Source organism: Pinus tabuliformis, chromosome Q (assembly GCF_031772625.1).
Source record: "Pinus tabuliformis cultivar Carrire ecotype Pingquan chromosome Q, CPIR1, whole genome shotgun sequence".
NCBI classification, from domain to species: domain Eukaryota; kingdom Viridiplantae; phylum Streptophyta; class Pinopsida; order Pinales; family Pinaceae; genus Pinus; species Pinus tabuliformis.
The window spans coordinates 1,301,382,610-1,301,526,788 of NC_142296.1; the positions used below are offsets into that span (position 1 = coordinate 1,301,382,610).

The window sequence follows — 144,179 nt, forward strand, 5'->3', positions numbered from 1 at the left end:
TAGAAAAGGAATAATAAACCTTGACCACATATCATATTGGAATCAATATGAAAATTCATGGAAAGGTTGGAAAAAACCAACAATTCCCCCATATTTGAATCTTCAATGGCACCTTCATATTCAATATCTCAAGGGAGCAGCTCCTACTCACTTCAGAAGCATGATGGTTTCAAGTGGAACCCTACTGAAAATGATTACACAGTTAAAAGTGGATACAAAAAAATTCAGGGAGATCAGGATCAACAACCTATTTGGCCTCTACGGAAAATTGTTTGGAACAATGAAAGCTTACCTAAAATCAAGCTTTTTATATGGACACTACTCAAAGGAAAAATTCTCACAACAAACAATTTGAAAAACAGAGGTATTCAAGGTCCCTCAATCTATCCATTTTGTTTGAGAAATGATGAAACTATTCAACATATTTTCTTAACATGTGAATTTTCAAAATGTTGTTGGAAAACTTTAGTGAACCAACTCCATATCCAAGTAAATGTTGATCTCAAAATTTCAGAGTTATTTGTCAAATGGAAATCCATTTATCCCATTTCCCTAAAAAACAAGAATATGGTTAAATGCTTATATTTTAGTCTCCCATCATTCCTACGTTGGAATTTGGCTCGCCAAAAAGAAGTATGTATTCCACAACAAAAAACCTAATAGAAGGAAAATTATGGTCAAGGTATGGAGTCTACCACAGAGGCTATTATCACTAAAGGGAACTGAAAAATCAACATTCAACTTTTACAACTAGATGAACAATTATGGTTCAACTTTGTACTAGATAGACTCTCCTCTAGCGCTCATCCTCTAAAGAGAAATAAAATTACTACAATCAACTTGAAGATCATATTAAAATGGAAATAATTCAGTATCTGGCTTAATGAACACAATCGACCATGTTCGTTCTTTGATGGGGCATCCAAATTTAACCCTGATGTGTTGGAGCAAGGGGGTTAATTCTAGATCATAAGGCTAAGGAATCAATTACTTATGAATGGGGTCTGGGAAGCGAAATAAATAACATGGTTGACGCCTACACATTTCTTTTGGGAACTCAAATCCTTCATGAATGCAAACTCAAGAATCCACTAATAATTTTGGATTCCACAATCATCATACAACATATGGTAAAGAACTCCAAACCTTCCAATGTTGACCTTGAGAAAATCGTCATTTATATCCAACATCAAATGAGAAACTTGGATAATGTATCATATTTTCATGTCTTGAGAGAAAATATTAGTAAAGCTGATATATTAGTAATCTCAAGGTGAAGTCAGGGTCAACAACGAAGTCAGTAGCAAGAATATTCCATAAAATCTCATATGTCTTAAGACTCATCATGACTTTAGTCTTGGCCAATCCAAATCTATCCCTTCAATCTATCATAAGAATCCTTGTTCCTAATCAACTGAGTATCCACAGAGGAGAACGTGGCCCCCATCATGCACATCAGCATATGGTTGTGTATCCTCTTCATATGGTCTTTGTACTTTTAACATCCTTTCTCGTGATCATTTCCAGAGTTCACGAGTTCGTGACTCGGTCCTCTTATCCCTAGAATTACATTTATAATTCGATCATCTCCTCCTTCTTTCACTCCAAATTCTCTTCTCTATTGCATATCGTCTCTTCTTCTTCTTCTAGTGCCCTGTCTCCCATTCTCCCCTTTTGCATCGATCCTTTTCTCTCCTTCCATCGTGTTCGTATCTCCCATTCTCCATGGAAATGCCCACTAATTTCCCTCATTGAAAAACTCTTAGAAATGAGTTGGATCAAGTAAAAAAGATGTTGGACAAATGGAATGGTAGATGCTCCTCGAAAATTTGATTTTTATATTATCAGTGAGCTGCAACCAAAGAATCACTCAACAAGATCAACGATCGATACTCACACATTGAACAAGCATTATCCTCAACTGTGGGTGTCTACGTGCGTAGTCTATTCTTCGCTATAGGTTCCTTGCAACACCAGGGTCTTCGTTGTCATCAACGTTTTTGCGTTTGGTTTTTCTTTATTTGGGTTTCGTCGCCGCCAAATCCTACCATCGTCGCTTTCCCTTTCTTTGGTGCCAGTTTACATGCCTAGTTGTGGCCGAAGTTCCTGTGGGGTTTGATGCTCGCTTGTTTGTTGTTGGTCTAAGCTTGTTGTTTTCTTAGCACTATGGAATGTGTTATTTGTTGGCATTTATTTTGGGGTTGGTGGCCCTTGGTTCGACCCATTTGAAAAACATTTTGTTGGGGTTTATTCCTGTTTTTTGTAACGATGCTCGTTTTGGGCTTTGTTTTCCATGGCCCCTTTGGGGTTTCTGTTCTTTAGCCTAGAGTTTTTATCCCTAAAGTTTTTAGCTCATTTTTCCACTTGTAAGATATGGGTAGATCCTAATAAATACACTACAAGTATATATATGCCAAATGTATTTTTTTTACAAAAGTATAAATGAAAATACATTTTTTTTAATATATTATTCTTAAATTAATTAATTTATAAATCTCATTCTTATATTTCCATTGTGTGTTGAAGCTCGAGCCATAAAGTATCATGACAAAGGGAAAACAATGTAAATTGCAAGAACACCTCGAAAAAAACACACTCTTGATAGAGAAATCTATTTTCGAAATTATGAGAATAAGAGAATACTAGGCCAATATAGGGGAACAAGCTATTATATCATTCCCCATTATCCATGTAAAGATGCATTCAAAATTTAAACCAAGTTATTCAACATAAGTGCAAGTGGTTACGAAATGTTCATTGGCTAAAACAGTTTATTCACTGTGACCTTTTAGATAGACCCTAAAAACTTTAAGTTGAGCATAAAGTCATATGAGTTGACCAAATTTATCAAAACTCATATTAAAGTGGGTTTGTCTTAATAAGTTCACGCCTTCCCAAAAAAAAGTGCTTACTCCATATAATGAAGAAATAGTTTTATTCTAAAATTTAAAATGACAAAGAAAAGAGGAGGACACTTTATAATAACACTTTCATAGTGTACCTATCTCATCAAAGTAATCTCCTTGGATCTTAATTAGAGGATAATGTACTAGACACGCTATGTTTAACTTAAATTTTATAGATAATATATTTTCAAATAATTTTTTATTGCATTAATTATATTAAGTAATGATTATATTTAAAGTTATTATGAGAGAAATAAGGATGGTTGTGAACTTTCAGATACATAGACATGGATTCAAATGAGGTATTTGAGGAAGGAGGGTTTACATTCATTGACTTAAGAACAATGACTTTAGTTCCTATTATATATTAGTGATTTTAGTTACAATTTATTTATAAGAGAGATAATAATCTTTTTTAACTTTTAATAAAAATTTAGGTATGAATAAAAATTTTGGTAATTGTTAATTTTTGTGTGTTTTATATTAAAATTAGTGATTTTAGTTACAATTTATTTATAATAGAGATAATAACTTTTTATGTTTTAATAGAAATTTAGATATGAGTAATAATTTTGGTAATTGTTAATTTTTGTGTATTTTATATTAAAATTTAATTTACTAGAAGTTTTTTTAGAGGTCATTAAAGCATGTGAAATGGTGTTTAGATATATAATTTTTATGGAGATGGATAATAATTTTGATGCTAGTTCAAGGTTTTTTTGGTCAAGTAACTTATAAGGGGATTTGAACCATAAAAAAGAGCGCCTTAATAGTACACCCATCCACTATTAATTCAAAGCCATGTGAGTTGTGATGCTAGTTTAATTAAGAAAGATTTTTAGGTTAAATTATAGTTTCACGCATCAAAGAAGTGGGGAAGAATCAACTAGCACATAGGGACAATGTTGGCTTGGGATAATAATTTGTTTAGTTTCCCAACCAAAATTTAGGGATGACTAATAATTTGGAAATTGAAAATTCTTCTATTTTTTGATATTAAAACTCAAAGTATTGGAGGTTAGCTAGAGGCCATCAAACTAGTGAAGGATTTTATTAAAATATATAATTCATATAATAGTATTTTGTGATACTAATTTAATGAAGTTTTTTTCTTAGAACAAATTGTTAATTCACACATCAAGTATATGAATAGGAATCAACCAACTCCAGAGGAAGACATCATTCATTTCAACGTCCAACCTTGTGGCTAATAATGCTTGATACTTCAATATGATCAGGGTGAGGAAAATATTAAAATCCCTATCTTCATGCTTATCTTAATTATTATAGTCTCAACAAAAACAAGTGAGAACTCATAAAGTGTCATAGATGATTAGGCATTTTTCCAGTTAGAAACTATTGTAATTATTGTTAGAGACATTGTGATTATTATTAAGAACTTTAAAAAAATAATAGAATCGATTTCATAGTAAGTGATTAAATCAATTTTTTCCATAAATCGCTTATAGATAGATATTTAGATTAAACTCTTAAATATTAGGGTTGGTTCTTCTGGCTAACCAGAGAAGGTGGGAAATATATATATATATATATATATCTATATATATATATATATATATATATATAATTAATTTTAGAAGCTCAACTTTTTTGGGGTTGATTTTGATTAATGCTTTTCTAGTAATGTTGTGGTGCTAAGTGATTTATATATGGGAGGAGATGAATTTATGGCTAGTATTTGGACACCATTATGTGTAATTGGATTTAAATTTAGTATACTTATATTTTGTTTAGTATAAATAATAATAATAATAATAATAGGTTAAAATTTGATTTTATTTAGTAGATTGAAAATTATAATAATAAGTAGATGTGTTTATAATTTTCTATTTATTATAGTAATTTAATGAGTTGAAATTAAATTATTTTAGTTTGTATTAAAAAATGAGAAATCAAATATCTTAATGTGTAAAATAAAAAAATAGGATGTTGTAAACTTGAGGCTTGTGCTTTTAAAAGTTTGTTTTTTCTTGATACTTGATAAATTAATAGAAGATACGCATCTATATTAGTGTTATTTTATGATATCAATAAAATCAATTATGGATGTAACTAGATATAAACCATACGGGCCTAATTCACATGTAACTTTCTACACCAATATGCATGTCTATGATGTGTGTCATCATCCTAAATTCTTCTAATACTTATGTGTGATAAAGACACCACCTTAGATAAACATAGATGTTCGAGAGATGGTATAAAAGGATTCATTCTATGTTGATGTGAAAAATCCCACTCAAGTAGAGTTTTACACAAGAAAGTGTGATAAGAAAAATTTTGACTAATTTTTATTAAGATCAATACGTACTTTTATAACTTGATATAATAAAAATAACTCAACATACTAAGAAGATAAAATCTCCTAAAATCTTACAAACTAGGATCTAACTACAATACAAGGGATACTTAAGAAATGATTTCAACTATCCCCCTAAGACTAGGCAAACAAAAAATGCTTTGTCACTCTCACACTTATATCAGTTTCATGTCACAATCATAAATGAAAAATATATGAGAAAAATCTAAGACTATAAACTCAAAATATCTAAACTACTGACTAAACATGTAATCCCTATCATTTGTCCCAACAATAAAAGCATTAGACTCCAATGCTTTTAAGAGTGTAGGCTTTAACCCCGTACAGAAATTACTTGCATACGAATTCTAAAACACAGAAAATATACAATGCGAGAGCATAACACATAAAACACATATACACAGAGATTTTCCCCTGGATCCCAAAACCGGGACTACCAGCTTGATTTTTCATTATGTTCCTTTCAATGTTACAATACATATTTATACATGTTGAATCATCCAATACCATGGACCAAAAACCATCGCGTCCAAAACCATGGACCGAAACCATCGTGTCCAAAACCTTGGGCCGAAAACCATCCCATCCAAAACTATGTGCGAAAATTATCCACAAAACCATAGGTAGGTCTGCCCAACCTAATATAGGGTTCAAAACCAAAATTTTGGGGGTTACCTGCACCCCTAAAACCCCCTGTGACGCCCCCGCTATGCAATCGGTGCAACGAAGGGGGGGCTCCGCCCCCCCTCTAACCCCCTTGTTAACCACATGGGCTAGTCGTGGAAAGAATATAACACAACCCAAGATTCTCCCACTTGTTGTTTTCTTTCCACAGGGGGCCACAAGAGAGCTTAGCCATTTATCCAGCCCTACAACGACCATTGTTTCTTTACACCAAGAGAACTTCCTAGAGCTCATAGATTTTGTCAATGCATCTGCAGTATTCTTCAAAGTGTCCACCTTTACCAGCAACACCTTTTTGTCTTCTATCACATCCCTCACAAAGTGATATTGAACATCAATGTGCTTTGTCTTTGAATGATATGCAGGGTTCTTTGCCAAGAAAATTGCACTTTGGTTGTCACAGTCTATCCTTATAGCTCCCTGTACTAACCCCATACTTGAACACAATCTCTGCAACCAAATTGCTTCCCTGCTTGCATGAGTGGCTGCCATGTATTCTGCCTCTGTAGTTGATAGTGCCACTACAGATTGTTTCTTACTCATCCAACTGACTGCACCTCCAAATAGGTTAAACACATACCCACTTACAGATCTTCTTTGATCCAGATCTCCAACCCAGTCTGCATCAACAAAGCCATGAATATTCAACACTCTGTCCAATCTTCGTCTTCCTTGGTAGCACAAACCACAATCACTAGTGCCACGCAAATACTTGAAAACCCGCTTCACTGTTGTCCAATGCTCCTTTCTTGGTTTTGAAATAAACCTGCTCAATACTCCCACTGCATGTGTAATGTCTGGTCTAGTACAGACCATTGCATACATCAGGCTATCGACTGCACTTGCATATGGAACATGGGACATGTCCTCTTCCTCTTCTTGTGTCTTGGGAAAATGTTCAGCAGATTACTTTACACTAACTGGAATAGGAACCTTCACCAGTTTACTTTTCTGCATATTAAACCTCTGCAGTATTGTCTAAACATACTTCCTCTAGTTTAACTAGAGCTTCCTCTTTGCCCGATCTATTTTAATTTCCATGCCCAAAATTAAGTTTGTATCACCAAGATCTTTCATGTCGAATTTGGAGGACAATTGGGTATTCAAATCCTGGATAATTTCTTTGTCATTTCCAACCAGCAACATATCATCCACATACAAGACCAGATAAATAAAACGGTCACCAATTAATTCAAAATACACACAATGATCTGATTTGCTTCTAGTAAAGCCAAGTCCCTGTATAAATGTATCAAATTTCTGATACCACATCCTTGGTGACTGTTTTAACCCATACAGAGACTTCTTTAACTTGCATACCAGTTCTTTCTTACCCTTCACCACAGAGGCTTCAGGTTGCTTCATGTAGATTTCCTCTTCCAGATCCCTGTGAAGAAATGTTGTCTTCACATCCATCTGTTCTACCTCAAAATCAAAAGCAACAACAACAGATAAAAGTAATCTAATAGAAGTTACCTTGACAATAGGAGAAAAATATCACCAAAATCAATTCCCGACACCTGGGAATAACCTTTTTCTACCAACCGAGCTTTGTATTTCTCCACCTTTCCTTCTGCATTTGTCTTCTTCTTGAACACCCATTTGTTGCCAATGGGTTTCCTTCCAGCCAGCAACTCCACCAGATCCCAAGCCTCATTTTTGTGCAAAGATGCCATTTCATCAACCATGGCCTCTTTCCAGAGTTTTCCATCCTCTAAATCTACTGCTTCCTTCACAGTTCTGGGATCATCGTTAGTGATAGATAAAGAAAAATTTGAACAGAAAGCAGATGGAATATACCTTTCTGGTTGCCTTCTTTCTCGAACTGATCTTCTCACACCTGGAGTTTGTGGCTCTTCATATTCTGATTCCTCCTTTGTTGTAGAGTCTGATTCTTCCTCCTTAAGCTCAAACTCTATCTTCTCAGGTTCCTTTGGTGAACACCACATCTCGGCTGTACACAACCTTCCTTGTTACTAGGTTCCAAAGCTTATAACCCTTTAAACCATCCTTATACCTAATAAAGATGCACATTTCAGATTTACTATCCAACTTGGTTCTTTTCTCGTTTGGAACATGTACATATGCATCACATCCAAATACCTTCATATATGAAAGAGAGGGTTTCTTACCAGTCCATACCTCTTATGGAGTCTTATCCTCCAATGGTAATGAAGGTGATCAGTTGACCAGGTAACATGCTATCTCCACCACCTTTGCCCAGAATTCTTGTCCTAACTTGACGGCACTGAGCATGCTTCTTGCCCTTTCCATCAACATCTTGTTCATTCTTTCTGCAGCTCCATTTTGCTCAGGTGTGTATGGAGTAGTCTTCTGCTGTGCTATACCACAATTCTTACAAAATTCTTCAAATTCCTTGGTGTAAAACTCTCCACCACTATCTCTCCTCAACATCTTTATCTTCTTCTCTATCTAGTTTTTCAATAGAGCCTTAAATTCTTTAAACCTGTCAAAGACTTCAGATTTCTTCTTAAGGAAATATATCCATGTATTCCTTGAGAAGTCATCTATAAATGATACATAGTACACAGACTTACCCAGTGATGGAACCTTCACAGGTCCAAACACATCATTGTGCACAAGTTCTAATATATGTTTTGCCCTCTTACCACTAGAGGGGAAACTCACTCGATTCTACTTCCCATATACACAATTTTCACAGAAATCAAAATCCAGAGAGCTATTACTCATACCTTCTACCATACCTTTACCATGAAGTATTTGAAGGCCCTTCTCTCCAATATGTCCAAGCCTTTGATGCCACATCATGGTCTTCTCTCCAGAGACCACTAGATTTTCTGCTCCACTTTCAAGAACCATAAAGCTATTGCACCCATCAACAATAGTGCTACCTTGCAGCTTGTATAGAGTTCCAATTCAAACTCCCTACATCAATACCAGTGCCCCCCGAACCATTTTGCAGGTATCCTTCTCGAACACTATTTTTACACCTGCATCATCCAACTTTCTTACATAAATCAGATTTCTGGCTAATGCAGGAATATGCAGAACAACCAGAAGTATTCTAACCCTTCCACCTTGCAACTTCAACTTTACTTTTCTGCGACCAACAATTCTAGCCTTCCTGTAATCCCCAAAGAAGATATCACCACCATCATATTTCTCATACTCGTAGAACCACTCTCTATGGGGAGTGAAGTCAAAGGATGCACCTAAGTCAATCAACCATGCCTCATGATCTACATGTGTACTTAAAGAAGCCAAGTACACATCCCCACCTTCATTTGAGGTGGTTTTTGCCTCTGCAAAAGGAGCATCATCAGATCCCTTTCCTTTATCAAGAGCTTTAGATTTACAATCCCTTTTGTAGTGCCCACCTTTCCGCATTTCCAGCACACCACCTTTACAGATTTTCCTGGAGATTTAGATCTCCCTCTAGATTTAGACCTCCCACTCGATGACTTATTTTTGTTTCTGTTCTGGGATTGTCCTCGTATAGACAAGGAATCACCATTCTAGCTCTCCATATTTTTCCGTCTCATTTCCTCCGTCAGCAAGGATGAGACTATTTCATCAAACTGCAAGGCAATTGCATTGCTACATATTGCAATAACCAGACTATCCCACGAATCTGGTAGAGAACACAACAAATTTATGCACTTATCTTCATCTGAAATTTTAATATCAACACATAATAACTAACTTAACACAGTATTAAATGCGTTCAGATGCTTTGTCACCGAGTCTCCATCTTTCATCCTCAGGTTATACAAATTTTTCTGTAGGAACAATTTATTCACCAGAGACATAGATTGGTACAAAGTCCCTAACATGTCCCACAAAGCCTTCGCCGTAGCATCCCCTGATACATTCAGCAATACTGAATCTGAGACACACAATCGTATTGTGCTCTTTGCCTTCCGATCCAACTTCTTCCATTCTCCAATGGACATTCCCGTTGGTTTAGTACCTAGATCTACCGCGATCCACTGATATTTATCCACTAACAGATCCTCCATCTTGAGTTTCCATAACTCAAAACTCTGACCATTAAATTTCTCGATCTCTATCTTTCCACTGGTCGCCATCTTCTTTCACCACCAGAATCGATCCCGTAGATCTCCCACTGAACAGGGTCTACCACAGGCCTGAGCGAAACCCCTCAGGAACAAAGGCGTCCCCTTGAAGCCAAAACAGCTCTGATACCAAATGTAGGTTTTAACCCCATACAAAAATTACCTGCATACGAATTCTAAAACACAGAAAATAAACAATGCAAGAGCATAACACATAAAACACATATACACAAAGATTTTCCCCTGGATCCCAAAATCGAGACTACCAACTTGATTTTTCATTATGTTCCTTTCAATGTTACAATACATATTTATACATGCCGAAGCATCCAATACCATAGATCGAAAACCATCACGTCCAAAACCATGGACCGAAACCATCACATCCAAAACCATGTGCGAAAATCATGCACAAAACCATAAGTAGGTCCGCCCAACCTAATATAGGGTTCAAAACCAAAATTTTCCGGGGTGTTGCCCCGGACCCCATAGACGGGGGTTACCTGCACCCCTCAAACCCCTTGTGACCCCCCCGCTATGCAATCGGCGCAACGAATGGGGGGGCTCCGGCCCCCCTCTAACTCCCCCATTAACTACGTGGACTAGTCATGGAAAGAATATAACACAACACAATAAAGAGAGAGGGAAAATTTTATTGCAACTAATGTTCAGAAATATAGTGACCTTTTGAAACAACCTTAATACAAAGAACCAATGCTCATAAACATTAGGTAGATTATTAAGTTTCAACATTCATATAGTAAATTGTGTAATAAACATTTAAGCCTTATCATATGTCCCACTATAACCCCAATAACCATTCTAGATAACTCCAAGATAATATTAAAATGGTTAACCACTCTACGTGACCCCAAAGTAATATTAAAAGAGTTAGTGTGGCTCTTCGAAATGATTTTCTAGACTAACCAACAAATAAAAACTAGAAACGATGCATTATCTTATGTTTTGGCGGTTGTTCTGATAAGCTACTATTAAGAAGGTAGGTAGTCAAAACACATCACCTTAAAATAGAGAGATATATTACATCATAAATGATGAAAACACAACACTCTAAAAAATAGAAAAATCTATTTCATCACTTGGGAGGAATGAGTCACCTTCAATTAATTGTTTTACCTTTGACTATATGTTCACAAACAAATATCAAACCAATCTCAAACCAATCTTAGTGTTTCCACCATTCTATGAAGGGGTGATGTTTCCATTGAAATGGTTCACAACACTAATCAACAGAAAGACTAGGAACCATCCATTTTCCCATGAGAGTGTAAGTGATAATACCCTATAAGCCATTATTTAGTAGACAAATAACAATATGATCCATTGGTTAGTATATGAGTGGTGTAGATAACACCTCACATAAACATAACAATGGATTTAGTTAGGCTCATTGTTAAGGATGCATTCTCTGTCAAACTATAAGCTTGATGGCTGCTCTAAATTATATAAGTTTATGAAATGATAATGTAATGTTTATAAACACATATAAATTTATGAAACTATAGAATAAGACTTTAAAAATAAGATATAAAAAACAAAAATCATACTTTTAATATTTTTTATAATAATAATATCTAAAGAAATGATGGAGATTCCATGTCAAGAAGACATAGATATTGTTGGATTAGGGGGTCCTAACCCAGGTTCAAAGTTAGTTGCTCCAACCAAAATATCCCTACACTACTAGCTCTTTCGGCAACAACCCACATAGTGCAGGCTGCAGTCTCACTCAAAGTAGTATGGGGGGATGCAAGAACCAAGTTTTTGCATCTAGAGACTAGTGCGTTGTCTTTTATCTCTTCAGACCTACCTTCGTGCAAACCGATACACTCCTAGGGCACACTGTTGCAACTCTGTCAAAATGGCCTTTAGTCCTTCGCAAAGGTCTATGATTAGTCTTTGTAGACCTTTAACAGTTAATCTATCTACTTACGCGCATCAGAAAGCATTCCAAGTTAGGGTTTGCGCAGATTTACTTAAGTTATTAGTAATCATCAAAGGGATCATCAAAATATTCGTGAAAATACATAAACATGCCTTGCATACATCATTAACAGTTATTCAATAGAATCGCACAACATTCAATCAATATTCCATAAAACACGTCATTCATTGACAACATATATCATAAACAGAAGTAAACAAAAATACACAGGAATTCTTCGGAAACTGTCTTTATTGATTTTAATTCAAAATTACAGACTCAAAACTACCCTACGCACTCAGCTGCAAGGGTCTGTGCACTCAGTTGCAAACTTTACCTAGGCCTCTGCGCAGTCAGCTACAAAGCCTTTCTTCTCCTATCTGACCCTCTTCTCTTTGCTATTACTTCTCTTCTATCTACCCATTGCTTGTCAATTATGCCTTAGAGTCTCTAATAAACACCTATTTATAGCCTTTTTCATACAATGCCATGGTCCGCGAACCATGGGTGGATCTCAAAACTGAGTCAAACTTTACATAAAACAAGGAGCTAAGGCCTTTTGACTCCTATCCATCTATGTGCTCGGCATCCACAAACCAAAGAGACTTTACATTAATTCCAAAAATGTATCAAAACTTGGGTTATCTTAACCCCAAAACTGACCCAAGGGACCCCATCCCAACATGCCCCCAATAAAAAGATCGTGACTCGCCATCGAGTCACTCGGCTGGCACTATGATCTTACTGTGAAGATTCCCCAGCTCCACCTGGATTACTGCGACTTTGGAAAAGCTCTAAGTTGATTCCTGCTCGAATTCCTCAGCCAATTTTTCCGTGGCTAGTCCTTCTACGACCAGCCTCATCATCTGTTGTGTCTACTGCAGTCATTTGAGCTTATCTTGAATAGTAGTCGTGACCTAATTAGCTTCCTCCAACCATGGATGCAACCTAGCCTTTAGCAAGGCCTCATTCTTCCACGCTTCCTCCACCTATGCTAGGAGCTGCTTTCCCTCCTATAATTTGGCAAGGCACTGCACCGGTGCTATGGAGCACATAGTCACCCTAACTTCATCATACTGTTTTTTCAGCTTCCTTATTTCTGTATTCAACATCTTCATGTTCAGATCCTCCTGCAGGTTGGTCACTAACTCCATTGCTTGCTCGAAAAATATCGTACAGTCAGCAACTGTGGCATCCAGGGTAGCCATTTCTTCCTTTATCATGCCTCCACACTGCTCTCATACCTCAGGCATAGTCATGGGATGAAATTTTAACTCTAGATCTATGATCTTCATGTTGAGCTCAAACTGAATTCGACCAATCTCTGCTTTAGCTTTGCGTACACCAGTGGAGAGTTATCTAATCTTTGCTTATGGCTGTGCATCCTTCGGGATGTGAAGCTCAGGCGCTGTCTTGCATGCTTTGGCAACTGCTGACTCTAGTCATGAACTATGCGCCTGTAGCATCTCCTTTACCTTCAGATCTTGTGTCTTTTTAGCAAACATCTGCTCATTGTTCACTGTATACTCGTTGATGAGGTTGAGGGAGTATTGCTCCTAGGCTCTCAATTCATCTGCCACCCCTGCATGCAGCGCGTGGAGGGTCTCGTCAGAGAGTACCGCTATATTCAGCCCGATGTTTTTGATAGTACTCGGGATAATGTGATCATTGACAGACTCTGCGCGAAGGGACCCATCTGGAAATGATATGGTTTTGAGGTTAAGGGTCCTTACTAAATTGGTTGCTTGGATCGTCTTAGCTGTCAGGCTCGCTTACTCTGTGTTCACTTGTCTAGTGCCCACATGTATTCTGCTTTCTTGGATCTGCAACTCACATAGATCCTTTTGGATGCTCCCCAGTGTTTGCATATATTTCTACTCGAATTGTTGTAGCTCTTTATTCATGGTATCCCTGATTTTATCCCCGATCTCATCGAGATCGCCTTTTATTAAGACCATGGGATCAACTTGGGACTTATCTGATTTACGCTTCTTCCTTGTGTCTTCCTGTTGCTCCTTGCCACGTTTCTTTAGAATGAATGGAGAGCTTTGTCCCTCATCTCCTCCACTGCCTTGGCCTGAAATTTCCTCCTCCTCTATCTCCAGTGAAGGTGACTTGTCACCTTTTTGTGACTCACGTTGTTCCTGTTCCACCTGCTCCTTGGCAACGCGTTCTTGTTCCACACGAGCATTTTTAGTAGCTTCCTTCTTTTTCTGTGCTGCTAGATTACGCGCAGCCTGCTTAGCTGCCTCCTTTATTTTTTGTGCGGAAGAACTCTCCGCACTTGTGCTTGGTCCCACAGCTAAGTCTAACGGGGCACACCACTCTACAGACCACTTTTCTACCACCTCCTATACATATTTTTCTGTCACTAAATATGGCAAGTCGTGCCATTTCTACTTGGGATCCTTCCGTGCTTGAATATACACTTTGTGGAAGTTGGCCTTAAATGCTGCGTAGGGTGACAACTGCGTGAAAAAGGTTGGGGAAAATCTCAGACACTAATTGATGGACATGTGGAGACTCATGTCCATAAGGACCCAAAATATCTTTGTTTCTGTAATTCACGTAGGATCCTTTATGGCCCATAAGGAAGCGAATAGTACTGCCTTCGACAATCCTTCCTCGAGCAGAGGAAATTGACTATCCTTTGGAAATTCCCATGCAACCAACATAATTGACAGTAATAGCCAAGCATAGTGAAATGGATTGGATTTGTCCAGTGCCTCACGACAATTCGCTAATAACTCCTAGCACAGGTACCTAGCCCAATTGAATTATACACCTTTCACGCACTGCGCAACAAGGGAACCACTGGTGCCAGAACTTCATCTACGCGAAATTTTCTCATCACCTTCCCTGCCAAGATATGGGCACTCAATTGTACTATTAGGTTTGTTATGGACATGATTGAATACCCTCACGACTTTTTCACAAGGCCATAATCTCTCTTCATGCTTTTTGCAAGGTCTTTTTCCTCGGTCTTTCCTCCAAACTCCTTAGCTGGGTTCAGGCCTTCGTAAGGCAGGTGTGTGATTCTATGAATAAGCATATCTTTAATGGGTATAGGCCCTCTTAGCCATAGACAACCATCGTGTACTAATGTGAGAAGCTGGTGCACACAAATTGTGTTGATGGGGGTGCGGTGGTAATGTGGCACCCATAGCAAATTCAGCAACCCTGATTGCTCGACACCATAGATCCATTCCTCCATTTCCAATGTCGTAACTCCTGATTCTGCATAATAAACCCTACATATATACTTATCTGTCGCCAAGTGTGGAAACTTAGCATGGTCTACGAGGTCCCAATCCTCCATTTTTAGTAGAGGGACCCTTGTGAGCTGCAGGCCTTCAAACATGACTTGCTTAGGTAGCAGAGGTGTAGATATGGTGATTTTTTCAGAATTTGGGTCCTTTGTGACCTTTGCTTTTACCTTCCGTGGAGGGATATTTTTGGGTAACTTTGTGAGGGATTCCGCTCCTTCCGCATCAATGTCTTATGTTCCCTGGGCTTCTTCCCCTCTAGGTCAACTACCTTCTCTAGTTGATTATTTTTCTTCGGCTTCAGTGTTTCATAATGCTTTCTTGGGGAGGCACGCACCGACAGTGGTTTCTTTTGCTTGTCCTTCTTCAATTTGGCTGGTTGGGTTTCTTTGGTAGGTGTAGGCTTCGACCTAGGTGACCTCGGTGCCGTAGGCACAAGATCCAAAGCTTCCATACTTCAAACTTCCAGGGAAGTTGCTTAAGAGGCAACATCACCAGTAGTCAAAGTTTTTGCAGGATTGGGGCCAAGAATTTTATCTAGAATAAACTTTTGGTTCATCTCAGACAACTTAGAAAAACTAGGGCTCACGACTAAATCTTCCCAAGCCGATCGGTTCATAGGTGATAGACAACAAGTTTCACTAACAATTCTGAGAGCACAAAGTGTTCTCTGTTGGACCGACACACGTAATTTATAGGGAGTTTTGAATTCAAATATGACTGTTCCCCCCCAATTTCTGATAATAAATGTTGTTTTGGTGGCAGATCTTCAAATATTTTTTCCTTAAATTCCACCATCCCGCTCCTCTTAACCATCTTCTGGCCATCAATTCATGAACAATGACTCCAACGATTACTTTCCTATTGTGCTGCACGGTACTTCCCTCCATGCAACTTCATAGGTTGCAACTTCATCACTTTCTGCGTAGCCTGCGCGCTATGTTGTCCTCCAAACCTCGAAGTGTAGTTTATAGTCCCGCACTCCCTTGCAACTGCCTGGAGCACTAAGACTATCCTGCCACCATATAGTCATTGGGCATGATCCCCTGTAGACAATTTCAACCTACTCCTGTTCAATCTTCCTGGAAAAGGTTCCCCATTCAGCTTCACGAGCTGAACTGTGCGTCCATTTGTAATTTCTCTGGTAATATATGGTCCTAGTCAATGCATTTGGAATTTCCCCAGAAACTTAGTGAATTTCCTATCATATAACAAGACAATATCATTTACCTTGAATGTGCGAAGCTTGATGTAGTGATCGTGCCATGTTTTTTTCGCGTTCCTTCTGTACTTGTTGATGCAATCCTGCCAAAAATCGATCACCTTCAAGCTCCATCAGCTATGTGAGCCGTTCCTCCAAGGCCTCGCAGTCTTCCATACCTGTCAGAGTTGATATGCGCACACTAGGCACAATATACTCCATAGACATTACAACTTCTACACCATATACCAATCTGAACGACGCTTTCCCTATAAGCTTCTTACAAGTAGTCTTATAATCCTATAGTACTGTAGGTATGTGCACATCCCAGTCATTCCGCTGCGTGTTGCAGATCTTTCTCAGCGCGTTCTCCAAAATATTATTGAAAGCTTCAACCATCCCATTGGCTTGTGGGTGATACGATGTACTCTTTTGATGGTATACCTGAAATTCGTTAGTCAACGCACTGATCGTTTTGTTAAGAAAGTGTGTACCTCTATCACTCATTGACATTTTCGGGTAGCCAAATCTGGTTAAAACATATTCAAAAAAAAACTTTGTTGTCATTGCCCCTGTATAATCCTTAACCGGTTGTGCTTCCACCCATCTGGTTAGATATTCCGCGTGATGATATAGCGCGCACCTATTTTCTTCCCCGGGGGCTGAATTGGCCCAACAAAATCAATCACCCATTTCTCAAATGGCTGCAAAGATACTTGAGGATGTAATGGCAATTCATCCCTTCACGATGGTCTGCCCATTCTCTGACATGCATTGCATGCCTTACAATATGCCTTGGAATCCTTGTGCAGCATTAGCCACCATAGACCTACGCGCAAAATCTTCTGCGCAGTTGCCTTTCCTACATAATGACCTCCAACATCTCCCCCATGAGCTTCAGCAAGAATGTTATCCCTCTCAAAATCTGGCACATATCTTCGCAATATTTCATCTGCACCCATCTTATACAGATGTCCTGCAATAACTGAAAAATCTGTTGTGTGCACTACTAATTCCTTTTTCTACTAACTTGTGTATCCTTCTGGTGCCATCTCGGTATTCAAGAAGTCAATAATGTCTGCGAAATGATTATCCGCTACGCACACCGCAAAGAGGTGTGTGTCTCACAATCCTTCCTCCAGATTATTGGGCTCCTCGCCTATTTCGATCCGCGACAGATGGTCAGGTCCTGTATTTAACTTCCCTGGCTTCACAATGACTTTAAATTCATACTCCTGAAATAGTAGCAGCCATCTGCAGATCTTTCCCTCTAGCACAGGCTTATTAACCAAGTACTTCAAGCCAGAATGATCTATGTACATTTTGAAATGCCCTCCTAATAGATAGTGCTTGAATTTCTATAGCGCGTACACCATAGCCAACCCTTCACACTCTGTTGTTGAATAATTATTCTTAGCCTTCGATAATTTCCTACTGGAAAAGGCTATAGGATGTTCCATTTCTCCTTCACTGGCCTGTGTTAGCACTACACCCAACGCAATGCAAGAGGCACCCACATGTACGTGAAACTCCTTTCTCCAATCAGGGAATACCAAGATTGGCACAGTGACCATATTTTCTTTCAGTACATCTAGGTTGCACTGACACTCTTCGTCCCAACATAATGTTGTATCCTTCTTCAGTAGTTTCTCCATAGGCACAGTAATTTGGGCATAAGCTTTGATAAATTTTCTGTAGTATCTTGTATGTCCCAGCGTCATGCACAACTACTTAACGTTCCTCAGAGCCTCAAAATTCATAATTACTACAATCTTTGTAGGGTCCACCATTAATCCTTGCTTACACACCACGTGACCCAGCAAGATCCTGAAGGGAACACAAAATATACATTTATTCAAGTTCAACGCGATCTAGTATTTGCGACACGTATCCAACATCAGGCGCAGACTTGCTACATGGCACTTTACTAATCCAAATATCATCTAGTCATCAAAGTATACTTCTAAGAATTTATGAATGAACTCCTTGAACGCTGCTATGAATACGCGGGAAAATATCGCAGGCGCATTCTTAAGTCTAAACATCATCACAGTGTACTGAAAACAACCCCACTTCATTGTGAAGGCTGTTTTTCTCCTATCCTCTGGCGCAATCTTGATATGATGATACCCATAGAAGCCATTAGTGAATGAGTAGGCCTCCTTCCATCCAACATTGTCCAGCACTTCGTCCATAAATGGCGTCGGGAATGGGTCATGGATACACACATCGTTAAGCTTCCGCAGATCTACACAAATCCTTATTTCACCTTTCTATTTCTTCTCCTAAACTACCATCGGGCTCACCCAATCAGATTCCTCCACAGGTTCTATGATTCCCACCTCCAGCATCTTATCCAACTCCCAGTGAAATTTTTCCTTGTATTTAGGATTAAGGCAATACGACCTCTCTTTAATAGGCTTCGCATTTGGCTTTAGAGTGATCTTCATAACGCCCATATCACTAATTATACCCTTTAGATCTGAAAACTTGGTAGGAAATAGATCCCGGTAGTCATGGAGTAACTCAACAACTTTATCCACAGTAGCGTCATCCAAATAATCTCCAATCTTTGCAAACTTCAGTTCTACTTCAATACTAATGTTTACTTGCTTTGTCCTCAATGACGCGGTGATGTCCAGGTTGTCTATTTGTGGGCCTTCAACTTCGCGATGCCCTTCTGCCTCCGGAATGTTAATGTTTCTTGGATCTTTGTCCTCCTCTTCAGCAGTCACATTGTATCATTCCACCACATGGCGCAGCTTGGTGCTCCAATCCGGTTGGACCCATTCCATAGGCTCTTGCGACATTCTAAAGATAACTGCCTTAATTTCTTGTAGAGCTTCATCGATGCTTGCGAAGCCATCTTCAAAGCTGAAGGTCAATAAGAACCCTTCCTTCAACACATCCCATTCCGCAGTACCATGTTGGAGCTCCGTTTCTAGATACCAGTTCATGGGAATTGTATCCAAAGTACGGAAAAATATGTGTACCCACTCTGGCTGCAGTTAAGTTCCCCATGCTTTAGTCAATTTTGCTAGGTGATCGCATGGATCATTCTTCCCATTATATTTCTCAGTCAATCGAGTATTAGGACACCCAAACCATAACTTCATCATCCTTCTGTAATCTCTCCATCCATAAAAACTATCTTTATGCGAACCCCACCATCGTGTAGGCATAGCATGTAGTACCAAATATAATGCTTGGAAGCGGTGATCCTAAGGAACTTCACACTCTAATTCATCCAAAAAAATATCTACATTAGTTAACCCATCATAATAGGGTAATTTCCTTACCTTCGATGAAACATAGCGCAACGACTTTGTCATCATATTGCAGTGCAGTGTGGGCACTTCATGCAAACGATTTTGTCAATGCTCCAACTCTTCGTTTGAATCTGAGGTGCAGGAACTCTCCCGATCCCATGCAATTTGTCCATCTGCCATCAGGTTGATCCAGTCCCAGACTCACACTGTTATTTTGTAGATTTGATCCAGTTCATCCTCACTTTCTTCATAATTGCAGACTGGTTCAGTATAGCGTGCCCCTTCTATAGGGTCCAACGATACTACAACCTGAAGCAATTTTCTTTCAAACGACATTGTCCTCTTCTTCAGATTGATGACCCCATTCATATCAATGGCCCAGTCAATTCCCAGGAGCACAGGATATGGAATGTTGTCATCGATGATCTCTATAACCTCAAAGTCGACCATCACGCTCACACTTTCTATATCAACTGTTACTCCATATAATTGTCCCATCGGGATGATTTTCTACTGGTTTGCTATTCTGAGCTGAATTAGAGACCACTGTAGTGCAGGTCTCCCCATTCTTCCCCATGTTTGTTTTGGCAGAACGTTCGCATTGGACCCTATATCCAAAATTACCTGGTCCATCTCATAATCACGTATTTGCACGGTGATCCTCATCTCGCGCCCCATTCTTGCCTTATGTTTGCTAATCTTTTTGACCATCTAGTGCCCATCAGGGACATTTTCTTTGCTGGTGCATTTATTTATTAATTCTTGTAGGCCTTCCACAGATTTTCTATCGCGTAACAGTTTTATGCAGGTCTCCAAAAACGTAGTAAGTACAGAGGGATCAACCTCTGTAAATGCCCTGGTTTCTTGCACCTTGTTCTAGCTTCTTGAGGTGGAGGCTTCAACGAAGTTATTATTGGCTTCCATAAAATTTTCCTTAGCACGCTCCAGATCAAAACCAAATTCCTTCTCTGGGGCCTTGCGGACCCATCCATCCTCTTTAGGTTGTTTACCTTTGTCATCACCAGTCGTTATTCCACTTCTCAGCACTATATTCACACTTTGATCCTCCTCGAGAGGCTCAGCTCTCATCATCTGTAACTTTTTCCTAGGCTACTGAGGTTGTGCTTTCTTCTCTTTCATTTTAGCTATTGGCACCAAGCACTCTTCTATAGTATGGTCAAACTAGCTGCAATATTGATATGACAAGCATATCTGATTCTAGCATTCTCGTGCATAGTTCCCTGGCGTTCTGTAGTTGTAGCAGATGATTTGACCACAACCTCTACTAGGTCTTCCTCCTCAGCCCTGTTCTCGTCCCTGATAACCTCTGCGTGTTCCTCCGACGCCCTGATCTGGAAGCAGAGTTTCTGCTTGCATTCGGTATGTAGGTGGTCTTTCCATCATCAACTCATAGCTTCGAGAGTGGCGCTCATCATGGCCCACCTATTTGAAGAAGTTACAAAACAACTGCTGAGGTGTCTGGATGAAATTTTGTAGTAAATGACAATTATCCATTGCATGTTGTCTAGCAACTTGGCAAATAACACACCATAATGCAACCCCCACACTCGGCCCTGCTGGGGCTTCTAGCTTCAGGGGAATTGGCCCCCTCCTATAATATAGTTCACATACACTGGGAAATTATCTTTATTGTGCCCCTGGATTTTGCACTTCATACACTAGATTTTTGCGCGCATCTTTGGTTTAGTCTACTTATCTTTCTTCAAACTTTGTAATTCTAGGTGTAAGCTTTGTAACTGAGAATGGATCTGTTGTACCCCAAAGGTCGCATCCTGAATAGGTGAGGCATGCAACCTCATTGCAATTTCCAAGGCCTCCACCTGGGCTTCTATCTTCTATTGTGACAGAGCAATTCTCAGGTGGGGAAAAAGCGAAGCTATAAACCATTCGCGATGCTGACTGTTGGAGGTTGCATGTTATCTTCTCGAAATTTCTGACACTTCAACCTTTGATCTAATTCCCACTATGTCTCATCGACCCTCATCATGATTTCTTTGAATCCAACTACTGACTGTGAGTTAGACTTAGGCTTACTAAACTCCTTGTTTAAAGTCGCCTTAGTCTCTGTTGTAAGAGGATTATCAAAATAATACATAATATACCAAGTCAGCGCGTGATCCTGCAAAGCAGTGACCAACTGAGCTTTCTTTATATTATCATCAATAATCTGTTGCGTTGTCCATACAACATTCACACCAAACCAAAACAGCTATGTATCCTCGCTCCCTATGCCTTTGAAAATCAACAACTTCATTGTGTTCGCCATGTTGAATGGTGGTGGTGGAGGTGGCGGTGTGGCGAAGATGTATGGGGTGGAAGTGGAGTGGAAAAATGATTTATTTGAGGAAACCCCTGAGTGATTAGCTGAACAACGCTTCGCAGCGGAGTCCGTTCCCCCCCTTCATCGTCACTTAAAGGAGGTCCAATCAATGGACTATACTCTGGTCCTGACCCTTCACGGTTTTTAAAGATTCATCCACTTCGCGTAGCTCCGAACATCAAGGTATTGACATCAACCGTTTTTCACATAACAACAATTTAATCCAAGTACTCAAAGATCTTAAATAATTACCTCACTTTCCTTTGAAGAATCTTCGCTCCGCTTTGCTGTAGCAGACTGAGGTATCAATTGAAAATTATGTCACAAATCCTCCTATAATTTGATCGAGCCAGTGATCGACAACCCGCCCGATCTTGTTTTCAGAAGCTTCTAATCGTCACGCTAATTCTGGAGTCCACACTATAAGACTATTGAGCTTCCACCTTCCTTGGCTATCTGTAAATTTTGCTAACCATTCATATAGTTCAATGGGGAAGATGCAAAAGAAGATCTCGTGTATCTCTGTATACAGATACCTGTTCAACCACTATTCCTTTGACATTCGCGGATTCCTGTTTTCTTGTGTTGCGAAATCACGAATCTTTCGATCCAACCACTTTTCAATTTCTTTCTTGGTCGGATTCCAATGATGCGACATCGCACATCTCTTTCAAGAATATATCTGTCCCGACAACGAAACCATTTGTTGGCTTCAGAGGTCCTGACCCAGGTTCATAGTTAGTTGCTCCAACCAACAAATCCCTACACTACTGGTCCTTTCAGCAACAACCCATGTAGCGTAGGCTGTAGTCTCATCCGAAGTAGTATGGGGGGATGCAAGAACCATTTTTTTGCATCCAGAGACTAGTGTGATGTATTTTAGCTCTTCAGATTTTCCTTCGCACAGACCGATACACACCTAGGGCACACTATTGAAACTCTGTCAAAATGGCCTTTAGGCCTTCATAAAGGTCTACTATTAGTCTTTGCGTACCTTTAATAGTTAATCTATCTACTTACGTGCATCAAAAAGTAGTCCTAAGTTAGGTTTCACACATATTTACTTAAGTTATTAGTAATCATCAAAGAGACCATTAGAGTCTTCGCGAAAATACATAAACATGCTTTGCGTACATCATTAACAGTTATTCAACAGAATCGCACAATATTCAATCAATATTCCATAAAACACATCATTCATTGACATCATATATCATAAACAGAAGTAAATAGAAATATGCAGGAATTATTCGAAAACTATCTTTATTGATCTTCAATTCAGGAATACAGAATCAAAACTACCTTGTGCACTTAGCTGCAGGGGTCAGCGCACTCAACTGCAGACTCTACCTAGGCCTTTGCACACTTAGCTGCAAAGCCTTTCTTCTCCTATTTGACCCACTTCTCTTCACTATTACTTCTCTTCTATCTACCCATTGCTTGTCAATTATGCCTTAGACTCTCTAAGACACACCTATTTATAGCCTTTTTCATACAATGCCATGGTTCGCGGACCATGGGTGGATCTCAAAACCGACTCAAAATTTACATAAAACAAGGGGCTAAACCCCTTTGACTCCTAGCCGTCTTTGTGTTCCGCATCCACAAATCGTGGAGACTTTACATTAATTACAAAATGTATCAAAACTTGGGTTATCTTAACCCCAAAACTGACCCAGGGAACTCCATCCCAACAAAGATCTTATTAATTAGATGGGGAGGATAAAATCATCTTCAAGGAAGTGCATAATATACTTAACCTCAAATTATGAAAGAATAATTTAGCTCTTCAAATATTTACAAGAGGCAATTATCTAGGAAAATTCTCAATGGGTATTATCAAGGAGTTTAACAGTTCTTTATAAGTAATTATTAATATGAAATTTATAATTTATATTTTAATTAAAATATTTTTTTCATTTCTTTTGGCTAATCCATTGGGAGGTTTTAACTTGGAATCTCAAGGAACATATCACTTAATTATCAAGGAGATCATCAATTAAACTAACCTCATGGGAAAAATAAGTTTTCAAATTATTTAAAAAATATAATAAAATTCAGGGTTGTTATCATTCTCTCTCTCTCTCTCTCTCTCTCTCTCTCTCTCTCTCTCTCTCTCTCTCTCTCTATATATATATATATAACCTTATCAATTTATGATTGATTTATTATGGAACTTTTGGTCGATATCAATTTTTATTTATAGACTCATATTTGTGTTTTTAAATCAATTTGTATTACCTAAAAAAACAAATTACATCCTTCCTTCCTTAAACCAAAACCCATCGATACATTTACCACCTTCCTAGGCTTAGATCCCAGTATTCAACATGGGTTTATCCTTCTTTCCTTTCTTCTTACAGGCAGTTATCAAATCCAATGGATTGTCAGGAGTAGATGAGACAATGATATCCTTCCCTTGAGACGCTTCCATTGTCGAAGATTTTGGCCCATTTGTAGTTTCTTTGTCACTATCCGAGTGGTTTGACTTATGGGTACATTTGTGCCCACTCATTGATGGAGCCAAAATTATGGCATATCCTTTTTTGGGTTTGGTCATGGAGTGAACTTCCTTTGTAGAGGGATGCAATGACTCTACATGATGTTGAGTTGAGTTCAAAGGATTTTCTTTGGCCATAGATGTCTTTTGTTGCTGAGGGGTATCCTGCTTGTGATTCATAGTAGTCTTAGTTCCTTTTAATGCCTTTGAATCTTGCTAGCCAAGGTTCGTTTCCTTAGGATCTTGTTGGGTATTGGACCCTTTCAAAAAGGGGCAAGCATTCTAGAGTTGACTAGGCTCTTGAAAATCCCTGCAACAAAAATTAGTATTGTCGTAATCAACAAGTTATGCATAAACCCCACTCTTCCATTTGAGGAGCATTTTATCTAAAAATCCTTAAGTGTGATCCACTTCAACACATTTGTGAATAATTGTGAGAATTCCTTTAGCCACCCTGTCATTGTCGATTTTGATGTAGTGACCTATTCACTTCCCCACCTTTTCAAAACACTAGGATGAGACAAATGAATGGGCAAGTTAGGGAGCCTTACCCAAACAAGAGTTTTCAGTGATTAAATGGAAAGAGGATTAAAATAAGTGAAACATGGTTTGAGAAAAAGACTTGATAAAAACCCTTTGCCAATCTGCTAAATTTTGGAAGTGCACAACAAAGAATCCTTTGGAGCAATAATGTAACATAGTATTCTGAAATCAATTTTGTTTCATCCACTCCTGAAGGGCAGAGGATGAGGGCCAAAGGCCATTAAGTCGACAAATAAGCACTTTTTGTTCATAATATGTAGCCAAGAAACTTGATGTCACGCTATCCACCTTCAATGATGGGGTTATGTTACCTGATCTACCACAAATGTCGTTCCTAATAGATATTTAGGGTTGGAGATGGAGATCTAGGTTTAAGAACATCCTTGAAGGACTTGGGTTGGGGTGAGGAGGATGCATCGCAAACTTTGGCTCCACCCCCAATTAAATCGTAGTGTCCTTAGCTATGACATATTCATTGAGGATTTTCTTATCCTTAAGCTATCGACCTTCATATATGAGTTGAAAATTTCCATATGGGATTCTTACCCAATCTTTAATTTTAGATGCAAGTTTGGAGATTATATGTGTGGCTTTAGCTTGTAGACAAAGGGAGCCCCTTGATATTTGTTTCACAAAGATGGTAAAGTTTGCTAGATCTGGGTTTGTGACCTCCCCATGGGAATAGAAAAGATCTTGTAGAATGGGGGGCTTTGAGAGTTGAGGTTGCCTACAGCTCGGGGAAGGCCTTCCAACACTTCCAACAAGATCACATAAACCTAGCTTCCAATGATCCATTAATGGGCTAACACCAAATCCCACCTCAATGACATCGATATTCTCTCCTGAACTATGGGTTAAAGTTTTGTAGCCATGCCCATTACAACTTTTGTGGTTCATAAAGCCAAGATCCCTACAATGGCCTTGGTTCACAAAGACAAGAGCCACATTGTGGTTGTCCCACACTCCTACGGGGCTTGAACAACAAACAAATTTTCTAGTACTACGTACAATAAATCTAGTGGCCGCCATCAACGTCCCACGCATGTTTGGCAAGGAATCAATTGCATTCAGCTTTAGCAGTCCATTTCTTGTCGATGTTGAGGAACCTTGAAAAAATGTTGTGGCTACGAAAAAAAGATAAAATAAGCCATTGTCTAAAGTTTTCTTTAGAGAACATAAATATTTCATAAATTATTTTTTTATAAACTTTATAATAAATATCAATTTTTTACCTATACATTTTGAAATTTTAAATTTATTAAGAAATTTAAATATTATTAATATTTTATTAAACGATTATCTAGTTTTTATATTTATTATGAAATTTAAATATTATTAAAAATTATCTAATTTATATAGATTTAAGTTCAATGTTATCCATTACCGCTTTCCTTTCCTTTTTATTTCATTATTTATATAGATAATAATAATTAAAAATAAAAACATTATACATTTTTGACTTTGAGAACACTAAATGAATCTACTTTACACTTTCAAACTTAAATTTTATTTAAATTATAATTTACTACATTGTATTATTCATCTTTACTTATTTAAATATGTTAAAAAAAAATTATGTAATTTTTAATTAACTTTAAATATTCATTATTATGTTTATTTTTTTTCCTTTTCCAAATATCCTTTTAAATTTTAATATTAGTAATAAAAAATAAATTATATATATATATATATATATATATATATATATATATAATGTTATTGTTAATATTAATATTAAATAAAATTAATTCAACTTTAAATATTATCTTTGTATTTATTTTACATAATGCCATTTATAGCGAAAATGAAATGTACCCTTCAATTATATCTAAAGATAAAATGAAATAGGTAACAACGTGGGTTTAAGAATTGCACCTTTAAAATATGGTGATCCTTACAAATAACTAAGGCTTTATGACTTAAAGAAATTACTTATTTTAATAATAATGAATGAAAGAAATAATTTAACATTAATAAAAATTAACCTTATTAATGGTCTTTAATATTGCAATCATAATACAATGGTCAAGAGTGGAAGTAACTTTATGACTTTGTCCATAAATAAATTACTTATTTTAATAATAATAAATGAAAGAAGTAATATAACATTAATAAAAGTGAACCTTATTAATGGTATTTAATATTACAATCAGAATACAATGATCAAAATTGTGATGGCACGAGATTTACATGATTAGTTAGTTATGGGTTCATGATAAATTAATAAGTTTGATTTTGTACAGTGGAAAAAGTTTGTTAATTTGGTAGTAGGTTATATAGTGATTATTTGTAATAATTTTGTAGTTTAAAAATAAATTAAAAATTGCAAGAATCTAATATTGATGGTTGTATAATAATTAGTTTGTTTATGATATTTATAAAATAATTTTATTTTGCATGATAATAATAATTAATTTTTTGAATTGAAGTTGATTTGTTTAGACTAAATATAAATAGAAGTTCCTTTTTGAAACCTTAGTCACTCCTGTTATCTTATATGGATGTGAAGTTTGGGGCTGCAGCATCTCCAGAGAATCATGCAGGAAGATTCAGCAAATCCAGAAGCGTTTTATAACTTATAACCTGAAAATTAAAAGTAATACACCCTATCCTATTCTCCTTGTAGAAGCAGGTCTTTCTTCTATTGAGAGCCTAGCTATGCTCAGGTTTCTGATGTACAAGCACAAGCTCAATAACATAGACAATCATAGACTTCCTAAGCTAGCTTTAACTTCCAGCCAAAATCACCTAAGGCTTAACCGAGGATGGCATAAGGACACAAGGGCCTGGTTAAACTATTGGGAGATCAATGAGAATGATGTTTTGCAAAACATAAATAACATTAAAGACATTGTTACTTCTAAGTTCAAAGAAAAATTGTGGTGTGAGAAAGATTTAGCGTCTAAAAGAAAATTAAGTTATTATAAGAAGGTCATCAACCCCACCCTTGAAGATCAAAAGTATCTCTCTGTTCTAACTAGCTCAAAAAAGAAAATTAATATAGCAAAGATTAGAACGAATTCTCATGAGCTCCATAGTGAGACTGGCCGCTGGGTAGTTCCTAAAACGCCATGGATGGAAAGGATTTGCCATATTTGTGAGAATAAGAGCATCGAGGATGAAAACCACTTCCTCTTAGAGTGCCCTGCATACAACCACATTAGATCTCAATTTCACAACCTTTGCTACAACACTGACCTTTCTAGCCTTTTACAATGCCAAAATTATAGTGAACTCGGGAGGCTTCTCTCCAAGCTTTTTGAGCATCAGAATAAAATCTTAAATCAAAAATAAATAATTTGTCTTTTTAGGTCCGATAGATCATTATTTGGTCTCAGTGGACGTTAACAATCATCATCATCATCATAAATAAATATTAAAAAATTAATTAAAAATTTATAATAATTAATTTAAAGTTATTTTTGAATGTATTTTTACTTTAAAAGAATTTATTTTTAAAATAAATTTATTTAAAAAATAGAATATTTTTGTTTTTCTCTTTTCTTATTAGAATGAATAAAGTTTAATAAATCTATTTTTTTACTAGTTTGATAAAGATATTAAATGATAAAATTTCACAATAAAATATTAAATTTTATATATTCAAACAATTATAAATATATATTTGAATTTGGTATATTATTCTATATTAAACTTATATAGAGATATTGATATTTCACTTATTTCTCTAAAACAATTATGATGTGATGTTATGATGTGATGTTAATTGATTTTTAAAGTTTCATGAAAGGTAAGATTATATATTCAATCAGTGTCTTATATTTAAAATTGGTTTTGGCTATTTTTAAGATAATAAATATGATTAGATATTTTTTTATTAATTTCGCTTTTAGTTTGGTTATTTTTAAAATAACAAATACGATTACATTTTTTTATTAATTTTATTTTTAACAATATCTTATCTTTTTTAAGGTTGATGGTTGGAACCTCTATGGACCAAAGTCCTAGCTATCAAAGTAATAGTGGATCGGGTTGCTTCATATTTTTAGCAAGATCAATTATCAATAAGGTAATTAATTGTTGAGCCAATCAATGATGGTGGAGGTTTATTATGCTCGAAAATGAGAAACTTATTATTGGAAATCCTTTACCTAGTTATTTAAGTAATAATGGATTGGGTTGTTTCATATTTTTAGCGATATCAATTATCAATAAAATAATTAATTGTTGAGCTAAGTAATCAATGATAGTGGATGTTTATTATGGTTGAAAATGAGAAACTTATTATTGGTTGGGAGATAATTTATTACAATTTTTTATTTAATAATGTTGAAATGATGTATTGTTATTTTTAATATTGTTTTTAAGTTTAATTGTAACATTTATTTTATATTATGGTTTTATTTTTTGATTACGTTGTTATATTTTTAAGGATTGTTTTTAGTGTGATTTTTTGGAGTTTGCTTAAAAATTTGTGGTAAAATTTTGATTTGTGTTATTTAAATTAGTTTTTTGATTGTATATATGGATTTAGTACCTCAAATTTTTTTTAAGGCATTTCTATTGTGTAGGGGTTACCCTTCAAACCTGTGATTTCAATGAATTCCTACCAGATTTTAAAGAAATTAAACAGGAAAAACCAACCAGAAAAGCTTCCAAAAATTATACTAAAAACAACTCGATATTTTATTATTATGAATTTATGATTTGACTACTTTATTATTTAATTGTGTGAACTCAATATTTTCATATAAATAAATTATATTTTATTTTAATTTTAATAAAAATCAGTTATATATTTTATTTAAAATAATATATTTTATAAAAAAATTATTGAATTAATGTAAATTTTTAATGTAAAAATTATATTAATTCAATAATTTCTATATAAAAAATATTATTTTAAATAAAATACATAGGACTCCCATTATAATACTCCATGTTGGGTATTTAAACTGAAGCAATAAAAGCGCCCGAGCTTAATAAAAACACCATGTTGGGTATTTAATCTTAAACCATAAAGCACCCAGACAAGAAAAGGCAAAGGACAGCATGCAAGAAGACAAAAAATTTCCAATCAAATTGGAGAGAAATCTAATTGGGCATCATGAGAATAATAGGATACTAGGCAATAAGGAAGGACAAAGTTACCAACATTAAAGATATATTCAAAATTTAAGCCAGGCTATGCAACATTAAAGTTTATCTCTGATCATTATGTGTCCTTTGAAGTAAAAGGCAATCTAACTTCTTATGTCTCATAATCTTTTGCATTAAAAGGCAGCAAATCATTTATTAAAGACCATAGAAAGTAGAAAAAACTGACTTCTTATATCTCATGGTAATCAAATATCAGAGACCAAAAAATAGGGAAACTATATTTTGTACCTCATCTATGTCTCTTTAATATTTCAAAATAACTTTATGGGTTTGACTTGGAAAATTGCCACCAAGATGTCTAGTCTAATAGAAAGATTTTAGAAGAAAGTAACACTTAATATTTTCCTAAAACTTAAATAAAATTATACACAATTTCTAAAAAGAAGAGAGATTTTATGGTTTGACTCTGAACTTTTGTCCAGAACATGATGATGCTGTACATATCCCTATAACTTGAAAGTTATAGATACCTATAACTTTAGAAGTGAGTAGATATTATTGTAGAAACATGTCACTGTAATAATTATAACCCTGAGTAGGATATGGTAATATAGGAACATGTTTTCAAAAGTGAGATAAGATATATTATTGCAGAAACATGTCAGTGTATGAATTATAACTTTGAGTAGGATATGTTAATATAGAGACATGTCAGTGCAATCATGAGTTAGTGTAAGAATATGTATTAATCATAATAACAATAATGCTATTATAAGAATATGTAATCATAATTAGAAACATGTCAGTTCAATAATCAATAATCTTGAGTTAGGGTAAGAATATGTAATAATCCTAACAACAATAATGTTCTTATAAGAATATGTTAATAATAATAATAATGATAATTAATTTTTGATTAATAATAATAATTAATTTTTCATTTTTCATTATATTATATAGGTAATATTTATCATTAAAGTCTTAATAAAATATAAAAATATAATATTAATTTAATTTTTTTGTATTTTAAATTATTTTTTAAAATGTTAACGTTTTTAATTTTATTCATAAATTAATTTTATTTTATATTTATTACTAAAGTATAATTTTTTCAATTTAATCAATTATTCTAATCTATTTTAACATGATATAGGTATATTTAGGTAATATACCAATTTTTTTTTATAAAAAAATTAAAGATTATTTTTAAAAAATGTTAATCAAGTGTTTTACTTAGATTTTAGATGTAATGGTATCACTAAACAACTAAGCTAATAAACATAATAAAACATACAATGCAAATAAACATAATACATAATAAGTTGATGCAAATGAGTGTAATATAGACACATGACTATTAGTTAATTGCGATAAGAAGAAAAAAAGAGCATGTAAGATTTTGAAAATGTTAAGAGTTCAAAGAACTGAGACAAGGAGCATGCATGGTGAGTGATTAAGGAAAATAATTCATGCTATAAGAAAGTGCACAATAAAATTTAGATGTTTGGACACTACAATACTTTAAAAAGATACCATTTCAATTGCCACCATAATAGTTTCTTGAATATCTTTTATTTTTTTTTCATTTTGTCTCAATTTGTTGTTGGGAATTAGAGTGGTAATGTGGTCTTTTTTCTATTTATAATTAAAAACTTACTCTAGTTAAAGTATGCATGTTCAACTAACTTAACATCCATGAGGTTCCAAGTTATAGCCAATACCAAAATAGATTGAAAACAGAGAGAAAAGTAACTCATTCCTTAAAACATAGATATAAGAGTGAAATGTAAGTCTCTTTGAGGAGGAAACCTCCTTTTACAATAAAAAAATGTGACAAGAATGAGTTGAGATATTTTGCAAAGTAGGTCTCCATAATATATATATATATATATATGACAAAGGATACAAGTACAATTAAAGGGTCCTTCCTTCTTCCATTAAAATTTCACCATGCCATTTCTTAAGGCATCAAACTCTATAAGAAATGCTTTTGTGAAGTTATGAATGATTAAGATAGGAGTTGTACACATAACCTCCTTAAGTTTTTCAAAATCTTTGGTCACACTTCTTAAGTCCAAGAAGATTTCTCCCTTTTTAATAATTTAGTTAGAGATGCTACTATTTGACCCTAATTCTTAACTAACATTCGTTAATATCTTATCGATCCTAAGAATCATCTATGGTTCTTTAATGTCTTGGAAATTTTCCATTCCATCATAACTTTAATTTTGTTAGGGTCCACTTGGACACCTTCATGAGATACAATATGACCCAAATATTCCACTTCTTGAACCCCATAGGCACACATGGAAGGATTTTCATATAGTTGTTTCTCCTTCAATAATTTTAAGACCCTATTGAAACGTTGTACATGTTATTCCCAATATTTTTTGTTGACTAGTATATCATCAAAAAATATTAATACAATTATTTTGAGTAATGGTTTGCAAAATGGAATTCATCAAGATTTGAAATGTTGACGATGCATTAGTAAGTAAAAATGATCATAATGACCTTCATGTGTTCAAATGGTTATTTTGGGAATGTCTTCTTGCCTCATCATGATTTGATGATATCCAAAGAGGAGATCTAGCTTTATTAAAAACAACTTATCCTTGCAATTCATCTAATAATTCATCAATGATGCAATAAGGGAACTTACTTTTAATGGTTATTTTATTGATTTCTCTATAATCTGGATACATACACCATGAACTATTCTCTTTTGAAACCATCACCACTACCGAAGGGAAATAAATTTCACTAGGTTGAATGATCTTAACCTTTAACATTTCTTCAATGATATGTTGAATCTCTCTCTTTTGTGCATGTGGGTACTTGTAAGGCCCAATATTAGGTGGTTTGACCTATTGGTTGCAAATGAATAGCATGTTCTTGATATCAAGCAAGTGGAAGACCCTTAATCATCTCTCCAAATACCTTGGAATGATGGTTGATAATGTTTTCATAACCATTGGACCAAAGGATAAAGATATTTGAAAATAAAATTGTGCAATTTTACCATGGTGTCCTTTTTTTGAGTAATTTTGACATTTTGTTAGATGTTATCACTTTAAAGGAATCTCTTGGATACCTCCGATCTTAATTTCCTTACCTATTGTTATCATTATTACCACAACACCCCATTTTTTATATTTTTAATAAACTAATATGAACTCTATTTATTTTTTAATATTTTTTTCCTGATTAAATCACTTATAAATATTTTTTATAATTTTTTCTTATGTACATGTTTATTGGGTTAATGTTTTGGTTTGTTTCAAATTCATTGTAAATTCATTTTCATAAGAAATAATAAAATTCGAGCCTTAGCAATAATAAATTTCATAGGCCTTGTACTCCAAAGCCCTTATATTCATTTATGTCCTTAGTATTCAAGGATTTCACCATACTTCATTATATTACATCCTTATTGAGTTCCATTAACATTGGGACTACATGGAATTTTTTGAATGAAAAACTTGATGCCCCAACTCCATTATTTGATTTTATTAGTCCCTGCCTTCAGCAGGACTATAGCGATTGATAGATCATTGAAATCCAATTAAATTTTCGTTGACTAATTTTTTTCCTCTTTTTTTATGGTTTAACCAAATTTTTATACCAATTATATTTATCAATCGATTTTTTAGTGAAGGTTTTGATTGTAAAAAGATGGACCTCTTATTGCACGATTCGTTTTTCGGATGCAATAAAATGTAGTGGCAAAGTAATTTTAGGCAAAGTTCATTTAAAAAATGTCATGACAAAGTCATTTTAGGCAAAGTTCATTTTATAAATACTTTAATGCTGTGACAAAATCCATTTTAAGCAAAGTTCATTTTATAAATAGTTTTAGACAAAGGAAAAATTTGGTGAAGTTCAAATGCATTAATAGTTTGGCGGTCCCAAGGCAGAGTTTCAAGTGTCAGGTGTCAAGGAGGTCTGATGCAAGGTAGAGTTTTAGTTTCAGGTGTCAAGGAGGAGTTTCAGGTGTCAAGGAGGTGTGATGCAAGGCAGAGTTTCAGTTTCAGGTGTCAAGGAGGTATGATGCAAGGCAGAGTTTCAAGTGTGAAAGGAGGTGTGACGCAAGGCGGAGTTTTAGGTGTGAAGGAGGTGTGATGCATAGGTTCCCAGGAATGTGCCTGATGAGACAGTTGATAGTTCTGGTGGTTCGGCTATGCTACGCTACTGATCCTACGGGTCCCTATGCTCCTAAGGGCTCCTACACCGGTCTCCCCCATTCCTAGAGGCATAGAGTGGGGTCGACTCATATTACTGTTACTCCGAGCTTTCGCCATTGTACATTTGCCATAGAAAAAGTTCCTACATTTCCCTCAACACATCAGTAAATAAGGGTGAGCCATACGCCTTTCTTTTCAGCCTCCATTGTACATTAGCCATAGAAAGAGTCCATAATAGGAAGAGTTTGTAGTAAAAAAGGGTTCAGAATAGGAACAGTTTGCAACCAAAATCCCAGTGAGTGAGGTGGGTAGGAGGCGATGTAGAGTTATAAGGAAGCAAGGAGGTAGATGTATGAAGAAATTATGACATATACCCTTCCATTGTCTCTCACTATTTGTTGATAAGTTTCATGGTTTGAGGAATTAGCTAATAAGTTTCAGGGTTTGAGGAGTGGAATTACCAAATAAAAAGAAGTTTACCAAATAAAGAGAAAATAAAAAGTAGTTTGACAAAAGGTCAAGATAGTTGGTTACTGATGAACTTCATCATTCGGTAATTATATGGGCCTTAATTCACCTCCTAGCTTAGTCAAACCAACTTTTCTCACAACTTATTACATGTTTTTTATTATATTTTGTTTATGAGATGAGTTAGAGTTGGATATTATGCCTAGTGGACTAATATGCATTGAATGCAGGATTGAAGGAGAAAATCAAGGAATTTTTGCAAATACTAAGGTTAAAACTCGAATGGGACAAGGGAGACGGATTGTAGGAGGTAAATCCTCCTCATTTACTTATCCCCCATTCGAATATTCCTCCATCCATCACACCAACTCAGAGTGCAAGCAGCCAAGCCATGAGGATTAGAAGGCAACCGAGCAAGTGAGAGACAAAGAGCTAGTTTATCTTGAGTTCAGGAGCCGAGCCTCCTTGATTTTAAGGAATTTGTTGGGGAATTCAGTTGTATAAGTAGAGAGACCTAGAGCCTCATTAGGATTCAGATTTTTGTTGTAAAACTCCAAGCTATTTTCGAGTTCCAGACTTGTGAAAGTTTTATTGATGTAATTTATTGTTTTGTTAATAAGAATAAGTTTTATTTTGAGCCAGCACTGAGTTAATTCAGATGGTTGAAGCTCTTGGGTTAGGGCCCAACCCTATTAGCCAAGGCTCCTCTTTCTTGTATATGTATGTCTAGTGTAGTTTCATAGCTTCATTGTTAATTTGCTTTTAGATGCATTTCCATTGCAAGTAGTGTAGATTGGATTGGTTGTTTATTAGTTTGCTTCCATTTGTGCCTTACTTCAGTAGCAGGTTAGCAGGGATAAAAGGAGCACCATAAGGTTGTTAGCAGGTGTCTCGGCCTCACTTCCTCCCTCTGGGATCATGACTTGAGGAAGGGACCCTTAAGCAGCCCCAAAAACACAGATTTCTATTTCTTTTATGAGCTTTGGAGTTTGTTGTCTTTAAATTAGTATTTGGTTAGTTTTGCAAGGTAGGATTCCATTGTCATATTTTTCATCTTCATTTTTGCAGTAGATCTCATCCATGCTTTCATTCCTTTCAGCAACTTTCCTCATGCATAATGTAGGCAGTTAGTTCATTAATTATGCTTTTCTAGTTTATGAGAATGTTTCTTGTTTACATAGCTTTTTGGAAGATATACATGGTTTATGCAGAGCAGGTGCTTCAGGAGGAGACTAAGACTTTATAGCCAGCAACCACCTTCCATTCCATCCACCTTAGCCATCCCTTGTTTTCACCATCACCTTCACTAGTTTTCATCATTTTTCATAGAAATTCTTCCAAGCACATTGAGCGAATCCAACCATCTCCTATCTTTGTTGTTGACTTCTGAGTGATCCTAGACCTTCTCCCACTCCATTCCACCCATCAAACACCTTTCCTAGGCCTTCCATCACCTCCAACACCTCACATTTTTCTCTTGGCTGTATCCTGTAGGTTTACAGGGAATCTTGTAGGTTTCTAGTACATCCTATAGGTTTTCCTGAAATGGCATGTTTTGAGGCCGAGTTGAGGGAAAAACTCTACGAAGTCACCAAAATCCTCCCAAAGGTCTCCCACACCATACAACCATCTCCTAACCCTTCCATCCATCCTCAATCATCCTTAATTCACCTGCCACATCACTAGAAGAAATTAGTTTGCATACTTGATTTTGCATGAAAAGACAAAAAGGAAAAAATAGATTTAGTTCAGTCTCTTTACTTGCACATTAGTGATGTTTGATGCTTCTTACTTCTATAACTTAGATAGTAGCATTTGGTTCATGTTGATTTAGCATTTCTACAAAGCATAGTTTCTTAGCAGTTAATTAGGAAATGGTGTGATTTAGCATTAAATTTCGGTCTTCTCCATTATTGTAGTAGAGTAGATCTCTCTTAGAGTATATTTACCTTTCTTCCATCAAGAAATAAAGCTTCTTCTAACTCCATAGAAGTCTGGCTTGAAAACCCCAGTGGTCTCTCGCCATTTGAATAGTGACAACAGGCAGAACCATCACTTTTACTTGTGTATACAACATTGTCACCTCCAAGTTTGTACGAACCCCGGGTTGATAAAGTAAAGCTGGTAGCCTAGGAGTTGTAGCATTCTTGCTACAATACTAGCACTCATCACTTTTTAGCGCTGTTGCTGGGGAGGTGTCTGAATAAATTGTGGTTACTGCTTTCTTTTCTTCTATTTCTTGTCTCCAATATTCTGCCATTAGTTTATTTATGCAAAAGTAATTTAGTTTCCTTCTTTTTCATTTTGCATTTTTTTCTTTCCTTTCCATTTTGCAAACAAGATTTCAATTCAGCAAGTAGATTTTTCATCCGGTCAGTAGTTTTCATTTAATCAACAATTTCAATTATGTAAAGTACTTTCCAAGTTTGAAAAAAACACAAAACCAAACCAAAAGCATTTCCTTTCATGCCTCGTAGGAATATGGATAACTTAGGGAAATTTTTGCCAAATACACCCACTGCATCAAACAACCAACCTTCCCTTTTCTTCAGTGGCTATGAACAGGAGGAACCCTTAGGTGAGAAACCTAACTTATTTGAATAACCTACAGGGGAAGAAGAAGAAGAAGAAGAACCCATTCTTACAGAACCAATGGCTTAAAAAAGAAATGACAGAGGGAATAGAGAGAGAGTTGAGGGTGCCTTCCCCATCAGGGAAACCAATGGAGACACTAAGATGAAAAATATAAGCCCCTCTACCCTACCTCATTTCCATGGCTTGACCACAGAAGACCCCGACACTTTCCTATTTGAGTTTGTTATTATATGCCGAACTTATGACTATACAAATGATGAGCAGAAGTTAAAACTATTTCCATCTACCCTCAAGGATGCAACATTGCACTGGTTCATGGGTTTACCTGGGGATAGCATCACAACTTGGGCTCAGATGCAACAAGCCTTTAACAACAAATATTGAGACTATTGTCGGTCAAAGGATACTAAAGAGGAAATTTTCAGGATGACCATAGGCAATGATGAATCCCTAGAGGATTACAAAGAAATATTCCAACTTAGTTACAAAAGGGCCAGGTGCCTGCTTGACCCTGAGTCACTAAAGCTGGTCCTGCTTAGGGGATTAAGGGAAGATCTTCTAGATACCCTACACTTGTTAGCAAGAGGAGATATCTACCAATTACCCTATGAGGATATCAAGACTGTCTTTAGAAACCATTCTAGGGCAGCTAGGAAAAAGGGTAGGGGTAGTCAACCTATGGTTAGTACATCCTCTTCCAACTCATCCATCAAGGGTGAAATTGGAAACATGCTGGAATATTTCAAAAGTGAGATGCTACAAACCCTTGCCTTGCAAATGGACACTATGCACATTAAGAGAAAGCAAGAGGAAGCAGAGAGAGCCTTGGCCATTTTTTTTCCTAGATGCACCAGGAGGCATCCTAGGAATGAATGTCCATTGAATTCTATTGAAATTTTCCCAGTCTATGAAGAAAACCACTCCATAGACAAGTGCCCTTCTTTTCCTGGAATCAAAGTTGTATATCAAGGAGCTGAAGGGGTTACTGAGCAACTTTGCTACATAAACCAAAGGAGACCTCATGGGCCTAGACCATAATAGCAGGGCATGCAAGGGTCGTCCCATGCATATTAAAACCCCAACCAAACCACAAGCATACCTTCTTGGTGATCCCCTACTCATTCTTCCTGGTCTACACCCCCTCCTTGGTCCTTTGCATCTCAGTACCTAGAGCAGATGTTGACTAGACTCACATGGACTCTCTGGGGGGTTCTCTTCACTCTAGATGGTTTTGTGAAGAAACTTGTGCTAGTTTGTTTCATTAAGTAGGTTGTCGGGGTCACTGTTCCCTCTGCCCTTTCTGTATTAAACTTCTACTAAGTTGGATTTCATCACCAACTAGTGTTTTTAGTATGGAAAGTTACTATTTGTGTGTGGTTTGAACTCTTAGATTTTTTAGGCATGTGATTCAGTTGTTTGTTTCTTTAGAAACTTTAGGTGCTTTTATTAAAATTTTCTTTCTTTGCATGTGATTATTTTCATCCTACACCAAGAGGTTATTATCCTTCATCGATCATGTCAAGATAGTCGTCTATGTTTTCCCAATCACCGGAAACATTTTTTTATGGTGGTCTTTCTGTTCCTTTGGGGTACCAGACACTCTCTAGTACTTTTTCAGGAGCAACTCCTCAACTGACTGAACATCAGTTATCACTTGGTAATAATGGAACTAAAATGTTGAATGCAGAACAAATCTTTATGATGTCTAGTAGTATTCCAAATCCTCAACCTCAAGGTAGTTAGTTATCGCCTGGGGGGAAAGGTAGTCAGTTATCGCCTGGGGGGCAACCCCAAGGTAGTTAGTTTCCGCTTGGAGGGCTACCTCAAGGTTTTCAACCTTTAGGATAGTACATACCCCAAGGTCAACCCCAGCCTCAGTATACTCCCCAGGATGCTTATCAACCCCAGATTCAGTACATGCCTGAGGGTTATCAACCTCAAGGTCAGTACCCAACTCAAGGTTTCCAACTGCCTTATGGTCAATCATTTTTACAAGGAGCTGGAAATGTACCGCTTACTTATTAGTCCTACATTCAACCAGGTTATAGTCCTCCATATGCACAACCTTTTATGAGTCCCGGAATGAGCATGGTGTGGGATCCATCTCAAACTCAACAGAATTTGCAACCTAATGTGCAGTTACCTTATCAAGCTGGACAGCCTTTGGTTTCTAGTCCAACACAGTAACCCATCCAACCTACTGTTCAAATCCCTGCATTTGGTACAATTCAGTAGCCTGGGCCTAGCTCACCTCAAAATGCTGCAACTATTGCAACTTCTATTCAACCTACGACACCTGTTTCTAGAGTATCTGTAGCTCTGGTTTCTACTATCCCTGCATGAGTGCAAACTCCTCAAGTCTTTGTGTCCTGGTCAGGACCTACAATTTAGACTTCAGTCCAGAAGCCTGCAGGACAAGCTAGTCCAAGTACGATTGCCACAATTCAACCGCAATTCACTTATCCACCGTACCAGGGATAGTATCAATTCGGTCCTACTGTACAAAACCCAGCTTATCAGAATCAACCGTATCCTAGCTATACTTATCAATAGCCTCAACAAACCCAGTTTGGTCTGGTTAATCCTGGTTTCCCATGAGGTTATAACATTCCTAATGCAAATCCGATTCCAGGTTATCATGGATATCCTCCTCCTGGAATTGGTCTCATTACTCAAGGTTTTCGCGAACCTAACCATCAATTACCATTTATTGCAACTTTGGATTTACCTAATTTGTTATGCCTTAAGAACAATCTGATTTACTATCTTCCCTATTGGCCGCCAATGCCTAGTAAGTTGCCCAGTGATATCCCGAAATTCAAAGGTAAGTCAGGTGAGGATCCATCAAATCACGTCATGACTTATCACTTATGGTGTGCATCTAATTCAATCATTGATGATTCAATTCATTTGCATCTTTTTCAATGAACTCTTATTGGTCTTGCCACCAAATGGTACATTGAGTTACCATGAGTCTCTTTTAATAATTTGAACCAGTTGGCCACTACTTTCTTAACTCATTTTTAGTTTCCTGTCAGATACAACAATGGCATGGAACTGTTAACTTCACTAAAAAAATCCATGTCCACTTATATTTCTGATCATATTCATGAATGGTGACATAGAAGGCGTTTAATGAAAGTTTTCATTCCAGATCAAATTTTAGCGGAATGGTTCGTTAAATAATTTTTACCTAAAATCACTAAAGATGTAGCTAAGGCAAGAGTGGTCACGGAAGAGAAAGTCATTGCTCAGGCTCAGTACCTTGACCTCGTTTATACATAGTCAGGTACTTTACACGAAAAAATCCCTGATCTTCCAAAAACTACAGCTCCTTCAGGGTCTCATGCTACTGATGGTATGATTGGTTCAATTAGTACTAAAAGCAAGAAGAAATCTTCGAAAATTCTTCTCCTACAATAACTTTACCTGATTCCCCGAAAGGAGATTCTTTTGTTGATGTTTCTGCCGACGTCCATGTCATAGATTCATCTACGACCAAATCTGGTAGTAGAGAGAAAGGGAAGAAGAAAAACAAACAAAATTCAAAAGATAAAATGGATAAAAATGAATCTACTGAAGAAAAATGAAAACCTCGCTATCCTTGTTTCATTTGCGATGAGGATCATTTTACCAAAGAATGCCCATATTAAGCAGAGTTTTCGAAATTCGTTAAAGGTTCTCAAATGCCTACTATCTTGAAGGATCCCTTTCCTACTCAAGATAGTAAGATGATTGGTTCTTCCTCGAATGCCTCAGAAGAACCCATTATGATGATGTCTCATGTCAGGATTGCGACGCAATCACAATATTATGGTAGTAAAAATCCTGTTGATGGTAAAGAAGTAGAATCTTCTAATTCAAACACATCAACTACACCTCCTCCTGGTTCCAGTCCATTACAGATCGAGAAAGCCAACCCTGACTTAGTAATCAAACCACCTGCTAAAGGTATACTTCAGGATTCATCTTTCAATCCACATGCGAGAGCTGCTCAGAATTATAACATTGTTGAAGACTTAGCTATTTCCCCTTTAGCAATGTCGTCTTTGGAAGTGTTGCAATCGTGTCCAGCACAGCGTAAATTACTATTGTCTGCTATAGGAGCTGTTGATATTCAGGATTCGGACCTAATAATCTTCGATTTATAGAATGGTACACCTCGCCTACCTCATCAAATGGATTTCCAGATTCTAGTGTTTGTCAAAAACAGACCTTGCTTTCGGACTATGATTGATGAAGGAGCTTCTAAATGTATTATGTCGATCCAGTGTTGGATATCGCTTGGTTTTCCCACACTCAATCAGTCTCTGACAATTCTAAAGGATTTTGATGTCCGAGGGTTCCATCCTTTTGGTATTTTGCAATATTTACCTATAGGGGTCGAAGGCAAAACCATAAATCTAGATGTGGAAGTTGTTGATGCCCCTTTTGATTACAACCTTCTACTTGGTTGCAGTTGGTCTTATGCTATGACTGCTATTGTTTCATTGATCTTTCGGCTTATCAAGTTTCCTCATAACGGAAAGATTGTTACGATAGACTAGAAGACTTATTTCTCCTTCGACCCAGCCTCTCCAGAGAGTGTTTAGCACATTGGTAAAATAGCTATTCCTTACAAGGATGTTGGCATAGGTTTGATTAAATATTTTGGTTTACTGGGAACTTTTTCCTTCCCTCCTCCTAATGTATCGCCTTCTATTGCAAATATTCATATGATTTCATCGAATACTATTACTTTTTATGATCCTTGGATTGTACCTTCCGATTCTGAGGTGGATCCATTTGATGGAACGATGCCTTTGAGTCCCTTTGAAATTTCATATCAGGCTGTACACTCGTTTTCGGATTCCTGACCAGTCCCGAGGATAGTTTTTTCCTATGTCAACCTCATTAAAAAATGAAACCAGGAGTCCCGAGGATAGTTTGCTCCTGTCTCAACCTCATTAAAAAATGAAACCGGGTGTTTGGAGCATAGTTCCTTGTCTTGTGTCAAGCTCATTAAAAAATGAAACAAGGAGTCATGAGCATAGTTCCTTGTCTTGTGTCAAGCTTGTTAAAAAAATGAAACTAGGGTTATGAGGATAGTTCTTTTACTGTGTCAACCTCATTAAAAAATGAAACAACTCCCTCGAAAGTGAACCTTCATTCCATCTACCTTGTTGAATGCAATGAAGCTTGGGGGGCATGTACCTCAATTTGAGTCATTATGCTGGGGGCATGCGAACTTATAAAAAGCATAGTTTTTCATTTCAAGCTTGTGTAAACATGAAACGAAATCCAAGCAGAGTTCTCCATGGTTCAAGCTTGTGTAAAAATGAACCCATACCCGATTTACATCTCGTGATTGCCATTTTTATCTATGAAATTCTATTAGGTGAGCCTTGGTTGTTTTCATTCCATTGCCACCATCTCTTTGGTTGATCATATGCTTTCACTTGGTTGTTTTTCCTTTCCTGAGGGACCGCAGTGATGAGTGGTTTTATTAGCCAGCCTCTTAACCATTACATGTTTTGAGCAGTTCCACCATTGCTGGAACTAGTTGCTACCATTTATACCACTCGTTCCTCTAGGACAAGTCTTCTTTAAGCTCTTTTCTGACTCGTAAAATATGAAAAGATTGCCGAGTTTTTCCATTTTTGACTCGTTAAATGAATTAAAAATGCGGTCCACTTCTAGCTCTTTTCTGATCGTATAAACATGAAAATATTGCCGAAATTTTGTTGTTTCAGGTTCGATACTGGTTACGAAACGACGTGTCTTCGATCACTTTTCTACTTTTTCGGATCGAGGCCACTAATTATGAAAAGTACTCCTTGATCGTAATGGCCAAGCGGTTCTCTCAAGTATTATTTTATACTTTTTCGGACTCGAGTGACACAATTTACGAAAAATCAAAACATTGGAGACCTCTTTAAGCCCTTTTCAGACTCTTGAAAATTAAAAAGATTGTCGAGCACTTGATTGTTTGAACTCATTAAAATAAATGAATAATCGTCCCTTCAGTATAAGTTTACCCCTTTTACGGACTAAAATGGACTATTTACAAAAAAGGTACACGTTGACTAATTATGGTCAATAAAACACTTTTTAGACTCGTTAAATATGAAAAGATTGTCGAGCACTTGTCCTTTCCAGCTCGTTAAAGTATTGGAAATGTCATCCCTCCTGTATTATTTTATCCTTTTTCGGACCTGAGGGATTATTTTATGAAAAAGTACCCCCATGGAGTTTTCTTAAGTTTTTCTTCTAACTCCCTAAAATTGAAAAACACCGAGTTTTTCCTATACTGGACTCGTTAAAATTTAATAGTAAAGGACCTGTTCAATTTTAAACAAGAACGAACCACTCCTTCTTAGGGTTCGAATTTTAAAGTAAGTTTGACTCATCCGAAGGATGAGCTTATAAACAAGCAAATGTTATCCTCCTCAAGCTTGTCAAAAATAAAGAGGTACTTGCCAGAAATGGTGGGGGAAAAGAGAGAAAAATGAAACTGTTTGTTACACTTTGTGTTTTAGAAAGGCCGTTAGCCACTCTTGAACACGACACTTTTGTTCACGTGGGTTGGGAAATCCTTTGCCTAACAGTTAATCAAACCATATTGAAAGCCTTCAACCGGTTTCTGGGTATTAGCTTTGGGTCAATTGTCGCCAAACCATCTCCAGTGTCATTATGTGTTCAAGAGAACAGTTCAAACAAACCATTCTTTTGCAAAATATCTGTCATCCATTTTTGACCATCCCTGCGTCAGTCCTTGCTAATATATTTCTTCAAAACTTGATCTATGATTTCGTGTTGTGGGCTTGCCTACAACAGATCGCTTTCTATCGACTTCAGCTCATTATCTAGAAAGATGATCTAGAAATTGTTAGTACCTTGAAATTTGCATGCCCTAATGGCAGGTTTCTCGCCTTTGATGATAGGTTGCATCATTGACCTTCAATCAAAGGATTCTATGACATGTTAAACATCAGCTCATTTATTCACATTTCATGGATTGTACTGAGTACTTTGAGAGCCATTGACATTACTGGTGGTTTATCTCACACTTGTTAACAGTTTACATCATTGACTGGTAATCAAGTGGTTTCTACCATGTTCGACTTCAACACATTCATTCACATGGATAGAATCGTACTAGTTCAGGAAGCAGAAATCAAGACCCTGGATCTAGTTTCTACCATCTAGGCTATGAGGAATTTTGTTATTCATTATACAGTGGACTATTCATAAATAGATGGTTGCACCCATACTGTGTCTACACATGTCTATACTCTTGATGTATTACAAAATCATTCCTGTATCAGAACAATTTAGTTAGTTTTCTAGTCAGTTTTGATCTGAGTATGGGAATGCCTACCTCAGCGATGATATGTTCACATATATATATTTTGCATTGAATGTTTTTACAGGTTCCGACTGGGGTGTCCACAGGATGATCCTTGAAATGATAAAGTACTTCACTCTTCATAGATGAAAAACTCTATCTTCATCTATTACAGACTTTGCACTTTAGGGGGCAATCTGTTGCACTAAAAATTGTCACCTTGACATTCTGCAATCTATGTGAGTCCATTATCACTCATACTTTCCTCCTTTTCAAGTCTTAAGCCTCAGTTCCTCATATCAAGCCTTGAAAATAAGAGAAAGCCCTCAAAAGTCTCTAAAACTCTGGTTCCGCACTTTCTCTTTGCATTACCTATGGTCCTGCACCTAATGGTCATGTCTCCTACGCACCTGACCGCTCTGTCTCTATGTTATGGGTGCGACCCCTGTAAAAGTTAAAAGGCGCAAGTATATTCTAAAAAACTCACTTTCAGTCATTTCTAGAAGCTTCTGGAAGGAATCTTGAGGTGGAAAGTTCGCTCTCTTAAGGTTCATGCATCCCATACCTTAAGGAGCTAACCCCTTGATGTGAGGAGCTTATCCCTTTGAAGGAGGATTCTATCCCTTCATAGGTGGACCTGCAACCTCCTCCTCTGCACTATAAAATGAAGCATTGGGTTGGTTACTTGGGAGGTTGAAAGCTGAACATTTTTGAGTTGAAATGTTGCTAGAACTTAGTCTTCTTTAGTTGAGTCTTTATGAGGAGAGATTACATACCTCTAAGATCTCATTTGGAAGAGTGCAAGGCTTGTCAAAGTAAAGGAAATTCCTGTTTCAGATCCCAGGAAGAGCTTGTTCAACATCAAGGCTAAAAAGGTTGTAAGGCTCTTCTACTTCAAAGTTAATACAAATAAGTTTGTTTTTCTCAACAAGCTATTGATTCATGGTTTATTACATGGATTCCTTGATCACCATAATAGGCATGATTTATAATATTTACTATGCAGGTGCTATTTAATGTTTGATTGTTTGTGATTGCAGGTTTCTAAAGGTAACTCTTTCAAGCGATTGAAGGATGACTGCTACGAACAAGCATTGGATCTAAGGTAGGATCTTAACACCTTTGTAGTATTTACTTATAAATCACATATGTCTAGAGAAAGATAGATTTGTTTGTCTGTTTGTTGCTAGACTATCTTCTGATACTAGGGAGATCGGCCCTGTCCGCAAGATCAATTTATCTGGCCAACAGGAAGCCATGATAATTGAGGATGTTGCAGATATGACAATGGTGGAGGATGAACTTGAAATTGATCAAGTTGTACCACGATCGTGCAGTTTGCAGACATTGGTGGATGAGGAAACTCACATGGAGGGGCCTCATGACGAAGTAAGTATTATTGATAATTGTGTTTCAGTGAGACTTTTGGAAGATGAACCATATGTAGGGAGGTGCAAAATTAGTTTGCCGATGCAAGGGAGGATCTTACCATGGATGTCTACGATGAGACCATGTATGGAGATGCAAGAATGATTGAGTGTTGTAGGACTTGTTGGGGTTGTTTGTGACCTTTTGGTAGAAGGTACAAGGGCTCGTGACAAGGGAGGAACATGTTGATTGTTGCGGAAGATTGGGTCATGCTTTAGGCACATGGATAATTGGCTAAGTGCCCGGCATGACTCATGGACAGATTGGAGGAGGGCACACACTTGGGTATGATGATACTTGGGTGGACTTCTCATGGCCCTGACCAAGAGGAAGTCTTGGTGGAACCTTCAGTGGGGGATCCATGGTTGAAGAGACTCATATGTTGATGATATGGTTGGGCAACCGAGTTCACTAGACCGGGATTGCAGACTTGGGTGAGGATGACCGATTGTTGTGATGGGTCTACTTGGTTGGACAACATGGGAAACTTAAGTCATGGACATTAGGTTGGAGACATGGAGCATGGCAGTCTTATGCAGGGACATTGTGCAAGAGCACTTGTAGAGGTGTCACTTATGGGCATCCAATGAGGAGTGCCAAGGCAGGGATGTTGTGCAGGTAGATTTGCTGACATGACATGGAGATGTTTTACTTATGAGCCAATGGAGAGGTTGTGCACTCTTGTACAACAAGGACATAGAATTGGATGGAATTGTGAGTAGACTATGGAGCATTCCTACTACATGGAGAGCTGAGGCATCCTGCAGAGACCTTTGGGCTGAGACTTGCATGCTTGTTGGATGTTGGTTGGCGATGACTCATGGAATTCATGATGACATGAGGTTGTGACTATTGAGGGCTTCATATTATGGTGGACTTAGAGGATCTAATGCATTGAGGAGCTGAGGTTAGGGACTTTGATGCAGGATGGGGTGCATACTTTTGAGTACATGTATGGGTGTGCTTGAAAGAGTGACTTGATGAGTAGGATCGATATGAGACACTTTGGAGTGATGGGGTTACAGTGATGATGATGCCTTGGCGGCAACACTTGGGCATGGGTTGAGCCAATACTTAACCACTTTTGACACATGGGAGTTGATTGATCTATGATCATGGGTAGCACATGGGATATGAGACAGGTGTATACTTGTTTCTATGGCAGACTTGAGGGATGGCACATTACAGATATGATGGAGGTTGCTTCATGGACCTGGATGGGGCACATCGAGAGTCAGAAGATGATTTCTTCATTTTTAGGAGATGGACATTTTGTAGATAGATGATGATGTTGGGATAGATGCGACTGATTTCATGCAGCACATTGGTACCAAACATCATGGACAGCATGTTGCAGATGAAGATGAAGGCTACTTCATGGACCTGGACATGGCTTATATGGAGATGGATTCTTGATCGAGTTGATGTTGTGAAAAGAGTCTAAGAAACGACTGATGATGGCATGAGGATGTGCATTCTTATGGTTTGAGCGTGACAGTTAGACTGATCACCCGACTAGTTCGAATCATGAGGGCTAGCAGTGTGCAGAGATGTGTTAGCATTGTGTTGGAATATCATGATAGCAATTCACATGATGACGATACATGATGAGGTCAACATGAGATTTTTTAGTAAGCATGTAGCTTGAGTTGGAGGGACCAGCCTTCCACAGTGGAGCAGCATGTGGAGGTTGCGATAGATGTGATCAATGACCATGGATTGAGGAGACTTTCTGATGTATGACATACCGGTGGATTATATGCCTTGGTATGGATATCTTGGTGACAGATGGTTGCTCGAATGAGAGATTGTCAAGGACAAAAATGATTTCAAGTGGGGGAGAATGTAATGCCCACGAGCTATGAGGGCGGTTGAGAGAGAGCACATATGGTGAAGTCACAGGGGAGCTAAACGATTCGTAGCACACACGAAGTGAAACGGGAGAAATGAGATATGTTTTGAGCGTTGGAGTGTATATACCATGTGGGTGGTCCCGGGCGACCCGACAAGCGAGCGAGTTGATGGGCAAACCAACACACAGGTGGGCGGTCACATTACATAATGTGTGGGCCGATGAGTTGAAACAACAAACGGGCCGACGGGTGTATGTGCGTTGGTGGGTTAGCTGGGCGCCCCACACTATGGTAGAAATGCATATACATAGGCAGAAGAGTTGGTGGTTGGAGGCATCGAACTTGGATGAAGACAAAAAGTCGTAGTGCGAGCTAGTGTGTAGTTCTGCAGTGGAGCAGGCAAGGCGTATGAGCCCGAACGAACAGGCGAGTTAGCCAACAGACTTGGTTGGTGAATCATGCGGGTGAATCAGGTAGGCAGAGAAGTGTGCAGAAGATTCATGTAGGGTGACACGAGGGTGCGCCCACCGAATGAATGGTTGGGTTGAATGACGGTTGTGCGAGGTGACACGGAGGTGTGCTCGCCGGGTAGACTAAACGAAGGGTCGTGCAGGGCGACACCGAGGTGCACCCACCGATTGAAGGTCGGTTGAGGAGACTTGCGGGTGGAGTGTCAGCGAGGTGAAATGAAGTGTGGGTTGTGAACGAAGGTGTGGCTAGCATGTGGAGGTGCCCATGTTGGGTGACACAGACACGGGTAGCAGCACCCAAGTTGGGCAAACGACATGAGATGTGTGACGGGCTGAATGAACACATTCAGGGGTAAACAAAGAGTTGGGCGAGTCATACGGAGGCTATTCAGGGGTGCTGATGAGATGGGCAACCGATTTTGCCGCTGTTGTAAAATTGGTTAAGTGTAAATTTGGGGTTTCCTCAAGATTTAACTTATATTAATATATATTGATATTATGGGCAAACTCATTACAGGGAGTTGTCCTTCCCTTTATATTGTTTTGCATTTATGTGTTAATGTTATTTATGGTGAATGTTAATGGTTTCACTGTGAATAAAGGAAAACATAATACTTGGAAGAGAAGAAAATAAACTAAGTATTGAAAGTTAGGTGTAGTCCACAATCGCAAGTATTGGTGAAAAGAAAGTGGTCGATGGTGCCGCACCTTGCTATAGTGCAGTTGGAAGAGTACCGCCAGTGTAGGGGCGTGATAGCCAGGGTGGGGCAGAGGTTGTTTGCAGCCCTCCACCCCAGCCCGACGACCCAATGGCCCGCAGGGGTGGCAGGGTGATTCATGGAATCACCCCACCACCTCCACGAGCCGTTGGGTTGCTGGGGTGAGGTAGAGGTCGGGGTGATTCTGGGAATTACCCCGCCACCCCCACGGGCTGTTGGACTGCCAGGGTGGGACAGAGGGAAGGGTGATTCTCAGAATCACCCTGCCACCCTCGTGGGCCGTTGGGCCACCGAGGTGGGGCAGAGGCTGTCTGCACCCCTCCGCTCCACCCCGATGGGCCGTTGGGCCACCAGTGTAATGCCCTGCAGTTGTTGCGACGGCCGGGCAGCACAGGTGCACCCACCGAGCGTGCCTAAATGGTGGAAACGGGCGAACTAGTGAGCTAGCGAGGGCGCAACACGGGTGTGAGGGCGCGACACGGTTGGCGAGCGGACGAGCAAGTGTGGATAACAAGCTAGGAACACTAAATTATAGTGGGTGAACCACACCCATGAGCCGACTTAACAATAGGTGAGCTGGCTTGAACAAATAGGCAGGCTGACGACTTAACGCGATGAACTGTCACATTATGGAGGAGTTTGGTGGGTTTGCCGAGCGCCCCCACACAATGAATGAAGGGTATACATAACCAGCAGTGAGATTGGATGAAAGGCAAGGAAGTGCAAGCTCACACATAATGGTTTTGCGGTGAAGAGTAGGACGGAGGTGCGAATGAGCCCACATGATGGGCGAAATGAAGACAGAAAACCATGTGAATAATTTCAGGTAGGGCGACACAGGTGTGTGCGCCTATTGAACAAAACGTGGTTGGGCTGAACGAACTCGTGCAGGGTGAACTACAGGTGGGAACGCCTGGTGAGGTGAAACGGTAGACAAGTGTTGGGTTGTAAACGAGGTGCGATGGACATGCGAAGGTGCCTAAGTTGGGTGGCACGTGACACGGGTAGCGGCACTCGAGTTAGGCAAACAACACGATTGTTCCGAAGTACTGAACAGTGCAGCGCCCGGAGGTTGAGCTGCATGATAGCCAAGTTTCTCGTGTAAAAGGGTGAACGTGCGGAGGCAAATGAAGAGTTGGACAGAGTCATTTGAGCGACCGTGTGGGCGCACCGACGAGTTGGGCTAACCAATTTGTGTCGATGATTGTAAAAATATTCTAAGTGTAAATTTAGGGTTTCCTCAAGATTTAACTTGTATATTGTAAACGGTTATTATTATTATTATTATGGGCAAACTCATTACAGGGAGTTACCCCTCCTAGTTATACTGTTGTGCATTTATGTTAATGTTGATGAATGTTTAACTGTTGTTTATAATGAATAAAAGTACTTGGGAAATGAAAAATAAACTAAGTATAGATGTAAGGCATAATCCACAATCGCAAGTATTGGTGAAAAGAAAGTGATCGGTGGTGCCACACCTCTTATAGTGTGGTTGGAAGAGTACTGCTAGTGTAGGAGCATGACAGGTGGTATCAGAGCTGATGAACGACGGGAAGCTAAATACTTGACATTCGTGACAGGTGATTTAGGTTTGCAAGGAAAGTAGATGGTAGAGATGGCGAAAGGACCTCCGGTTATAATAGGTGAATCTGGCCATAATGCGGGAAAGGATTTTTTGAAAGAGGTATTGGAACAAATGAGGAAATGGAGTTCTGAATGGGCTTCGACGAAGGCCAAGAGCATGCAGATGTGGAAAGGCTATGTGAAGATAAAATAAGAACTTGAAGAACTCAAGGATCAATACGAGTATACAGAATGGAAGTATACACAAGAGGAGGACTTTCTTGGTAAGAAGGTCGTTGTAATAGAGCAGGATGAGCTCGACTACATTAACAGACTTGGGGACTACTACCAAAACAATCAGACAGATGTTTGGAGGCTTAGTTCAGTAGAAGAAGTCAATGGGTACTTGATTGGTTCACTTGAAGGGAAAGCTGCAGAGCGCGATGAGGATGTTGCATATGTGAAAATGATGGAGGATGAACTTGAAAGTGTTTAAGTTGGACAAAGATCGTGCAGTTTGGAGACATCGGTGGATGAGGATACTCACATGGAGGAGCCTCATGATGAAGTAAGTATTATTGATATTTGTGTTTCAATTGAGCATTTGGAACCATATGCAGGGAAGAGCAAAATCAGTTTGCCGATGTGAGGGAGGATCTTACCATGGATGTCTACAATGAGACCTTGTATGGAGAAGCAGGAATCATTGACTATTGCAGGGCTTGTTGGGGTTGTTTGTGACCTTATGATAGAAGGTACAAGAGCCCATGATAAGGGAGGAACATGATGATCGTTGCGGAGGAATGGGTCATGCTTTAGCCACATGGAGAATTGACTATGTGCCTGGCATGACTCATGGACAGATTAGAGGAGGGCACACACTTGAGTATGATGATACTTTGGTGGACTTCTCATGGCCGAGACCAAGAGGAAGTCTTGGTGGAACCTTCAGTGGGGGAGCCATGATGGAAGAGACTCATATGTTGATGATATGGTTGGGTGACCGAGTTCACTAGACCGGATTGCAAACTTGGATGAGGATGACCGATTGTTGTGATGGGTCTACCTAGTTGGACTGAGTCATGGACATTAGGTTGGAGACATGGAGCATGGTAGTCTTATGCAAGTAAATTATGTAGGAGAACTTGTAGAGGTGTCACTTATGGGCATCCAATGAGGAGTGCCAAGGCAAAGATGTTGTGCAGGTGGATTTGTTGGTGTTACATGGAGATGTTTTGTTTATGAGCCAATGGGGATGTTGTGCACTTTTGTACAACAAGGCCATGGACTTGGTTGGAGTTGTGAGCAAATTATGGAGCATTCCTACTACATGGAGAGCTAAGGCATCTTTCAAAGACCTTTGGGCCGAGACATGTATGCTTGTTGGGATGATGGTTGGAGATGACTCATGGAGCTCATGATGACATGAGGTTGTGACTTTTGAGAACTTCATATTATGGTGGACTTAGAGGATTTGATGCATTGAGGAGCTGAGGTCAAGAGCTTTGATGCAGGATGGGGTGCATACTTTTGAGTACATGTATGGGTGTGCTTGAAAGAGTAACTTGATGTGGAGGATCGATATGAGACACTTTGGAGTGATAGAGTTGCAGCGATGATGATGCCTTGGTGGCAACACTTGGGCATGGGTTGAGCCGAGACTTAACCACTTTTGACACATGGGGGCTGATTGATCTATGAACATGAGCAGCACATGGGAGATGAGATGGGTGTATACTTGTTTCTGTGGCAAACTTGAGGGATGGAACATTACAGATATGATGGAGGTGGCTTCATGGACCTGGATGTGGCACATCGAGAGTCAGGTTTGATGAGAGGATCTCTTCATATTGAGGAGATGGATTTTACACATATGGATGATGATGTTGGGATAGATGCGACTAATTTCATGTAGCACATTGATACCAAACATCATGGACAACATGTTGCAGATGAGATGAGGACTACTTCATGGACCTAGACATGGCTTATATGGAGATGGATTCTTGATCAAGTTGATGTTGTGACAGGAGTCTGAGAAATGACTGATGATGGCATGAGGATGTGCATTCTCATGGTTTGAGCATGACAGTTGGACTGATCACCCGACTAGTTCAAGACATGAGGGCTAGCAATGTGTAGAGATGTGTTAGCATTGTGTTGGAGTACCATGGCAGTAGTTCACACGATGATGATACATGATGAGGTTGACACGATATGTTGCAGTAAGCATGTAGCTTGAGATGGAGGGACCAACCTTCCATAGTGGGAGCAACATGTGGAGATTGCAGCGGATGTGGTTGATGATCATGGATTGAGGAGACTTTCTTATGTATGACATAACAATGTGTTATATGCCTTGGTATGGGTATCTTGGCAATAGGAGGCTACAAAGGATAGCCGGATTGCCGAGGATGGTAATGAACTTAGGTGGGGGAGGATGTAACGCCCTGCGGTTGTTGCGATGATCGGGCAGGACAGGCGCACCCACCGGGCGTGACTAAACGGTGGAAATGGGCAAACCGGCAAGCTAGCGAGGGCAAGACACGGGCATGAGGGCGAGCTATCGTTGGCGAGCGGATGAGCAAGTGTGGATGATGAGCTAGGCACGTGGACTTACAGTGGGTGAACCACACCCACGAGCCGACTTAACAACGGGAAAGTTGGCTTGAACAAATAGGCAGGCCAATGAGTTAAGGTGGTGAACTGACGCATTATGGAGGAGTTTGGTGGGTCAGCCGAGTGCCCCCACATGATGAACGAAGGGTATACATAACCAACGGTGAGATTGGATGAAAGGCAAGAAATTGCGAGCTCACGCATAACGGTTCTTTGGTGAAGAGTAGGGTGGAGGTGAGAATGAGCTCGCATGACGGGCGAAACAAAGACAGAAAATCGTGCAAAGAGTTTCGGGCAAGGGGACACGGGCATGTGCACCTGCTGAATGAAATGCGGTTGGGTTGAACGAACTCGTGCAGGGTGACCCGTGGGTGGGAGCGCCCGGCAAGGTGAAACGGTAGACAAGTGTTGGGTTGTAAATGAGGTGCGACGGACGTGTGAAGGTGCTCGAGTTGGGTGGCACAGTGACACAGGTAGCAGAGCTCGAGTTAGGAAAACAACACGATCGTTTGGAAGTGCTAAACGGTGCAGCGACCGGAGGTCGAGCTCCACGACAGCCAAGTTTCTCGTGTAAAAGGTTGAACGTGTGGAGGCAAACGAAGAGTTGGGCAGAGTCGTTCAAGTGACCGTGTGGGTGCACCGACAAGCTAGGCTAACTGAGTTGTGCCGATGAATGTAAAACTATTCTAAGTGTAATTTTGGGGTTTCCTCAAGATTTAACTTTTATATTGTAAACGGTTATTATTATTATTACGGGCAGACTCATTACACGGAGTTTCCCCTCCCAGTTATACTGTTGTGCATTTATGTTAATGCTGATGAATGTTTAACTGCTATTTATAATGAATGAAAGTACTTGGTAAAAGAAAAATAAACTAAGTATAGACATAAGGCGTAGTCCACGATCGCAAGTATTGGTGAAAAGAAAGTGGTCAGTGGTGCCGCACCTCATATAGTGTGGTTGGAAGAGTACCGCCAATGTAGGGGCGTGATAGCTGGGGTGGGGCGGAGGCTGTCCGCAACCCTCTTCCCCACCCCTGTGGCCCAACGGACCGCAGCGGTGGTGGGGCGATTCCGGACATCCCTCTGCCCCACCTCGACGACCCAACGACCCACGGGGGTGGCGGGGTGATTTCGGGGTAATAGAATTTTAATGTATTTCAGATCTCATTATTTTATCTTTATGGTCATTACTAAAACATGTTGAATTTATGCTAGGAAAGAAAATTGTTATTCTACCAAAAGAATTAGTGTTTTTTCCTCATAAACAACTGTTTTTTTGCACATAAAAATTCAGTTTTACTAACATTTTTTAAAAATGTTGAAAATTGATCCTTAAAAAAACCATCGTTCCAATATCAACACTTTTCATTTTCAGGGTGTTTTTTGCATGAAAATTTCATTTTCACTGCCATTTTTAAAACATGTTGAAAATTGACCCTAAAAAAAACAATCGTTCCAATATACACACTTTTCATTTTTAGCACTATTTTTTATGTTTTTTCGGGGTTTTTTGGCCAGAGTTCCCGTTTTGAGTTTATAGTTCCCATTTCAAAGTTTACATTGTTCATGTCAATTCAACCTAATAGGAGGCACAAAGAAGCCTATACATAGGAAATCCGAACTTATTTGGAGGAGACACTCTCACTTACACAAGTTCGATCACAGAGACGAAAATAAGTGCAAAGAAGAGGAGATCGAAGAAAGGAGAAGAAGTCGCATTTTTTGGTTTTGTTTTGGGCTACTTATCTCCACATGTGTGAAGGAATTAGGGCACTTTTTTTTGTACTAAAGCCGAGTTGCAGAAGAGAAGTTAGGTCACCAAGAAGAGTTGTTCTGGAAGTCGAATTCTATAGGAGAGAGAATCTATCTAAGCAAAGAAGAGAAGTTACAATTTCTAGGAATAATTGAAGTTGCAGTCGCAGTTTATGGTTGTAGTTGAAGTTGCAGTTTCTGAGAAAGTCGAAGTTGTAGTTTCTGGGAAATTCAAAGTGATAGTTTTTGGGCAAGTCGAAGTTTCAATTTATGGGAAAATAAAAGTTGCATTTTTTGGGCAAGTTGAAGGTGCGGCTGCAAGATAGGTCGAAGTTGCTGGAAATAATATCTACCTAAAGAAGGAGCATTGAATTGGTCTTGGAAGGGTTCTTGGTCAAGGGTCTAGGTCTTGGAATTCATCAATTTAAGATTCTATAAGAAGAAGAATTCATTGGGTTTTCCTCTCAAGCTTGGAGAGGTTTTTCCCCTAGCTGTTTGCCTACATCTTGTGTCTTTTGTTTCATTGTTATTTATCATTTGGTAGTTTTTTGATGAAGAAGAAAACATAATAAAAATCAAGTACAAGAAGAATCTAATTAAGAAAATGTAAAAAGTCCTCACAAATAGTTATCATTACAAGAGAGATAATATAATCTCTATTCCCTATATTTCTCAACAATACACAACTAACGTTTCCATTTTGATAGATAGAATGAGAAAAGTGATTTCCCTTCCCGTTTATCCTTTTAATCTCCTTCAAATTTTAATGAGCATAAAAGAGAAGAAAAGTAAGATTAACAATTTATTTTTTGTTCAGTTTTAATCAACTTGAAAAAAGATAAAAGGATACTTGGTATCCTTCAATGCTTTAACGAGCATGAGAAGGACACAAAGGAAGATCATCCTACAGGAACATGTAGTATAAATGGTAACAACTAGTTCCAAGTTGATGGAACCACCCTAAGTGAAGTGTAGTGAAGGGCTAGCAAAGCAGACCACTCATCGTAGCGGCCCCTCCAGGAAGGATAGGAACATCAAGGGAAAGAAAGGAACAAGTCAAACATAATGTGACATTAGTGGTGAAACAATACCAAATCTTACCACCTTAGAAAAACATAGAGATTCATCTAGTGATTTAGAGATGGTATAAAAATATGCATTCTATGTTGATGTCAAAAATCCCACTCAAGCATAGTTTTGCACAAGAAAGTTTGATAAGAAAATATTTGACTAAATTTTATTGAGATTAATACTTACTTTTATAGCTTTACATAAGAAAAATAACTTAACATACTAAGAAGATAAAATCTCATGAGATTGTATAGACTAGGACCTAAGTACAATACGAGGGATAAATTGAGAAAAGATTCCAAATATCCCCGAAGACTAAGAAAACCAAAAAGCTTTTGTCACTCTCACACTCATATTATTTTTATGTTGAAAATATAAATGAGAAATACATAAGAAAAAAGAAAAGACTATATAAACTCAAAATATTAAATTATTGACTAAATAAACCTACATTGATGCTCTCATAGGCTGGAGCGTTATCTCCAACATATGACATCGTAGTTCCTGTAGCGGTATATTGTTCATCAACATATAGTAATCAATATAATTATTTGTGACAATCTTTCCTTCATGAGGGAAATTAATCACACCAAACTCCAATGATACAACTACAACCATGGCATAAAACCACTTACAACCAAGGAGCAAGTTATAATCCTATGGGGCTTAAACAAATTCAATATATATACTCACAATTTTTCCCCATATATATTAAAAGCAAGGGTGAAAGGGGATGCATTCTAGCCAATTAATGAGGTATGTTGAACTAAGATCCTTCTCATTATAGTGGAGTGGAAAATAGGTTTATAATATATGCTCCCTAATGCATGAGATTAAAAGAGAAAATAATTAGCCAAAATGCATTAGTAAAACATGTAGCTCAAAATTCAAGGAAGGATCCTGGACAAAAGGACTGAATAGGAGAAATGTTGATACCTAGGTCTCAACATAATAATTTCATCTCTTGGTTGGGCATACCCGTGCTCAACATACAAAGAAACTAAACATGGCTACCAATTATACATTACGGATCCATGACATGAAATATTGGGACATGGCCATAAGAGATGTACAGTGGATCCATGTGATAAACCAAAATATCATAGCCAACAGGAAATTCAATCTAGATCTATGTCACAGTATACATTAGTAGGACTATGCAAACACAAAAGAGAATTTCCCCAGAGTAGTCCTCAAAGTACATCAAATAATACATAACTCCAACATAGCTTGGGAAGGGTGCCATATAAGAGTGAGATGTCCCTAGCCCATGGTCTTCTACAAAACCCTGATGGTGTGAATCTACAACATGAAGATAAATGAGTTGATGTCGAGCATTGTAGAAACCACCTAATTACCAGTCATTGAGGTAGTGTTCAGAGTCGCAGGGGACCCACCACTGATGAAAATGGACCCCAAGGTACCTAGCACAATCCACTAAGTGTGAATATGAGCTGACATCAAACACTCACAAACTTGATTGATCATGAATCAATGAGGTAAACCCATTGTCAATTGGAAGGAATCTGACCATTGAGGTTTGGAAGCTCCAAGGTACTACTAGTTCCTAGATCAAGCCCTTGGATAATGAGATGAATTCGCTAGGAGAATATTCATCAAAGGAGGGCCTTAATGCATCCCCCATCAATTGACATAGAACAAACTAAGAGATGATGTGAATGGATGAAGTCATGAAGTACATTGACACAAGGATGGCCTACACAAAAGGTCAACAAGGAATGCAGATGACCAAATGTTATGAAACCAGCTCAAGAAAAAGATAGAAAAGATAGATCAACACCTTAGAATTCAGCCTCTTCGAGGGGGCAACCTCCTTTACATTACATAAATGAACAATTCTTTTATTACTCAAATGACAAAACCTCCTTTCTATATATAGGAGTCTAAGGAGTCACAATATAACCCAACTGACCTAACAATAATAATATAAAGCCACAAAAATAACAATAGAGGGATTCTATGGGGCACAGTAATAAAAATATGGGGACAATAAGGGCACAACAATATTAATAAGGGATACAACTACAATAGTAATGGGGTAATCACTAGTATTCTAGGGACCTATCATGCCCCTCTCCTTCAAAAAAAGTGTTGTCCTCAACGCTTGAGTAGTTTTGGATGCTTATGTATAAAATTCTCATCCTCCCATGTGGAATCTTCAGTGGATAAGTTCTTCCACTTGATGAGATACTTCGAAATTGATTAATTTCGTAGCTGTCGAGTTCTTGTTTCTGTGACTGCTTCCGGTTCCAATATAATTTTTCCTTCCTCGTCAAGTTCTGGCAATATTGTTTGAACTGGGAGCTTATCACCTATAACCTTCTTTAAACATGAAACATGGAAAGATGGGTGCACTTGAGATGTTGCAGGAAGCTCCAATTTTTATGCCATAGTACCAATCTTTTGCAACACCTTGTACGGACCATAATACTTTGGTGATAATTTATTATCCTTCTTAGCTTTCTTGAGGGACATTTGTTTATATGGTTGTAGCTGTAGGAATATCCAATCACCTACATCAAAACTTCTTTCACTGCGATGTTGATCTGCTTGTTGTTTCATTCTATTCTATGCCAACACGAGGTTATCCTTTAAGAGTTGGAGGACTTGTTGTTGATGTTCGATGTGATGTTCCACTGCTTGAACCTTAGAATTTTCTCTTAAATATGATGTGATAAATGGTGGCTGATATCCATAAAGTGCCATAAATGGGGTCATTTTTGTTGTTGTATGGAAGGAAGTGTTATACCACCATTCAGCCAGAGGCAACCATTTGACCCATTGTGTCTGTTTATTAGATACAAAGCAACGAAGATATCCTTCCAAACATTTGTTTACTATCTCAGTTTGCCCATCAGATTGAGGATGATAAGATGAGCTATGAGCTAACTGAGTACCAAGATAAGAAAATAGTTCTGTCCAAATATTTTCAGTGAAAATGGGATCTCTGTCACTTATAATAATCTTTGGGTTTCCATGTAGCTTTTGAATTGTTTCCATAAATGCAGTAGAAACTGTACTGGCTTTCAATGGATGTGATAATGAAAAAAATTGTGCATACTTGGTAAGTCTGTCAACTACCACCATGATGACACTCTTTCCCTCAGACTTGGGTAAACCTGTGATAAAATCCATTGAAACCTCCTTCCAACTTTGGCTTGGAATGGATAAAGGTTGTAATAGACCCAGGGGCTTAATTGTTTCAACTTTATTTTGTTGGCAAACCAAACATTCCGCCACAAACTTTTGAATATCCGATTTAAGGCCATCCCAAAAAAATTCCTTCTTAACCCTGTGGTAAGTTTTTAAAAATACTGAGTGCCCTCCTAAGGGAGAAGTGTGCAATTCCATAAGAATATTTTGTTTGAGTTGCAAATTCTTACAGAGGTATAAGCAATCTTTGTACCATAACGAATCATTTTGGCAACTAAATGTATCAGATGTACTGGAATCTTGTTGTAACTTTTGAATAAGTGCCCGCACTTCTTCATCATTCTTCCACTCCTCCCTTGCTTCGTTTATCCAATCTAGTTGGATAATAGAAATGGCACACAAAAACACTTCCACATCCTCATCCTTTCTTGAGAGTGCATCTTCCACCACATTTTGCTTCCCTTTTTTGTAGGTGATTTCAAAGTCATAACCCAACATCTTTGTGACCCACTTTTGTTTCTCTTCAGAGAATAATCTTTGTTCTAAAAAGTATTTAAGGCTATCATGATCCATTTTTACCTTGAAGTGTCTTCCCATTAGGTAGGGTCGCCATTTCTTAAGTGCATGTAGTATTGCCAACATTTCCTTCTCATAGATAGCATTGTGTAAAAACTTTCCCTTGATTGGATGACTTTCAAAAACAATGGGTCTTTCATCTTGCATTAAAACAGCACCAATGCCATTTCCTGAAGCGTCACACTCCACAATAAAGGTTTTTGTGAAGTCCAGTGTAGCTAAGACCAGTGCTTGGCACATTGCCTCTTTAAGATGTTTGAAGGCCTTTGTTGCTCCTGGAGTCCATGAAAATGCATCTTTCTTCAATAATGTTGTTAGAGGTGTTGCTATTCTCCCATAATTATTAACAAACTTGCGATAATATCCTGTCAACCCAAGAAATCCTCGCAGATGCTTTATGGATGTGGGGATTTTCCATTCCTTAATGGATTTAATTTTTCTAGGGTTTACCTTAACTCCTTCATGAGATACAATATGAACCAGATATTCCACCTCTTGTACTCCAAAGAAACATTTGGTTCTTTTTGCATATAATTGTTTCTCCTCCAAAAGTTGTAGCACCCTGTCAACATGTTCAACATGATCCTTCCAAGACTTGTTGTAGATTAGTATATCATCAAAAAAAACTAACACAAATTTTCTAAGGAAGGGTTTGAACATGGAATTCATCAAACCTTGAAATGTAGAAGGTGCATTGGTAAGGCCAAAAGGCATGACCAAAAATTCATAATGACCCTCATGAGTTCTAAATGTTGTTTTTGGAATGTCTTCAGTGTTCATTCTGATTTGATGATATCCTGAACGAAGATCCAACTTGGTGAAGTAAATTGATCCATGCAATTCATCTAGTAATTCATCAATGACAGGAATGGGAAACTTATCTTTAATAGTGAGCTTGTTGAGCTCCCTATAATTTGGACACATGCACCATGATCCATCCTTCTTGTGCACCAATACTACTGGAGCAGAGAAAGAACTTTGACTAGGTTGAATTATACCAGCCTCTAGCATTTCTGCAACCATACATTCAATTTCACACTTTTAGGCATAGGGATATCTGTACAGCCTGATGTTTGGAGGAACACTTCCTGGAATCAGATGAATAGCATGATCATGATCACGAATAGGTGGGAGACCTTTGGGAGTCTCAAATACCTTGGAATGATTGTCCAAGACTTTTTGGAGATCTGGAGAAATAGATGATTCTGATGTGGAAACATCTAGTGAACATAATTGTGCAATTACACCTCTTTGTTCCTTTTTTAGAAGCTTTGTCATACCGTTAGAGCTAATTATCTTTCCCGGTTTCCCTGAAATACCCCTTAATTCAACTTCCTTTCCTTCCGCAAAAAATTTCATGAAAAGTTCTTGAAAATTAAAAGCTATTGTACCCAAGGATTGTAGCCATTGGACTCCTAGTACAACATCAGCACCTCCCATTGGAATAGAAAGCATTGGGCTAGTCAATACATATTCTCCCATGGATAGCTTGATATTATGGCACTTTCCAGAGAAATTTCTCGTTCCTCCATTTGCAACCATCACTTGACACTCTGGTGCTAGATATAGGAAGCAATTCAATTCTTTTTCTACCTTACAATGAATAAAATTGTGGGTAATTCCTGAATCAATCAACACTATTACCTTTTTCTTCTTGATTTGTCCTTCTATCTTGATGGTTTGAGGAGTGGTAATTCCAATCAATGCATTACAAGATATGGTCGATTCATTTCTTCTTTATCTAGGCTTTGTTGCTGGATTATATCCTCTTCCTTTGACCTTTCGTGCTCCTTTTCTTCTTCCTCTTCACAATCTATGTAGAATAATTTCTTCTCAGCACACTTATGACCCTTAGTGTATTTGCTATCACAACTGTAACAAAGCCCTTTTGCTCTTTTTTCTTCCAATTGTTGTGGTGTCAACATTATAGGTTGTGGAAGGCTAGGGGTAACAACACTTCCATCTTTATAGTTGTGACTGGTATGCTTCCTAGTTGCCATAATTTTGCTTTCCATTTTTCTTGCCAACCTGAATGCCTTCTCTAATGAATCAGGTTCCCAAAGGCGAACATCATGTTGGATATTATCCTTTAAAGTCCCTATGAACACATCAATCATATGCTCCTCTAGAATATTTTTTATCCTTATGTTCAATTTTTGGAACTCCTCAATATGCTCCATTATTGAACCCTTTTGTTTGAGACTTATCAATTGGCTAAAAAAAGTGTTGCTTTTTGTATCCTCATAATGTGCTGTCAATTCCTCCGTAAAAATTTCCCAAGTGATAATTTGCTTACAAGAGCAAAGCCATTGATACCATACAAACTGATTTGGTTCCAAATATAAAGTTTCAATACGTACCTTTTGTGTGTTTTTCACATTATTGAGATCGAAAAATTGCTCCATCTGTAATATCGATGTTGTGGGATCCTTGCCATCAAACTTCCTCATATCGATTTTTGGAATATGGTGGGTCTTTGATCCAACATTAGAGTCTATGGAATCATGATTAACATTTCTTTTGTTCTCATCATGAGTTTCCTTTACTACCATTTCACCATTATTGACCATTTCTTGTAGCAACTTATTCATATTTATCTTTAATTCTTCCATGTCTGTCTTCAAATCTATCTTCAAATCGTCCATCTTAGCTTCCACATCATTCATCTTAGCTTCTACACCTTTATTTAAACAATCCATCTTAGCTTCTATGCCTTTCTTTAAAACATCTATTTTAGCTTCTAAATCTTTCTTTAAACCATCCATCTTATATTCTGTTCCTTTTTGTGCAAGTGACAATTGTTGCACTTGGTCTCGTAATTTTGATATATCATGTTGCATTTCTTCCTTTTCTTCATGAGTCATGCTACAACTTTCAGGTTGCTTACTAGGTGTTTGCATTTTCTTTCCTCAGGGCATCAATTACCGATAATAATGCTTTACTATGCCCTTTGAATTCCTTCAAACTAATTTTTCAAACCAAGCTTTATGCAAAAAATTTTAAAATAACTACACACCTTTTTTTCATTTTGTAGGAGCTTGATATTGAATATGATGTATCTCTATAATTTTGGACCATATAGTTCTGAAATTGAGACTTGTAGTAGCCCTCTGCGTCCTCTTTCCAATGCCACAAGTCTGATCCAAATTGGATTCTCCAAGAAAGAGTTATGTGAAATCTCCCACAATGACCTGATTATAAACTAGTTCAGTAGAGCGAACTTGTACAATGTGCCACGAGTCATTGTTTGGACCTTTGGCTTTGAAAAATATATACAAGAAACTAAAGTCCATCCTCTTTCTATACCTTCTTACAAAATTTCAATATAATTCTCAGAGAGAAAGTTATGACGATTTTCCCCAGGTCACCTGTTTGGAATGCAATTCAGGAGTCTGCAAAAGGACCAACTTCCTCAGATCATATCTCCACAAATATAGCACGAAAAGTTCTGAAATTTGGACCCGAGGTTCAACATGATTTTTTCTCAAATGGGTTTTTTTTAGCTTCTGAAACATCACAGAAAAAAAGTTATAGTGAAAATGCCACAATGACCTATTTAGAGCAGCAAAACCCTAGAATCCAAAGCTCTGATACCAAATGTTATGAAACCAGCTCAAGAAAAAGATAGAAAAGATAGATCAACACCTTAGAATTCAGCCTCTTCGAGGGGGCAACCTCCTTTACATTACATAAATGAACAATTCTTTTATTATTCAAATGACAAAACCTCCTTTCTATATATAGGAGTCTAAGGAGTCACAATATAACCCAGCCGACCTAACAATAATAATATAAAGCCACAAAAATAACAATAGAGGGATTCTATGGGGCACAATAATAAAAATATGGGGACAATATGGGCACAACAATATTAATAAGGGATACAACTACAATGGTAATGGGGTAATCACTAGTATTCTAGGGATCTATCACCAACTAAGGCTAAGACTTCCCTTGACATGTAATGACACGAAAAAAATGTCATGAATAGGTAGCATTAACCAATGAGCACCAAGTAATATCATGTAACAATATAGGAGGAACTGAAGCACAAGGCATAGTCAGTGGAAGAGTAACTAGCCAAAGGGGTAAACAAACTCATATGTATGGTAAGGATCCTAGGCAAGCTAAAACCCAATTGTAAGGAAATGACGCAAACAGGTGCCATGTTTAAGGTAAACGTGACTAATGCTATCATTTTGACAAAAAAAGGAGCAAAGTGATATACCTTCCCTTTTCTCTTTTTAATCTCCTTCAACATTTTATAAGCACAAAAGAGAAGAAAAGTAAGATTGATAATGTCCTTTTTGTTCAGTTTTAATCAGCTCGAAAAAGAGATAAATGGATACTTGATATCCTTCAATTTTTAACAAGCATGAAAAGGACACAAAGGAAGCACATCCTGGAGGAGTAACTGGTATAAATGGTAGCAACTAGTTCTAAGTTGATGGAACCACTCTAAGCAAAGTGATGTGAAGAGGTTGGAAACAAAGACCACTCATCGCAGTGGTCCCTCCATGAAGGGTAGGAACACCAGGCGAAAGCAAGCAATGAACCAAATGTAATGTGATGGTAGTGGTGAAACAATACCAACTCTTACCACATTAGAAAAACATAGAGGTTCACTTAGTGATTTAGAGATCGTATAAAAAGATGCATTCTATGTTGATGTGGAAAATCCCGCTCAACCAGAGTTTTACACAAGAAAATGTGATAAGAAAATCTTTGACTAATTTTTATTGAGTTTAATACTTATTTTTATAGCTTCCCATAAGAAAAAGAACTCAACATACTAAGAAGAGAAAATATTCTATAATTGTACAAACTAGGATCTAAGTAGGGATAGATTGAGAAAATATTTCAACTATCCCTTAAGACTAGGAAACTAAAAAGGCTTTGTCACTCTCATGCTCATATCAGTTTCATGTTGCAAATAGAAATGAGAAATACATAAGAAAGAGCAAAGACTATATAAGCTCAAAAAATAAACTATTGACTAAACATGTAATCTCTATCATTTGGCTCAACAATGATAAAATTAGATTAAAATGCTTTTAGTACATAAAGAAAATGTTATTGCAAATAATGTTGAAAAATCTAGCAAATTTGAATTCATAAATGTACCTTTTTAAAAACTCATAAACCTTAAGTAAATAATTAAATTTAAAGATTTAGATAATAAACTATGTACTAAACTTGTAATCCTTATCATATATCTAACTATAACACCAATAACTATTCTAAATGACTCCAAGCTAATATTAAAAAGGTTAACCACTCTATGTAACCTCAAAGTAATACTAAAAAGGTTGAGATGGTTCACTAAAATGAAATCTAAAAATAATACATTTTCCTAAACATATTATTGTTCTTATTATATATATAGAAATCAATCACTGGGGGAGGAATAAACTTCAACTATAAGTTCACAAACCAATTGCACCATTCTATGAAGAGATGATGTCGCCATTAAAATAGTTCAAAACACTAGTTAATCAATACAAAGACTAAGAACCATCCATTGTCCCATGAGAGTCTAAGTGATAATAAACTAAGCCATTATTTACTATAAGCTTGATGGTTATCAAAATTATATATGTTTATTGTAAAATAATAATGTAAATTTTACAACAACATATAAATGTTTAAAACTACTCAAAAGAAATAAATAAAAATAAAAAACTATACCATATTTTTTATAACAATAACATCTAAAAGAGTGATAGAGATGTCATGTCAAGAAAACATAGAGATCCATTAATTAGATGGAGAAGAAAAACTCATCTTCAACGAAGTGCTTAATATAATTAAGCTCAAAGTAGGAAAGAATAATCTAGCTTTTGAAATTTTATAAGAGACAATCATGTAGTTTAACATTTCTATGTAAGTAAATGTTAATATTTAATTTATAGTTTATTTTTTAATTAAAATTGAGTTTTTAAATTTTATTTATATATAAGAGAGTTTTATTTATATATATACAAGAGTGTTATTATTTTTTAAGAATGTAAATACATTTAATATGGATTTATATATATAATTAAATTTGAATCCATTTATAATTAATTTATTATGAAATTTGTAATAAATATTTTTTTATTTATAAATTTTTATTAATAACTTGTTTTATTTTTCTCTATCTATTTATAGATTTAAAAAAATATACATTCTTGATTTTAAAAACACTCAATATTAAATCTCTTTTACACTTTAAAAACTTAAATCTTATTTAAATTATAATTCACTATATTGTAGTGTATTATTCAATTATATTGTTAAAAAATACCTATTTTACTTAATATTTTAATCAAATATTTATAACTATTTATAATTTATTTTTTCTCAAATATATTTATAAATTAAATATTAATATACTAATTATAATATAATAAAAAACTATTTATTTTTTTTTTTTTTTTTTCACACAACTTGTGTTATTCTTAATATTAACATTAAATTAAATTAATTTATAACCTATGTAAATATTCTCTTTAGTTCTCTTTCTTTTAAAGAATAATACCATTTCTAACGAAGATGAATTGTACTCTTAAATTATAAAATGAAATGACTAACATGGGTTTAATAGAAAGTAATGACACCTTTAAAAGACGGTAAGCCTAAAAAATAACTAAGCCTTTATGACTTTGTCCATAGAGAAACCACTTATTTTATTTTAATAATAATGAATGAAATAAGATAACGTTAATAAAAATAAACCTTACTAATGACGTAACATTGTTATTATTTTTTTAATATTGCAATCATAATATACTCGGCCAGAGAAGAAGTTACATTCTAAATTATGATAACAATTATTAATATTGCAATCATAATACTCTGGTCAAGAGAAGAAGTAACATTCTAAATTATGATGATTAGTTAGCGGTTCATGATAGATTAATAAGTATGATGGAAAAAGTTTGATGATTGGGTTGTAGGTTATATTATAATTGTTTATACTAATTTTGTATTATAATTCTTTTTTGTTTTTAATGTTTTTATTAATAAATTAGAGAATGGGTTTGTTATATAAGTTTCAATTACAATTTGTTATTAGGAAAACTAGACTAGCAGTGGAAGAATAGCGTTTTTTCCCAAAATTTAACCTAAAGTATATAAAAATAGTGAGTATATTATGTCTTGATAAAGTTATTAGTATTACTTTGCAAGTGGATAAGTTTAGATATATGAAAATGGTAGTCGTACAACTCAAAATCCATGAAAAATACGAGTCTCTAAGCCCAAGTGAAAATGTTGGACTAGAAAAGAAGTGTCATGGAGCATACCAGGTAGAGGTTAAATCATTTATTGATGTCAACAGTGTGCTAGGTGAAGAAGGGGCTTTTCTTTTGGATAGGAGTGCCTCAATTTGCGCTAATCAAATTGCCATGTCCCTGTGTTCAAGGGATATTTGTTGGATCTCCACTTGAATGATGTTGATCTAAAGAGAAAGCTTGCTTTTAGATTCATCTTTGTCCTCATCTTGCGCTTGTTTCTTTATGTTGTTGCTTCTGTAGCAACATGGTTCACAACACATTGAATTTGCTCAAGCGTGTGGTCCTAGTACCTCCACACCACAATTTGAGCTCGGAAGTGGTCTTGCGAGATCTCCTCGCCTCTGCTAAAGGAGTTGGGTCTGATTCTCATACACTACCGAAGCATGTTGAAGGTGACAACATGACAAAAAGTGGTAGATAGAGTAGTGAAAGTGCACTAGGGTAGGCTAATCTTATCTAATTTTTATGAGAGGGAATAAGCGAGTGCAATAAGGAATGACATGAAGGAAATGAGGTGCAATTTATAGGCACACATGAAAGGTTCCAGAGTTACAAATGGGAAGTAGCATAATATATCAAGAAGGCCAGTTAAATCATTAAAAATTGTGATTTTGTGAGACCCAGCCTCAATTGTCAGATGCCCAACACATTGGGCAAGACTAGAATTATTCTTAAACAAACAAAGACTTAAGGAAACAACTTCCATCGAAAGCAAGGGAGAGACACAATGCCAAACATCGTATAAATTATAAAATTGAGCAGTAAAATAAATAACACCCAAACTCCTTCAAAGTTGCAACGAGAGATAGGATGGAGACTAAGCCTGAAATGTAAAGAAAGGCACCTAACTCTTAACATTGTTGAGATGGAGAGAATGTTGAAACGATGGAAAAAAGAGCCTGAGCCCCAAAATGTGTTCAAAAAAACATGAACTACTAACCACCACGAGCCACCAGATCCTCCATTGCCAACAAAACATGAAGCCAAGCTTAAAAAAGAGTTGAGTGAATTCTTTGTAGAATTCTTGCACTAAATCAAGAGAACCTGGGCCTTCCCCTCTTGAGGATAAAGAGACATTAATTCTAGGCATAAAATTTGAACTTGGGGGGACAAGTCTCCCCCTTGCTTGTTTTAGAATAGCAATGACCAATCTCATCACAGAAAACAATGCAAGGATGGTTTTCGTAATGCTCATCTTCTCTACATTCAAGGTGATTAAAGGTGTGGTTGAATTGTATACCATACAATGGATGGGAATTAAATGTTATAGCCAAGTGGAGGGTTGGATGACCCTGCCTCCCCTCCTTGTGGAGTGGGGTGATGGCGAAAGGCTAGTCCCCCTACCCTTTCACACACTTGCTCAAAAAGCCACTCCAATCGGAGGTAATTAAAAAATAAAAAATTAACTAAGATATAGTATTTAATATTTTATTATAATTTTTTTAATTTTTAATAATTTTAAATTTATTTTTAAATATATAAAAAAATAATTTTGTTAATTAATTAATTGAAACTTATTAAAATTATTAAAGATAATTTGATTAAAATTTTAAAATAACTAATTTAATTTTGAATATATTTTTATTTAAAAATAATATGTTTTTAAGGTAAATTGATTATGTTGTCTCCTCAAGCCGCTTGACGAACTAGGCCTGCAAGACCCAGAAGATATAAATGCGGCCTTGTGGGCAAAATTGTGGTGGCATTGGATACAAGGGGGTGATGAGCTTTGGAAGTTGATTTGGACACAAAAGTATGGGCAGGGTAAGTCTCAAGAGACCCTTCTGCGAGACCCTGCCTTTCTGGTAGGGTCAGCAATATGGAACATGGCCAACCAACATAGCAACCTTATTCAAGATCATTTCTTTTGGGAGATTAAGAATGGCCAATCTGCTTTCTTCTGGGAGGACTCGTGGCAACAACTCCCATAGCTTACTCAGGATTCAGACTTAACTCATCTCCGCAATCTCCTTTAGGATCTCTTCACAGGGTGGGTGGTGGATTATTGGGTGGCAGGGTAACAAGATCAAGGATGGAGATGCTGGAAAATGGAGAAAGATTGGCCAAGGGAAATACCCAATGATGAGTGGGGGTGTCTTGCCCTACAACTCTCCCAAAGAAGAATTCCTTTTTCACAAAGTCATGATAAATTACGATTGGGATATTCCACTGTAAGGAATTTTTCCCTCAAGGAAGCATATCTCATTAAAACAAATTCCCTCTACCATCCCATAAGAACACTATGGTGCAGATTATGGACCAACAAACTCTGGCCAAAAGTGGCTCACTTCCTTTGGCTAGTGGGACATAAGCGAATACTCACCTGGGATAGATTGCTGAAGCAAGGATTTGTGGCTCCGTCCCGATGTCCTTTATGTGAAAATAGTGAAGAAATGATGCAACACTTGTTGGATGCATGTTCGATAGCTTGAGAAGTACCAAAATTGTTTACCAATCTCTTCGATCCCATTGACTGCCACCTTGAGGATATTTAGGAAACAATGGAAGGTTGGCAAACACACCGTTTTAAGAATCCCATTGTTAGTCGCGCCTGGTGGCTGGCAATGGGCTTCACCCTCTGGAATATTTGGAAAGGATGCAACAGTGCAATATTTCAGGATCAAACTCCCTCGAGTTCACAAATCTGGACACAAGTGAAAGAGAACATGCAAGAAACCATACTCTCTGAAAAATGGGACTCGAACGATTGGAAGGCTGACCATCAGGAGTCACAAATCCTCCTCTCACTAAACCTCTCCTAGGCAATGGTCCATCCTTGGCCATCTCCAGCAAGGGACCCCCCCCAATCTCTCCATTGGTCCTCCTCAAGCCCTCGGATGGATGCATCCAAATCAACTTTGATGGAGCCTCAAAAGGCAACTCGGGTCCAACATGATATGGCGGTGTTATTCAGGATTCTAGGGGTAACCCATGGGGTATATGCACAGGCTACTGCGGTCACACCACCAACAATGTTGTTGAACTAACATCCCTAGAAAAAGGAGTTATTTTATCCCATCAGCAAAAGTGGCATTGAATCCACATTGTGGGAGATTCCATTTTGACACCTGAATGACTCAGAAGATCATCAATGGATCGACTACACATAATCTAGCTAGGAGTTGGCACCTGGAATCCCAACTCGAACACATTCAACATGTTATGGCTAACTTCGAATATGCTTCTACAAGACATGTTCTACGAACAGGGAATAAAGTGGCAGATTGGATTTCCAATCGGGGATCACTAAATCCACATAAAGAGTTCACTACTACTTAGAGGGAGGTGAAGAGCAAGGTAGATCTGGACCTAGGTGAACTCCAGGCTCTCCAAGATCTGTTGGAGGCAGAATTAGCAATCCCCGATGGGGGTGGTCACTCGGCACAACACATGGTAGCAAAGTGGTGTACGAAGCCCACCTGGCCTCCACGCGGCCCTTCAATGCACCATAATGAGAAAGGTTGTCATTAAGTGCCTGCAGTCGAGCAACTCTCTCACTCGTGGCGATGATATATTCCATACTAGGCACATGAATTTGGTCAGATTGGTGTTTTGGGCGATGAAGTGGGAGATTTCAGAGGGAATTGGGTTTATGCTCTGGACTACCCTGTCGATATCATGACATCAGACAAGCGAGGACTACAGGGAATGGGATAATCTAGAATGAGGGGAAGTATTCCAGGGATTGCCCATGGGATCCCGGTATGTTGGAGGTGGTCAAGGCTTCGAGCCCTACACTTAGGTACTCTGGTCTCTCCATCAAGTAGCTTGTGCTGTCAACAAACTAGGGGTCTTGCCTCGACTCTCTGTATAATTATGTATTTGTTTTTCTTCTTCATCCTAGTTTCTATCAACCTCACACGCATTTTTGTTCTTGGCTGAAGTTTCAGTGGAGATTTCTCTGGGTTGGCTCTTTCCGTACTGTAGCAGTCTGCATAGTGTTGGTTCTCACCGGCACTCGTCGTGGCTCGGTGGCTAGCTCATTCCTAGTTTGGAGGGGAGCATTCTACATGGGCACGAGTTGGGGTGGTTCTGATGAATGACAAAAGAATTGGCGGAGCGTTTCTAGTCACGACATCTTTAGGTTTGGTAATTCGTTTTTAGAGCTCATTTCTCTTGTGCATTTTTGTATCAATTGGTGTTTCTTGTCAAGGGGGAGGTATTTCTGCAGGCTCTCTGTAAGGTTTCATTCTGGATCTTGGGGGCACGGTGGTCCTACCACGCTCGCCTTCAATTTTACTTGGTCCATGCCCATGCTGCGATAGAGGGGTCGTCCTCGACGGGGGGGGGAGTAGATCTTCATTAGGAAGTGCGACAAAGGCATAACGAGGGAAGCCACGAGTGTCCTCAGAGATGCATCCAACAAGGAAATAGAGGATGATGTTGCAATCTCCCCCACCCTCTCCCTGGGCCATGTAATAACACCAACTACCTTGGACTCTCTAGCAGCCTAGCTGCGCAATATTCAAATGAATATTGACATCATGCAGGAACAATACTATGAGGATCGAAATGAATTGGTAGCCTACATCAATGATGTTCAACATGTTCAAAATGAAATCTTGGACAACCTGGATAACATCCAATGACAACATCGGCGCACCAATGACCACCTTTGCACTCTAGAAGCAAGGGTGGAACACATAGACTTCCACATGCATGAACATGCAAGCTACTTTGTTGCTCCTCCTGTCTTTCCTCCCAACCCGCCTCCTTAATATGTTGACTCCTGCTCTGGTTTATGTTCACTTATTTTATGTATGGTATGGCTAATAGGCCAATCAAAAATAAAGGCTGGCACCGAGTGTCTATGTTTACCTCCAGGCCCTATTCTCAAAAAGTCTATTCGGAATGAGAGAGAAGGGCCTGTTGAGATGAATTTTGTACTCAGTTTCTCTTTGATAATATAATGAAAGCTTGTTGACTGACAAAAAAAACCAAAACCAAAAAAAGTAGATTGATTTTGTATGTGTTTTTGGGAAAAATGAAATGGTTTTTTGTTTCTTTTTCTTGCTGATATAAATAAAGTTACTAAATTTATTTTTTTTCTTATAATTTGAAATAGATGTTAAATGATAGAATTTTACAATAAAATATAATATATATTTGAATTTTGTATATTATTTGTTTTTTTTTGGATAAGGCTCAAACAAGTAAGAAGATGAGAAGATATTGGTATTTCAATTATTTAATTAAAAATTATAATGTGGTGATGATATGTCTTTCCATATGATATGCTAAAGTTCATTAAAAATAAGATAATATGATTAATCAACCCTTTCTAATGGTTATATCAAAATAAGGATACTTAGGGTCTAATTATGGTTAAAGATGAGATAGTTATTATGGTTTCATATTCAATGATAACAATTATTCTTAAGGTAATCAAGTTTAAGATAATCAGTTTTGTTCACTTGAGCCAACTAATCAATGATAATTAGAGTTTATTATGGTTAAAAATGAGATATTTATTATTAGTTGGGAGCCAATTTATTACCATTCTTTATTTGATGATAAACATTATTTTTAAATATTGTTTATGTTTACTGTAACATTTATTTTATTATTATAAATTTATATTTTGACTTACTTGTTATATTTTATTGTTATAATTTTATATTTTCGTAAATTAAATATTTTTATATAAATAAATTAAATTTTAAATATTAAATTAATAATAAATATATACATAATAGTACTTTTTAAAACTATATAAATATTATTTTAATATTTTTAATATAAAAATGATAGCAATTTAATAACTTTTATATAAAAATATAAATAAAATATATATCACTAAATCCCTTATTTATAATACTCCATGTTGGGCATTTAAACTTAAAGCGATGAAGGCACCCGGGCTTAACAAAAGCACCATGTTGGGTATTTAATCCTAAACCATAAGGCACCAAGACAGGAAAAGGCAAAGGACAAGATGCAAGAAGACAAAAAAAATTCCAATCAAACTGGAGAAAAGTCTAATTGGGAAGGGCATCATGAGAATAATAGGATACTAGGCAATAAGGAAGGAAAAGGTTACCCAACCATGTTCCATTACCCTCATAAAGATACATTCAAAATTTAAGCAAGCTATGCAACATTAAAGTTCCTCTCTGATCATTATATGTCCTTTGAAGTAAAAGGCAATCTAACTTCTTATATGTCATAACTTTTTTCATTGAAAAGGGAGCAAATCAAATATCAAAGACCATAAAAAGTAGAGAAATCTGACTTCTGATAGGTCATGATAATCTGACTATATTTTGTACCTCATTTATGTTCGTTTTTATCTTTCAAAATAAATTTGTGAGTTTGACTTGGAAAATTGCCACCAACGTTTAGTGTAATAAAATGGTTTTAGTTACATGATTATGTTTAAATTTTATAGCGTACACCTTGAAGTGGCCTTTGTTCGACTATGATATTGCAATTTTAAGATTCATAAAACTTTAAAAATTATAAAAAATAAATAAATAAAATATACTTAATTTAAAAAAGAAAAGAGATTTTATGGTTTCACTCTAACATTTGTCCCCTGCAAGATGATATTGTACATATCCCTATAACTTTTAGAGTTATAGATCCCTACAACTCCAAAAGTGAGTAGGATATATTATTGTAAAAACATGTCATTGTACTAATTATAACATTGAGTAGGATATGTTAATAGAAACATGTCTCCAAAAGTGAGTAGGATATATTATTGCAGAAAATATGTCAGTGCATTAATTATAACTTTGGGTACAATATGTTAATATAGAAACATGTAATTGGGGTAATGAGTAGGATGTATTATTTGTAGAAACATGTCATATTAATTATATCTTTTTGTATAATATATTACCAGGTAATATAGAAATATGTTATTACAATAATTATGGTTTAGTGTATGAATATGCAATAATAATAAGAAGATTATTAGAAGAATATATTATTATATTAATACTTTTTTAAGTTAATTGTTTTTATTAATTCAAGGAAAAATTAAATTATGAGGAGCATAGCTTTAAAACACTATTGGTCTCGTTTTTACTGAATTTGTTGGCTAATTGGTATAGATAAAAAGACATACATTAACAAGACTAAAATTGGTTGATTGCCTTAGTGGACCAAAATTGTCCAAGAATCAAAACATATCTGACAATGATCATTAAGCACCCATATTACTCATAGTTGGGTCATCAAGGTCATCGCCCCTTGGTTGGTGTTGATGCCCCGAAATTCGTTGCAACAACATCGGGGAAACCACCCGGTCCGGAACTTAGTGCAGCTCCTTTTCCGTTTGGAATAGTGGCTCCGACTGGGGATAACGGGACCAGTTTCCCAAAGATTATAAGTAAACGGGATGGATGGATGATTTAAGATATGAAATGATAATAAACAAATAACTAAACTATAAAAGAAATACAAAAAACTATAAGCTAATCCCGGGACTTATCAATTCAGACAGTACAACGTTTGATAAACTATGCTTAATGACAGGCATATAGATGACACTAACAACAAGCATAGATGTTTAATCATTTGAGATTGCTCTGCGTAAGTAGTTACGCAGAGCTATAATAGCGAATTACTGCACTCAGTCATTTATATCATTGATACATATATGAGTGAAAGATAACAAATCATAAAACATTCAATAGTGATATGAAATGAAGACTTGTTGTTGTATTACATACATGTATTCAATAATAGCAAAGTAATAACACAGCAATTCATATAACTGAAAAGAGAACAGATACAGATAATAGTACCATGCAAGCTGTTTGATCAATCCAATATATTAATCGCTATGTCGCAGTCCTTCCTTCCAACCAGAAAGCATTCCAAGCAAACGACAATAGTGCACAATTTACTTAAACAGCATTCCAAGTAAAATTAAGGACCAGTGGTCGAGTTTCAAAAAAGAATATAGACTGAAGCACAATAATGCAAACTTCAGCCTTTTAGTCTTTTACAAAATTTTACGACCCTTTCCAAAACAATGAAAGGGTCTATAAATACTATGCTAATCTAACTACTAAATATCTAAAAACTGAAAACTAAGAAATCGGCATCAACAAATATCATTTTGCATTTGGGTGATTCGGCAGTCGGCGGCGATGCTTCAGTCAGCTGTCTCTTTGCCTTTACTCTTTCGCTGACATATCGCCAGCATTGGCTCTACTTCTGGTGGAGTATTGAGGCGAGAAGTCAGCTGTGCATCATATGTGGCATCTTGGAAATCGGCGATCAGGTATGTGAGAGCGTCGGTTAGGCAGTTAAGAGCCGACCTTTGAGAATGCGGTTTAATCAGGAAAAGCCAGTATGCATCGAAGGTCAAGGTATTCACTCCAGTAATTAACCGCCCTTGTTCTTCCAGCTTAGGATAATTCTTGTGCTCTAGCATATTCGCGGTTGTTATGTTTCCAGGTGTGCACTGTGAAATCATGTTAGCCAGATACAATGTATCATTGACTATATTGATCATGTTTTTGGAAATTGTTTTGCACCTGGATGCTGCCCTCTCTGCCTTCATTACCTGTGTTTCCCATTCCATGAAAAGTATGTTCTTGTATGTTACACTGATTCGGGCTAAATTAGCAGCTTGCCCTTCTGGAGTATCTTGCCATTCAATATATTCTATTATTTCATCTTCGGCCTGATCCAAGTTAGTCCTGGCTTTCTCGATTTGCTCACATACTGCTGTAGATATATCACAAAGTGACTCAGCTTCAACTAGCTGTTGGCACAAAAGTCTGATCTGAGATATCAAAGCGCCGTTTATCAGAGTTGCCTCTGTTCTGAAATCTTCAATACTCTTGGCACCTTTAATACCTTCAAGCTGTGCTGAGAGCTGAACTATTTGATCCTCTTTAGATTTCATTAACAGCTCATTTGATGCCTCCAACTGTGATAATGCCTCTGCCAATTCATGTGCTTTAATGTCACTTTGGTCTATCCTTAGTTTTTCAATTTGCTGGGTTAACAAATGATTCTCTTGTTGTTGAGCCAGCAATTGTTCTTCTGCCTGTGTCGCCTTATTCTTTGCCTCTATCACTTCTGCTTGCAATGCATATACCTCATGCTCTTTAGTCTTCAAAAGAAGACTCACTTCGGATGCTTTGTCAATGGTTGCTGCTGAATAAGCTCCCGCAAATTGCGACAGCTTTGTTAAATCTTCAGAGGGACTTAATTCTCCCTTCCAGACGACATTGCCCGTGACTGTTTGCTCATTTGAAACAGAAGGTTGATCAAGCCTTCGCCTCTTCCTTGAGCGTCTTACAACGGCTCTATGCTTAGGGCTGTAGAAAATGTCTAGAGGAGGAATTTCCTCTACCTGAAGATCAACTTGATCAGATGGATTCTGAGTAACTTCTTCAACGTTCTGTACTGTGGGTGGGCCGCTGGTTCCTTCAAGAACCGGAGAAACAGTAGTATCGGGAGTCTTTAAGGCATCTGAGTCTTTGGAGGCTTCTTTACCACTTATAATGGAATCAAATTGATTCCATTCCTTAATCAATGTAGTATCAACAGAGATTTGCTTACTCTGTTCTTTTTCTTTTTCAATTCTCTGCTGTTCTTCGAATGCCTTCCGCTGTTGCTCCTCTTGTACTCTCCGTTGTTGTTCCTCCAATTCCTTTTTCTGCCTATCTTCCAGTTCTTTCCTTATTTTTTCTTCTTCCTCTCTTTTCCTCTGTTCTTCTATTTCTCTCTTTGTCTTCTTTGCTCTTCTTGCTCCCTTTGCCTTCTTTGCTCTTGTTCAATTTGTGCTTTTTGCTGCCTTTCTATTTGTTCTCTTCTATGACTTTCTTCCTGCAGCTTTCTTTGACTTTCCTCCTGTTCTCTAATTGTAACGGGAGGTGAATTTATTTCTGTCTGATCAGGCTCGCTTGAGGATGAAGTTGGGGTTGTAGATAATAACTTTAGAGGCAAAGTTTGCAACCTTTGCTTTCTAAGTTTATTAAATTCAGTTAATTCCATATCTTCATATCTCATCGCAGCAAGTTGTTTGACTTGGCTTATTGAATCAGCACCCATGAACAGGTCGTCAAACTGGTCTTCTTGGTGAATAACCTTTGTCAGCTTAGCCTGTTCCAAGGCAATGAAAGCAGTCTTTTTCGGGTCATAGAGTCTGTTGGGAATAGAAACTAGAGATAGCATTTGGAGTTTTGCTGCTTCCTTTTCTGCATGCTTATAATTTAGCAGCGTATAAACTCCAATTCTTAAAGGAAAAGATGGCCATCCTCTCTTCTTCTCCTCTTTGAGAGTTTGGGTAACACCTTCAGACATTATCTGATAAGAGATTTCTCGGGCTAACAGTTTGTCTGGCATGTATACGGGAAGAACATGTGGCCTGGCCTTGCTTCCAAAAACTCTGATATAAGAAAAACATTCTTCGCCGAACCAATGGGCTACGGCTGGCAGGTCAAAAGAGGCTTCATAGGAAATCCTAGGGATAGGTCTGTCAAAAATAGAATAGTGAACGGGAACCATAAAACCATTGCAAATTTGGTACAAATGGTCTTTGTGAGAGGGTTTCCACAATTTACGATGATACAAATGAATAGGTGTTGGGTCATGGGTTGTCCATCTCCAACCAAGGACAGGAAACTCAGAATTAAAACAAAGGGCATCCATGATGTATGCAGAGTAATAAAAAGGTGGGATTTTTCTCTCAGTGACTCTGGTTTTGGCCCTAAACTCACGAATAGCTAAGACCAACTTATCAGACAGGATAGTGGCCCAATCCATAATTATACTATTAACGGCCGCTTCCATTAAGGGAACCATATCAACATGGATATTTGCAGAATCATGAAATCCCCACAATCTACACATCATAATTCCAGCATAGCAGTAAGGTGAAGCCAAAGAGGCATTGGAGTACTTACCCGACATATCCTGCTTGTGTTTTGCTGGATTTTGCCTCCAATCTCGGAGAGGTTCGGCTGGTGATTCATTCTCTCTGGCGAATTTCTCCACAAATGCTCTGTTATAGACTTGCTCGGGATTGGGCAAATGATACATTCGTCTCAAGTCGTCAGGCTTGAAGGAGCCGAAAATCCTTCCATCCTTAGAAACGAAGGTTCTATTAGTGAGAGGAATTTCTTCAATTGCCCAACGTACCACATCAGTATAAGGCAAGACTTGTTCCCTGGCTGCTATTCTGTGCAGAAAAGAGTCAGCCAAATCTTTAAGAGTTGCCTCAGACTTTCTTAATTCATCCACACTTGCCTCCGTTACTGTCGTTTCTGGTTGTTCTCCTTCTAGCAAATTGTATGTCCCTTGCCATGTAGTACCAGTAAGACCAGTGCATGTAGTATCTGAGATTAAGCCTTTCCTTGAAGGTGTAGCAGCTTGGCCTGAGGCAGGTATCGCAGTAGAACCTGCCACCTTCTTGAACTTCTTTCCCATCATATTCAGACTTCTCTCGGTAGTCGAATTCTACACAAGTGCAAGAGAAATCGTAACAAAGAAATAACAATGACAATCCATAACGGGATAAATATATGATTTGAAGCGTGGCGAGATTATTCCTAAAAGAGGCTGCGGATCTAATGATTTGAGAAGGCACCGTAGATGCAATGATGATGATTTTACGGCCTGCAGCTTCATAAATGACCATTACTTAAGTTATTAAACCGAATGACCCCTTAAAGCGTGTAATAGATTTTTTCAAAGTCTAATCGTAATTGCTCGTTAATTCGAAGGGGCAAAGCTTTAAATACGCATGCATTACCTTATCCCTTTACTTAACGGCATTTTGAAATCTGTGGTTTTGTCAAATCGATTTTAAATATAACTTTAATGCTTTGAAATAATCACCTTTTGGAACTGAGGTCATCATTAAGCGTCATCATATCGCATCGGAAGTGTGTGTGTGGCGTTATCACTTGGGAAAGTTCTTTAGCGAACGCCGATTGCGATATCGCATTCGGCGCGCGAACATATCCCCTGAATGTGTATCAATTGCTTTTAGCGAATGCCGATAGCGATATCGCATCGGGGAAAGGATATAAACGTCTTATGAAAATGCGTAGGATTGTACCGATTGCCGATATGCGATATCGCATCGGGCCGGAGTGTTAAAATATTTTCCACAAGACATAGTGCCGTGCCGATAGCCGATCGCCGATATCGCGTCGCATCGGGGAAAAGGTATGTGCCCTTTTGTGTGTGCATTGGCTATTGCCGATGGCCGATAGCGATATCGCATCGGGAAAAACCAAGATGGCAACCGAACTTGTGATTACTTTTTTGGACTTAACCAAAAATTGCTTATCATTTGTTCAACAAGGGTTTTTTGCATAAATTCATTTGATTATCATACCTTATTTGAACAAGTTTATTAATGCCAATTAAAAATTTTAAAAGGGACCCATTTCATATGTAAATTGTTTGTGATAAAAATGTTATGAAATGGGGGGTTGTTGTAGGGCACAACAATTGGCGATTCGCTGGCAGAACCAGTTATCTCTGAACTAACAATTATACTTACACTTTCTCAAATAGAATCTTTATAAAAGAAAGGAAATTTCTAATATAACTAGATATCTATTGATTCTAAATAAAACAAGTTTCTTCATTTAACTTCCTCTTTTTATAAATGCATTTCGAGTATTAAAATAAGTCCTTATTGGTTTGTAAAAGTAAAAATAGAAAACTTTTCCATATCAGCTTTTAAAATAAACTCCTCTGTCACAGGTAGAGCCTCTGCTGCCAGCAAACATTCATAGTCTCGGCAGGGTTACCTTTTAACCATGTTGTTGTCCATTGTTCCATTCACCTTAGAGTGTGACTAAACAGAATGAATTCAAAAGATATTCTCGTATTTTTTGAATTTCAATTTCTTTTTTCTTAAGATAAAAGCCATTGTCCTGGTTTGGTGGCCAGATAGATGACAATGCCATTCACGGGTAGTAATTAAACTGAACAAGTTGGCTCGTGATGAGACCCCTTGTCTTGAAATTTCAAGCCATTACCCTGTTTGGTATGCAGTTTTGGTAATGTCAGTTAAATTATTTTCCTATGAAAATGGTAAGCAGGCTTGTGATAAGACCTCTTATCTTTAATCTTTTATATTTTAGAATTACACTCTGAGTAATCAAAAACTGTTGGTGAATGGGATGAACAATTATCTTATTAAGAATAAATGGATGACAGGTTTTAAGAGTTGAAGATGCTGAAGATGAATTAGCTCCTATTTTCGTATAGATAACCTTTGGGGACTGATTTCAACCACTCAAGATGATTCATAGAACTTCGTTCAGAGTGAAATTTACAAAGGTGAGTCTGTAATGCTCAGAATAAAAAGATATCTAATTTCCTAGAAATGATCTCTCTCGGTTCAGGATGCTATTTTTAAAAAGTAAATATTAATATTACTATGGCGAGACAGCTTTTGTTTACAGCGAAAGGTCAATGGGAATGTCCCACATTCTTATTCCTACAAATCCTACAAACTATGAAAAACTAATAAGCTACAAAGAGAAGGGGTTACCTCCTCAGTTAAAGAATTTCTTCAGAATTAGACCATTGACAGGGAGAGAATCTCTCACCCCTGATAGATTTTGAAGTATGAATGTGGAATGGCCTACTTTTTCACAGATCTGAAATGGTCCTAGCCACAGTTTTTGGAATTTGGAATGTTTACCTTTGTCTTCATGGGCTTTGTCCCATTTCAGGACTAGATCTCCGACTTCAAATTGTCTAGGGCTGGATGAGGCTAGATCGAAAGCTGCTTTAATAACTTGCTGATGTCTTGCATGTGTAACCTTGGCTTTATCCCTTTCTTCTTCAAGTTTGAGTATTTGATCATGTCTAAACTGTATAGAAGAAGAAGGAGTTTCGTCTATAAATTGCACTAGGGCTAAAGATGGGAGAAGAAGATTGGTTGGTACGACTGCTTCTTTTCCATAAACAAGATTAAACGGAGAGGTCCCTATGGAAGCTTTCTGTGTAATCCTATCGGCCCATAATGCAAATACCAAGGATTTATGCCAGTTCTTATGATTCTCTTCGATTGTTCGCTTAATGATTTTGATTAGATTTTTATTAGTTGATTCTGCTAGGCCGTTACCCTGGGGGTAATAGTTGGCAGAATACTTTAATTTGAATCCTCTTTTGATAGCGAAATCAATCATTGCATTGCCTGAGAAGTAAGAAGCATTATCAAAGACAAGAGCGTTTGGGACACCAAACCTGGTTACGATGAACTGATCTATAAATTCGATGATTGCTTCCGAGTTTGTTGTCTTTAATGGAACTGCTTCTACCCACTTTGTAAAGTAATCAGTTGCTGTAAGGATATACTTGTGTTGCTTGGAAGATGAAGGATTTATTTCTCCAATGATGTCCAATCCCCATTGTTCAAAAGGTTGTTCAATGTTGATTGGTTGTAAAGGGAAAGCTGGCTTTTGTTGTCTTCCACTGGCAGTTTGGCACTTAATGCATTTCCTTACATATTCATGAGCATCCTTAAACAAAGTAGGCCAGTAATATCCGGCATGAATTACTTTATGAGCTGTTGTATCAGCTGCAAAATGTCCTCCTGCCGGTCCATCGTGTAGCTCCTGCAAAACCTTTTGAGCTTCAGGTTTCTCAAGGCATCTTAGTAATACAGAATCATAGTTTCTCCTGAAGAGAACATCATTAATAAGAGAAAAACTCTTAGCTTTCAATCTAATGGCTCTTTTATTTTTGTAGGACAAATTGGTAGGTGCATAACCATTCTTTAAATAAAAGATTAGATCTGAATATTGAGATTCGGAATCCGGTATACTTAGCTGATTAACTTCTTGAGTTTGCTCCGTATCACTTGATTCAGGAATGTTTGATGCTCCTGCTAAGATCCTGCAAAAACCTTGACCTTTAACAAATTTTGCTGGCTTTATTTCTAGATCATATTCTTGGAGGGCTGCGACCCAATTTGCCCTCTTTTCTCCCAATTCCTTTTGAATTAATAGTTGCCTAACTGCGGAGAAAGGAACTATTACTTTAGTATGGGTTTTAAGAAGAAAGGGTCGATAATGTTTGACTGCTTTAAAGACAGCAAAAGCTTGTTTCTCAATTTCGGAATAATTCAATTCGCCGCCTTGAAAGTTAGAACTGAAGAACGAAATGGGCGCTTCCAAATTGTCATCATTCAACTGAGTTAGTACTGCTGCGTAAGATAAGTCGGATGCAATAGTATATAATGTAAAATGATTAGAAAGATTTGGAGTATTCAGGGCTGGGACATTGATTATGGATTGCTTAATATCATGAAAAGCTTGCTTTTCTTCTAGTCCCCATCTGAAGATTGAATTCTTTTTAATCATCTTTTGCAGTGGTAGTACAATCTGTGAAAAATCTGGAACAAATCGCTTAACGAAATTAATTTGTCCTAAAAACGACTGCATCGATTTTTTATTGTGTGGAAAAGGAATTTCAGAAATTTCTTTAATTCGCTCAGGATCTACATAAATGCCATCCTTAGATACAATAAACCCTAAGAGCTTGCCTTGGTTGAGAGCGAAGAAAGACTTTTTCGGGTTAAGAGAGATACCATATGTTTTGCATCGTTGAAAAATCTGATTTAAATCATGCAAGTGATTATATCTCTTTTTAGAATATACAGTAATGTCATCGAGGTAGACAACTACTGTTCGGTTAATTAACCCTCTAAAGGCTGTATCCATAGCTCTTTGAAATGTCGCTCCTGCATTTATGAGTCCGAAAGGCATCTTTTGGTATGCGTAAGTTCCCCATTTTGTTCTGAATGTAGTTTTTAATTGGTCATCAGGGTGGACCAGCACTTGATTGTATCCTGAGAAACCATCAAGAAAAGACATCAATTCAGATCCTGCTACCGATTGAAGGATTTGCTCCATGGTAGGCAGAGGGAAGTTATCTTTTAAGCTTGCCTTATTTAAATTTCTGAAATCAATACAGATTCTGATGTCGCCATTTTTCTTCCTGACGGGTACCATATTGGAGACCCAGTTTGAGTGTCGGACAGGGAAGATAATCTTAGCTTTTAAAAGCTTATTAAGTTCCGACTTTATCTGGCTCTCCAAATTTGGATGGATTTTTCTTAACTTCTGCTGGATTGGTTTTTGATCGGGAAGCATAGGAATAGTGTGTTGTATGATAGATGTATCATATGTTTTAAGGTCATCATACTTCCAAGCAAAAACTTGTTTGTTTTTTCTTAAAAGTTTGATAAATGCTTCCTTTTCTATTGTAGAAAGTCCTAATCCTAAATTTATATTTTGAGGAGTTTGAGCCGTTCCTAAATTAATCAATTCAAACCTAAGAGTAGAGCTCTGGAGTTTAGCATTAATTACAGGTTTAAACCTATCTTTGATGTCATAAAGGTCTTCAAGCTTTACCACAGGTTTAGGAATAACGTTATCTTGAGATGTTTGCTTCATTTGAGAATCATGCTCATCCTCTTCAATGACTTGATTGTCATAGGACTTTTCAGAGGTTAAAAATTGCAAAATATCCTCGTCATGGTTGAAAACCCTCCAGTTAGTGATGTTATCAAGAACTGAAGGTCTAAAAATTAACTCTACAGAAAATCTATCAAGACTATAGTCTTCGGAAGGGAGGAGTTTGGAAGCTACGTTGGCTAGCAAATCAGCTGCTGAATTTTGCGATCTTGGGATTGAAAAAATATTGAATGCTGAGAAATGCGAAGTGAGATCTTGCACTAGCGTTTGATAATGCTTAAGGTGGCTTGAGAGGCAATGAATTGTATTCCTTACCTGTTTAACAATGATCTCACTATCGCCGAATACTTTTAAATATTGGACTTTAAGGTCAATTGCCTTATATAATCCCTGCAATAGTGCTTCGTATTCGGCTGTATTATTGGTGCATTCAAATTCTAATCTACAAGAAAGCATTGCCTTTTCGCCTTTTGGACTAACCAAAATGCAACCTGCTCCTGAGCCCTCACTGGACTTAGAGCCATCAAAATACAAAGACCAAAATAAAGGAGAATCAGAAATATTTACATCCTTTTGATCTACATTAAAGCATTTGGATAAATTTGATTGTGAAAAATTTTCTACTTGAGATGTACAATGATTAACTTGGAAAGGGGAAGATTGGGCAACAAAATTGCCAAAGAATGATTGTGAAGAATAATTTCCCAAAATATTATTGTTGAAAGCCACCGGCTGGTTTTCTTGTTCGAAATCGGTTACTGTATGAGTCATATGCTTCTCACGGTCGATCCTTATTTGATTTGGCTTACCCTTGTAGGGGAGCCACATATGTGACCAATCCGTGGAAATGTATCCATGTAGTTTCTCAGACCAGTCTCTGCTCAAAATTAAACCGTAGAATTCAGGTATGTCGGCTATCAAAATGTCTATTCTCTGTACTATTCTGGGATCAGCAGACAACCTGATAGTCACGGAATTAATCTCTCCTATGACTTGTACTTTGGTTCTGTCTAACTGTACAATGTGGATGGCTGACTTCTGGGGTTCTATGTTCAGCTTAGAACAAACTGAAGCTGGCATAATATTGGATGAAGCCCCTGAATCAATTAAACAGTTATGCAAATTTCGATTATAGATTTCATAGGTGAGCAAGAAAGGTGGGGTATGAGAATTGGATCTATCTCCAATCAGAACCGAATCGGTAGCCTCGACCATATCTGGAGGGGGTTGTCCTGAATCATTAGCGGCTTTTGAACTGGGAAGAGGGGAAGAGGGAATAGCGTTAAATTCCCTTAGGAGCAATTTTTGCTGATGTTTTAATTTACCTAGTTCAAACATGGTTATGTTTGCCTTGGTCTTTTTCATGTCATCGACAATATTATACTCCATATGGTCAGATACCACTAGTGTTTTGGATGTTGAAGGAGAATTAGAAATTGGAGGCTGGTTTTGAGGGGCTGCTACCGGAGATTTCTTCGGAAGAACTTTTTCTTTTGGTGTGGCAGCACCTGCACTCCTCTTTTTTGTAGTTGTTTGAGTAGGTTCAGAAGCGATTTTACTTCTTGTAGTAACAGGAAAAGCTTCTTCTTGATTCTCAGTGTCAGAATTTGGGAGTATGAAGTCCCACATACCATGGCACTCAACTACTTCTTCTTCATCATCTGTCTGTGAGGATGATTCCTCTTCTTCATCTTCCTGTTCAGAATCTGCATTAGATATAACATTGGGTGGCTTTGTTTCTGTTTTATTAAAAGTTTTAAATGGTTTTTTGGTTGAAGTTTCAGCCACCTGTTTTTTAATTTCGACCATTTCATTAGACAATGTTTTAAGGACCTTTTGTAAACCCTCCATGTCATATGGATCTTTTGGGGTTTTCTTCTTGGAATCTTCTTTAAATGAAACTTTTTTAGATTTTCTATCCTCCAAAACTGCTTTCTTTTCTAGGGCATTTATCCGTTTTTCGACGGCAAGTGCTTCTTTCATATTCTCGGCTAAGGTAGGTTTGCCAGCCCTGTCAACAAAAATAGCTATGTTGGAAGGGAGAGCAGTAATGTACCATTCGCTTCTGATTTGTTCACTTGGCTTAGAAGCAGTGGGGATTTTATTTAAAAGTTTATTGAATCGGGCATTAAACTCTTTTACTGGTTCTCTATGTTCTATTCTCAAATTGGAGAGGTCGTTTATTAGAGTCGCCAGAGACCTGTCATCTCCATATTTGATAAGAAATTGCTCTTGGCACATAGCCCAGCTGGTAATAGAACCAGAAGGTAATGAGAAGTACCAGGATCCCGCCGATCCTTGCAGAGTATAAGGGAAAAGCCTTACAACAACGTCTTGTTCTGTCACTCCCTTTAGATTAACAGCTAACATGAAGTTGTTAATATGTTCTTCAGCTTGTGTTCCGTTATCTGGATTAAATTTAGGCAACCATTTTTCTGGAGCATCAGGTAGATCATGTAATGGTCCGGGCATATTGACTGCACCTGGCTGAGTCCATGGATCTGCCATTATGCTGGTGATATTAGTTGTTACTACTATTGGTATTCCAGATGACTGAGGAGAAGAAGTTGTTAGAGAGAGAGTAGCTTGAGATGCTGTAGTACTTATTCCTTGATGGACAACAATGTGTAATGGGGGAGTGGATGATTGACTTCGCAAAGGAGGAGTTGAGATGGAAGATATGGAAGAAAGATCTTCACTATCAGATACTTCAGTGATCTTCTTAGCCCTTTTCTTTTTGGGTAAAGGGAACTCAGTAGGTTCAATACCAAGTTTTTCGCTCTGAAGTCTGGTAAGTGGATGAGATAAGTTTAACTGCGAGGTCACACTGCTTTGTGATACTTCAGATTTCTGAGGTGAAATTGAGAAGCTCTGAAGTTTATGGATAAGAGACTGAACTTCAGGGGATTCAAGACTTAAATGTTCTGAAATATTATGGGTGTGAGCAGTGGTGGTTGATTCTTCCTTTCTTTGATCATGTGCTGGAAAACCAGCATGTGATTGAGAAGGAGAAGATGGTTTGGAGGGGGAATTACTCTTAGAATGGTTTGTGGACTTGGACCTACTTGCCATTCACAGTTGATGGCCCTCCTTCTAGCGCCAAAAATGTTGATGCCCCGAAATTCGTTGCAACAACATCGGGGAAACCACCCGGTCCGGAACTTAGTGCAGCTCCTTTTCCGTTTGGAATAGTGGCTCCGACTGGGGATAACGGGACCAGTTTCCCAAAGATTATAAGTAAACGGGATGGATGGATGATTTAAGATATGAAATGATAATAAACAAATAACTAAACTATAAAAGAAATACAAAAAACTATAAGCTAATCCCGGGACTTATCAATTCAGACAGTACAGCGTTTGATAAACTATGCTTAATGACAGGCATATAGATGACACTAACAACAAGCATAGATGTTTAATCATTTGAGATTGCTCTGCGTAAGTAGTTACGCAGAGCTATAATAGCGAATTACTGCACTCAGTCATTTATATCATTGATACATATATGAGTGAAAGATAACAAATCACAAAACATTCAATAGTGATATGAAATGAAGACTTGTTGTTGTATTACATACATGTATTCAATAATAGCAAAGTAATAACACAGCAATTCATATAACTGAAAAGAGAACAGATACAGATAATAGTACCATGCAAGCTGTTTGATCAATCCAATATATTAATCGCTATGTCGCAGTCCTTCCTTCCAACCAGAAAGCATTCCAAGCAAACGACAATAGTGCACAATTTACTTAAACAGCATTCCAAGTAAAATTAAGGACCAGTGGTCGAGTTTCAAAAAAGAATATAGACTGAAGCACAATAGTGCAAACTTCAGCCTTTTAGTCTTTTACAAAATTTTACGACCCTTTCCAAAACAATGAAAGGGTCTATAAATACTATGCTAATCTAACTACTAAATATCTAAAAACTGAAAACTAAGAAATCGGCATCAACAAATATCATTTTGCATTTGGGTGATTCGGCAGTCGGCGGCGATGCTTCAGTCAGCTGTCTCTTTGCCTTTACTCTTTCGCTGACATATCGCCAGCATTGGCTCTACTTCTGGTGGAGTATTGAGGCGAGAAGTCAGCTGTGCATCATATGTGGCATCTTGGAAATCGGCGATCAGGTATGTGAGAGCGTCGGTTAGGCAGTTAAGAGCCGACCTTTGAGAATGCGGTTTAATCAGGAAAAGCCAGTATGCATCGGAGGTCAAGGTATTCACTCCAGTAATTAACCGCCCTTGTTCTTCCAGCTTAGGATAATTCTTGTGCTCCAGCATATTCGCGGTTGTTATGTTTCCAGGTGTGCACTGTGAAATCATGTTAGCCAGATACAATGTATCATTGACTATATTGATCATGTTTTTGGAAATTGTTTTGCACCTGGATGCTGCCCTCTCTGCCTTCATTACCTGTGTTTCCCATTCCATGAAAAGTATGTTCTTGTATGTTACACTGATTCGGGCTAAATTAGCAGCTTGCCCTTCTGGAGTATCTTGCCATTCAATATATTCTATTATTTCATCTTCGGCCTGATCCAAGTTAGTCCTGGCTTTCTCGATTTGCTCACATACTGCTGTAGATATATCACAAAGTGACTCAGCTTCAACTAGCTGTTGGCACAAAAGTCTGATCTGAGATATCAAAGCGCCGTTTATCAGAGTTGCCTCTGTTCTGAAATCTTCAATACTCTTGGCACCTTTAATACCTTCAAGCTGTGCTGAGAGCTGAACTATTTGATCCTCTTTAGATTTCATTAACAGCTCATTTGATGCCTCCAACTGTGATAATGCCTCTGCCAATTCATGTGCTTTAATGTCACTTTGGTCTATCCTTAGTTTTTCAATTTGCTGGGTTAACAAATGATTCTCTTGTTGTTGAGCCAGCAATTGTTCTTCTGCCTGTGTCGCCTTATTCTTTGCCTCTATCACTTCTGCTTGCAATGCATATACCTCATGCTCTTTAGTCTTCAAAAGAAGACTCACTTCGGATGCTTTGTCAATGGTTGCTGCTGAATAAGCTCCCGCAAATTGCGACAGCTTTGTTAAATCTTCAGAGGGACTTAATTCTCCCTTCCAGACGACATTGCCCGTGACTGTTTGCTCATTTGAAACAGAAGGTTGATCAAGCCTTCGCCTCTTCCTTGAGCGTCTTACAACGGCTCTATGCTTAGGGCTGTAGAAAATGTCTAGAGGAGGAATTTCCTCTACCTGAAGATCAACTTGATCAGATGGATTCTGAGTAACTTCTTCAACGTTCTGTACTGTGGGTGGGCCGCTGGTTCCTTCAAGAACCGGAGAAACAGTAGTATCGGGAGTCTTTAAGGCATCTGAGTCTTTGGAGGCTTCTTTACCACTTATAATGGAATCAAATTGATTCCATTCCTTAATCAATTCAGTATCAACAGAGATTTGCTTACTCTGTTCTATTTCTTTTTCAATTCTCTGCTGTTCTTCGAATGCCTTCCGCTGTTGCTCCTCTTGTACTCTCCGTTGTTGTTCCTCCAATTCCTTTTTCTGCCTATCTTCCAGTTCTTTCCTTATTTTTTCTTCTTCCTCTCTTTTCCTCTGTTCTTCTATTTCTCTCTTTGTCTTCTTTGCTCTTCTTGCTCCCTTTGCCTTCTTTGCTCTTGTTCAATTTGTGCTTTTTGCTGCCTTTCTATTTGTTCTCTTCTATGACTTTCTGCCTGCAGCTTTCTTTGACTTTCCTCCTATTCTCTAATTGTAACGGGAGGTGAATTTATTTCTGTCTGATCAGGCTCGCTTGAGGATGAAGTTGGGGTTGTAGATAATAACTTTAGAGGCAAAGTTTGCAACCTTTGCTTTCTAAGTTTATTAAATTCAGTTAATTCCATATCTTCATATCTCATCGCAGCAAGTTGTTTGACTTGGCTTATTGAATCAGCACCCATGAACAGGTCGTCAAACTGGTCTTCTTGGTGAATAACCTTTGTCAGCTTAGCCTGTTCCAAGGCAATGAAAGCAGTCTTTTTCGGGTCATAGAGTCTGTTGGGAATAGAAACTAGAGATAGCATTTGGAGTTTTGCTGCTTCCTTTTCTGCATGCTTATAATTTAGCAGCGTATAAACTCCAATTCTTAAAGGAAAAGATGGCCATCCTCTCTTCTTCTCCTCTTTGAGAGTTTGGGTAACACCTTCAGACATTATCTGATAAGAGATTTCTCGGGCTAACAGTTTGTCTGGCATGTATACGGGAAGAACATGTGGCCTGGCCTTGCTTCCAAAAACTCTGATATAAGAAAAACATTCTTTGCCGAACCAATGGGCTACGGCTGGCAGGTCAAAAGAGGCTTCATAGGAAATCCTAGGGATAGGTCTGTCAAAAATAGAATAGTGAACGGGAACCATAAAACCATTGCAAATTTGGTACAAATGGTCTTTGTGAGAGGGTTTCCACAATTTACGATGATACAAATGAATAGGTGTTGGGTCATGGGTTGTCCATCTCCAACCAAGGACAGGAAACTCAGAATTAAAACAAAGGGCATCCATAATGTATGCAGAGTAATAAAAAGGTGGGATTTTTTCTCTCAGTGACTCTGGTTTTGGCCCTAAACTCACGAATAGCTAAGACCAACTTATCAGACAGGATAGTGGCCCAATCCATAATTATACTATTAACGGCCGCTTCCATTAAGGGAACCATATCAACATGGATATTTGCAGAATCATGAAATCCCCACAATCTACACATCATAATTCCAGCATAGCAGTAAGGTGAAGCCAAAGAGGCATTGGAGTACTTACCCGACATATCCTGCTTGTGTTTTGCTGGATTTTGCCTCCAATCTCGGAGAGGTTCGGCTGGTGATTCATTCTCTCTGGCGAATTTCTCCACAAATGCTCTGTTATAGACTTGCTCGGGATTGGGCAAATGATACATTCGTCTCAAGTCGTCAGGCTTGAAGGAGCCGAAAATCCTTCCATCCTTGGAAACGAAGGTTCTATTAGTGAGAGGAATTTCTTCAATTGCCCAACGTACCACATCAGTATAAGGCAAGACTTGTTCCCTGGCTGCTATTCTGTGCAGAAAAGAGTCAGCCAAATCTTTAAGAGTTGCCTCAGACTTTCTTAATTCATCCACACTTGCCTCCGTTACTGTCGTTTCTGGTTGTTCTCCTTCTAGCAAATTGTATGTCCCTTGCCATGTAGTACCAGTAAGACCAGTGCATGTTGTATCTGAGATTAAGCCTTTCCTTGAAGGTGTAGCAGCTTGGCTTGAGGCAGGTATCGCAGTAGAACCTGCCACCTTCTTGAACTTCTTTCCCATCATATTCAGACTTCTCTCGGTAGTCGAATTCTACACAAGTGCAAGAGAAATCGTAACAAAGAAATAACAATGACAATCCATAACGGGATAAATATATGATTTGAAGCGTGGCGAGATTATTCCTAAAAGAGGCTGCGGATCTAATGATTTGAGAAGGCACCGTAGATGCAATGATGATGATTTTACGGCCTGCAGCTTCATAAATGACCATTACTTAAGTTATTAAACCGAATGACCCCTTAAAGCGTGTAATAGATTTTTTCAAAAGTCTAATCGTAATTGCTCGTTAATTCGAAGGGGCAAAGCTTTAAATACGCATGCATTACCTTATCCCTTTACTTAACGGCATTTTGAAATCTGTGGTTTTGTCAAATCGATTTTAAATATAACTTTAATGCTTTGAAATAATCGCCTTTTGGAACTGAGGTCATCATTAAGCGTCATCATATCGCATCGGAAGTGTGTGTGTGGCGTTATCACTTGGGAAAGTTCTTTAGCGAACGCCGATTGTGATATCGCATTCGGCGCGCGAACATATCCCCTGAATGTGTATCAATTGCTTTTAGCGAATGCCGATAGCGATATCGCATCGGGGAAAGGATATAAACGTCTTATGAAAATGCGTAGGATTGTACCGATTGCCGATATGCGATATCGCATCGGGCCAGAGTGTTAAAATATTTTCCACAAGACATAGTGCCGTGCCGATAGCCGATCGCCGATATCGCGTCGCATCGGGGAAAAGGTATGTGCCCTTTTGTGTGTGCATTGGCTATTGCCGATGGCCGATAGCGATATCGCATCGGGAAAAACCAAGATGGCAACCGAACTTGTGATTACTTTTTTGGACTTAACCAAAAATTGCTTATCATTTGTTCAACAAGGGTTTTTTGCATAAATTCATTTGATTATCATACCTTATTTGAACAAGTTTATTAATGCCAATTAAAAATTTTAAAAGGGACCCATTTCATATGTAAATTGTTTGTGATAAAAATGTTATGAAATGGGGGGTTGTTGTAGGGCACAACAGTTGGTGAAATGCTTCATGTATATGTGGTTCCAGATGTGCCATTCTCCCTTCAAAATTTTCAAACCGCTCCTAGAGTTTCTTCTGACCTCTGCGAAGGGAGACTAACTGCTCCATCATATGCCACTGATTATGTTGGAGATCATTCATAAAACTAGTGACATCATTGAAGTCATCATGTCAATCTCTAGCTAGTTTTTCTACTGCTGCTATCACCTAACGATTTTATGCTTCTAACGAGTCAAAAGGTGGAGGTAGGTCTACATGCCCCGGGAATATGATGTTCTATTATTCCAGTTCCTTTGTTTCATCCTACTAGTCGACATGATGCACTATCCCCTGGCCACGAGGACTTACACCTCTTTGGGCCCAACCTCACAAACAATGCATGAGGCCCCCGTTAATAATTTTTCTCAGCCCCCACCACAGCTTCCTACCAACGCCCCAGTTGTCAGGACATATGAGTCACCCTCACACCCAAAAGTATCAAATGAATCACTATCAATATGGTCCCTAGCCCCTCTATGTCTACTGCACAAAGCTCCAAAAGCAGTCAACCACCAGCCCCTCGTTGCAAGGCCGACCCACCAAAAAAACCACCGCCCTCCCACAAACCCACATTCTCTCCATCCCTAATGATAGCTTCCAACTGCAACCACGGTTGTTGCCAACCCTTCACCTCCTCGACCCTTCAGAGACAAGAAACAACTAAAAAAAATCACTCATCACCTTGGGGTTTTTAACATTCCAATTAGCCACCCCGACCTGAATTTATGACACCCCACACTCCACTCCAAGAAAACTAAAGATAAAAAACCAAATTATAGAAACTAAGACCAATGTCAACAAGGGACTTGTTCGACCACTGAACATAGACCTCCAGGAAAAAATTCCCTCAAGATGTCAACTTAACATTACAGGATGCTTACCTCAGATCGTGTTGCCCTTTGTCTTAGTTTTCTAGGAAGTAGAGTGGTAATGTTTTCATTTTTTATTTATAATAAAAAACTTGTTTTAAGTAAATCATGCACACACAACTAACTTAACATCCATGTGGTTTCATATTAGGCAACAAATACCAAAATAAACTGAAAATAGATAGAATTAGCTACATGCCTTCAAAAATAGATATAATAATGAAATGTAAGAATATTTGAGGGGGCAACTTCCTTTTATAATAAAATAAATATACAAGAATAAGACGACGTCATTATAAAACTAGGTATCTATAGTATATATATAAGATAAAAATGATACAATTACTATCAAAGGGTCTTAGATGACAACACTAATATAACAATAGAAATATAACTCATTATCTAGTGCTTCCTAAGGGGCTTTATGCTTAACTTGGGGCTTTGTCTAGGACCTAACATGCCCCTACCCTTCAAATGACTATAGTCATCAACAATAAGTAATTGTGGATTATTTTGCATGAAGAACTCAACTTTTGATGTTACCTCTTCCATTAGCGAGTACTCCCACTTGATGAGATAAATATTCGTTGTTCGATTTCGTAGCTACTTAGTCCTTGTTTCAAGGATTGTTTCTAGTATTGGTATGCTTTCCCCTTATTCATGCGACATAGACAAATCAATATTAGTTGATTATGACAAGAAGAAAAACAGAGCATGTAAAATTTTGAAAACACTAAGGGTTTAGAGAAATGAGACAAGAAGCTTCCATGGTGACCAAGCATGGAAAGGAATTCATGCCATAAGAGATAGCATATATAAAATCTCTATGTTGTTGAAGTTGTAGAAATTTCTTACTATATTTGCTAAGCATCTTGTTATATAGTGAACCAGTAATAACCTGTTCTAAGAAATTTATTAGTTAGGGTTGGACCACTAGAGTGTGAACCACATATGCCTTCGTGTATCTCATGTAACCCATATTAGCCTCTTCCAATTTGAAACATATAAGGATGATACCATCAAGACCTCTTCCGCATAACATGTCACCAAGTATAACAAAGCAAGATGAACAACGAATTAAGATTTTATTGTGTTCGTAAGGTTATGTGGTAGAATATTATCATAAAAGTATGTATAAATGTATTTACATCAAGGTGAATCAAGGCCAACAATTTGACACACATGTTCAATATCAGGGACCTCAAAAGTTGCAACAAACAATTGCTCAAATACGAGATCATATCACTAACTGTTGTTAGGCGTGTCAATGAGAGATCATATGATTTTCGTTGCATCAACAAATTTTTTGTTTAGTCTTGGTACCTACTCAAAATTAATGTTAGAGAAGTATTGCCTGAAACAAACAGTCATCTTTTTATAAGGCATCAACTTTTCATCTTTTGTTTGGTACTTATCATTAACATGTTTGATGACTAACTGAGAATCTCCATAAACCTAAAGTTCTTTGATGTGCCCATATTCGATCTTGTAATGACAGCCTCATATTCTATTATGTTAGTTGTACATGGAGATGTTATCATGTATGAATTCATAATACAATTGCCCTCAGGTGTGATAAACAATATATCTGCTCTTAATCCATGATGAGTATAAGAACCATCAAAGTATAATTTCCACTTGGTAAAGTTGTGATAATTAATATCGATTCATTAGGAAACTTAGACACTAATAGATCTTTGTATATATCAAGGTTCCAACCAATTGATATGCCATAACATGTCCCTTAATAGCTTTCTTATCCATATATTGCATATCAAAGTTATGTAAGATCATCACCCAATTATCCATATGCCCTGTTATAGTTTCCTTAGATAGAATATACTTGAGTGGATCAACCTTTCAAATAAGCTTAGTTTTTTTATTCAACATATAGAGTATAAGCTTCTAAGAGGAAAAGACAACTACTAAACATGCTCACTCTACTAGTGGGCAATTTATCTCATATCCTACTAGGGTTTTTTAGATATAATGTATACCTCTATCATTCCCATTTCCATCATGTTGTTCCAAGAGAGCTCCTAGAACTATTGATGTAGCAAAGATGTACAATATCAATGATCTAACCTGGACTAGTGGCACCAATAATGGTTAGGATGCTATATAGTTTTTTAGTTGTTGAAAAGCTTCTTGACACTTCTTAGTCCATTTAAAGGTAACGTCCTTATGTCAAAGATGGATGAATAGATGAAATTTGTGTGTAAGTTGTGAAAGGAATCATACAACAGACTATAATTTTCCTTGAAGGCTCCTTATTTATTTCAATATAGTTTCTGGAGGCATATCAATAACTAATTTGGGTCAATCTCAAGGCCATTACGTGGAACAATGAATCCCAATAGTTTCCCAAATGTGGCACCAAAGACACACTTCTCGGGGTTTAATATCACCTTGTATTCCTCTAATCTATTAGCCACAATTTCCATATTATCCAAATTTTATTCTCTAGCAATGGATATTCCCAAGGTGTCATTTACGTAATCTTCCATGATTCTGTGATATAGGTCATGAAAGATGGTGTTCATTGCTCTTTTATAGGTTTCCATAGAATTTTTTAGATCGTAAGACATGATATTCCAACAATAAGTACCCTAAGGACATGTGAATGCCATATTATGTTGGTCCTCGGGTGCTATATAGATCTAATTATAGCCAAAAAATCCATCCATTACGGAAAACATCTCATGACTAGCTGTCAAATTTACTATCATGTATATATTTTGTAATGGGAAGTCATCCTTTAGACATAATTTATTTAAGTCTCTAAAGTTAACATAGATTTTGATTCCCCCAATGGGATTTGACACAAGTACTAAGTTTGAGATCCACTTAGGATAATCAAGATGCTGAATGAATCCAATGTCTAACAGTTTTTGTAGCTCCACTTTTACGAATAATGCTATTCAAGGGTGCATTTTTTGTAGCTTTTATTTGAGCATTTTTGCATCTAGAAATAATGTCAAATGATGGATCACTATAGAAGGGTCCATTCCAAGCATATTTGCATAGGACCACGCAAAGTTGATACTTTGTTTTTGGAAAAACTATATGAAATTATTTTATTTGAGAGTTGAAGATGTTTCTAGGAATATGATCTTTGGAATATATGGTGTCACAATATTAGTCACCTTAAAAGGTTTCACCAATGTTATTAATCCTTATTTATTTCTTGTCATACGGTGAGGTTGTATCCTTCCTCTTCGGGAAGCTCAGAGAGGTTTTCACTGTCAGATATGTCCTTTGTTTTTACTATTTTTAGATCTGTTAGTGTCACAATGTGGTTTTCACTAGGGTATCTCTTAACAATTTTTTAATTTTCATTTTTACAACTCAATGATATGATTGTGTCCCCAAAGTATGTTTTAACATTTAGTTCCACAAAAAATCTTGCTTTATGATACCATAAGGGCATGCTATCTCTTATTCCCATGAACTAAGTGACAACTTCATCATTTTCAAATAAATCGAAAACCAATGCTCCTTGTTTGTTCCAATTGCCTAATTCGAGATAAACTAGCACGATGTCATTGTTTGATGGTGTGGATACATATGGTACTTCAGTTATAGTGAAAATGGAGGTATCAAGGAATAACTCATTAATATGTATTGAATTGTCCTCCATGGTACCCTCTTTAGAAGTATTAACAGTGGTATAAGTGTCAACCACATTTTTAGTTTTACCCTTGGAATTAGTGGTCTTATCCAATTTTCCAAACCCAAGTCCATTACATTTTGTACCTTTATTTTGAGAGATGGGTATTTTGATTCCTTGTCCTTTAGGTCATATACCATAATTATCTTTATATCCCATTTTTTTAATGAGTGGATATCCCTTAGGATATGATCAATAGGTACTAGGATTGACTCTTTCTCTTTGTATAACCACTCAGTGATGTCCTCTTCGATTGTCTCTTTAGCTAGTTCTCCTCAATGTGAGAATATTGTAGGTGAACATTTTATTGTGATGGGAGTGACTTTTTCTCATTGTTTGAGTTTTCCATATGTGTTAATAGAAGGAGAAAGTTGTCATATTCAAAAGCATCTTTGTAAATCATATTCTCCTATACCTCTAACTTGCACCTGGACCTTAATATTGGATTCGAGAAATTTTGTGTTGGATGATCAAGCAACTGTAGATAGGTCCATATAAGTTGCCTCATTCATAGTGGTTTGGCATGATTTTTTAAGTTTCTCTTCTAGATGTTTATAGTATTAATAAGGTTTAGGATCTCCATGAATGATTATTTCTATGTATTTTTAAGGAAACTTCATACACTGGTCAAATGTGGAAGCAATGACTTTCATGGAAAGAATCCATGGTCAGCCTAGGAGGACAAAATAAGGTAGATCAAGGCCAAGGAATTAAAATTTAATATCTCTTGTAACCCTAACAATTTTCACTGATAAAATGATGACTCATTTTGACTGTCATTCTATCATCATAGCCCTTGATAGTTATTCTTTTATCTTTATCCACAACTTCATTAGGGCATCACAACGTCTTATCCAAACTTAAGGAATAGATATTTAGAGGTTTTCCACCATTTATCAAGACTCATTTGACCTTATATTTATGGATGTAGACTTATATGTGTAGTGTACCCCACATTTATGATCTAGTATGGGTGAAGACCTTTTTCGGTAAAGATGTGATTATGGGGTGAAGAAAGATGTCCTACCATTGCTTGGAATGTATCAATGCCTATATCTATGGAAATGGAAATTGTGTATAAAGCTTGATCCAAGATTTATTTGTGTTTAGTTGATATATGAAGAAGTTATAAGATGGATATTTGTGTAGGTTTATTCTTTCAGTGATCCAATAGACAATACTTGGTAGATGGTCGAGATGTAGAGGATGATTCCCCCTATATGGTTACCTTGCCTTGTCTAATGGTAATTTCACAATCGTTGTTTCTATTAGGGATGGAAATGGTATTTATATGGTATATATATTTTTCAACTCATCCTATAATAGAATCATAGGAAAAGTTGACAACATTATAGCTCTTTCCCTTCCCTGAGTCATTCTTCTTCCCATGATTAGGGATTGGATCCTTATAGATTTATAAATTATGGCTTGATCAGTTCGATTTCTCATCTATTGTGGTTTGGTTTTTGACTTCATGAAAATAGGTGGCATTTTTCCTTTGACTTAATGGCGTTGTAAATATGATTATACTACGAAGGAGGAGTGAATCAGTATAATGGCCAAGCTTAACCAATCAAAAAATTATAATGCACATATAAAATCAATGACTTCAACAACATAAAAATACCCGTTCTATAGATACACACACACACATATATAACTTCTTTTATTATCGAAATATATTGTAGGCATAAACCTATTTTTATATTGATTTACGGGAACCAACCAAAAGGAGACACCAGTCCTCTAATAAATTGAGGAACCAACCTAAAATGCTTTACTAAAACTAACTAGAAGTGGGCACAAGTCCCTTAAGATACACATGCACCAACCTAAGTTGTCTATTAGATCCATTTTTCATACATTTTCAAAATCGGATCTAGAGGTGCTCTTGTCTATACATTTTTCTTGATTTTTGATCCAATTTGCTTCTCTTCAAGCTCTCCTCTGCTTCTTCCTATCAATCCTTGCCCTATACATTAAACTATATTTTATATACTATCCTTATATTTTATTCCTCTATTGTGTACTTATAGACATTATTTCCATGGTGGTTATATTCAGTGTCTTTACAAATCAAAATTCAAATAATATTTCAACATATCAAACTTCAAAATTTCATAGAAAACTCCACACCCAAATTGAAAAATTTCACATGTCTTCCTTGGAATTCACTTCTTTCATACTTTTCACGCTATAAATACTACACATGTTTGTATAGTGAGGCCACTTCTATATCAATCAACCATAGCTACAAAAATCCAATTCTAATTATTTATTTTCTTTCTATTGCATTTCAGAGTAGATGGATTTGGACGTATTTCTTGAATTATCATCTAACCTTTTCTGGGATCATACATCCCTCATTGACTTCATTTCTCAGGATCCTTCTACTTTCAAGCACGCATGACACCTTTTTACTTTTATGTCTATCTCACTCTTTGCACAACCAAACCAAACAAATATTCATTCTTTGTATTGTAAAACTTCCTTTGTATCCACAACACAATCACTACAACTATGATTCCATCCTTTTTTGGTTTATTTATACTTTACTATAACAATAGAACCTGACAGGCCCAACACTTCATGGAGGACAAACCAAAAACCAAGAATATTCATTTTATTTCTATTACTAAAAATCTAGTATGGATGAGCCAAATTACTTTTCATATTTTCTTGGCACCTCGGGAGCTTATCTCTACATCCATGTGACCTTTTAAATGTAATCATGCTTTCAAGACATTTTAATATATATCTGGATACAATTCCACTTAGTTCAATGTTTTTCTAAACATATAGATTCTTTACATACCCATATTATCAATTCCATCTCGAGAAGGTTTATTATTTAATTTTGATGACCACATGGCCAAAAATTGGGACCATGTCTCTATAACTGAAATTTTCAATTATATCCAAAAATATAACTATAACCATTAAATGATGTTAATGCATAGGCAGACCTTCAAATACCAAAATATCTTGTCATTTGTCTTTAGTACCAAGTGCTTTGACACCTAACGTTTCAAGACCTGGGGCTAGGACCAAGTTCTTAAGCCTCAAGTTCAGTTAGGCATAGACCCACCCAATTCTTAAATATATAGCAATTTCTAAAATGTGCTTAATAACTAGATCAAAATCGACAACATAGGAGTCACTTCACCCCCACCCCGCCTTTTTGAACATTAACAAAGGTGAGGGAGGGCGCAATTTGTCATATATGCAATTAAATATCCACCATTTTTTTGGAATGCATCAGGTGATCCCATGCACTAATCAAATATCATCACTTCGGCACCTGCGCCCCACATCCAATGTGTGTCTACTCTTGAAATTTGAATTAACCTGCAAGGAGGTATCCTAAAAATACAATTAAAAAATAATTTTCTTCTTTTCCCTCCAAAATATTCACCCCTGGAGATGACATCTTCATCTTGAATCCTAATGGCTCTTTTAAAGTTAATTTTGCAATTACATTTTTTTTTACGCCCATTTTTTAATCAAAATTTTCCTAATGATTGTATTTGACATCAATGAAAACATATGTGCAACAATATACCCCTGTGGTATTTATGGCAACATGACCAGACATCTACTAGTCATTGATGATCTTGTGCTAGACTCCCCCTATCTACTTATGTATGCATAATCTCATGATGTCTGCTTATTCTCTCCCTTTGACATGAATGAAGAAGGATATATACTCGCCCTAAGCTTGTGTAGACTCTTTCCTTGAAATCCCCCTATGACCAACATGCTTCTTGGTTGAAATTAGAGGACCATTCCCCCTTGTGAAGAAGGTATTACACCCATTTTGTTATAATATATTCAATTAAAAAAAAATGATATGTTAGATATATTTGCAATTTCCTCTTAGTAATTGCAACTGGTCCTCCAGAACTAATGCTTCTCCTTATTTGTAATTCTCCTTCTTTTAATTTCCTTGTTAATTGAATTTAACCTATTAATCATACCAATTGTTTTTTCTTGAAGCAAATGCAATCTTTTATTTTAACTTCCTTCATTTTTGGTCTACATGCCTCTCTTTCTCTTTTGTTTCCTTCATTGCAATTCCAGGGGTTGTCTTCTTGGTGATTCCTTATACTATTGCTATGATTAAATTATCATCCTCATGTCTTTCCTACAAAATTTACATTTCATCATTCTTATCCTACAAATCACGCTGAAAAATTCCCAATTTCTTAATGTTGCTTGAGATGTTGCGGTATAACACTCCCTCGCACCCCATTAAAATATCTCGATCTGTGGGATGTCTTACTTATTGAATTGACCCGAAATCTAATATTTATTACGAAGATCGAGTCATAAAAATCATATTTTTACCACTTGTTCAAATCTCAAAACAAAGTTAACCATTGTGTTCATCTGATTGAGATATTTTCAAGTGATATAAAATTTATCTCAATCTTACTCTCGAATTGAAAGTTATGCCCTCTTGAAGTTTGACCACTTATATTGGGCCACATCAGTATGGTGTTGTCGTGTATACCACATGGAACTTCCACATCAACATAAGGGGACCAATTCATCATAGTTACTTCTATGGCCTCCATGTGGCCACTACCACATCATATCAGGTGTGAGGTCCATTGGTCCTCCCTTATGTGTTTGCAACTTTTTTCTTGTTATCTGTTTAGGGGGGAATCCAACTTGAAAACATTGTGCCCACTTTTCTACACTCCTGTACCCCAAAATCCGTAGATCTTCTTATTCTCAATGAAAAGTATGCCTCGATGCCCATCTAGTACTACACAATGGGTGCATTTCTTTCCACCCCCAAGCCTGAACTCTCGGATCCATTCCAACACATGAGGATAAAATCCATCCATCAAATCGTGTCATCTCATATTCACCTAGTCCACCTCTAGATATCCTAGATACTGAATTTAATCTAATATACTGCATTGTGGGTCCTATGTGAAGTCATTCCCATATGATAAGGAATAAGGTAGTTATATGGGCCTAAGAATATCTAAGCTTTCCAGGGGTTGGACAATCTTGCCACTGCTATATGTCTTGACCCCCACATTCAATGAAAAATATGGTATAATAGAATCCAAAATGGGCAAGGAACGATACTCTACCAAACCTTTGGACCTATGGATCTCTAAATTTCCATGCAATCAAAACAAAGGAATCTAACGACAAAAATATATGGGCCATTCAATAAGTAGAAAATCTTATGCCAACTCATATTTTCGAATTCCAGGATTCTCCAGGGAATGAAGGGGTACAAGACTATAAACTGAGAAAATTACTTAAGACTTGGGGTATCAACCCAAAAATTAGTTTCCCTGAAGGGGATGGCCAAGACTTGAATATTGGCCTCCAATAGATGAAGCAAGTCTGCAACTCAATCCCTAAGGATTTTACGAAGTGTTTCTTAATATGGTGATATCTAAGTATATAGTTCGAAGTTATCATCCAAGAAACAATAGTAAGGATAATTCACATAGATTCACAACTTATATCAAATTTCACAAGACCTAAACTGGAATTACAAACATGTAGGAACTCAACCCAAACATACAAATAACTTATAAATGATAAATAAAGTAGTAGTTCCATGGAGATGTCAGTCATTGAAATCATAACACTCACGGTAGCCAATCAGTAAGTGAAAGCGCAACTTTCAAGTATCCACACATGAATATCCATAAACCACAGATTTATCTCATCATTCTTGAATTATGTAATCATTATCACTAAGCAAATATTCAATGAAATCACAACATATAAGATAAAACTACAGCATATGAGATAACATAAATTCATGAGTATGGTTGTGAACTACCCAATTCCAACATTTAACATAGTTGAAACTTTCATCATAATCAGTTAATCCTTATTGGACTTCATACCATCTATCACAAGCATACATGATATCCTTCACTTCATGAGATGGCAATAACCACATAGTTCAAGAATCTTATTATCACCATAGATATGCAACATAGCTAGTCAATCATGATTATACGGTGAATTGGGAATTATTTCATGGATAATAGAATACCATACATCAGTAAATAACATAGAAAAGACTTTCAAAATTCCACAATCCAACTATTAATAATGTTGAGAAATCTAGGGCATCGAGATTAGGTGATTTGTTCTATTTAATAACTATTTTTGAATGCTTTTTACTTTACAGTAGGATCTTATTTTACTTATATTATTATAGTGTTATTCTTCATCAAACATCTACTAATGCATAAACCATAAAGAGACAAGAGACACAAAATATAGGCTATCAGCTAGGGTGAAAACCTCTCCTACTTGAGAGGAAAACCCGAACATATAATTCTTCTTATAGATACTGTGATTAACAAATACCAAGACCAAGATCAATACCCTTGACCACAACCCCTCCAATATCAAATCAACCTCTTTACACAAAGACAACTTATAAGGCTTCTAATGATGATGGCTTCTCTTTCGACCTTCTTTTCAGACCTGCAACCTTTTATATGCGTTGTAGAAACCCTAGATAACCTGTGTAGTCAAAATAATGGGGAGAATGCCTTACTTTATTCTTTTCTTGATGATTACTCCTTTTCCACTGAAATTAGGCCTTCTATGTTGACTATGATCCTTGCTTCTTGACAACCGAGAAGTGTGCCCTAGTTGCAGATCAAACGTATGGAAAACGAACCCAAACAATTTTTTTTCCTATCCTTGTTGTTCCTTCGCTATAGAATGAGACTTCTTCTCCTTGTTGGATCGAACTTTTGTTTCAGACCTATGGTTGAGCAAAATTTTGTCTTCAAATGAAATATACACTGCCCTATTTGTAGTTTTTGGGGCCTATAATAAGTTGACTTGAAGAGGGTGAACCAACATGACTCTTTGTGTATGTTATTTATTCCATCTTGTAGCTGACTTGAAGGATAGGTCTTGTGCTTGTCTTGGAGGTCTTTCATACTTATTTAACGACTCATACAAATGTGTAACATGCCCAAAAAGGGTCCTTCATACATAACATAGACTCAAATTGAATTTTATGACTAGAAGACAAATCCTAAAGGCTCACAATGGGAGCCATTACTAAAAATAAAATTCCTTGCTCATGAAACCCATGAGACAACCATTACAATAATAATTTTATTTTTCTTCTTTTCATCAATTACATAAAATCACAATTACACATGTCATTATGAAAACTGAAGCTAGTTACACTTTTCAACACTCCCTCTTAACTAGGGAGGTACTCATAATGGTACTTGGTCATTCTCATTTTGAATAATTTTTCATAAGAAGAGTCGGATTGGTAACCCATATGTATATAATCATATCAACTAGCATTGTCACATATAAAGGCCTTGATTAACAATTATATCTCTCCACTAGATCTGAACACAATGCTGGCGAGACCAATGATGTATAGACACTCTCATCGTTGTCTCTCTCAGAACATACCCCACTCGGGTTCTCAGGGTGTGTTCCACTAGGACTATTCTGATCTTGTATTCCTAGTCCTTAAAGAATATATGTCCTCTACAACTAATCTTATCTTGGATGCCCTAATACATCCTCAAAAAGCATCATATGCCACATGTTTACCCAATCCTCCATTCTATCTTCCCAAGTGAATATAACAATGATGTGTCTATCTCTCCCTCTAAGGAGGACATATCTATTCCAATAAAGGAATGTACTCATTCCTATGAAAGGAAAGTACCTAAGCTCCCTCTTGGCTTAGGAATTTTTCTTCCAAGTTTCTACCAAGTAAGAAACTTGTTTCCAGGATCCCTCTTAATTAGGGACCTACCGCAGCTCCTCAAGTGGAGATGATGGGATAGCCAACTGTTTGAAGAACTCCTCCTCACAATGTCATGAACTTATTTTCATTATCCATGAGTCTTCATGTTTGGGACTTCTTCATAGGGCACTGACCATCCATCACTTTCATCCATGAGTCAACCATGTCATCATCAAAAAGTGATCCATCAGTCCATTTCGCCTTCCTTCATGCCATGTTTCCTTAATGATCTTTTATCTTACTACACGCGCATCAGTGGTGGAAGATATCCATAGATCTTCCCTTAGCAGCCCTGCATAAAACCATCTAGATATGTGTTCAAAAAATAAAGGAATGAACATTAAAATCAACATTATGTTTGTGATGGTCTTTCATCATGAAATCTTCTAGTTTGCATCAACATCCTGCATACATATCAACAAATCTCATAAATATATATATTTTCAAGGGTCTCTTTCTTTTTTAGACTCCATTAGAGTCATCATATCTTCCATGGAGATATCGTAGTAAAATATTCTTGGTATTTCAGATGTTGATTGCCTTTACCATTGTTGAATATTCCATGATCTCTTCCTTCCTTTATGCACACATTCCATTCTCAAGAGCTTCTAATCAGAGTTCCTTAATTTTATTTAACCACCTAATACTTCATATGAGGACATATTATGTTGATTTCATCTAGTGATGGTGTGACCCATGCATTCCTGCATCCATTTGAGGGAGGAGATCCTTTCTTTTGATCATGCTCTTAAGATAGAGCATGATATTTGTAACCATATGACAGGACTTCCATAATATCAAATGCAAGCACACATACCTCATTGTTCCTTTGGGTCATCTAGACTTCCTACAACATCTTCCTTTATTGAAAGAGTTGCAATCCCTTGATCTTCTTCGCTTTTATGTCATCATACTCTCATCCCATGAATTCCACAACTTTGGAATTCTTGATGAAAAACTTGCTTCCCCTCATGATCGGTGAACCTTTCAATGAAGATCCCATCAAATAATCTTGAGGATCTAAAGCATCCCCATCAGCAAATGTTTCTTTTTGATAAATGTATGACGAACATTGAACTAGATGACCTTGCCACTTATGTTTCCAATGAGATTCCCAAGAAATATATTCTTGACTTCCATAGATTCTAAACATCTTTCTTGCTTGTCAATGATGATGTCTTGAGCTCTTTCTTTCAATGCTTCTATGATGCTTTGATGTATCCCGTTATTTTACTTAGTGAATCATGATAGCCATATCTTACAACCGAAGACTTAGGAACTTGAAAATAACTTATGTGAGGAAGACTATCTTAGTAATAGATATCTCTTACTTCCTCTTTCTTGGACTTCTTCTTTTCAGCTTCCTCCACTTCCTTGGTGATGTGGGCTTCTTCTATTCCTCTTTGATTATTGTCCTTATTGAACTTAGGACAATCTCTCCTATAGTGCAAATATTCTTGATACCCATAGCATTGTATTTTAGCCATGTTCTACTTCTGTTTCTGAGGACCAAACTTTTGAAAATTTCCCTTTCTTTTTGTTATTGCAACATATGCCTGATTCTTCTCACTTGATCCCACAACATATTTGGCCTTTAGTCTATATTATTTAAACCTGCACAGTGACCATAGATCCTGGAATGGAGTAGCTTCTTTCTTCCCATAAATACTTGAAGTAAAGTTACCCCACTCCTCTGGTAGTTCATTTAATACAACTGTAGTCATTTCTCTATCAGACATGACTTCTCCTAGATCTTGTAGTTGATCCTTGATTTTAGATATCCTAATAAAGTATGAGGCTATTCCATCTTCCCTTGACATATTTAGCTTGTAGAGTTCTTTTCTTAATGAGATGACTTCTCCAACAATGCTTATGGAATAAAACTCTATCAGTCTGTCATAAATTTCTTTTGAAGTTTCAAGTTTTGATACATATGGGATGAGGGGATCCTTGATGGATTATATGAGAATACTTTGAGCCCTAACTTCCCCTTGCATATACTTTGCAAGAGATTGAGCATATTCCTCTCCTGGTTTTGTGATAGATCCTTTAACATGTTCCATCAACTCATTTTCAGTGAGATTTAGATCTGTCCTTTTCATCCATGCAAGATAGTTTGAAGCCCCAACCAATTTGTTGATTTCCTTGCAAAAAGATTTTTTTTATAGATTCAAATAAGGTCTTGCTTGTTGAGAGGCTTCTTCCACTTGTTGCTTTCTATAATTTTATGATGATATAAACAATAGAAACCTTTTGTTTGATGAAGATATATTTCTTCTTCAATATGATTATGTGATCTTTTTTCTTTGAGTGCTTCTCTTGGATGTATATACTTCAAGCTACCTTTCTTTGTAGATATTTCCAACTTGATTAGGGTCTTTATGGTCTTTTTGATTATGACTAGAGGATCCAAGACTTCTTCTTCGATCTAGGGTTTGATATTTTTTTGTAGCCCTTGACTTCACTTTTATATCTTTAAATTTGATTTGATTCATTTCTCGAGATCCTTGTGTGTCTCTTGATAAGATTCCCTTCCTTAATTTTTTCACCTTAGCTCTAATACCATGTTGATAAATCTAGGGCATCATGATTAGGTGATTTCTATTATATTTAGTAACTATTTGTGAATTATTTTTACTTTATATTAGGATCTTATTTTACTTATTTTATTATATTTTTATTCTTCATCAAACAACTACCAACCAGGGTCAAAACCTCTCCTACTTTAGAGGAAAACCCGAACAAATTCTTCTTCTTATAGAGACTCCAATTGATGAATACCAAGACCAATATCAAGACCCTTGACCACAACCCCTCCAAGATCAAATCAACCTCTTTGCACAAAGACAACTTACAAGAATTCCAATGATGATGGCTTCTCTTTCAACCTTCTTTTTGGACCTGCAACCTTTTGTATGCAATGCAAATTCCCTTGATAATCCATGTCATCAAAATAATGGGGAGAATTCCTTCCTTTATTCTTCTCTTGATGAAATAACTTTATTTCAACCCCTCAGCCTCTAAGATTACTCCTTTTCCACTGAAATTAGGCCCTCTATGTTGACTGTGATCCTTAATTCTTGACAGTCAAGAAGTGTTCCCTAGTTTTAGATCAAATGTATGGAAAACAAACCAAAACAATTTTATTTTTCATCCTTCCTATCCTTGTTGTTACTTCGCTATAGAATGAGACCTCTTCTCCTTGTTGGATCAAAATTTTGTTTCAAACCTATGCTTCACCAAAATTTTGTCTTCAAATGAAATCCGTACTACCCTATTAATATTTGTTGGAGCCTGTAATAAGGCGAATTGAAGAGGGTGAACAAACATGACTCTTTGTGTAGATGATTTATTCTATCTTGTAGCCAACTTGAAGGAGAGGTCTTGTGCTTGTCTTAGAGGGATTTCATACTTATTCAATGACTCATAAAAATGTGTAACGTGCCAAAGAAGGGTCCTTCATACATGACACAGACTCAAATTGACTTTTATGACTAGATGACAAATCCTAAAGGCTCATAATGGGAGCCATTACTAAAACTAAAATTCCTTGTTCATGAAACCCATGAGATAAGCATTACAATAATAATTTGATTTTTCCTCTTTTCATAAATTACATAAAATCACAATTACACATGTCATTATGAAGACCCAACCTAGTTACACTTTTCAACATATAAACCATTATACTTATCTAAGTGTGTTAAAATAGTTGTCAACTAAAGGAGGGACTTCCACTCTCCACCCAACCATAGGCTAGCTACACTGCAATATTTCTTGTAGCTAATGATACGAATGGAAAGTGGTATCTCCCCATGGTATTTACCCATGATATTGAATAATGTAACTCATTAAGGAACTGATAATACTAAAAATAACAGGCCTCACCTTGCAAAAGGACAAATTGGTCCTCCATAATGTAGTTGTAAAATGGTCTTCTTCTCAATTAATAAATCTATCTTTTTCATTTAGTGTGGGTAATGTTTTTTTCTGTTTCTATAATTAGCTACTTGGAAGATGTGTATGCTCCTCCCCTCCTCTCTCAGCATTCATTGTTCCTAGATCTTAACTATAAGACTAGGCTATGACTCCATGGTAATTGGGTTTTAAGGATTTCTAATGGGAGTTCTCATACCTTCTCATAATCCTTCATTCTGCAAATAGTTTTCCAACTCTGATTAAAATGAATAATTTTTTGTCAAAGAAAAAAAAAGGGTTTGTCAAAACTAATAAGGAATTGAAAGCTCTAATAGATTTGTATTTCATCCATCTTGTCCTTAGGGGAATGAGATGACAAAGTCACCAACAATTGTTGCAAGAAATTATGTTATTTTTAACAATTTCACACTAAATCCCATTCCACACTAGCACGTTCTTCTACCAAATGAATTAATAAATAGCCGGAAAGGAAATTGAGAAATCCAACTCGGTACTAGGTAGGCTTCACTATCTGAAGTTGTGTTACTTCATTTTCTATATTACATGTATTCACCCAGACTTTCTATTGTTCCACTGGTTCCTTCTTTTTCTTCCTAACTATGGCGTGATATGTAATATCAACATTCATTACATTTGCCTAATCCTCTTCACTGTTGAGGTTTAAACTCAGGAATTTGCACATGATATGGAGTTCTAATACAAAGAAGTTTCAAAGGGACCTAAGCATTGGGATGAGCTCAACAAGGGGTGGAATACCTGTGATACCAGAACATCCCAGTCTCCCATCAATGTGGTGAAGAGAAATAACATAATTTCTCTGGATTTGGGCACACTCCAGAAAACCTATCACCCTACAACTATAAGCCTCATCAACAAGGGCCACAACATCATGGTGAACTAATCTACAGACACTGACAATGTTGAGATAAAAGGGAAAATATTCACACTAAATCAATGGCATTGGCACCACCTAACCGTGCATGCTATAGATGGAAAATAACATATGTTATAAATCCATTTGGTGCACCAAGTTTAAGATGACTAAAGAGACATAATTGGAATCATTTGCAAGTTTGGAACTCCTAACATTTTCTTAGTAGAGTTACTAGATGAAATCAAGGCCATTGATGAACCATTAATAAACAACAATCAACATTGTGTGGCGACCGAGAGAGGGAAAGAGCCTCGTTTCCTTCTCCATAGCCACATATGAATGCCTTGAGGGATCCTTCACTGATGGTTCAAACATATCATCATCCACCTCAAGTGGCATGAGATTTTTCACCTTCTTCCTCGTTCTAGTCCCAATCCAAAATTTCCTGCAGATACTCTTAAGGAAGTAGTGTCACAAATGACAACTAAGTCACATGATCCCATAAATGGGGTTGGTAATTTTTTAGGTCCTTATCCAAAGCATATTGGTGAACAAGACTATGCATATGACTTGTGCATGCTTCTTTTCTGGTTATGGGATGCATTATCATTTCAAACATATCCCAAATGTAGATAAATATGATCAATATTTGAGTGAAATTCCAATGAGATTTAGGGGTGGCAAGAGGGGAAGGGATTCTTCTCAATCTTGAAGGAATAAAAGAACTGAAGTATGTATGGGGGCTATGTCTCAAATTGAATAATATTGTTGAAATGTATGAGCTCTATTTGGTATCTAGATAGTCAAGGATAGGGAGTTTCTTCTATTGTAATTATTGGTGATTCTTGCATCCCAATTAGGCATCACCTCAAAGGATATCTTGCTTCCAATAATAAATTATCTATCCTTCTTTGTAGAATTACAACCACTCTAGAATACTTAGCTCAAAAATATTATTACCACATTTTTCGACACTAAAACATGGAAGTAGATGCTCAAGAAAATATGGCATTCTAGATTGAAGAAGGGAAATATGAAATCAATAGATTGGCAGGGATTCAATCTATCCCATGATAGCCCTCCATATGCAAAGCAATTCTTAACATCAGGTGGATAGATGAAATAAGGTTTCAAGAAATGAAAAAATTAGTGCCTCTCGATGGTGCACTTATGGTATTCATTTGTCTCTCATAAATATTGTATCAAGGGACAACATCGATATTTCATCGCTCGTTGCAAGGTGGCAGAATGTTGAGCAATAGGACATCTGCACCCTTTCTTATCCTAGGTGAAGAGTACTGATCTTAATTTAATTTGTGGCATACCTTATGAATGTGCACTCACTTGGATGAATTCCAGATAGTGCAACATCAATTGGTTATAGATGAAATTGGTCACTGAAGTGTGGGAGGTCTTAGAGCCCCATGCAGCATTTAAGGAATATGAGCTCAAATTAATTAGAGTGCAGATTTTTTGTGATGTATTCAAGGAGAGAAATATTGGTATTTATGCAGGGAGAAGGGAAAAGACCCTCATGTCTCTAAGGTTTTGCATGCTTTCCAAAGCAGGAAAGTTTCCTCTTAGAGGATTGAATAAGGTCAGAAATTCACATATTTTTGTTCCCTGATATGTAAGCATTGTGATAAACATCTCTGCAAACAAGCAAATTAGCTATCTCTTAAAGAAATCAAGAAGATATCGCTCTGTGAAGGTCGATAGTCTGGAAGTTCATATTACAGGTATATTTGATCCTTTGTCTTTTCAAATCGATATCAATTATCTCTTAGAGGCCTACTTCAAGAATTTGTAGGATATCTCTCTATCTTCCAAGTTTATTTTTCATGTTCTTTTGAATAATCTCCGCACATAATCTCTCTTCTGCATTTATAGTCGGGAAGCTTTGTGGTTTCTATTCGAGTCTCCTCCCTACACCAACCTCTATGAAACAACACCTTGGAGATGCTCGCATTTGGTCATCACAACGCAAAGAGACTTTGTGGCCCCATATCCTTTAGTCTCCAACAAAGGAATTAGAAAAGGGTGATTGGTCTAGTGTCATTCAGTGCCTAGACTCAGCATGGAGAACCAAGATAATTCTAGCTCAAGTTTAGGACATCCTATTCTGTGTCACCTTTATCTTCACCCTCCCATAGGAAAAAATGAAGGGTATAATGAGATAATACAACAATTGAGGTAGCAGTCAAACTCCATCATATTTCTCCTACAAGAACAATAAAAATTACAGTAAAAAATGCAATAGTTTGAAGAGGAACTCCATTGGATTTGATGTCAACTAGTGGACATGCAACTTCAATGAAATTTTGGAGACAATTGTAGCACTGCAAGCAGTGCTTCAGGAGGAAATTCAGACGTGATGTCCACTAAACCCCCATAGATGACATATGTCTATATTCTACAAATATATTGTTTTTGCATTAATTTCTTTAGAGTTTGTAGTTGTAGTACTTTATGCAAAATGTTTGATCAGGATAGCAGGGTAAAGGTACGTTTTTAAACTCCATATATGATATTAGTAGAAGATATTTTTCCTCTGTATTGAATGTAATCACTTCCTGGTTTTCCTACTATGATCCATGCATATACCTAATCAAATTTCTAATCCATTTAGTAGAAAAAAAAATCTTCCAGAAAGATTTGAGCAACTTGAATGTAAGCATTTTATGAAGACATGGGCATGTAAATATGGTGCAACAAGAAAATATTATCATCCACATGACATAGATGGATCAAGATTATATCTAAACTATCTAGGACTTCCCATGCACTAGGGAGAGAAAGAGTATCCATATTATACATGAATTGGATCCTGCAAATATGGAGCTACTCACAAATTTCATCATTCAAAGCCTAACCCATTGCTACATGACTTAGGTTCTCCTATATATGCAACAACAAAATTATCTTTGTCACCTTCATCAATATCACCATATCCAACAAGACTCATATCATGGTCCTTACAGGGAGTTATCTATGTCTTTGGTCCTCGCCTGTAAGGATCTCTAATATACATACCTATCATGATTTCATCTAAAAAAATAACACCATTACTCCAGCTAGGTTGGAACATTTACCATGGTCTAATAAGCCCCTTGTCATCTCCATAAGGAAAGAAACAACTTAGAATTAGTACAGTGTAGGTTTCATCAAGTATTCATACGTGAGTTCTTCATTCTTCCCCTGTACAAGGATCATCTATAGCCATGGAATACCCAAGATTCTAATGTCAATATGTCGCTCCACAAAGGGAGGCATTCCCTGAAATTCCTGACTAGTTGTAGTGTCAACATTACATGAAAATAGGGTGTTACAATATGGCACAAATTGTAGATATCAGCACCCTAAGGAGAGAGTTGCACTATCTCCTTGTTGCATGCATAGTTCACAAGGGCTTCCTTTATGACCTATCCAACCAACCTACCAATCTTACAACAAGTTTGGCATATGAAAATTTGATCATCCACTAACAAGCCCTAACTACAATCCTACAACATTTCACCATCTGAATAGCGAAAAAATTCATATCCAAAAGGGGGTTCTCTTGGGGAAATTTTTCGATCCATTTATGAAGAATTTTTAGAGCAAGATTTGAAAGCAACATATTAGTATTCAGAATTTAAGGAGACATCCAGCTTCAAGAAACAATCAACTGAAGATGGGGTTTTGAAGTTCTGCAATCTTAAAATGGAAATGGAAATTCTAAGCAGGAGGTACATGGATCTTGTGGGGTGTTCAACTTAGAAGTTACTATCATTGCGCAACCATATGAATCATTCTCCTTAAGTTGGCTGGTAGAATTTGGAGTCCTTCAGGAATCATACTCTTACATTATCTATTTGCAATCTAGACTGATCATGTTAGAGATTTGTATTCTACCTTTCTAGCTATGCATTTTGCAGCTAGGGGCACCCCTGGTGATAGAGCTATCATTTATGGCTATCTATAAACGTACTTCTAGTTGTGACAAAATACCCCTTCTAATGCTAAGGAAATCATATGGTGGGACTATCAAATCACAAAAATGGGAATAAAAAATTTGAAACTTGATTACCTGGATGAAGCCTTTACAACATATCAATGGATAGTGAGAATTTACAAAGATAAGCCATCAGATAGGCCACTAGATTTATACCACACCTTGGCATACTAGCAAGTGAACTACCCTGAAGTCCATTTGCTAGGCCATACACTGTCAATATCACAATTGGCCCACAAACATTACAGGGCATCTCTATTTTCAAACCTTCATTCTTCATGGTTATGGGTCAACTACACAAAAACCTTACCATCAAAGTCCACTTACTAGGTCATACATTTTCAGTATCACAGCTGGCCCAAAAGCATTACATGATAACTCTATCCTCGAAACTTCATTCATTATGGTTATGGGTCATCCTCAAACCCATGATTATGGGTAAACCACACAAAACCCTTCTCTTCAACAACACTTGGTTTTTGGTCATCCACAAACCCACGATTATGGGTCAAACACACAAAACCATTCTCTTCATTGACTCATATTCAATAAAATCTTCTAAGGAGGGAACTTGACACAATGGGGACCATTGCTTCCTAAGGGGGGAGGATTGATCTGAATGGAAAGTGGTATCCAACCATGGTATTTACCTATGGAATTCACCCATGGTATTAAATGATGAAACTAAATAATGCACCGAGAATACAATAAATAATGGGCCTCATCTTACAAAAGGAGAAATTGGTCCTCCATAATGTAGTTGTAAAAGGATCTTTTTCTCAATTAATAAATTTATACCTTCTTCTCAATTAATAAAGTTATATTTTGTATATAGTGTGGGTATTATTTTGTGTTTCTGTGATTAGATTCTTGGAATATGTATATGCTTTTACCCTCCCCTCTCGACTTTCATGGTTCCTGGATCTTAGCCGCCAAGATCCAAATCAGTTGACCACCCCTGAACTACATCCATTATCAAAGGGGGTTTTTATTCTAGGGAATCATGCTAAGGATAGGGTCACATGCTCAAGAGGTGGATTCCACTTCCAAGGTAACTTATCTACTTCTCTCTTGTAGTAAGTGCCATAGTGACTTCCTCATTCCTCTAATCTCAATTACGGGGAATCAACCCAAGGTCAGGTCTAGTTTAGTCTTTTCATTTGGCTCTAGGAGCTCCTTACTCTTTATCTACCCAAATTTTTCTTACTAGCCCAATCCTATATTCCTTTTCAATCAGTCTCCTTCACTATAAACTACCTTAGAGGGTGTCTTTGTCCTTCATTCAACATAGAATTCCTTCTCCCTTCTCGTTAATGGCTTGATGCCCACTTTCGTCTCTTTTCCTCTATTATGTGTGATCTATTTTTGTGTGTAGTCTATTATCTTCCATCTAATCACATATTTTCATCTATCAAGAGGTGGTTTGGTCTATTATGCAACCTCCTCCCTCTTCGAGTGAGAACATTGTCTCCACTTCTGCACTCTGTCTTCCCTAGATTTTATTCATTTTATCTCAATATATGAGGAGGAATAGGGATAGGGTCATCCTCCAACCATGTTTCCCACTCCATAACCTTTAATTATTGTTAGTGTAGGTTGATGGTTGGTCAGGGAAACATTAAAGAGTTAAATGTTGTCGGTATGGGTCCACCAAACAGGCATGTCATTAGCAATCAATAGGAATACCACAAGTAACCAACAAGAAAGTAATAGGAACCCCCCCAAAACCTTGGATATGTGTGTCTCTCCATTCAAGCTAGATAATTAAGATTCACATTTAATTTATTTGATTATTATACATAATTTCTTAGCCACCCATGGCCTCCATGTTGGCATTACACAATCACAATTTTAACATTACAAAAATAGGAGTACTATGAGGGATGTTACAAAGCCCACCCTCTTAAATGAACACCATCCTTGATGTTATATAATCGGAGAACATAAACAAAATATGGCTTTATAATTACAGGTCTTACATTGGCAACATCCTCCATGTTCTAAATCGTCATGTCCATCCATGTCGTTCATTATCCTCAAGGATTTCGGATGGGACAGTTTCAACTCATTACTTTTTGGGACACTCCCAATGCATTTTTTATCCCAATGAGTATGAACATTACTCCTTGAAAACCAATTTATTCAAGTTTCCTCTTCCTTGCAGTTACATATCTTCCAGCTTCAAGCATCCCCTTCTCTGCCTCCCCAGTCCCTTGGGTGATCAATTTCTTGGTAGTGCTTCCTTGCACGGGAAGCATTTTGATGGAATCTCACATCCACAACATCCCTCTAGCTTTCTCTAATAACACAACACATTTTTCATAGCATACCTCATGGTTATCAATGCATATCACATGATTCTAGTCTCACCAAAATGGCTTAGCCCTTAAGGTCTTTAGCTCCATTGTGCTTTTGTTGCACTACTCTAATATTACCATGCTAATACTACTTTGATATTGCTTATGATAAACATCATATATATTTTTTGGATAGTTCAACATCTCACATATATCATAAGCATATAATTCTTATGAAATTAATCATAAAAATTTTAAATCAATTAAACTACAATTTTAGCAGCAAATTCTTTAATTGATACATATCTTTATGGTTGTTTCTTTATTTTTATTCATAGCTAATAATTCCAGCTCTTTCTTTATTGAATAAGCTCTGTCTTTACCAAACAAGCTCTATCTTTACCAAACAAGCTCTGTCTTTACCAAACAAACTTTTTCTTTACTAAACAAACCTCCTCGTGCTCAAATCCCAATGAGCATGGGCCATATTTATTCTCCCATTATCTACTCACCTTTCCAGGCCCAGGATACCCCCATTCTGGGAACTCTACCTATCTAAAGGTTTTCCTGCATGGGCCCCCATCATCTACTCACACTTCTAGGCCCAAGCAACCCTCTTTCTATGAAATCTGTATGTCTGTGGGTTTTCCTACATGGGCCTTCATTAGCTACTCATCCGTATGAGCCTAGGAAATCCCCATTTCAAGTAATCTACCTATCTATGGGTTTTCATACGTGGGGTAATCATTAGATTATCACATACAAACATCAGTCTAGCATGCTCTATTGTAATGTGTGAGGAGTCTTATGGCCAAGTGACAGCTTGGTGTGCTCCATTGATTTTATCATGGAGTCTTATAGTCAATGTTTTGGTTATGAATTTCTCCCATGATGTAAACAAAGTTACACAAGGTTGTAATTCCATCACGGCAATCTCCTTTCTGAGCTCCATGCTCCATTGTTTCACCTATGTCACAACATTTAATTTGCATGAGATATACGGGAAGAAAAAATAAATAAAATAAAATAAAATAAAAAATAAAAATAAAAAAATAAAAAATAAAATAAAATAAAATAAAAATAAAAATAGAAATTGAAATCAAAAAATTTAATTTCCAAACTTTGCATCATTTACTAATCTATATCTCATAAACATGAGACTTTTAATTGTGTTGTTAAGCTCCCTTAAATATGGTGATATGTTGTCATAGTCGATTCTATTTCACACCTAGTTCCATCATTTCACTTGCAATTTGATCTTATAATTAGCCAAACACTTGTGAGATTTTATGGATACAATCTATTTATTGCAAAAATTCATAACATCCTAAAGTGATCTTAGATTTATTACACATATAACGATTATCTCTATCCATAAATTTCAAATAGAACATGATCATTACATTGGACATATGCATCACATTCACTCTAAGCATTTCAAAATGCAATCAAACATTTATTCCAGTAGCCCAAAGAGCCAAACTTGAAATCTCCATATCCTTAAATTTGTGAGTGATTAGTTTCCAATTTGGTTTTTCATGCATTGCAAAAGTCATTGAAATTTTTTTGCAGTGAAGGCTTCTTTAACCATATCCCTGCTTGGACATCCATGCAAAGAATTCATTAATTTGGAAACCCAAATATATTAATTTAGGTGAAAGGAATTTTTACCAAATTCCTAACCTTTTGCCATTTTACATTTTCTTGTTTCTTCCTTTACTTACTTGGTTATCATCGCAAGCATTCTTTGTCGAAATATTTTCAAGGAATCTGGCTGGATTTTAGCATACCTGTTGTTGTAATATTCAATGATCCCTGAAATTATCTCAGCTTCACATTTTATTCACAACTCTATCAATTCATTTATTTACAAGTTTTAATGAAACTCTCGTAAAGGAATTTGCATTATGTATCCACTTCAAGCATGTCTTCATCTATGCTCCCAAAATTGTGCATATTCATTTTGACAAGCATGTGTCCTACATGCACATATTCGATTCATTTCATATGTTGTTACTTTTAGAGTCAACTTTCAGCCACTATTATTTTCAAATATTCATTTATATGACCAGATTCCTAAGCTCAAGCATATCATATGCACACCAACAGTGGTAGTTAATAACATGAAATAATTCTTGCACACTTAGCCAATGGGCATTCCACATGATATGGAATTCATTAAAAAACCTCATCATATTACCCCAAACACCATAAGTATTGGTCTTAATTTACATATCATTTACACGGTCTTAATATTTTGAATTAATTATTCTACTACTAGGGTGGTTCTCAACAAATGGTCTTTCCAATGAACCTTTATTTCATTTTTTCATTTTTCACATATTCATAAAATATAAAATATATATTAGTGAAGCATAATATTAGTTATGGGAACTCCCTTCTTATGCCATTTTTACAGATATAATATTATAGTCGAGCTGGTCCATGTAGATCTAGTTAGGTCTTCTTGATTGATCATGTATCCTCTTCTACCCTCTAATGTAGTTTATTGCATGCACATAATTTAATTGGAGTCTTGAACCTCTAGTTGGGTTTTATTCATCTCTTCTCCATGAGCTTATTTCCTTTCCTTTCCCATTCCCAACAAACCAAAATAAGACTAAACTTGAAAAGGAACAAAGATAAAATAACAAAAACACATGATAGAAGACACAAAGCATGGCCATGATAAGGGTCAATAAAATAAAAACATATAGCCAACGACACATTAAGAATTACAAAACATCTCAATTTACAATGCATCCAACAATCTATATTTACTTCAACAAGAGAACTTAATACATACACAAAATTTTAATTATAGTCTTCTCTAGCAACTTCAAGATCCCAAAAACATTTCTATACAGTTCAAGAGGACTTTTCAATGTTTTAGAGATCTTGTGGGGATGCTCCTTCATTTCTCTTCCTCTTTGAGTTACATCCTTCAATATTGTTGGTTGTTGGTTCATGTGTCTGTTGGGCATGGAATCCCCCCAAGGCATGTTTTGGGGCTCAAAGCCCAACTTTTGACTTGATATGGTTGTAAAGACTCCGCGAACTGCGGGCGCGGAGCATGAAATGTATGTTAGAGTCATGGTGCTATCCGCCCTAAGTTTTGAATGTAATGTCGGCCTACCCATGGTCCGCAGACCATGTGATTGTATAAATAGAGCGAGGCTCTAAGTTGTAAAGGGGGATAGAAGGAATGGAATCTAATAGATAGCAATTAGAAGCACAGAGCAAGTGTCTAAGTGTGCCTTGGGTCATAGAGTAGGAAAAAGGCTCTGCAGCTGAGTACACAGAGGCCTAGTTGTTCGCAGCTAAGTGCGTGGACCCCTACAGCTGAGTGCGCAAGGCGGAGTCAAGTCTGTAACCAGAGAAGAGAATTCTGTTCTTGAGTTATTATATGTTATTATGAATTAAAATTACACTATTTATTTACTACGTGCACTTGTATGAATGATTTATATTGCTAAGTATACTTTACACATGCAAGTAAGCTAAGTTAATCAACTAATGGTGAAATACTAGTAAGGACTTGGGTAATAACATCATTCGGCCCCCGAATAAGACTGTGTGAAGACAACATCTCACGCTATGAGGTATGGGTAAGTGCGCGTAGCGACATGCGCGCAGGGTCAAACCGCGGACCACTTGAAACCATCAGACATCTCTAGGGTGTGGAAACCTAGTTCTAGCACCCTCCCATACTACTTTGAGTGAGACCTCAGTCTGCGCTCCATAGACTGTTGCATAAAGTGCAAGTAGTACCGAGATTTGTTTGGCTAAATTACATCTGAACCCGGGTCAGGCCCCAACAAGCCAACAAATGGTTCTGTTGCCTGGACTAGGATTTGCATAAGGGATGTCTAATGTCGTGTCACTGGAATCCAAAAAAGAAAGAAATTGAAGGTTGGTTGGACATAAATATTCACGAGTTTGTGGCATAGGAAAATAGGAATCTACGAGTATCAAAGGAAAAGTGGTTAGAGCACTACTTATATATGGAAATCCACAAAATTTTCTTGCATCCTTCCCCTCTGAGTTGTACGAGTGGATCGCAAAACTAGCGGACAATCAGGGAAAGTGTAGGCCTGACAAACCAATCGTATGGACTCCAGAGTTGGTGCGCAGACTAGAAGTGTCAGAATATAAGATCGTGTGCACTGTGGACCATTGGCTCAATCAAATTATAGAAGGGTTTATCACTGAGTTCGCGGTAGATACGTCAGTCAGCTACAGCGAGGTGGAACGACGCTTCCTCAAAGGACCACGAGGTAAGTACATTAAATCTTTGAACACTTGGATTGAAACTATATTGTGTGAAAAGCAGGTTATGCGAATAAATTTATGTTTGGGGCTATGCAAAGTGGTAGGATATATAGAAACGAAGGTAGCACAAAGATAGGAAATAACCCCTTGATTTCACCTCGGCGAGAAAGCGAGGAAGAGCGCGCGAAAGTTTCACCAAGAAGTGTGATCAGTTTGATAAGGCAACGAATTCCATGCATACCACCCCCACGTACACCACCACTAGTCTCACCATCTTCACCCCCATCTCCGCCCACACCACCTTCACCACCACCATAGTTCAATATGGCAAGCACGATAAAATTGTTGGTGTTCAAAGGAGTAGGGAACGAAGATCTGGACCAATTTTGGTTCGTGGAAAAAGCTGTATGGGAAGCACAAGGAATCATGGATGACAATATAAAGAAGGAAACACTAGTAAGTACGTTGCAGGATCGCACATTGACATGGTACATTAAGCACTCCAGTGACAATCCAAACGCAAGGATCGTAGATATCCAAGCTGCATTGAACAAGGAATTTAGCAGGCTGAAATCAGAGACACAGTCAATTATTGGGTTTAAGGAAATCGCAATGCTTCAAGGCGAGACCCCCTGGGAACTGGATCAGAGACTAAAGGGCATGATTCGCGAAGCCAACATGACCTTGACAGATGGGCAGCACTGCGCATGGTTTGTAGCGACACTAACGCTGCATCTAAGGATGACGCTGTCACAGCAGAAGTTATCCATGCAGGCCGAAGCTTTGGAGATTGCAATGAGACTACACAAGACCCCAATACAAGATCCTAGCCTGGGAGTCCAACAAATCCATGTGCAAATGAAAAATTTATGTCTGGAAATGCAGAGTTTGAAATGGGATAGGACAACTCGGCCAGAGGTGTGCGATGAGGTATGGTGCATAAAGTGTAAGGGACAGGGAAATGACAAGGACCATTGTCCAGTCTTCGCGAACTACTTGGCGGGAGGAGGGCCGATGCCATTAAGACCAAAGGCACAAGCAGGACCGAGCATGGCGCTTGCATTATGGTGCGTGATTTGTCAAATAGGGGGAAAACATGCTACAGATAATTGTCATCTCTTGTAGAAGTATACACAGACGTCCCATCAATTGTTCTGTAATTTCTGTAGGTCGGTAGGCCATGATGAGCACACCTACAAAATTTATGAGCTGATGATGGATTCGACCCCTACCTACAAGGTGCAGATCGAAACGCGAGCCCTCGATCAAAATGCAGGGATGGCACGCAATGGATTTCAGGGGCGCGGACGAGGTCGAGGTGGAATGGGGCTAGGAAGGGGTCGCGGATAGCTGATTTGCTACAATTTTGGAGGGCCAGGGCATTATGCCCACGATTGTACAAATCCAACGAGAGCATCATGTCTATATTGTACTCAGTTTGTCATGAGATGGAAGACTACCCTACACTGATAGCGAGGTTGCATGATAAAGGAATACTCTAGTCTCCCCTAACTCAGAATCTGCAAATGATGAGGTCTGAGCCACGCGAAGAAGACCCGAATGTAAACATCATGCTCCGAAGCGGTATCACAACAGGAGATGACAAGGGCAAGCAACCTGAAGAAAGTCCGTGGGTTCACAAAGCTCCCACAAAGAAACCTGAATTTGATTTAGAGTGTGAAAAGGAGACATTCATGGAAGCTAAGAAGAGCTTCACAGAGGCCTCCACTTTAGGTAGTAAGGATCACCTAGAACCAAAGATGGATCCTTCAATGCTCACTACCTTTCTGGAGACATGCATGAAGTTGCTATGCGATAAAAAATCAGTGAAGGGATTGCAAGAACTCATCACTAGATGTGTTGGACTAGGGGAACCATGTGTAGTCTGCAAGCGCAGAAAGCACACATTGCAAATAGGAAGGGAAATGAGATTGACTGCGCAAATCAAAGAATATGAAATGGATTAAGTGATTCTGGATTTAGGATCAGATGCGAATGTACTACAAAAGTAGACATGGGAGTGCATGGGTAGGCCTATGTTGCAATGGTCCCCTATTCAATTGCGAATGGAGAACCAACAGAAGATCCTATCGATGGGAAGATTGCAGGGAATAATGGTAGACATCGAAGGTGCGAACGCGCTTGCAGATTTTGAAGTGATAGAGATTGTTGACGATAACAATCCCTATCCCACACTACTCAAAATTGAATGGGCCACTGATATGAACGGAGTGATAAACCAGAAGAAGTGAAAAACGATTTTTGAGAAAGGGTCACTATGCGTAGTGGTACCTTTAGACTCTGTGGAAGGATTGCGCTACATGGAACCGGTGCAAGATGATGATAGTGAGGATGATCTAGATTGTATCTACAAAATAACCACGTGGGAGCAGAATTGAGTGAATCCTACAGCGGATGGCAGGATTTCACGGGAGCACGAAAGCCTGCACATCATATTCAGATGAGGAAATAGAACGATGGCAGAACCGGTTACATGAGGTAACCACACTCAATTGCAACATGATGGTAAGATCACTATGTTGCGTGACAACAGAGGTAAGGGATCTACCTATGTATGATGGGTTGATAGTGGTGGATGAATTCCTGAACAAATTTGAAAGAGAGGTGCCAAAACAGTAGCATTTTGACGCTCTGAAATGGGAACTGCGAGCTACGCTCGCAAGATGGTGGGGTGTGCATCAAAGAAATTTCAAGGACTAGGGCGAATGAAGAACGGTGATGCTTATACAATTTGGAAATACTCAGCTGTGGATGGAAGCCTGGTATGATGGAGAAAACAACCTGTACGCCCACCTCTCTAGATGGGTACAGGCTTGAATCGGGTCAACACGTTTTTGAACAAAAACTTCGCAGTTGTAGCAGTCGTGCAGTCTTTGATCGACTACACTTCTACCCATCGTGTCAGGTACTTTGTCGCGATGATGATGTAGTGCGTGCCCGTCTTTCCCTGAGGTTTTATAGGTCCCACAAAGTCAATTGCCCATTTCTCGAACAGTTGTAGTGTCATTTACGGATTCAATGGCATCTCGTCCCTTCACGATGGTTTTTCGGTTCTTTGACATATATCACAAGCCTTACAGTATTCTTTTGAATCCTGGTGAAGGGTTGCCCACCATAACCTTGCACGAAGAATCTTTTGTGTGGTCGCACGTCCTGCATAGTGTCCTCCTGCAGTTCCCCCATGTGCTTTCGCGAGGATCTGACTTCGTTCAAATTCCTATACGTATCTTTGCAATATCTCATCATTTCCCATTTTGTATAGGTGCCTAGTGATGACAGAAAAATCCGCCGCGTGCACCACCAATTCTTTCTTCTATTGGACAGAGTATTCCTTCGGTGCAGTCCCTATTGTCAGAAAATGGATTATATCTTCGAAGTTCTCGTCCGCGACATGCACCGCAAAGAGTTGTGCATTAGGTAATCCTTCCTTCAAAATAGTAGGTTCCTCGCCCGTCTCAATACGTGACAAGTGATCCAGTCCTGTGTTCAGGCATCTAGGTTTGACCACGACCTCAAAGTCATATTCTTGAAATAATAAGAGCCACCTGCATATGCGCCCCCCCAACATAGGCTTATTGACCAAGTATTTCAGTGCAGAATGGTCTGTATACATCTTGAAATGTCCTCCTAGCAAATAGTGTCGGTATTTTGGAGTGCATACACCATCGCTAATCCCTCACACTTGGTTGTGGAATAGTTCTTCTCGGCTTTAGATAATCTATGACTTGCAAACATGATAGGGTGGTCCAATCCCTCGTCACCCTCTTGTGTGAGCACTACTCCCAGTGTGATACACGATGCATCAACATGGACATGAAACTCCACATCCCATTTTGGGAAGACCAGGATTGGAGCGGAGGCCAATTTCCCCTTTAGAACATCCAAGATCTTCATGCAATCATCATTCCAGCAGAATGTGACATCTTTTTCAATAGTTTCTCCATTAGCACAATGATTTGGGCATATCTTTTGATGAACTTCCTGTAGTATCCTGTGTGTCCCAAGGTAGCATGCAGCTGTTTAACACTTCGCGGTGCTTCCAAATTTAGAATTACTGCAATCTTCGCAGGGTCCACCATCAACCCCTGTTTGCAGACCACATGTCCCAACAGGTTTCCAAAGGGAACGAGGAATGTGCACTTCTTAAGGTTTAGTGCAATCTGGTGTCGTCGACAAGTATCCAACATCAAGCATAAACTTGCTACATGGTGTTTAACTAATCCAAAGACAATCTAGTGAACTTGTGGATGTATTCTTTGAATGTAGCAACAACAATGAGTGAAAATATGGTTGGCGCATTCTTTAATCCAAACGACATAACGGTGTATTGAAAGCAACCCCATTCCATTGTGAAGCTCATCTTGCTCTTGTCTTCTAGCGCAATTTTGATCTAGTTGTACCCTGAGAACCCATTCTTGAACAAATATGCTTCTTGTCGACCAACGTTTTCCAATACTTCATCTTTGAATGGTGTCGAGAATGGGTCATGTACGCAGGCATCATTCAACTTCCTGAGGTCCACACATATTCTTATTTTTCCCTTCTGTTTTTTCTCCTGTACTACCATAGGGTTTACCCAGTCGGATTCTTCCACCAGCTCAATAATTTTTGCTGCGAGCATTTTGTCTAATTCTACGCGGACATTTTCCTTGTACTTCATATTCAAGCAATAAGGCCTCTGCTTGACCAGCTTCGCGTCTGGTTTTAGGGTGATCTTCATCATCCCTAAGTCACCAACGATCCCTTTTAAATCCATAATTTTGGTCAGGAATAAGTCTTGATATTCACGGAGTAACTCAGCGACCTTATCCACCATGGCATCATCCCAATCGTCACTAAGCATTGCATACTTTGGTTCCGCCTCTGTCCCAATGTTTACCTGCTTCGTTTTTAGTGGTGCAGCGATGTCGGGATCCTCAATCAAGGGTCCTTGAACTTCGTGATACCCTTTAATTTTAGGAATGTCAATATTCCATGGGTCCTCTTCATCCTCCTCAATATTTACATTGTAACATTCCAATGCGCAGCTCAGCTGTGTCACCCATTTCGGTTGAAGCACTTCCATTGGCTCCTGGGGTATTTTGAAGATAGTTGCTTTTACTGCTTGTAGCGCATCATCAGCAGTATCCCACCAATGATCTTCAAACATGAAGGTTAATAGGAATCCTTCGCGCAAGATGTCCCATTCACTTGTTCCATGGCAGAGATCCATCTCAGTATACCAATTCATGGGTATGACATCCAGAGTATGACAGAACAAATGCACCCATTCAGGTTGTGGCTCTTCCCCATAGACTTTGGTCCATTTCGTGAGGTGTGTGTTATAGACATTTTTGTGCCTTACAGTATTAAGCATGAAATGTCCATAATTCAAGGGATCCAAAGTCCCTAAAGATGTTGCTACAGCTCCTAAAGGAACAAGGTCAACCAATGACAGCTTCTCCCAGAAGTTCTCCACCAAAAACCACTCAGAAACAGTCAATTGAGGATCAATTCAGAGGCTCCACTAGTTGTCTGTGCTGAAATGCAGAGATTACACTGGCTAGGTGCACTGCAACGCAGGTAGAAGCACTACCAGGGTGCGTTGAGTGGGAAATGACAAATGGCAAGTTCATTCAACGAGGTGGAAAGACCCTGGAAGCTTCCAGAATCTTCCTCAATGACACTTGCCTCAATGAATTCGACTAGTGATGAGTAAGAGGTTCTCAACCTCCAAGTGGAAGCAAGAACTGACAGAGAGAAGCCACAAGTCAAAACATAAGCTGATTCATCCTCTCTGCTTACATCTATATATGGATCTCTCACCCAGAGGTTCAGAAGGCTGGAATTTTGTACTTTGCAGAGAATTGTTGTTGGTTTGAGATTGAGATTAGTACATTGGGTGATTTATGCTTTGTTGGAGGAGAGGAAGGGATTCCTTTGCTGGGAGGTAGATGCTGGATCGGGCCTCACTTGGTTGTATCTCCTCTTGGACTTTATTACTCTATCAATAAACTATTTGAGTTTCTCCTACATGTTGTATACAATGATGTTTTGTTATGCTTACATGTTTAGCTTAATCTGATCTTGAGCTTTTTGTGAATGTATATCTGTATCTTCTTGTAGTTTCTCTCTCTTGTGATCTTGCAGGAATTTTGTGAAGCTGAGCCGGTGAGAGAGCTGGGAGCTGAGAGCTACTGAAGAGAGGAGCAATTGGATCAACAAACTTGTGAAAGACACAGGTTAGTTAGATCCTGCTTCCTCATTTACATTTCATAAAGAAGAATACTCGAATAAGTTTCCTTGTTTGTTGCTAAGGCACTATCACCTCTTAGAGTGGGATAGTGGCATTCCGAATTGGATACTTTTCCTAACAACAAATTGGCGACTCCGCTGGGGATCGTATCTTGTTGGTTTATTTGTGTTTCTATTCTTGTTCTTCTCATAAACTCAGGAGTGTCAAATCGAAATGCATTTGCCATTTTCAAATGCAAAGTAGAGATTTGCCACTCTAGTCCAATCACTGGGCCTGTTTTTATGATCTGAACAAATTGATCCACAAGTGCTCTAACAGCCCTTTGTGATAGATCTTAGTCCTCCTATAAATCATCCTCCTAATTGTACCTAATTGATAGCTTTTACCCAGCCAAAAACTGTTGATTTAACTGTAAACCGTAACCCAGAACCCAGAAACAACTCTCGTTTCTGCTTCAGCGCAGACTCTGTGAAGAGGTTCTGCATTTCAACGCAGGTCCCGTGAAGGCTACCTGCGCTGAATGTCAAAACCTCTGTGTTGGGAGTGCGCTGATCAGTCTTTGCCTTGTGCAGCTGTGGTTCCCTGATTCCTTTTGCTCAGTTTCATCTCTGTTTTTTGCAGCCTGTTATCAGTCAGTGTACCTATCTGAAACCCCTTTTCTTTGCCTCAATTCCGCCTCAGTTGTATAAAGAAACTGTATTTGTTCTTTGTGTATTTGTTACATCATTTGCAGTTTCCCATTACAAAAGTAAACTAGTCATACTGTCGCCCTTAGATCTAGACCTGTCGTAAGTGTCGTTTTGATCTTAGGAATGAGTTTGTTTGCTGTTCACAGTTGATTTAGCTTTTTCTTTTGTCTTTTGGTTTGAATTTATGCATTTCTAGTGTCGAAACAAGTAAATCATAAGGTGTCGTAATCATCTTTTTGATTTTGAAAAAGGAACTTGTTTATGTTTTCACTTGAAATCGAATTCGAATTTGTACAACAGCTTTCTTTTTAGGCATCAATATTAAGAAAGCGAAAAGAAATACATGCATTTGTGCATTTGCATATTGATATTTTGCATGCTTTGATTTAGGGAAAAGTGCATTACAGTGTGCTCTATGCTCTTTGAGAAAAGTTGTGTCTTTCTTTTCCCCTTGTAGCTAGGATTTTCATTGTTGAAAAGATATAAAAGCTTGCTTATCATCTTTAGACTGCATTTAGGAATTGTATCATACATCTCGTGGTGATCCAAAAAGGCAAACTTCTAAGAAAGATCAACCTAAAATAAATTGAATGAACTTAACAACGCTTTGTAACTTAACGCACAACATAGAGGTCTAGGCTAGAGACGTGTTCCGGCGTCGTAAAACCTGGTGACTGTCGATCTCGCTGATGGTTAGGTGATTCCTCCTGAGGGACGATAGTGCCAGTACGGATTGTGCTCCCACGTACCGTCGAGTATATATTGGGAGACCCCTATAGGCATAAAACCTTTATCCTTAGGAAGCCGTGTCGGCTGCCCTACTGATCGCAATGCACTGAACACAGCATTCGGGAAGATTGACCGCCCGTACCTTAAAAAGTATTCTGCGGTTTTGCGAAAAGTTTGGCACACCCTCTACCTAGAACTCCAGAGCAGTTCCTTTTGGCCTTTTTCAGACTCTATAACGGAAAAATTCCATCCGAGCATTTGTCACATCGGGCTCATTAAAACATCGAAGGAGACTAGAGTCATCTTTAGCTTTTTCTCGACTCTTTAAAATTGAAAAAGCAAGTTGTGTCTAAAGCGTCAAAAAATTCACTTAATTCGGAAACACACTTTCCCCTTTTTGTATTTTGGTTGATCGAGTAATCTGAAATCGTGGAAGAAAGTCAATTGAAACCCCGTCGTTCGCGGAGGCTTACGAGTCAACCATCTTTGTCTCCGGAATCGAAAACAGTACGGACAAAGCGAACTCGTTTAACCGGTTCGAAATCTCCTATCAAAGTTAGAACAAGTGTTCCAACAACATCTGAGATTCCGGTTACTCCAAACATTTCTGGAAACCCTGCCTCTACAGAAGAAGTTCAACAGCCACAGAGGGACAGTGATACTGATCCTAGTCTGAGAGCAAAAACTTGTGTTACTGAACCAGTTCCATCTATAGCCGGTTCAGAGAGTCTTTTTCCTCAAACATCTGTCGCTGTTGATTCAACCCCTTCTTCGGCACCAGAAATATTTTATGGACCTGACAGTCTTCCCCTTCCACCTGGTTTGATTGCGATAGAGGAAATTGTGGAAGATCCGCAAGCAAGTACTCCAACACATTTTGGAGTCGAGGTCACTCTATTTCCTTCGACATCAGAAGTTAGTCTACCACCAATGGAAGTTCCTGTAGAATCGCTAGGTAATCTTTTGGATAGACTCAAAATGTCTGAACAACCGTCAACATCTAGGACTGTGTCAAATGACACAGCGATGGCAGAACTCCCTGCTGTCACTCCGACATTGTTTGCCGGCATACCATCTGTCCTGACTAGCTCACAACCGCTAGAAGGAGTCCACCCAGGGACTATTTCGACAGTGTGGTCCGTTCCTGTTTGTTCCTCCGGAATAATATCCGGCAACTCTTATGTTGAGACTCGCCAAATTGATCCATTTGGGGGTCAATTTGGGCAATCCAGTCCCCAAGGGCAGACAATCCCTTTGAGTTCCGGATTGCCACCGTATGGGGGGCAGTATGCCCTTTCATTACCCCCTCTGGGAGGATATCCATACGAGAGTTCACAACAGTATTCAGGTTATACTGGAGTTACATCAAGTGGTTGGGTACCTATACTGCCCCAACAACCAAGGGTTGTGTATTCTATGCAACAATGTGTACCTATGTCGAACATCCCGACTACACCAGCTATTGTGACAGTGTCGCAAGTTCAAACGTTGCCTGTTGTATGTCAACCTCAGATCTCTCAGGTTGTAATGCAACGGCCCCTTGACCCTGTGACACAACCACAATCGCCAACTGGTGGAGCGACACAGGTACAATTACCCCACACCTTGGTCCAACGGTTAGTATAGCGCAACAGAACATGGCTTCGCAACCGTGGCTGGTGCAATATCAACAACCACAATTCCAACAGGTATACCAAGGTTCTGAGCAGCAGATCTTTGCGAACAGTGGACAACCGTACATTCAAAATGGTCAAAATCAACCATTTTACAGTGGTCATGTCCACCAACCGTATCAGTCATACCAGCATCAATTACATTATGCTGGTATGCAAAGGCCAACTGCTCAGGCGATTCCATCGTATCCTGGGTATGCTTCACCTAACCTGAATCAACAGTTACCATTCGTGGCAACTTTAGAGTTACCCGATTTACACCGGTTAACAAACGATCCAATTGTTTACGCCCCTTGGTGGCCAGCGATTCCTCACAAACTTCCTTCAGACATTCCTAAATTTAAAGGAAATCTAGGTGAGGACCCATCGAATCACGTGATGACATTTCATCTATGGTGTTCATCAAACACCCTAAATGATGATTCGATAAGGCTTCACCTTTTTCAGAGGACATTAACTGGTCCGGCAGCAAAATGGTATATCGAATTGCCTAGAGCTTCATTCGACAACTTCAGTACCCTAGCCACAACCTTTTTAACCCATTTTCAATTACCGATAAGGTATGAAACGGGAACAGAACTCCTTACCAACTTCAAGCAGACAACGACCACTCACATATCTGATCATATACATGAGTGGTGACGTCGTCGCAGGATGGTAAAAACGTACGTTCCCGATCAGCTATTAGCTGAATGGTTTATCAAGTCTTTACTTCCTACCATCACGGAAGATGTGGCAAAGGGGGGAGTCGTAACGGAAGAGCAAGTTATCGCTCGTGCGCAATATCTGGACTTGGTCTATACTCAGTCTGGCACGCTCTACGACAAAATACCTGACGCCCCTAGACCGGAATTCTCAATTCCTCCTCCTCCTAAATCGAACCATGACTCTCATGCCATCGATGGCGTGATTGGCGCGACAAACACGAAATCGACAAAGGCTACATCTAAAAAGGCCCGTAAGATTTCCAGTCAAAATGCAAATGAGGAACTTCTTGCCTCGGAAGTAAATGCCGTGTCGACCGACAAGGGCAAACAACTGAAGCAACCAGGGGGCAAGAAGAAAAGGAAAGGGAGAAAAAGGAAACCCCCTGCGGGGTGTCATATATGCGATGAGGATCATTGGACGAGAGATTGTCCACATATAGCTGAAGTTAAGAAACTCTTTAAGAGTTCAAAAACCTCAACAGTATTGACTGATCCGTTTCCAAACCCAGGAACCAAACTGTTTGCTAATCAAAATGATTCCCGATCCCAAGTGCTTATGTTGTCTATCTCAAAGTAGAAAAATGATGCTTTGGCAAGGAATAAAGATTACGGGAATCCACAGGTGTCGAATAACAAGGCTAATGAACAACCTAGTAGTTTGACAACAACTTTGACCAAAGTTGTGCCACCCATCATTCCTGAACAAATGATAAAGTCGCCAAAGGGAGTAGTACACAAGTCGACATTTAATCCTCGTGCAAAAATAGCACAGAATTATAATATAATAGAGGACCTGGCCCAATCGCTGTCCGCTATGTCGACGCTTGAGGTACCGCAAAATTGCCTCTCCCAAGAGCAAGCTTTATTATCAGCAATAGGTGGGATTGACCCAATGGATTCCAATCTTGTGGCCTTTAATCATAAAGGATATGACCCTCAGTTACCAGCTCAACTAGCTTTCCTTATTCAAGTGAAAGCCCTCAACAAAACTGTTCATCGAACAATTATTGATGAGGGGGCATCTACATGCATTATGTCGATGAGTTGCTGGAAAACTTTAGGATCTCCAACCTTGTCGCAATCTTCGACGACATTAAAAGCATTTGATGGATGGACATATACCCCATATGGTATTCTAAATAACTTGAAAGTTGAACTAGGAGGGAAAATAGTAGAAATTGATGTTGAAGTAATCGACGGAAACCTTGATTACAACATCCTATTGGGAAGACCCTGGATATATGCCATGGCCGCAGTTGTGTCAACCTACTTCAGGAAGATTGCATTTCCCTTCCAAGGAGGAATTACAATCGTTGACCAACAAACATTTCTCCCCAACAGTTCACAAGTTACGGGAAGCATTCCAATGATCCATGGAAGCAATCATTCGCTCCAAAATATCGGAGTAGGTCTCCTAAAAGACCCTGCCTTAATGGGTACTTTTTCCCTACCGCCTCCGAGTAATCTGGCGGAAGTGGCCACAGTGGAATATGAAACCTTCTATATCTAATGGATTTGGACTCCGAGGACGGTTCTTATCTCATGTCAACGTCATTAAAAAATGAAACAAGGAGTCATGAGGACAGTTCTTTTACTGTGTCAACCTCTTTTAAAAAATGAAACAATCCCCTTTCCAAATCTCAAAGGTAAACCTTCATTCCAATCACCGAGTTGAATGCAATGAAGCTTGGGGGGCATGCACCTCGAATAGCGTTATTATGCTGGGGGCATGCAAACTTATCATCGAGCAGTTTTAGCATATAGTTCATGCTCGTTAAAAAATAAACATAAGATCGAGCAAGCGTTTCAACCCGTGTTTAAGCTCGTTAAAAAATGAACTACCCTCCAATAAATAACCACCGTGAATGTAACATTATCAGCCATTAAAGCCTTGGTCGTGTTTGCACCGTCACCTCCACCTTTCATTGGCCGATCGTTCACCTCCATATGATTGTTTACCCATTTTGAGGAACAGCTGCGAAGAGTGATTTCACTAGCCATCCTTGTGACACTGCCGTGATTGGAAAGTTCCAACCCTTACCTGGAATCAGCTGCTAACCCGTTTTATCACTTGTTCCTCAAAAGACGAGTCTTCTTTAAGCTCTTTTCATCTGACTCGTAAAATATGAAAAGATTGCCGAGTTTTGGCCTTCTAGCTCGTTAAAGCGACCGGAAGTGCTATCCCTCCTCTAGATTTTAATCTTTTTGGACTTGAGGGATTATTGCACAAAAAGATCGAGCGCTTGTTTTGTTCGGCTCGTTAAAACTATCGAAAACTCATCCCTTCTGTATTGTTTTATACTTTTTCGGACTTAAGGGATTAGATGACGAAAAAGGACTTTCGGAGTTGACTTTATGTACCTTTTCAGACTCTCTAAAAATGAAAAGGACCGAGTTATCTTTGTCGTTAGACTCGTTAAAAGCATTAAATAGCAACAAACTTGTCTTTAGACGAGAACGAGTTTCACTATCGCTAGGCTCGTTAAAACATAGCGATGGGTTTGCCCGAAGGGCAAATTATAGAACAAGCATATGTTATCCTCCTCAAGCTTGACAAAAATAAAGAGGTACTGGTCAGCAATGACTGGGGAAAAATTGGGAAGAAACTCAAAGAACTTTATTGGTAGCAAGTCGCTCTTGAACATGACACTTCCACTCCGTGCCTGAGTCGGGTTGGGTTGTTTCATTCACCGGTCACATCACCATGGTCTCGCCAATACCATCCATATTTGGGGTAAATGCTACCAATCCATCACACAAGTGTCACCGATATGTTCAAGAGAAGTCATCCAGAGAAGTCAACCGTGTCCCATCCACTACCATACATTATCCTTCATCCTTTCATCACTGCTGCCCTGAACCATATATCATCAGATCGTTTTCACCTCCATCAAAATCATTTGCTCCGTTCCGTGTCACTGATGTGGGATACATTAAGGCCCTCCTTTGACGGGTCGCTTCTTGTCGACATCAGCTCATTATCCAAGAAGTTGATCTAGGAACAACCCCTTCAGTACTTTGAAGCTTGCATGCCTCAATGGCAAGTTTCTCACTTCCGGCGACAGGTATACATCAATGACCTTCGACCGAAAGATTTTGCGTGGTGTTCAACGCCAAGTCCTTTATTCACACCACGTGAATTGTACTGCAGTACCTTGAGGGTCATTATCATTATTGGTGATTCCTCTCGCGCTTGTTAACGGTTTACCTCATTGACCGGTAATCAAGCGATGTCTTTCCATGTTCGACTTCAGAACATCTCTCACATGGATCGACTTGTACTTAGAGTGAAGATCGAACGAGTTTGAAGACCCTGGATCTAGTTTCATCCATCCGGGCTGCGATATATATTCAGGAAAAATAAAGACATTGACATGTACAGCATTGCAGCACAGACAATCATCCTACCAAAGGATGATGATTTCAGCAGGATCATCAGTCTATCATCAGACAATTGTCTGTACTATGTACACAAAAATGAATTTATAAAGCTGAGCATGGGAATGCCCGTCTCAGCTAGATCATGAAAGCAGTATGAAAAATAATGTATTGTATTGTATCTTATTACAGGTCTCCTCCCAGCATTGGAAGAACTTCGGATCCTCCTAATAAAGCATTTCACCCGATAAACGGCCTCATACTTTAGGGGGCAACTGTTATAGACATTTTTGTGCCTTACAGCATTAAGCATGAAATGTCCATAATTCAAGGGATCCAAAGTCCCTAAAGATGTTGTTACAGCTCCTAAAGGAACAAGGTCAACCAATGACAGCTTCTCCCAGAAGTTCTCCACCAAAAACCACTCAGAAACAGTCAATTCAGGATCAATTCAGAGGCTCCACTAGCTGTCTGCGCTGAAATGCAGAGATTACACTGGCTAGGTGCACTGCAACGCAGGTAGAAGCACTACCAGGGTGCGCTGAGCGGGAAATGACAAATGGCAAGTTCATTCAACGAGGTGGAAAGACCCTGGAAGCTTCCAGAATCTTCCTCAATGACACTTGCCTCAATGAATTCGACTAGTGATGAGTAAGAGGTTCTCAACCTCCAAGTGGAAGCAAGAACTGACAGAGAGAAGCCACAAGTCAAAACATAAGCTGACTCATCCTCTCTGCTTACATCTATATATGGATCTCTCACCCAGAGGTTCAGAAGGCTAGAATTTTGTACTTTGCAGAGAATTGTTGTTGGTTTGAGATTGAGATTAGTACATTGGGTGATTTATGCTTTGTTGGAGGAGAGGAAGGGATTCCTTTGCTGGGAGGTAGATGCTGGATCGGGCCTCACTTGGTTGTATCTCCTCTTGGACTTTATTACTCTATCAATAAACTATTTGAGTTTCTCCTACATGTTGTATACCAATGATGTTTTGTTATGCTTACATGTTTAGCTTAATCTGATCTTGAGCTTTTTATGAATGTATATCTGTATCTTCTTGTAGTTTCTCTCTCTTGTGATCTTGCAGGAATTCTGTGAAGCTGGGCCGGTGAGAGAGCTGGGAGCTAGGAGCTACTGAAGAGAGGAGAAATTGGATCAACAAACTTGCGAAAGACACAGGTTAGTTAGATCCTGCTTCCTCATTTACATTTCATAAAGAAGAATACTCGAATAAGTTTCCTTGTTTGTTGCTAAGGCACTATCACCTCTTAGAGTGGGATAGGGGCATTCCGAATTGGATACTTTTCCCAACAACAATGTGTATGTGGATCATCCCGTCCTTCATACTTGTCTACTAGCTGCATCTGTAGTTTCCTAAATCGTAGGCACATCATCCTTCTGCATCCGCACTAGGCCTCAAAGATTCTTTGGTGCGTACCCCACCACCTTGCAGGCGTAGTGAGTAGTGCCCATTTCAAAGTGTCAAAATTTTGTTGTTGTAGGACCTCTCTTTCAAATTTGTTTAGGAATTCATACACTGCTATCAACCCATCATACATAGTTAGATCCCTTACCTCTGTTGTCACGCAATGCAATGATCTTACTATCATGTTGCAATTGAGCGTGGTTACCTTGTGTAACCAGTTCTGCCATTGTTCTATTTCCTCATCCAAATCCGATGTGTAGGAGCTTTTGTGCTCCCACGAAATCCTGCCATCCACTGTAGCATTCACCTAGTCCTACTCCCGCGTTGTTATCTTGTAGATACAGTCTAGATCATCCTCACTATCATCATCGCTCACCGATTCCGTGTAGCGTGATCCTTCCACAGCGTCTAAAGGTACCACTACGCGTAGTGACCTTTTCTCAGAAATCATTTGCGTTTGTTTAGGTTTATCACTCCAGTCGTATCAGTGGCCCAATCGGTTCCCAGTAGCATGGGATAGGGATTGCTGTCATTGACAAACTCTATCACTTTGAAATATGCAAGCGTGCTCACACCTTCGATGTCTACCGTTATTCCCTGCAATATTCCCATTGGTAGGATCTTCTGCTGGTTTTCCATTCGCAATTAAATAGGGGACCATTGTAATGCAGGCCTACCCATGCGCTCCCATGTCTACTTTGGCAGTACGTTCACATTCGATCCTAAATCCAGAATCACTTGATCCATTTCATATTCTTTGATTTGCGCAGTCAATCTCATTTTCCTTCCTGTTTGCAATGTGTGCTTTTTGAGCTTGCGGACTATGCACGGTTCCCATGGTCCATCACATCTAGTGATGAGTTCTTGTAGTCCTTTCACTGCTTTGTTGTCACGCAGCAGCTTCAAGCATGTCTCTAGAAAGGTAGTGAGTATTGAAGGATCCATCTTTGATTCTAATTGATCCTTACTACCTAAAGTGGAGGCCTCCATGAAGCTCTTCTTAGCTTCCATGAATGTCTCCATTAGCGTGCTCATAGAATAATTCCAGGTGTATCATTAGAAAAGTACATTGTACCACCCACAAGCCAATGAGACTGTAGAAGCCTTCAACAAAATATTGGAGACTACGTTGACCAAAGTGTGCAACGTGCAGCGAAGCGATTGGTACCTACGCTTACCTGTAGTGCTATGGGCTTACAGGACAACGTGCAAGAAACTGATGGGACAAACACCTTTCCGGTTAGTTTATGGCGTGGAAGCTGTCATGCCGATAGAATATATTGTACCTAGTTTATGCATAGCTGCACTCACAAGGATGATAGACTGCGAAGCTCTGGAGGAAAGACTCGCACAATTGGAGGAACTTGAGGAAGAACAGTTCTTGGCTAGGTTTCATCAGCAGGTACAAAAGTAGCGTAAAAAATCCTAGCACGACTGCCATATCAAGTTGCGCACCTTCAAGGTAAATGACTTAGTGCTGTTGTATGACAGTAAGTTTGAAAAAATTTCGAGAAAATTTAGAATGCATTGGTTGGGACCATATGCGGTTAAGGAGGTCACAGACGGAGGATCAGTCTAGCTAGTTAAACTAAATGGTGAACCCTTCCCAGGAAAAGTAAATGGCAACCACTTGAAGCCCTACACAGGTGGGCCGACTATCTGACTAGCCGATCGAAGCATAGTTTGTGCGCTCCGAGGAGCCAGGCAAAGGCACAGGACTATAAACATATGTAGCAGATGCCGTTATAGATGTAGGGAAACAATTTAGACATGGGTCTCAGAACAAAGGAGGCAACAGATTCAGTAAGCAGTAGCGTAGTGCGCTGTCGACATCAGCATAGTTTGAGGACAGTTGGAGGAACTCCGCACCAAGATCGCCACGCTGACAGAGTGACTTGAGGGCGAGTCATGATGTTTGTGTTGGGGGCCTGTTGGGCATGGAATCCCCCCAAGGCATGTTTTGGGGCTCAAAGCCTAAGTTTTGACTTGATATGGTTGTAAGGACTCCACAAATTGCGGGCGCAGAGTGCGAAATGTATGTTAGAGTCATAGGGCTATCCGCCCTAAGTTTTGAATGTAATTTTGGCCTACCCACGGTCTACGGATCATGGGATTGTATAAATAGAGCGAGGCTCTAAGTTGTAAAGGGGGATAGAAGGAATGGAATCTAATAGATAGCAAGTAGAAGCATAGAGCAAGTGTCTAAGTGTGTCTTAGGTCATAGAGTAGGAAAAAGGCTTTGTAGTTGAGTGCGCGGAGGCCTAGTTGTCCGTAACTGAGTTCGCGGACTCCTGCAGCTGAGTGCGCAGGGCGGAGTCAAGTCTGTAACTAGAGAAGAGAATAATAAAAGAAGTTTTATCCAAATTCTGTGTATCTATTCTTGAGTTATTATCTGTTGTTATGAATTGCAATTACATTGTTTATTTACTGCGCACACTTGTATGAATGATTTATATTGCTAAGTATACTTTACACATGCAAGTAAGCTAAGTTAATCAACTAATAGTGAAATACTAGTAAGGACTTGGGTAATAACATTGTTCACCCCCCGAATAAGACTGCGCGAAGACAACATCTCAGGTTGCGAGTTACGAGTAAGTGCGCGTAGCAACATGCGCGCAGGGTCGAACTGCAGACCACTTGAAACCATCAGACATCTCTAGGGTGTGGAAACCTGGTTCTAACACCCTCCCATACTACTTCTGGTGAGACCTCAGTCCGCACTCTGCGGACTATTGCCGAAAGGTCCAGTAGTATCGGGATTTGTTTGGCTAAATCACCTCTGAACCTGGGTTAGGCCCCAACAAGCCAACAATGTCTAGAGTTTACATAGGTTATCCATTTATTGTTTCTTGTTAGGGAACTCATGAGTCAAGTGTTCTTATCTGCATCCCCAACATGTCAATGGTTTTATATTCTTCCCAACCTTATGAGGTTTCTCTGTAATGTTTTCATTATGACACTCTTATGTATTTCCATAGGTTGACACATGTCGCAACAACCTTTGCATGTAGGACAAGTTTTATAGTAGCATTGTGTTTAGCTATTCCTATTCTTCTTGTTTTCTAATTAGCCTTTCATTATCTACTTTGCAACTCTTCAATTTAGCTCTCAAGCTCCTGACAGTATCAGTCCCATCAAGGGAACCTTCCACTTCTTTCTCATGATGGATTTGGTCTAGAACACGTTGTACCATATTGTTGTACATTCCTCTATTTATTGTTGCAATTGTGTCTTCTTATGCACTATCACACACACATAGTTTTTAGTTACATCAAGCATAAACATATTAACCTGTTATCTTGTCATGCCAACACTGAGCATGTTGGTCTGAAGCATGTTGGCCTAATATTGTTCACACATCTTAAACCCATGTTACTTACATAAATGAAATACATGTAAGCATTCTATCAAGGTTAGCATCTCCATTAGTTGTAAAGCTAAGGAAAATTAGCATATGTAATAATTAGACTATTGTATTAAATTTTCATGTGAGCCTCTTTAGGTCCGTTATTAAACCTAAGATCTAATAATACCACTTTGTATTAGAGCTTATAACTTTTTCATTCAAGGCCTATCAAATCCATGTATTGAACCTTGGCTATGATACCACTCAATAACACTCCCTCTCACCCCTTAAATTATTTTAGGCTACAGGAGGGGTTATGTATTAAATTGACCTGATCCCCAAGGTCTATTATGAATATGGGGTCACAAAAGTCCTCTTTTAGAAATTATTCAAATCTAAAAACAAATGGCACCATCACGTTCTCGTTGAAAACTTTCCAGTGATACAAATTTTATCTCAATTTGACTCCCAGATTAGAACTTATGCCTTCCTAAAGTTTGACCAATTATACTGGACCATGTTAGTATGGTGTCATGACATGGCATCCACATGTGGCCCACATGGAATTGCCACATCAACATAAGGATTCGACTTCATTGTAGGTGCCTACATTGCCTCCACGTAACCACTACCATGTCATCTCAGGCGTGGGGCCCACAGTCCCTACCCCTATGTGTTTGTGGAGTTTTCCTTAGTTATTTAGTTAGTGGGAAGTTTGACTTGATAACATTGTGCCAACTCTGCTACACTCCTAAACACCCATATCCCTTGATTTTCTTCTTGTAGACAACAAGTTTGGCCCAACACCCATTCAAGCCTCCACAAGGGATGCACTTCTTTCCACCCTCAAATCCTGAACTCCCATATCCATTCTAGCACACGAGGATAAAATGTGGGCATACATCCCAGTCGACTCCTACTCACCTACTTCACCTTTGGATCTCTTAAATACCATATTTAATAAAATATAATGCTCGTTGGGTCCTGTGAAAAGTGGTTCTCATGCAATAAGGAAGAAGGTAGTTATCCAAGCATAAGGATATCTGGACTTCCCACAGGTGGGTCAACCTTGCCACCCCTGGATTCGATGTGAAATCTAGTCCAATATAATTTATACTACATAAGGAATGATACTTTACCAAACCTCTGGACCTCTAGATCTCTAGATGTTCATGCAATGAACACAAAGGAATCTAACCATGAAAAGGTCTGAGTCATCCCCAAATTGGCAAAACTTTTACGAACCTGAATTTCTAAATTCTCGGATTCTCCGTAGCATGAAGGGGAAAAAGAAATTATGCGTTGATAAAAACACTTAAGACTTGGGGTACCAACCTGAACATAAATTTCCTTGAAGGAGATGGCCAAGGCTTGAATATTGGCCTCCAAAAGATAAATAATTCTGCAACTCAATCCTTAATTATTTTACCAAATTTTTCTTAATATGGTGAGATTTGAGTACATTGTTTGAAGTCATCATCCAAGTAACAAAAATAAGGACCATTTGGCAAGGATTCATAACTTATATCAATTTTCACAAGACTTGAATGGGAATATACAATCATGTAAGAACTTAGCCCAAACATATAGGTAACTTATAAATCATAAAAAGGGCATTAGTTCCATGGTGTTACTAGTCATTGAAATCATAACACTCATGATAACCGATCAGTAAGTGAAATCATAACTTTCAAGTATCCACAGATGAATATGAACAAAACACAGATTTATCTCATCATTCTTGAATTAGGTAATCATCATCACCAACCAAAGATTCACTGAAATCAAAACATATAAGATAAATTTGCAATATATGAGATAGTCTACAATCATGAGTATGCAGTGAACTACCCAATTCTAATATTTAACATAACTGAAACTTGCAAGATAAGTGGTTAATACTTAGTGGACTTTAGACCATCATCCATAAACATATGTGATATCATGCACTTCATGAGGTGGTAGTAACCACACAATTCAAATAGCCCATTATCACCATAGATATACCAGATAATTGATTAGCTATGATTAGATATTGAAACAAGCATTCTTCAATGAATGATATGGGACCATACATCATTCAATAACATAAAAGAAATTTCATAATCCACAATACAACTATGCATAAACCATTATACATATCTAATTTGTTTAGAAGAGTTAGCAATTAAAGGAGGGACTTTCACTCTCCACCCAACCATAGGCCAACTAGATTGCAATCTTCTTGCAACTAATCAACCCCGAACCATATCCAAAGTCTGACAGGATGGTTTTTCAGGGGAATCACACCAAGGATAGGGTCATTTTCTCAAGAGGTGGATTCCACTGCGTAGGTGACATCTACATCCCTCTGGCAGTAAGTTCCATAACGACATTATCACACCTTTGAGCTCAATTAGAGGGTATCAACTGAAGGTGCAGTCTAATTCAGTCTTTTCTTTTGGCTAGAGGATGTCCTTTATATTTCTCTGCCCAACATTTTTTTACCAGGTCACTCCTCTATTCATCTTTGACCACTCTCCTTTGCTATAGACTAACCGAAAGAGTGTCTGCATCCATCATTTGAAACATAGTTCCTTCCCCCTTCACACTAATGGCTTGACGCCCTTTCCTCTCTTCTCCTATGTTCAACATTTTCTATTTTTTTTTTGTTGTCTATCCTGACGCAGGGTTACCCCTGCTTTACCCACAATATGCATATGTCTATGCATATAGCTATTTGTCCCAGGAATTTTAACTCTCTAAGGAGTCAAATCTTCAACCATCAATGGTTTAGGCCCCTTTATCTAACTGTCCGAAATGATTTATAGACTAACAAAGTCTAACCTTTAATCCATCCTTTCATTACTATCGAAACTTTAAAACTCCTCATAACCTTCATTAAGGTTAATATTGGGACTCATTCACCCTTCTAAACCTTCATTAACTTTATGCCCACATGTATAATTCTCCACACTCTTTAACATTGGTTATATATGACTTAAACCACCAACCCTTCATATCGCTTTAATTCTATTATAATTCTTTTATAATAGAAATCACATAACCCATGCATAACATACCTTTTCTGCTTATTCCTTAGCCTTTGCACAATTCTCGAGATGTCCCTTTATCGCTATCGCTAATCTCTCCTCCACGGGGTTTCGTTAACACATTCTCTGTCGCATCCGATATGCGATAACGCAATATCGGATTCCAATATTATATAACTGTGCTTATAACCTTCTTGGGTCTGCTCCCTTCATCGCTTCTATTGAAAGCGTTAACTGCACTTTTGTAATAAAAACCTGAACAACAACCCTTTATCACAATACACAGGAATACGTGGAAACCTGACCGAAAGCCAAGGCCAGATCTCAAATAGATTCCACCTACATCTATAACTCCTTTGGGTCCGCCCTTTATCGCAATCGCTTATCGCTTATTGGCTTATCTCCTCATCACTGTCGCCGATGCCCGATACCTCTGATCAGTGCTTCATCAACAATCAGTGTATCGGCCCATCGCAACGTCGAATTTCTATTGTCCGTTGTCGCTTTCCCTTGTGATATCCGATTTGCGATTAGATAGTAACCGTTGATCTAGTTCCGATCCAACGGTCAATCTCCTTTCTCAATCCAAAAGTCGCCCGATGATCTTCCACTGTAGATCTGCACTTAGCAGATCCGATGGCTGACAGCAAATTCGGGTGAGACACAAGCACGGAGGATAACCGCCCGATAAAGTGGTTTCCTCTCTCCTCCTGAGTGCTACGTGTCAAATGGTGTATGGAATCGGAGCCAATGGGGAAATTACCACTTACGACCTTTCTTCCACCTGATATCCACTTGTGGTTTTATAAATCCACCTTTCTTAAATGTTCTTTTGGGTTTTGGGTTTTCTTCAAAGGTTTCTCGTCCTCGCTATTCTACTGCACACGCCTCCTAGCTTAACTCTGTGAGTTCTTCACTCATGAAAGATTCAACCATTAATTTGGTTCTGTGATCGTTCAATGCCCATTAAGATCCTTTGTCTCTTCTCCTCCTCTGTGTATTCGCCTCGACTTTGCCTGCACACATATTTATACTGAATTCCAATTCAGTCATCACTCATCATTCAACACTCGAAATACACATTCGAACTCAGAATTGAGTTGTTTGTATTAATAACCAAATATTTACATAAAAGACTCTCTTTGGCCTGATCTTCAATGTCAGTGGCCTCTGTTGCACACTTTTCCCATAGGCTTACAATCAAACCTGTCACACCTATCTATCTAGCTTCTAACTTTCTAACCCTCTGTCTTTGCCTTTTAGGCTTACATTTATACAAAGGGATTCTAAAACCAATTCTGGTTTAGATCCATAAATTCCTTAACAAAATTCCTAAATCTCTTCCTCATTCCTAAAACTCCTCTCTAATCCATAAATTCATGAACTGACTCCTAATCTGAGTTTTACAATCAATTCTCAATCCCTCAATCTCTCAACTATCCTAATTCTCTCATGTTCTCCTACATTCGAGAACATTTACAAATATGCCTCACAATATTCAATTAATTGCCTATTCTAGCTTCTCTCATTAAAATCACTCAAAACATTAATAATTACATTTAATTCACTCTTAGGAAACCAACTTCCTTGAAAACACATGACCCCCTATGTCTACTAAAATACAATGATTTTCCTTGAGCTGAATGCTCCTGCATCATATCCCCTTCCCTACAATCACATACTTTCATCTTTCAAGTGGTGGTTTGGTCTATTACACCACCTCCTCCCTCTTCAAGTGAGGGTTCCATATCCACTTCTCCACTTTGTCTTCTTATGATTTCATTCCCTTTTTCTTGATCCATGAGGTGGAACAGGGATGGTGTCATCATCCACCCATGCTTCCCCCTCCACAACCTTTAATGAATGTTAGTGTAGTTTGGTGGTTGGTAAATGCAACATTAAAGAGATAAATGATGTCATTATGTGTCCAACCAATAGATATGTCACATAAAATAAATAGGCGTGCCAAAATCAACCAACAAGAATGAAATAAGCAAACCCATCAAAAACCTTGGATCTGTGTGTCCCTTTGTTCAAGTCGGCCAATTAAAATTCACATTTAATTCATAATGTCTCACCCAGCCATGGTCTCCATGTTGGCATTACACTATCACAATTTTAACATTGCAAAAATAGGGGTAACGTGACAGATGCTACATGTAGTCTCTCACTTTTATTTTACTAATGAAAGAGATAACACTCTTCTCCTTTACATTGATTAAGTACATATGCATTGTCATAAGTTCTAGTTACTTTTGCCACTGATTTTCTCAACCCTAGTTTTCTTATTTCACATCCTTTAGAATTAATTGTAACCTCATGTCCTTTATTATCCATTTGACTTCCACTTAGAATATTGTGCTTCAAATTTTCAACAAACTGGAGATCTTCAACTTTATCTCTTTCATTACCAAGGCTAACCATGCCTTTTCTCATTATTCAGACTAATGCATTATCTCCAAGAGTTACATCACCACCCTTGACCTCAGCTAGAGAGATAAATATGCTTTTATCTCTTTTTATATGGTGAGAACATACACTATCTATATACCATTGACTGCCTTCATTTTGAACACATAAAGTTATACTACATTCCTCTTGATGTTATTGATTCCTTTTCCTTATTGTTGGATGTTGACTTCTAAGGGAACATTCTTCTTTGGCTTGGTTTTGATATCTATTTAGACTGCTTTTGTAATCTCGTTCTTTGTTCCCATAGTTTTTTCATATGTAGCATTCAACGTAATTCATATAGTAGAAAAATAATTTCCTTTTCTAATACCACTTTCATATGAACCTTTAGATTTGCTACTTAAATAGTTTTTCATTTGATTTTTAAGAAATTATTTCCTTACATAATATCTTCTTGCATAGGCTCTATAATCAACTTCTTTATGACCAAAATTATTACATGAGTAGCAATATACATAAAAGAAATTTTGGTACCTAGATGTAAATTTTCCGTTGAAAGGAATAATTGGATGTTGAATCTAATTTTCTTGCCTTCTTTGCCATAGCATTTCTAATTCATAATTGTAATAGTTCCTTTTATCATATTTGCATGGCTACTATCTTATCCTTATTTTGCTTCCTTTGAATCTCTCTTAGCTTTTACTGAATGACCTATCCCTTCTTTGATAAAAAAAGATTCATGATTTTGATTTATTTTTAAACTTCTATTGAGTACATTAGCATAGTTGGTAGGTTCCCTGCATCCCTTTTTGTTGTTGTTGAGCTTGAAGCTCCGTTG

General features: G+C 37.9%; 1 pseudogene; it reads left to right on the plus strand.

The window, feature by feature from the left end:
• Positions 1–51,401: 51,401 nt before the first annotated feature.
• Positions 51,402–112,886, plus strand: LOC149224602 (zinc finger CCCH domain-containing protein ZFN-like; annotated as a pseudogene).
• The last annotated feature ends 31,293 nt before the right edge of the window (positions 112,887–144,179 follow it).